We start from the raw sequence: 144,179 nt of genomic DNA on the forward strand, positions 1-144,179 counted from the left end.
CATTTAGAAATCATATCAACAGAAGATCAAAAACAGTAAAATAAAATGGGACACCAGCATCAAAATACAGCAAGTCTCTAGAGTCTGGCAGTACAGAACAACTTTATCACCCTTTCAAAGCAGAGTAAGCAGGCAATTATTCTTCCTTTAAGAGTTTCATAATTAGAGTATTATTACTGGAAAAAAAAACATGTATATGTGTAACAAACCTTTTTAGTACTACACCTATAATAGAACTGCTGCTCTTTATAGTAAAAAAAATTAATGTGAAAAAAGGCACTTTCAGATTTCTTAACTCCGAATTGTTCAGGGTTTGTCAGACAATTTGATTTGTGCTCAGAAACAAACAGGAAGCTAGTGAAATTGTTTTCATTCTCAGAGCAATGAGATCTCCAAAGTGTACTGTATTTTTTATTACCTTTGATTTTCAAACAACTTTCAAGGCAACAACCCACATTTGTCTTATTGAAGATTAGGAAGAAGGTTCATTCACAATAATACATCCATCAAGGTCCATCTGGTATGTACTGGGTGCAATATTTTAATGATATTAAACAGGGCATTCCCAAAGATAGGCAACCAGAATAAGTGATTGGGAAGCCAAGTCCTCTTGGGATGTTGAATGCTGGATATATTTTCAGCAGATAAGCTATTCAAATAGACAAGTGAGAAAAATCGAAGATGAAGCTTTCGCTGTTGGTTGAGAGCAGTGCATTGTTGATTTCATCAGATGATGCTATACACTAATATTAATTTATATAGCAAATGAATGCCAGTTCCCTGTCCAGTTTACAATCTAAATGTTGAGGTGGCCTCATAAAGATACACTCTTGAATTCTTTTTCTTCCAAACTTTGAAATGTCAGAATGAGTATTTAACTGATAACTAATTCAACGATGTTTCTTCCAATTGTGTATTTGGTCCCACAATCAATCCAGCTCTTGATCTAGCTGTTCAGATTCTAAACAAACAAACAAAAAAAATCGGGACTGTTCCTTTTTAAGTATGTTTTGCCTAAACCTTTTGGCACCAAACCTACAAATATGATTGGGAAGTATTACTAAATATAATATTTATATATAAATATAATAAATATATAAATAGGCTTTGGTATTTGAGACCAACATATGGGATAAAAATAGGAATAAAATCCTTTTTTGATGAATTGTAAATTTTACTTCAAACATTTTAAAATATGTTTCTTAAATCAGTTTTTAAGAAAAATACATTATTTTTTTTTTCTTCCACAGGGAGACAAATATTTGATTTTTTTTTTGTTTTGGAGTCAAAACTGTTACATACTAAGCTTTATTAACTTGCTACTTATTGCCAAACATGTTATTCTTTCAGTCTCCAAAGGATTTATGAAATTTTGTTTTTTGTGAATATATTCTGTATTTGAAATTGGTCCAAAATCTATTGATTTGCAGTGACTCCAGTAGGATTCTAATGTAATAAAATCCTTCAATCCTAAATTGCATGTTGACTTAACTAATGGCTCTTGTCTTTTCAGTTCTTTTTTTTATTATTGCCCTTAGGGGAACTTTGGCAAAATGCAATTACTTGCAACTAAAAGACAGAATGTATGTCAAGAAAGTAAAGGAAGAATATGGTGAAAGTTTATAAAGTACTGCATGGATAAAAGTAGAGGAACTAGAAATCCATTATTTAGTCCTAAAAACCTCAGGTAAATAACTCCACAGATATCTTAAGAGGTTGTGTTTTTTTTTTCCAAACTATAAATGTTAATTATAGTTAAAAATATGAACATTATTAAAGCTTGAAGAAAAACAGTATTAACTATATCTAATGTTCATTAAATGAACTGAAGTTTAATTCAGTTTTATTTTGGTTCCGCACACTGCTTTATTAAGTAGTGCCACTCAAAAGCCAAGTGTGATGCTTGGTCTACTTTCTCTAGAAGAAAACAAAAAATCATTTTTACAAACATATAACAGAATCTGGGGCATCAAACAGCTTTTAAAAACAAGAAAAAAGTTAAATTATGAGATTTCAGGCAGAGATTACAGCACATGCAGAGGGTTAACACTTCTCTCTCCAGCTGTATCTGCCTCTTGGAATCATGGAAACTTTTTTTAAAAAAGTTGTGTATAGGATATTTATATTCTGCAAAGTCTCCCAGAACTCAAGGCAATATCCTTAAGCTTCCCCACACTAATCCTGTGAAGTAGATGAGAGAGAGAGAGATAAGGACAGCCCTAAATCATCTAATGAGCTTCATGAAAGAACAGGGATTGGAACACTCATCTGCCCAATCTTAGTCCAATACTCTAACCAATATGACACACTAGCTTGCACTTTAGTTGGGACTAAGAAAAGGACACTTGAAAACCAGACAGGAATGTTCCGCCACCTGTATTTTAAATGAAAGAAATTAGAAGTTTATTGGCATCAATGTAGAATCTGTCTTCAATCTATCCCAAAAGAAGTATGGGAAAAGACTCATTTTAAATACGAGTAGTAAAACTAGTAATTCAAATTATAAACAGCAATCGTGGAAAAATGGCTTGTTCACAAAGAAGTGAAATACATTAAATTCCACAGATAAAATTAGGTTAAAATGAAGTTTATTAGGTTTTTTGTGGGTTTTTCCTTTTAGCTTTTTTTAATATTTATATATATATATATATATATAAAACTGTTTGTGAAACAGCTATTTTATTCCCATGGCAGAGTGATCCGTGAAAGATGCACTAACCCCTTCTTAAGGCCTTAACAAGAGAAAAAGTTTTGTTTTCTAAAACTCAAATGTTTAAAATTACACAATGTACAAACGAAGAAAAAATAACCATGTGGTGTAGGCTGCTAAATTGACATTCCCCCTTCCTCCTTTTGGGAAACAAAAGAGAAGGGCTAACTGAATTTTCCTGGACAGCTTAACACACACTGATTATATCAACATTCAAACATCTGTTGAATGCCCCTTTCCAGTAGGCAAGCCTCATATAGACTGCCTTCAAAAAAGGCAGCAATTCCTTGGAATGATTTGGGAATATTTGTCAGTGGCCAACAATGACCCCAATCTCCCACCTTTTGGTACAAAGTTATGTATATAAGGTTAAAGTATCTGAATATGAAGCAAGTAGAAGACACTCTTTATTTCACAAACCACATGACATAGTAGTCTTCTGATGCTTCTCAGGCTTCTTTTCTTAATAAAAATAAATAGTGTTTTTCTTTTTCTTTATTTAAGAAAAAAATGCTATTCACACATACACAAATACAAGCACCCAGCAACCATTCATTCCCACTCTCATCCCTGCAGACAATTTTGCCAGCAACAAAAAACTTGTATTCTTTAAAACCTGGATCTTCTATTGTGGAAAATGGAGCAGAGAAACAAGTTTGATTAAGAAAGCTCATTAACTCCAACACTCCTTCGGAAAGAAAAAGTGATTACATTGTAAAGGCCTTTTCTGACTTCTAGTTAATACAGGTTTATGAGCAACTTCAAACCTATGTGGGTCCTACAAATGGAATTTAATGCATAAAAAGGGATAGCGCACCTTTCATTTAAAAGAAGTCTATCAAGACTAAAAATAGATTTTTAATATATATATATATTTATCTATATATATATTTTATCCCTCCCTCTTTAATTCTCCCACTTTCTCTTCTTTTCCCTCCCCTACCCATAGTCATTATGAAGAGCATGTCCATGAAAATAGCTGGTTCAGACTCCTAGATCATATTCTGTGTTGTTGTCAATCAAATGTGATGAAAGAATTGATGGAGGAAGTGCTGGCATTGGTAGGCTTGTCAAAAGAGGGACACAACTACACAATGGGAAACAAACGAATTAATCTTGAATGTCCATCGCTTTTATCTCAACAGCCTAACCTGTAAGAGAGAAAAACAGAATATTACTAACATTTCCAGGTATTATATATCCTGTTAATGACAAGATTTCTTCCTTTAGCTTAAACACCATTGCATTTCTGAAGATTGCAAGTAGCTCACAAATAACATTTTTTAAAAAAAAAATCACCTATTAAGATGCGTATGTGTGCGTGCATGAATATGAAGATGGAATAAATTTAAAACTGTCTGATAAAGTAGATAAGATAACCTCAGAAAAGTAACCACAATACCACAAGAAGGGTAATAGAAAAAAAAATCAATTAAAATTTACTCCAAACTATAATTTCAGAAAATTTTTTTTTGATATGTAACTCTGTGAATAATTACCAAAATAGAGAAATCACATAACAGTAAATGTTGGAAATGCTAAAATGAAAGAACATTCCATTGTATGGTCTCATAAGAAAATGCAGAAGTACTAGAAAGAAATGCATCAACTTATTCAGAAAATTTGAAATGAACACAACTATTTTATTAAGTATAATTTCAGAAAACATAGGTGAAAAATACCATGGTTTGTTAAGATACATGTCAATAGCTGCAAGAATAAGTTTGGTATAACAGAAAAAAGAAACTTTGACTAGAATACACAATTGAAAGAGTAAAATGGCAAAATGGTCAGGGTATAACTTTAATAAAAGTTTAACAATTCAAGCAGGAATGGCTCTCTTAAATACTGCACTTCACATAGATTTGAGATCCTAGATTGCATAGAGTAACATGAGCATATTTGGGAAAAAGCTGGGCTTTGCCTCTGCTTATTGCATGTAGTCCAAAACTGATGTCAAACTGTGCCAAAACTCCATGTCACATTGGTACGACTAAGATTGGTAATCTAGTTTCCCTGTCTTTATCTGACAACAAAAAAAATTGCTATTGGAAAGCTTGTTGGACAGTGATGTCCAATATTCCATAGGATTTTTTTTTGATAATTTGAGAGTTTGGCAAAGACTATGAAAGAAATGTGGATAAATTGTCAGAGAAAGGGGAAGGATATAATAAATGAAGATAATCTGATCCTATGAAATGGAGTTAAATACCAGCCACAAGTGGAGGTAGAGGTTTCACTCTGAAAACATGTTAAAAAATGCTCGAGTGTAAGGTGATAATCAAAGAACCATAGATGAATTTTTTGGGGAAAAAAAGTTTGCTCAACATTCTGAATAAAGCGATCAGGGGAAAAATGTTATTATATTAGGTGACATGAATGGAGAGATAGAAACAAAAAGAAACTACAGAAAACAGATGATTTAAGCACACCATATTTAAATTCTATGGCAAATAGAATATTTATCCGATTGTGATTGTTTTAAGATAAAAGACTGGAACAATTAGCAAAGGATACAAGGATGGTAAAAAGTTCTAAATGCGACACAGAGCTTTATTTCATACTTTCAAAAGTAGAACGAGGGGAAAAACAACGAAAGTAGAATATTAACAGTATAAGACCTGCATGAAAAATTATTAGAAAATAAATTAATTGTCCAATAAGCTGAATGGAAAGTGGATATAAAAAGGCAGTTTTGGAAACTGAAGTACAGCAAAAAATAATTATTTGATTGATATCCCATCTTTCCTCCAGGAGCATAAACAAGTAGGCATCAACTTTTTCTCACAACAATCCTGTGAGATAGGTTGGGATGAAAGAGGTGACTAACTATATGACAGAGCCACAGAAGTCTGTAAAGTTACTGTAATGGGAAAAATAAAAAGCATGCTCGGTGAAATTACATAGATGAGAATATGAATAGACTGGAAGAGTGAAAGGATACTGTATAAAGAACAGAAAGGAAAAGATGGCTGTAAAAATGTAGTCAAAGGAAAGGGAAGATGAATGTTAAAAGACGTAGAAAATGCAGTTGTTCTGATAGAAATAAAAAATTGGAGGTGGGTAAAAAGGAATAAAAGTGCTCTCTGACAGTAATATGCTTTTATTGTTCATGCAGAGAAAAAGAAGACAAAAGCTACATTAGAATTCATTTGTTAACTGTGCCTGGGAAGAGCTTGGCAGAATTATGATTGAAATAATAAGGAAAACAACAATAACCTAGGGCAGGGGTGTCAAAATTGCCATGTCACATGACGTGTCGCAACGTATCAATTTTTTAAACTCCATATTCTCCTTTATGAGAATAAATTAAATCCTTAGCAAATGCCGGCAATGGGGTGGGCACGGCTTCCGTATGATGAAACCGGCCCGCAGGCCAGCACTTTGACACCCCTGACCTAGGAGGTGCAGTTTGACATCAAATATGTGCCTGTCAGATTTCTGCCTTTTAGCAGTAATTTGAGAAATGTACATAGCCAGTATTGTGGCGAAGGTTGATTACTGAATACAGTAAGAGGAATATGATGAAAGCATATGTGAGAATAAATTGAGGAGGGGGTCTTTGGTGCTCTCTGAGCTTGCTTGTTTTCTTGCAGAAGTTTCATTACCCAAACTAGGTAACATCATCAGTGCTAGTCGTTTTAGCACTGATGATGTTACTATTTGGGGTAATGAAACTTCTGCAAGAAAACAGAGAGCACCAAGGACCCCTCATGTTAACCGAGCTACAAATATTCTCCTTTATGAGAATAAATTAAATCCTTAGCAAATGATTCAAGTCAAGAATTTGTTTACCCATGCCTTCGTTGTTTAATATATTTGTAGATAATTATATTAGAGAGATGGTGCTGAGATCAGAGATATATTGGTTGGAATGAGAATGCCCATGTACATTTTTATATAGATGATCCTGTGCAGTTTGTTGAGAATATAAATGTTAGATGTTATCAAAGTGCAAGAAAAAAAGTGAGTAGTAGTGAGCAAAAGAAATTAAAAGTATGAGAAAAACAAAGGAAATATAGATAAAACTAATTTATATCAACTTCATTCATTATATCTCTGTATAACTCTATTTATTCATGTCTTTGACCAAATCAATATATTAATTTATGTAATGCTTTGTATTCTTCTCACCTCTTCTTTTGAGGACTTCATTGGATAATTCAATAACAATTCTCTTGGTCTTTCTTCTCTTTCCTCTCAGTCTTTTTATTTTTCCTGCATATATTTGTTTTGCAATTCAATAATCATTCCTTCTTTCTAACCAAATCAATTCATCATACTTCTTTTATGGTTATGTATTCAGTACTTATTCTTCGTTCTTTCTCAATAATTTTCAGACCTTTTACAAATCAGAAACTCACTCCCAGACCAAATATATTTCTCTAATTGAAAAAGCTCATTATTGAAGTCAAGCAGAATTGTAATAATTTCAAAAAAAAAAAAAAGAATTCATAATTAGTTATTGATTTATTTTTCCTGCATATATTTGTTTTGCAATTCAATAATCATTCCTTCTTTCTAACCAAATCAATTCATCATACTTCTTTTATGGTTATGTATTCAGTACTTATTCTTCATTCTTTCTCAATAATTTTCAGACCTTTTACAAATCAGAAACTCACTCCCAGACCAAATATATTTCTCTAATTGAAAAAGCTCATTACTGAAGTCAAGCAGAATTGTAATAATTTCAAAAAAAAAAAAAAGAATTCATAATTAGTTATTGATTTTTCTGTTCTTTTCTAGAATAATTCAGAATATAAAAACAGAAATAATCAATTAAAGTACAAGTATGAGAGACGTGAAATACACAACATTTTTACTGTTCTCTTTTTCCATTCTTGAATCCAGTTCAGAGCAATAGTCCCATTTGCATTTTGTTTTCATTCTATTGTATATCAGTTCGTAAGTACTGCTTTTATAGGACAGCTAAATACCTATAATTGAATACAAATCATTACAGGGAGTCCTAATTTAATGACCATTTGTTCAGCAAACATTTGAAATTATGGCAATGCTAAACAAATGGTCAGTAAAACTGGTCTTGCAAGTTTTGGCTACTGCAGCACCTCCACAGGCAATCAAAATTTGCATGCTTGGTAATCTGTGCAAATTTACGACCACAGGTCCCCCTCCATTTCTGCCTTTTTGACCATCCTGCACTCTGACACATACCCCTCCTTCCCCCTGCACTGCTTCCCCAGCTGACCTTTGCCATTTTCTTCCTCCTGCTGCTAGCCTGGAATCCAGGCATTGGGTGAGAATGTAGTTTTGGGATGCATGTGGCAAGCAGAGCAGGCTGGCAGACCCTTGTCTGCCAAAGGGAGCTTACAGGCCCAGTTGGGGAGGAGGCAGCAGAATGGGATGGTGAGGTATGGTATGCTCTGCCACCAGATGAGTCAGGAGAAGTGGCACCAGCTCCCAGGCAAAGGTGAAAGCTGTTCAGGAGGCACTATTTGGGATGGCAGCAGAAGTGAAGGAAGTGGAGTGGTGAGGACTTGACATACTGTGCACACTGCAGTTGTGTTGGAAGTGCTTCTGGAGACTTGGCCTGTGGTCTTCAGCAGTGAACCCAGCACCAACAGAACTGACCCACAGGCCATCTGCTCACTCCTGACCCAGCCTTCTTGCAAAGCCTCATGAAGGACCAACATTTTCCAATGTGAAGGAGTGGTAAGAATAGGCAGCAGAGTACAAGGCAGCCCAACTGTAGTGGGGGGAAAGACAGGCAGGTGGCAGGGGATTTGAAGTGCTGGTGAGTGTGACAAGGCAGAAGAAGTGAGAGGTCCTTCCTAATAATGACGCAGTCCTGGACTAATGACCATAACTGAGACCACTGGAACTCCTGTTGCTAAGTAGCATGGTCATGTGCTATTTTTGGCTAATGACTGCTTCATTTAGTGATGGAAATTCTAGTCCCAATAACTATAGGACTACCAAGGACTACCCGTAGTTATATTTGTTGCCTTCTAACTTTATATGTACAAATTCCAGTTTCTCAAGTCTGTTTGCTGTTTATGGTCTATTTCATTTTAACTTTTTGTGTTATCATTTATTATTGATCTCACAATAATAATCCACTGCAAACTAATCTACAAGTGTGATGTTATCCAATTTAACTAATCAACTAAATCAATCTTCCCTACACATTATCTTCTCAAAGTATTGGCTCTCAATTTTCCACTGAGAAAGCTGAATGTGAATTAAAAATAAAAAACACCTGGAAGATATCAAGTTAAAATAAAACTTTAACTAAAATTTTAATGCATTTATTAATTTAATCATATTGCATGTCCAGGAAATTGTTGTATTTTAGAATTGATTCTTATGTGTGCTAAATTAGAATTAATGTATTTTGAGGGTACTTTAAAACACAAAAATTGAACATAGAGACATAACTAGAAAATATTCAGACACAAAAAATTGGAAATGTAATATTCTTACTCATTAATTTTTGCCCAATTGTGCACACGACATTTTTTTTTTTTTTGCAGTTCCTATTCCTATTGCTTCAACTGAAAAAAAATTGTGAGAGATTTTTGGAAGCCAGGAATTTAATCCAGATTTGGAAGAGGGGAGAACCAATAAATATGTGCACAAATGTCATTACAGATATGGATCATTGTATCTAAATAAATTTCAAAACTGCTACTCTTCTTTCTCTGCTGCTGCCAAAAATCAATGAATGTCTGCAATGTAAGGTTTTAACAACGTTTTACAGCAGTGATGGTGAACCTTTTAGAGACTGAGTGCCCAAACTGCAACCCAAAACCCACTTATTTATGGCTGGGTGCCAGGTGGGCATGGCCCATTGTGTGTGTGTGTGTGGTCATGACAGACTGGGTGGGTGTGGCCAAGGTGGGCATGGCCACCTCGATGTTGCTTGTGGGGAGGGACACCTGTGGGGGCCAGGCAGGGTTGGGGAGATCCAGGGTGTCTCTGGCAGGTGGGGCGGTGGGCAGGAGGCTCGTCCTGCGGGGTAAGGCAAGGCAAGGCGAGGCAGGACAGGGGTGCCATTGCCGCAGGGCAAGGCAGGGGCCGGGGCGGCTGCTGCCTGACACCATCGCCCCCCGCACACAGAGGCCAGTGAGCGCATGGGGAGCAACGGTGTCCATCAGCAGCCACAGCCTGCCGGCCCCTCGACTGGCGCACTCTGGGGCTCCGCAGCTTGCCACCAGCAGTTTAGAGAAGCAGAGATGCAGTGGGTCGTGCCCGGGAAAAGGAGAGCATGTGAGACCAGGAGGAATGGGACAGGGGGAAGGGAAAACAGCCATGCTGGGATGCATCCAGCCATGTGGGACCTCGGTGAGTTAGTGGGCGGCTGGTTGAAGAGGGACGGTTGCCATCTCCGGGGCATGGCGCGTGTGCCCACAGAGAGGGCTCTGAGTGCCGCCTCTGGCACGCGTGCCATAGGTTCACCACCATTGTTTTAGAGACGTCAACTACCAGAACTTCTAAAGAATGAAACTTAGAAATGACATCAAAATGAAGATACCCACCTACAGTAAGCATGTATCAAAACCCATTTCTTGTATTAGATTTCCTTAGCTGTCTACTTACTGTGGGGGAAAAAAATCTCTTAATAGTGATATAAGACATCAGATTAATTATCCCTATGCTGAGAGACTTGAATAGATGGAATTCAGTTTTGCTACCCCTATCTCTCCCATAGAATCCCATTCATACAAAAGTAGAACTGGTGAAAACTGGACTGCACCTTTGTAATTCTCAGAAGGTCAGATTTAAGATAGATAATTTCTAATTTGATGATCAGACCAAGACACGGAAGAGTGCTATTTTTAACTGGACAAAGCAACAGTCTCTTCAAAATCCACACATTTGTAAAGTGCTCATAGAAAGAGGAGGAGGAGGAGGAGGAGGAGGAGGAGGAGGAGGAGGAGGAGGAGGAGAAGGAGGAGGAGGAGGAGGAGGGGGGAAGCAGATTATTCAGATGCTCTCTTCCCAACTACCTTTTTTTACAATGCAATGAATATGTGCTAAGTATAAGGAGTAATAAATAAATATATAACCTAGGCTGGATTATTTTGATTTGGAGATATATTAGTGTATGTGTGTGAGAGAGAGACTGTTGCCTTTTCTTGCTTTCCTTATATTTTCAATTAACTCCTTTTTATACCTATATCTTATATATAGACTTGGCATCATCCATTTTAGAAGGAAATACTTAATTAAAACCTTCACATGCAATATTGCAAAGTCACATAGCTAACCCTTGTATTTCAAGACGATGCATGGTTTGTTAGGCTTTGCATTTCTGGGCTCTGCCAGAAGGAGGTAAAACACTTTCCTTTTCAGTTTTCTAGTTGGGCTAAGGAAAGAAATCACAGGTAAGGGGACTAAGAACTTCCCAGCTGGATAGCCTATCAGTAGTTTCAGTCTGGCAGATGGCAGCCTATTGTAATGATTCTTTTACTGAAGAAAGAAGGGGCCTGCCAAGAAAATTTTAAATTATCTCCAATGATGATTTAACTGGGAAGCAGCTACATTTTTACTATTGCATGGACAGAAAAGAGTAAGAAGTCAATATTAAACTATCCATAATAAAATACAGCTTCTGGGTTTACTAAGCTAAATCATATACCATTGTGAAAGATGATTGCAGGCCTTTATTCCCAGTCTTTTCTAAGCACAGATAAACTCTTCGGAGAGATATAATTTATTTATTGCAATTATGTAATCCCATTTTTATTATACAAATCCCATCAAGGTAGCTTACATGTGATATTAATATTTATTATTAAAATTAAATTTTAAGTTAAAGTAATAACTAGAGCCCTGTCTACCTTTACCCTCTCTCTTTTCAGGGATTGTTTTTATAGAGTTGTTAATAGTAATAGATCTACTTGAAGAGCAGGGGGCAGAAAAAGTCAGCAAAAAAAATCAAGATTCTGAATGGTCTTCACCAGCCTTTAGTTTCCTGACAAGGATTCAAGTCCAAAACCCAAAACTGTGAACTGAAGACAAATATATTAGTACAAACATGGGGAACTGGAATAACAGGGGGACAATTTAATGAATACAAATGGGCTAGTCCTTCCAGAAAACTGGCAATCAACTGGTCTCCTTTAATTCAAATAACATATGTAAGAATAGAGGGAGATCTATTTGATGATTTAAAGGCCCTGTTATGGAAGCCTAGTTAACAAAGGAAGAAAGCTAGAATAAGGTTGAAAAAACTAGGATTTTGACTCATTAGAGAGGATTTTATATTGCCGATTAGAGGGTTAATGTTGAGATAAGGGGAATTTTGGTTATTAGATTTATAATATTTGGAAACTAATTGAAAATAAGGATTTTATCGGCTTAATATTTAAAAATTGGACTTAAAAGGGAAAAAAATATGTTTGATTTATTGATTAACCCAGGCAATATATATAATTGTTTTGATTTATTAAAGGGGATATTGTGTTATTAACTAGATGATTTAATGTGATGGGAAATAGATAACTCTTAGGAAATAGAACAAGATTATATTCAAATAGATAAAATATGTATTTTGGATATTATAGTTTGTTATGAAGTGAGATAAAGGAAATTTTGGTTACCCGAAGTCTGAAAATTATAAATATTAAAGATTAAACTGGAATATTGATAAGAAATTAAAAACTGAGTAAAAATTAATAACAGGATATGGATTGTTTATGAAAGTTGAATGTAATTAAGATATTTATAAGCTAAAATGTATTGATAAATGTAATAATGATGTTCTTATTGATATAATTAGAAATGTACTAACCTGAATAGGAGACAGTAAATGTTAAGGGGAAAAGAGAAGAAATATTCGATGTTGTAACCTGAGATTTGCACTAAGATTTTGTTATTGAACTAATGTAACCCAGTCACCACGTTGCTTTTTAAATATTCAAATGTAAAATTGGAAAATTAATAAAATATTATAAAAAAAAAACCTGTGACTTAGATGATATGCCATAAAGGCTGCTTCCTAAATATCCAGCTATATATAGTTAGCTGAGTTACCTTTCTATAATTCAAGTACTGTTGAACTGCATGAACTACCTTGCTGAAACTGCTTTGTTTTCTGTCAATTAAAAAGGTAGATGATTTGATGTTTTCTCAAATCTACAATTTATTCTTCAAACAATTATTTGTGTTAACAAAAATGAATAAGGCAATAGTTCAGGATACTGAAGCAAAGTCCCAAAGTCACTGTTGTCCCAAACTAATGAATACAACTATTAATTATGAAATAATTTAGATGATCAGCACCCTAAAGAAATAAACTGAAAGTTAAGATATATGCCTATTTCTCCCTTAAACTGGAGAAAAGGTAGGAGGGACAACTTAGTGTCTTTCCCTCCACTCACCTGTGCTTGCCTTTATTTTCATTCCCACGAACACACTTCCCCCCTCACCCCCGCTCCGACTGCTCTGTGCTGAAGCTGCCTTTCACCATCTTGTTCTGCAAGGGGGGAAGAGAGCAAGGAGGGAGGGGCTGTTGTCCAATAGACCAAGGTAAGATGAAAGAGAAAGAGAAAAAGAATATACAGAGCATGAAAGAGATAAAGCAGCATCAGTACCACTATCAGTTTTAGAAATAAATAGATTTTTCAGGCAAGATCTCTGCAAGACAGCATTGGTATTTTTGAAAATCAAGCAATATTTATTTTTATTTAGATAGTATTTTTATTTTGCTGAGTGCTGGATCTTCCTACCATAAAATGAAATTAGAATACATTATTTCAGTAAAGATTAACATTAAAATTGAAATTAAAAAAACCAACAGATTTTAACGATTTTGTTGAACTGACTGCAGTCTAAAATCAAACTTTAATGCACTCTTACAAATCAAACACTAAAGCTCCATTTTTTAAATAACTTCCTCCTGAATATCCTGAAATTACTTTTTGCTTGCCTCAATTTTGCTATTTAATTCAGGCACATAAAACTGGAAAGTTTTATTTTGTGGATAATTCATTTATGACATAAACGTTAACATATTTTAACAATAATCTTCTCCTGCTCAGTTATTTTGAATTATATCTCTATTTTAAAACAGCAACCCTCTTTTCCACTTTAAAACAGCAAGACTTTTTTTTTTAGTAGGACATTCTTGTAAAAAGCACAAACACCTTAGCATTTCATGGAACAAATTGGGTTCCATGACATTTCAGTCATGAGCAAAACCAGAAAAAAGTAAATATTGATATTGGCAAAAAAAACTCAGTAACTTAGAAACAATATCTTAATTTTTCAAACAAATCAGTGAAAATGAATGCAAATTTCAAACTCTGTTCAGATCTTTAGCATAAACAAAGATGCTATAAGTTTACAAGCTATTGTATTAGGAGATAAGGTATTGAATATTCTGGATAACTCAGCAAAATAGTGCAAAATTAGAAAATGCAGTCTTGCTCCACAATTCAATATGGAGTTATGGTATCGATTTGATTTTTAAAGCACAGAGCAAAATTTTTGGAACTGCTCAGTGAAACGGTATATATTTGTGAATGGAAAATGTTTTTTCAACACCAATATCAATAACTGCTCAAGCTAAATGATAATTTCTTACCAAAAGTTTCAAGAAAATCTCTACTTCATAGTATGTTACAGTATCTTCTAATTTACCCTGAAAATATACCAATTTGCTTCAAAAATTCCATTCTTATTGGAAAATTATCTATTATGTGTAACAATAGTAGTTTTATAAGAGTTAATATTATATATGTCAAATGGTTTTTAAATCATATACATAACCTCTCAACCTGGCAAATTAAATTTATTCTCTCATAATATTATAGATTTCATTCACCATGACAGAAAGCTGGTCATCAACAAATCTATTTTCTGAGATAATAAAAAGAAATTTCAAGTATATATTTTATATTAAAAAACATTATTAACCAAGCATGTGCTGAAGAAGCTTCTTGGATGAAAAGTGAAACATCTTCAAAGAAAAGCAAGAAAGTCCAGTTGCTTTGTGAAAAAGCATCTTTGGGATTATGGAAGTATATTTTTAGCAAGCATTATGAGGCAACTTTTAATTCTGAATCCAAGAAAGGGCAATACCAAGTACAATTTAGTTACCTTGTGCTTGGGGCACCTCACTGAGAAATTATCTTCATTTAGTAAACAATCTAGAAAAGAAGATAACAAATTATCAGAGTATGTCTAAGATCAACTGGAACCAAACAATTTCACAACCTGCAGGAAGAAATCTTAAAGGAATACTTAACAATAGCATTGAATGTTTTGCTTCACCTATAAAATAACTGCAGCATAGTAAAAAGTAACATTTAGAGAGGAAATGTGCATCTCTAAAACCACGGTAAGCTATATTCAAGCTAATTGTATTAACCAATGTGCTAACTGACTAGACTGGTTCATATACAATTCTGAATCACAGTCTGATGTTACTTTTAGCTTGGTATAGTACATGAACCAACCCATTATAACTTCGCTTTCATGTGCAAACCAACTATTATAGCCTATTTAAACTTAAAAAACCTTGGCTAAGCATTATGTGTGAATTCAGCCAGTAATTCACATCTCCCCTTTAAATAGACTTTGTTAGGTCAAACAGAACTTTGCAAATAGATATTTTTTCCCCCTTCAATGCTGTGACAGAAGGCTTTTTTTTAATAGTCAGATTCCAAGCTCAAACATGCAACAACAAAAATGAGTATCCTAGGCATTCTTTTCTCAAAATACCCTTTCAGATCAAGTTTTAAAGATTTGTATATTTTTTTCCCACCTGTTCTCTAGGCTGAGCTGAATCTAATGCTAGTAGACTTATGGAATGGAGGCAGTCCTTGGAAAACCTTACAACCACCAGGCAATTTTCATGGTGATTAAACAACAACAACAAAAAGCATGTGATATATCACATATAATTATGTGACTTAATTATATCTTATTGCTGTTGGAAAAGTTATTAAAGTTATAAGTCAGCATGAACCTGGCAAAGAAAAAAAAATTATAACCTCTCTGATCCTGGCTCAGCTTTGCTTCAATATTATAAAATATATGTTATATATTTGCTTTCAGCTGTAAAAAGAAAGATGGCAAAAGAAAAAAAAGTAGTTTATTAAGATAAAATTTCTTTCAGTTGGCAGCTAATTTTAAAACATAACATTAGAGATACTAAATGATTCTATAGTTTGCAGTATGATATCGTATACATAAAGACAGTTTTCACTAAACCGGAATCTTTAAAAATATTAATTAGATTCTCCCCTCCCCAGAATATTATTATAATTTAAAAAGTGATGGAAACTCAAGTATTTTCAGGCATGGACAATTATAAAATAAATCTGATCAGCACAACAGTCTTTCTAGTTCAAATATCATTTTTAAAAAGCCAGCAAATAGGTCATTATCAGAACCCTTTTTCCTACCCTGATTGTTTTCAATTTCAGTACACATTTTTTCTTTTACACAGATGATTTGTTCAAATACTTTTGCTTTAAAAACTCTAATTTTTCCAGGAAACCATTTTTCCTAAAACTTTTTTCCCATGACTTTCCAATTAGCAGCAATTAGTTGCTTGAATTAAAGGCTGACTCACTTTTTAATAAATGACTAATAAATAATAATCTATTAGTAGAAAAAGTTTATATTAATGATGAATCAAGGTAAAAAAAAACTGCTACAGGCTAGCATGAAATGTTTAAAAATATTTATTTTTAAAAAGAGCATTTCCCAATTTTTTGCAAAGCCAAGATACCTGAACTGAAAATGCCAGTTTAGGATTGTAGAAAAACCGATTACTCTTAAACACTATTTCTTCCAAGACCAGCCTTCTAAACAGAATTTCTAAAATAATTAAATCCTTTAATTCTTCTTGACTGTAACTGTCAATATCCCAAACACAATTATCCTACTGAATCTTCTCTGCAAATGAAATAACTTGGTATCATTAATTTCAGGTTTCAGTGTGCTGGTTATGATGTGGAAAAATTAGGATTGGTGAGTTTCAGGTTTAAGTCAACTTCAGCCGTGGGAGCAGTGATCTTGGGTCAGTTTCTATCTCTCAGTCCAAACTACCTCAGAGGGTTTTTATGGGAATAAAACTCGAGGGAAAGATATGTAAACTGCAGGCTCCTAGAGGAAAAGCAATATATAAATCTAATAAATATATAGTTGTTAGCGCAGATAGCAATTCGCAACAGATTTCATCAACTATTCAATTATTTTTTTAATGTTCCAATCATATTTACAAGTTGGGTAAGAATCCACAAATGTAAGATATAGTTTGGGGATACGGTTTTATTTCTGGTAGGGCAATACCCTTATGATTAAAATAATACTAATACAAAATTATATTTTAGCTCACTTTTTCATATGAGGAAGGGGAAAGGCACAGATTCGCAAAATTCTGCCTTTATATCTGGAAGAAGCCCTATTTCTATATAAAATACTGTCATGTTTTAATCTTCACTGTTGCATTTTAAGTAATACCTTAAAATGAACAGTTTTTCATAAATACTTGTAATTTTTTATATAACATGCCACTTTAGCAGCAAACATCTCTCTCTCTCTCTCTCATATTTTCATATCAGTAACTTTATTTTTTTTACCTGCATCAATGGCACATGGATAATGATACCGGAAGGAGCAGCCTTTGTTGTAGCAGCCTAAGGTGGCTCCTGGTTCCTGGCAATGAGAACATTTCTGGAAAAAAAAATGGAAATATAGATACTAGCTTATATAAAAAAAACTATTTACGTAAACCATTATGTAAAATTTCATCTGTTGAGTCACTAAGTTCTTCATACTTTTTTCTTTAAAACATCAAATCACTTCTATTTCTTTGTGGATCCATCTTTGGATGAGGTGGGAGGTAACAAGAATCTTTTAAATTATGCTGTCCTATCATTACTTTTCCCCAGGACACCCACTTAGTATATATTGATTTAAATGTAACTACTATATGCTTTTCCTTAAACTAAAGTTCAAGAAATATTGTAATTGTTGCTAAATAATTGTCACAAAAGAGTAACAATGCAAATATTTAAATTACTCACATTCCTTTATTATTTTCAAAGAATGCTGTCTGGATATCCATCACAATTCCACAATGAGAAGCTTCAAGATGCTAAGGGAGGGGGGCCTTCACAACACAGAAATTGCCTTGATTGTGGTCTTGGATGATGTCTAAAGAGAGTTATGGGATTTGAACCCTCCTGGTCCTCCTTGTTCTCTTAGCAGTGTTCAATATCATTGACCATGGTATTCTTCTAGACCAGTGGTTTCCAACCTTTTCTATACCCCGTACCTCTAGAATGCTTCTATATATTCTCGTATCCCTTACAAAAGTTCGAAAAAACGGCAACAAATTATGCATATACACTATAATCTTGAAACTTTTAAACCCAAGTTTTCACATCCCCTGGAATATCGTCTCGCACCGAGTTAGGGACACTGTCCTACAGTTGTTCTTCCTCTTTCTGAAAAGTTAATTCCAACAGAATCTTGGAAACCTAAGATGATAGCATTTCTGCCCTCCAGAATTTCTCCCATTTGCTTATGATAAATAATTTCTAGCTTTGTAGTGATTTTGATCATCAGTGGAAAAGAGGCTTGTGTTTGGCGTCAGAGCCTGTTCATTATGTTTTTTGTGAAGTAGTGGAGCTATTAATTGGGAGCCTTCCATCATTATATATAAAAAACATTGATGACAATAGTAGATACATTTTCTATCTTTTTCCCCCTTCCCAGTTTGCTGTCATTCATTCAATGAAACAAAATAGTTCAAAACTGTGGACCATGGTATCCTTCTAGACCAGGGCTTTTCAACTTTTTCACAGATTGTACCACTTTTAGGACATGACAATATTCAAGTACCACCAGTGCTTAGCAAAGTGTCAAAAACTTGATGACTGAAAAAAAGGGGGGGGATTTTGGGTTTCACTGCTTAGACTGATTTGTTGCTTATAGAAATGCACGGAGGTCTCACTCCCCAATCCCTTGGAGGGAGATTGGAAGAGGAGGTGCCCAACAGAGCATTTTCGGACAGCAGTCCGAACTGTAAACGCAGGAAAGCCTCAGAGAAGCCGAGAAGGAGAAGGAAACAGCCCATAATGGCAGCCGTGAAGAAATGACAGCTGTCAGCTGGACAAAGATAGCAGTGATTTAGCGGGACAATGATGCCTAGTGATATGAGTACTCAGCGATCCTTTCTAATTGATCCAGAGCGTTAAATCATTCCAGAGAATTTCAAAGAAGGAAAGAAGAGAAAAGCCCCAGAGCGAAAGGGGTAAAACTACCTCCCGTGTGTGATAGTGGCGATAAGAAACACGGGGGAAAACAGACTTTATCTTAAAGCAATAGACCTATAAGCTTTAAAAGATTAATAGATAAAAGGGATTTTTTTCCCTTTAGCTCCTTCAACAAAGCTAAGAAGGAAATTAAAATTTGAGAAACAAAAGTCCTGACTGAGCAAAAAGAGCAGACATTTTGAATAATAATTTACTTGTCTATCTTACTGATTGCGTTAATCTAGGGGTGTCAAACTCAATTTCACTGAGGGCTGCATCAGCATTGCGGTTGCCCTGGGGAGGGCGGGGGTGTGTGGCCAGAGTGGGTGCAGCCTACTAGGTGGGTGTGGACGGAGTGGGTATGGCTACTGGGTGGGCATGGCCAGTTCTACATCATTCGCATCAAGGGTGCCTGTGGGGGCCTGAGCAGAAGTGGGACAGATTTGAGGGTCTCTGGCAGAAGGGGGTGGGACTGGGGTAAGTGCCAAGGCATGGTCCACCAGGGCAAGTGCCAAGATGGCCACCACAAAATTTTACATTGGCTCCTGGCTGGCCTGGACCAGTGCCAAGGCAGCGGGAGCCATTCCCTCACTGTTTCCAGGATGGCTTCGCAGGCCACATGAAACCACTTCACGGGCCGCATCCGGCCCTCGGGCCTTGTGTTTGATATGTCTGCGTTAATCCCTACAACTGTCAAGAGATCAACTGTAAAATTTGGACTGTGTTGTCAATGAATTGAATACTTGCTATAATATTTGAATGAATCAACTGTTATGCTATTATTATATATAATTATTTAGTTAAATTAGATTTGTAGTGGTATATGAGAATTTGAAAGTGATAAATACTCTAGCCCAGTGATGGCAAACCTTTTAGAGATTGAGTGCCCAAACTGCAACCCAAAACCCACTTATTTATCGCCGGGTGCCAGGTGAGCGTGGCCCACTGGGTGGGCGTGGCTGTGGTGGTCATGGCAGAATGGGTGGGTGTGGCCAAAGTGGCCATGGTTACCTCAATGTTGCTCGTGGGCAGGGACTCCTGTGGGGGTCGGACAGGGTTGGGGGAGATCCAGGGGGTCTCTGGTGGGTGGGACAGTGGGTAGAAGGCTCATCCTGCAGGGTGAGGGAAGGTGAGGCCGGGAGGGATGGGACGGGGGGAGGGAAACCAGCCATGCTGGATCGATCTGGTCATGTGGGACCTCGGTGAGTTAGCGAGTGGCTACTTGAAGAGGGATGGTTGCCATCTCCAGGGCATAGCACACGTGCCCACAGAGAGGGCTCTGAGTGCCGCCTCTGGCATGCGTGCCATAGGTTTGCCACGACTGCTCTAGCCTGTTAATTATTGTTCATTAAAGCACTAGTTTTAGAAATTTGATATTGTGTTAGTAATGGAAGGTATTAATGATTATAATACTAGAAGGATAACAAATCTTACAGGAGTGGCAAAAGAAAAGATAAAGATTGTATATAAGTGGGAGGGCTGGTGGATGTTACTCTGAAAGATGACAAGCATCCCCAACTTAACAAGAGTTGGGACTAGGGAAGAAAGCAGATAACTCAAACAGCCTCAGCAGATCTAAGCCCAGCAGGGCAAAGATCAATAGAAGAAATGATGCAAGGGAAAGAGCAGGCTCACTTAAAGATCTACAATCAATGTTATAATCTATGCAAGAGGTCATGTTGAAAAACCATGAAGACTTGAAAAAAGAGATAGGCGAAATAAGGAATGATAGCGGAGAACTTAAAGAGAAGATGGGCACAGTGGATGGGAAATTTGAATGCTTCCAACAACAAATACTGAAAAATGAGCAAAAACTATTAGAAATGGAAGATAGAATGAATAAGGAGGAAAGAAGAGTAGATGAAATGAATGAAACACTCTTACAAGCAAATAAAGAATTGGAAAAAACTGTCATTTTGCTAGAGACAGAAAAAGCAGATCACTATCTACGTTTTCAGAACGTGAGGAAGAGAAAGGGGAGGATCTCCCAGAAATGATGACTGAACTGTTAGCGAAAGCCTTAGGAATCGAGAAAGAAGACATGGCAAATGAGATAGATGAAATATACAGAATGCACATAAATTATGCAAGAAGAAACAACTTATCCAAGGAAGTGCATATTAGATTTGTCAAGAAGTCAGTTAGAGATGAAATCTTGCACAGATCTAGAGATGATCCAATAGAATATAAAGGAAAACAACTAGCAGTTCTTAAGTAGGTTCCCAGGAGAGTAACAGATCTTAGAAGACCTTATCACATATCACATCAAAACTAGTAAGACAAAATATTAATTTTAGGTGGTTGATGCCAGAAGGGATCCTGGGGACTTGGCAAGAAAAAAGGCACAGGCTGGATATGAGAAATAAAGCAGCAAGGTGTCAAAAACTTGATAACTGAAAAAAAGGGGGGGGGTTGGGTTTCACTGCTTAGATTCATTTGTTGCTTGTAGAAATGGTTAGTTTATAATATTGTGGAAAAGTAAAAAGTTGAGGTTCGATGTTAATGCTTCATCATAATGCCTTGGAGCTGGCAGGGAAAAAGACTAGTACGCCTCCACAATGCAAGCCCTGATCCACCTGCCTATAGTGGAGGCAGACACCTTCTGTCTCAGAGAGGTAGGGTGGAAGGAAACGAAGAGGGCCTCAGACTTGTGGAAGGATGCTGTTCGCCTGATGTATCGGCATAGTGCCCTACGGACGTCCAGTGTGTGCTACTGCTGCTCCAAGTCATGGGAAGGATTAGGACAAAAATCCGGCAAAACAATCTCCTGGGCCCTATGAAAAAGGGAGTTGACCTTGGGCACGAAGGGACCGAATAGGTACAGGTAAGTAAGGTTGATAGGGCCGCCACCTGTCTATGGATGGTATTAGGGGCTAAGCCCCTATCAAGGCCGTCGAGGAAGTATTCTAAGATCTGTGGGATTGTCAAGTCCGAGATATCTAGTTGCCGCCTTTCGCACCAATGGCAAAAATTCCTCAATGTGGAGTCATAGATGCGATTGGTCGCCGGCCTTAGAAAGGTCTGAATCATGGAAATTGCTCTAGCCGAGAACAACTCCTGGGTCATGATACGGCCTACAAGTGCCAGGCAGCTAACTGTAGCCACTGGGGTTCCGGGTGTTGTAGAAACCCCTGGTGGAGAGACACATGATCTGGTGGGATTTTCCATGGGGGAGAGAGGGAGAGGTTCACAAGGTCGGCGAACCAGGGTCTCCGAGGCCAGTACGGGGCTACGAAGATTTCCTCCGCTCGTTCCTGTAGTAGTTTGGGAATGACTGCCGGAATCAGTGGGAGAGGGGGAATGCGTAGAGCAGACCTCCCGGCCATGGGGCTTGAAGGGCATCTGTTCCCTCCACCCCTGGAGATGGAAACCGGGAAAATAATCTTGGGAGCTGCGAGTTCGTTGGAGAAGCAAACAAAGCCAGGACAAGCTGTCCGAACCATTGGTTATCTCTACAAAGAGGCACGGATGCAGGTGCCATTCGGAGTGATCTACGGTCGACCTGCTTAGGAAGTCCGCTTGCTGGTTTGCCTCCCCCGAAATGTGTTCGGCCTTGAGGGAGGAAAGGTTGGAGTCTGCCCAGGAGCCCAGTAATTGGGCCTTGGCCATGAGGGACCTGGTTCGGGTACCACCTTGCTGGTTCATGTGGGCCTTTGCCGCCACGTTGTCTGTAAGGACTAGCACGTGCTGTCTCACAACTTTGATGCGGAAGTGACGGAGAGCCAGGTGTATGGCTCAGGGCTCCAACCAATTGTGTCTCAGGTCTGTTTCAGACCATCGGCCCTGAGCAAACTGAGACCGAAGATGTGCTCCCCAACCAAACAGACTGGCGTCCATCATAAGTATGAGACAGATGGGTTCCTTGAAGGGTGATCCTCTGGCTACTGCTGGCGAGAACCACCAATGGAGGGATCTCAGGGTTTGGGCAGGAACCCTTACCTGTTGGTTGAATGAACTGGTGCCCAACCTCTGGAATGGGAGCAGAAACCATTGGGGATTCCTGGAATGGAGTCTGGCCCAAGCGATACAAGAAACCATCTTTCCCAGGAGTTGGGAAAGTAGGGCCTGCGACACTACACGTTCCCTCCATCTCTTGAGTGCTGGGTCCCAGATACTGTCCCAACGCTCTTGTGATAGATAGACCAGGCAACCGACTGTGTCTATGATGACGCCCAGATGTAGAATTCGGGTTGAGGGAACTGTGTGTCTCTTTTGGAAGTTCACCAAGAAGCCGTGCTGTTGGAGGACCTGGATTGACAAACTCAGGTCCGACTGGGCTGCCAGAAGGGAGGACAACTGGATGAGAATGTCGTCCAGGTAGCATTGAATGCGTACTGGCACCAGTCTTAGGTCTGCTGCGAGCACTGCCAGGATCTTGGTGAACACCCAGAGAGCCGAGAAGGGTCCGAATGGTAGGGCCCTGTACTGGTAGTGGCCCATATAACAGAACCTGAGGAACCGGCGGTGATTGGGAAGGATAGGGATGTGGAGATACGCTTCTGTGAGGTCTATGGACGTCAGGAAGTCTTCTTTTCTGACGCTGCCTAGGATGGACTGGAGCGTTTGCATTTTGAATTTCCAGTATGCAATGTGGGAATTCTAGAATTGCCCTCCATCCTCCTGAGGCCTTGGGAACCACAAAGAGGAAGGAATAGAATCCCTCTCCTTTCTGACCAGCCGGTACCAGTTCTATTGCTCTTATGTCTAGAAAATGACAAATGGCCTCTTGCATAAGGCCCTGTTTGATTGAGTTCCGTGACTGGGGGCAAGAGATGAAGCGTCTCGGTGGGCTGGACACAAATTCCAGGGACAGGCCGAATTGGACGGTTTGAAGGATCCAGGAGTCTATGGTGTGAGCTCCCACCGGTGGAAAAAGAGGGATAGCCTGCCACCTATGGGGGGGCAGCCCGGGAGTCACTTGGATCTCCTGAAGGGGCGACCTCCCCCATGAAAGGACTGCTTGCCCTGGTACTACTGCCTGGGTCTGAAACCGGTTCTGTTGGATGGACAGTCCTGTCTGGCCGTGAAGGGGCGGGGAGGCTGTGAGGCTCCCGAGCCTGTTCCTGACTGAAAGGACTGTCTGTGAGGGTACGGATTAGCGTGCCTGTCGGGATGTGTCATGACCTTCCACTTATCCTTATTCTCTATCAAATAAGGATTTAGGACCTCTCCAAACAAATGCCCTCCTTGATAAGGGGCCGCTGCCAGACGCCACTTGGACTTGGCATTGGCTTGCCAATATTTAAGCCATAACATCCGACGTGCTGTGACATTGGATGCAATGGACTTGGAGAAAAATCTGGCTGCCTGCAAAGTAGCGTTGGAAGCATACTCTGTTGCTGCGACCAGTTTACTGAGATCCTGGTGAGTGCGTATCTCCTCTGGAGGGATCCTGGTTTGAAGCTGACGAAGCCAGAGGAGGGAGGTAAAGAAGGTAAAGAAGGAAGCGCAAGTGGCCGTTCTCACTGCCCATGCCGCTGCCTGGTGGGTCCTGCAGAAGGCCAATTCCCATCTCCTGTCCTCTGTCTTTAGTGCCTCAGCCATATCTCCTGACACTGGACGAGGACAAGAGAAAGGCCAAAGGTTCGTACACCTTTGGCACCTCCAGGGTGTCAGTCAAATCTGGTGCCGCGCTGAACAATTTTTTGTCCTTTCCTCCCGGGGGGGGGGGGAAAGGTACCTGGTGAGACCCACTGCTTCTGAACAGCATTGAGGAAAAGGGATGGACAAGGGACATGGTGCTGAGTCGTAATAGTCTCAAAGAACATCGGATTTGGGACTAAAGTGGGCGGAGGGTCCGGTTGAGGGACCCGATCGGGACCTATGCTGGCCGTCATGCTGGCCTTGCGCAGCAGTGGTAAAAAGAGGGCCGGGTTGAAGAGACCTCCAGGTGGAGAAGGGTCTGGAAGAGAGTCTGAAATCCACACGATTTAATGTGACTCTCTGTACACAGTGCTCTGGGGCTCTAGTTCCTGTGCCTTACTATCATCAGCAAATACTAAAATAATCCTTTCTGCTAGCTAGCTCACAAAGCCATAGGAAAGCTTTCTCCCTCATCCAATGTCATACTCTCCTTCTGTAGCTTTGGTTGACAAATATAAAAGGTAGCCTTGGCTGAAAGGCTCCGCCCCTGTGAGTCTGGAGAGATGGGAACCACAGAATATGTACTTGTTCATTGTTCCATTTATACAGACATTCAAATAAGATTTATCCCCTCTCTGATCAGCTGTTATCCTGATTGCTTAGATTTGACCTGTGGCAGATGCGACTTATAGATGAATTGCTATTTATTACATGGCATATGGCTAGATTTTGTGCAGTAAGCATGTTACATCTGCCAGACCTTGGCAGTTCACATTTCTGCTACATAGATATATTTTATGTAACTTAAATATTACCACAATTTATATATTTTTAGGCATTAACTCATTTATAACCTTGTTTCTTTGAATTTATTAACATCAGACACAAGGGATAAGTGTTGAGCACTAAAGTTTTATTATTTGCTAACTATACATGTAATAATTTGTGCTTCAGGAGAACAAAGTGCCTAATCCCAATTTATTAATCAATTATTAGACTTTTTTATTGCATAGCCAATACATTTTCAATTCACTAGCTTTCATTTTGGAAATACTTCAAACATACCAATAACATTTTCCGGTGTATAACACGACTTTCTAAAGCGTGGAAATTGGCGCCGAAGTCGGGGGTCATCTTATACGTTGAGCCATCTTATACGCTGAAAATTACAGTAGTTTCCGCCATATAAGATGGCTTTCTAGGCATGGAAATCAGCGCCGAAGTTGGGGGTTATCTTATATGCTGAGTCGTCTTATATGCCGGAAAATATGGTAACTTTCTTCAACCTTCTCAAAATGTATTCAAAATTGCAGAGATGTTATTTGTGTTTCCTTTTTATCCTTTACTTTAAAAAAAAACCTATCTAGACTTTGATAAAAAAGTACAGAGATTTATATTTTTCTTTGAATGTTCTACTCGTTGCTATATTATTAAAATTACTTCCATCTATCCATTCAAAAGTAATTCCTACTGAACTGCAGTTCCATATACTGTACAAAGGACAGCTCATCTGTTGCTTCTTCCAGCTTCCCTACACTCAAATAAGTCTGGAATTTGATAGCTGTTACTGTTTTCCATGGTTTGCTGACAATATAATAGCTTCAATCTCTCCAGTTCTGGAACCAGAGACCATTTGTTTGTTTCAATAAATTATGAGGCACAAATTTTCACACGAAGTACTCTCTTACTTTGACTGAAAGGATCATTTGTTTAAAGCACCCTAACCTTTGTCCCATACCTAATATTCTTTATACATCAAACAAACAGCTCTACTTCAGAAATACCACTGATTTTAATCAGGGACAAGTATCCATTGCCTACTATATTAGGTGAGTTGCATGACCTCCTCCATCCATTTCATATACTGCTAGTGAGGATACTTGCTAGTGCTTGTGTCGGTATGGAAGCAGCACCACTATTTTATTTATCTGCAAATGTCAAGGAAGAACATTTTGTATTTATCATACTGTTATAGAATTTAGCAATGAAATTTTTTCAGCTGGAAAACAATGGATAAGTTGGAAGCAATGAATAAAACCTGGAGAAAGAATTCTTGTTTCCTTTCTTCATTAAAACCAATTTTAGGAAAAACTGAAATATATCCAGAATTTATTTTTAACATCTGAGGTGACCCATTTTGAATACATTATGTTATGGATAATGCATTTTATAAAAACACTGTATATAAAATGAAAAAACATAATTTATTGATTGAATTTAAAATGTTTTCATTTGTGCTGCAAATGGAGATGCTAACTGTTGCACTATATAGCACCAGTATTTTTTCCCAAATCAAACTCACAACTCCCTAAGTAATATTCTGTAACCTGCAACAATTTGATTACTGCCACCCTGCACTCTTTTGCCCCAGATGAATTTCACTGTTTTCTTGTTCCCACCACTGACCAAGTATGTTGGGCCTGGCTGCAGGGCTGCGGAAGAAAAAAAGATACTAAAAGCAGCTCCACAGCCATGATGCACAAATAAGTCCTTTGTGTTGCACTCTTTGGTGTGGCTGGGCGAGGCTTTGGCTACAAAAAAAAAAAGAAGAAGAAGAAGAAGAAGAAGAAGAAGCAAAAAGCAACTCCTGAGCTACAGTACAGCTTCTCTTGCAAAGACCTGCCTCTGGAAGTGCCTCCTGCAGAGCCTCAGTTGGTGAGGTTTCGCCAGAGGCAGTTTCAGGGCAAGGCTTCCCAGGAGTGTTTCCAACATGAGCTGCAGGATGTGTGCTGTCCCTTGAGAAGCCTGCATCCCTCTACTTCCTCCAGTTGTGCCACCACCCAGAACAGCACTTCCCACACAGACTTCAACTTTGCCTAGGGAGCTTCTGGCAGCTCTCCAGCTTCACCCACCAACGGGGATCCTACTGTTTTTCCCACTGCTTCATGGCTGGGCCTGGCAAGCTCCCTTTGCAGACAAGGCTGTGTTGCCCTGTCACGTGCACGTCCCAGGCCTGCACCCTTGTAAAGCATCTGGATCCTGGGCCAGCAGCAGGACGAAAAAGATTAGTATCTGATCCAATTCAGTTGGTTCTTTATAAAAACCGTATATCTTCCTGTCTTTTTCATATCTGGATTGTATCTGAAACTGTGGCCACCATGATAGGTCAATCCCTAGTCTATTAAGTTCTTGTTTAGTTTTAAGTTCCCCCTTTTCATTTAATGTATCATTGCATCTTTTAATTTTTTCCATGTTAATTACATTCGGATGTATTAGCACCTCCATTGTAGATAACCAGATTGGTATTTTCAAATATGTTGTTCTTTAATTTTTGTCCATACTAGCAATAATGCATTCCTAATATAATGTCTTTGAAAGTAGCTATGTATCTCACTCTTTCCGTACCATAAAAACGCGTGCCATCCCAATTGAAGATTGTGACCCTCCAACGTCAACAAACTCATGTTCCTCAAATTAATCCATTCTTTCACCCACGTGAGTACCAATGCTTGATAATATAGTTCCCAATTTGAAAGGCCAAAGCCTCCTCTATTTTTGGCATCTTATAACATTTTTACATTTATTTTCACTTTTTTGCCTTGCCGTATAAATTTTAATATTTTATTTAATTCTTCAAAGTATTTTTTTTCTATTCTTATTGGAATTATCTGAAACAGGTAATCTTGGCAAAATATTCATCTTAATTGTAGCTATTCTGCCCAACAAGGACAGTTGTAGGTTTTTTCAGTTTTCTAATCTACTTTGATTTGGGCTTTCAATTTATCATAGTTATCTTCTTTGATAGTTACACATCTTGCTGTTAATTGAACTCCTAGATATTTAACTTTCTTTGCAATCTGTATATCCATCATCTTTGCAAATTCTCTTTTCTGTTTGTCTGTAAAGTTTTTAACTAATATTTTAGTTTTCTCTTTATTTTCAGTCCTGCAACTGCACCATATTCTTCTATTTTCTCAATTAGTTTAGGTCCTGTTTCTTGTGGTTCTTCTAGAATGAACACTAAGACATCAGCAAATGCCTGTAGTTTATACTCTTTCTTTATTTTCATACCTTTTATTCCACTGTCTTGTCTAATATTTCTGTTTAACACCTCTAGAGTTAATATAAATAACAATGGTGATAGAGGACATTCTTGCCTTAGTTATATTAAACTTTTCTATTAAGTCCCCATTTATAATCACCTTTGCTATTTGTTTATGGTATATTGCCTTAATCGTATTAATACATTTCTCTCCAAAGTCCATATACTTTAATTGTAAAAACATAAACTGCCAATTCACATTGTCAAATGCCTTCTGTGCCTCAAGGAAGATCAGTGCCATTTGCTTTCCAGGATGCATCTCCAATCTATTCAAAATCATCTGCATATTATTTTTAATTTGCCTCTTAGATAGAAATCCATTCTGATCTGCGTGTATAAAATCATTTAAAAACCTTTTCAGTCTCTCTGCTATTACTGAAGCATAGATTTTATAATCTATATTTAATAATGATATTGGCCTATAGTTTTTTATTTGTAATAAATCAGAATCTTCTTTGGATATCAGTATTATATTCACTTCTGTCCATGTTTTAGGTATCTTTGTTTCTGACAATGCTTCATTATAGACTTTGAGCATAGATGGGCCTAATGTGTTTTGTGTTTATAAAATTCTGCCGATAGGCCATCTGGCCCAGGTGTTTTATTATTTTTTTGTCTCCTAATTGCTTCTGTTAGCTCCATCATTGTTATTCTTTCATTCAGCATGGTCTTCACTTCTTCAGACACTTTTTGATATTTAGCTTTTTCCAGGTATGGTTTTATTTTATTTTCTGATATTTTCTCTCGACTATATAAAAATTCCTTTATTATTTTTTTCTTAGCTTCATTTTGGTATTGAATAGTGCCTGTTTCATCTCTCAATCTTTGTATCAACTTCTTTTCTTTCTTACACAAGAAAATTTTAGAAATGGAATATGATAATATTTGTATTGTGGGAGACTTCAATGCAATTGTTGATGTAAAACTGGACTATAAAAGTAGTAAAATAAATAAAAAAATTAGGAGAACTTTACCTAAGACCTTTTTTAAAAATGGTGGAAGAAATAGGAATACAAGATTTATGGAGAGAATTGAAACCGGAGAAAAAACAGTATACTTTCTACTCTAAAAGGCACAAATCATGGTAAAGAATCAACATAATAGGAATGACATCGGAGCTACAAGAAAATATACAGAAAATAGAATTGGAGCCGAATTCCTGGGCAGACCATAATCCAATAAAAATTAAATGGAAAGGACAAATAAGAAAACTAAGATGGACATTAAAACAGTCAATATTAAAAGACAAGGAGTTTATACAAAGAATGGAGAAAGAAATGGATTTCTTTTTTAAAGAGAATAAAAATGGAGAAACATCCTTGCAAAATGTATGGGACACTACCAAAGCGTATTTTAGAGGATTAGCCATCTCTTATATAGGAAGGAAAAACAAGGAGAAAAAGCAAAAACAAAAGGGGTTGGAAGAAGAATATAAAAGATTAGAACTAGAACTACAGAGAGAACTGCAAAAATCAAATCTTAAAAATCAAATGGAAAGAGGAATTGGCACAAAAAATCAAAGCAGCAAAACATAATTTTTTTGAAAATGCAAATAAGCCGGGAAGATGGCTCGCATAGAGACTTAAAAAAGAGAAAGAAAAGGAGGTTGAGCATTTTGAACACTTGGAACTTTGTGGATTACAACCTTGCCTGACTGATAATTTTCAGGATACTTGAGACAAAGGATTACCATAAAATATTGCTATTAGGACTGTATTATAAAGGCTATATATAAAGAACAGAAAACTAGAGGAAATTTTGTTCCACTCATACTGAGATTGGTGATACTGCAAGAAAAAACAAATACCTTTCAGAAGGAAATACTCTCTATGTTACAGCAAATTCATCAAATAATCGTTGCATAAAAAGAGGACATAAGAAGAAACCATATTGAGACTAAAAATAACCTAGATGATATAAAGGACCAAATCTCCAAACTGAAGTTACAACTGGAAAGCTCCCAGACAATGACTAAAAAGTATGAACAAATAAACCAGAAATCAGAGGATGAAGCAGAAGAAATGGATCTAGAGATGAGGAGATAGGAGAAGGGAAATATGGACTGCCATATACAAATAAAATACTGCAAGACCTACCTAAAACAATGAATATACAAAATATCCCTTACTTCCTTCTCCAAAATACACCTGAGGACAAGGAAGAAGATTCTAGAAAACGGAACATAGAGCGGGCAGGGAAAATGTCTAGAGAATGTGGATGGGTGGAGTTCCCCCCCCCCAAAATACTCTACCTAAATTGCCTTTCTCATGCCAAGCAGTTTGCACAAAAATAGAAAGAAAAATTTTGGGCGATTGGCCTGGAAAGCTACTTGGCAAAGAAAGAGTGAGTGAGAGTGAGACTTAAAAAAACAGAAGATTTGATCTATCAGAGGGGGCACTATCTGTTTAATATACCTGTTTGAATATGATTAAAAGAAAGGATGACCCTTAGATATAACTAGATTTTTATAATGAAAGATATGATTTAGAATTAAAATAGCATTTTGTTTTTCTTCTTTTGATATGGGAAATTTGAAAATAAGAGGATTGGTACGAATAATTTTTTTAGTTATATAAATGTAATTAATATTGAGAAAATCGTAAGTAATAAAGATACTGCAAATATTGATGGGAAATCAAACTTTAATAAGAGCATGAAAAACAGGATATTGACATGAATTGATATTATTTCTATAATATTAGTAAAATATAATAAAGATGTCTATATCTAATTTTGTATACATCAATAGTACTAAGAATTGTAATTGTTTAATAAGGGGAAAAAGGAAAATATATGGGGAAGAAAGGAAGATCAAGGAAAAAATACTGGATTGTACAGTACTGAATAGATTTATATTAAAGAAGTTGATGTTAAATATGTAAATCCAGACATGTTGTTTAATAAGCTCTAAAGATTGTAATTTTTAAAAATCAGTAAAACTTATTTTTTAAAAAAAGAACAATTAACCAATGGAACTTGCCTCCAGAAGTTGTGAATATCCCAACACTGGAAATTTTTAAGAAGAGATTGGACAACCATTTGTCTGAAATAGTATAGGGCAGTGATGGCGAACCTTTTAGAGACCGAGTGCCCAAACTGCAACCCAAAACCCACTTATTTATTGCTGGGTGCCAGGTGGGCATGGCTGCAGCATTCGAATACCACCAGTCGTCTAGCAAGGTGTCAAAAGCTTGACCAAAAGAAAAAAGAAAGGAAAAAAGTGATAAAGTACAGGTAGTCCTTGACTTACAACAATTCACTTAGTGACTGTTCAAAGTTACAACAGCACTGAAAAAAGTGACATGATCACTTTCACTGATGACTGTTGCAGCATCCCCAGAGTCATGTGATTTACATTCAGATACTTGGCAACTGATTAATACTTATGATGGTCAGTGTCCCAGGATCATGTCATCACCTTTTGCAACTTTTTGACAAGCGAAGTCAATGGCCAGGGGGGCATGCCCAGCTCAATATCACTCAGGTTGTGAGACGCCTCTGGGGGAGGGGGGGTCGGGGGGGCTGGGGGGGAGATCCATAGGTCTCTGGTGGAGGGGGTGGGACTGCGGTGAGCACCTTCCTTCCCTCCCATTGTCCCTTCCTTCCTTCCCTCCCTCCCACTTTGTCCCTTCCTTCCCTCCGATTGTCCGTTCCTTCCTTCCTTCTCTCTCATTGTCCCTCCCTCCCTCTGTGTCCAGGAAAGGACAAGGGGAGGAGGACAGGCTGCCAGTGCGCCTGGTGGCTGTGCTGCTAGTGGCCATAGCTTGAAAGGCCACTGTAAATTTCTGGACAAGAGCCACACAGCCATGAGAGCAGAGTGGTGGGAAGATATTTGTAATGAGAGAGGGAGAAAAACAAGCATCCCCTGAAGGAAATCAGCAAATGGCTCTCGCCCACTTCACACACCCGTGGATTCCAGAGGAGGGGACGCCACAAGCAGCATGAGAGTCCACGTTACCTGTGCTACACCACCCAGACCCCAGCAGGCAGTGGCATGTTCTCATCGCACGGAATGGCTGGGCTGGGCGAATCGGCGACATGCCAAACCTGCCTGGGCGTGTGCAGAGGCAGTGGCGAACGCATGCACCTGGCGTCCTGGTGAAAGGGATGCACTCAGAATGAGGTCAGCCTGCATGGCAAAACAATCACCCGGTATGCCAGGCACATGCGCTCGCCGCTGCCTCTGCGCACGCCTAGGCAGGCTCGGCATGTCGCTGGTTCGCCTCGCCCAGCCTAGCCACTCCATACGATGAGGAGAACATGCCGCTGCCTGCTGAAATCAGGCTGGGGTCTGGGCAGCGTAGCACAGGTAATGTGGACTCTCATGCCACTCATGGCATCCCTTCCCCTGGAGTCCATGGGTATGTGAAGGGCCATTTGGGGATCTCCTTTCTCCAAACGCTTTCTGCTTCGCTCATTCACCCTTCTTTTGCATTTTCTCCAAGCACTTTCTGCTTCGCTCATTCACCCCTCTTTCTCATTTTCTCCAAGCGTTTTCTGCTTTGCTCATTCACCCTTTTCTCGCATTTTCTCCAAATGCATTCTACTTCGCTCGTTCACATTTCTGTCGCCATGTCTCCAAATCCAAACTCCCGCTGCTTCCCTTGCTTGCCCTGCTCACCTTTCCAAAGTCCAAACTCACTCGTGATACTTCCCTCACTCGCCCTGCTCGCCTTCCCAAAGTTCAAACTGCTGCTGCTTCCCTTGCTCACCTTCCCAAAGTCCAAAGATGTGCGTACTACTTTCCTTGCTCGCCCTGCTCGCCTTCCCAAAGTCCAAACATGTGCGTGCTACTTTCCTCGCTCGCCCTTTCTCCAAAGTCCAAACTCACGTTGCTTCGCTAGCATGCTAACCTTTCTCCAAACTCACGCGCTCACTCACTAGCCTGACTGCACCGTTGCTTCCAAAGGTCACATGCTCTCTCTCTCTCCCGCCAAAACCTACTCCTTTTATAGGTTCCCCTCTCCCCGCCCAGCTCTCACAGCTGCTCCCAGACTCCCAGTGCAGAGAGAGAAAGAGACCGAGAATGCTGCTAGATTTGGTTTGCCTGCTCTCTCCAGCTCCCATTAGTCAGGTGCGCATGGAGAGGGGGAGGGGAACAGCCCCGCCCTGCATCCCTCTGGGATGATGGTGCATGTGCCCACAGAACCATGCCATAGGTTCACCACCACAGGTATAGGGTTTCCTGCCTGAGCAAGAGGTTGAATTAGAAGACCTTGAAAGTCCCTTCCAACTCTGTTATTCCGTTCCATTCCATTCCATTCAATTCCATTCTATCTTAATGATTTCCTAACTATTTTTTGTGTTTATAAAAAAATCAACATGGATTTTTTTTTATACTACTGATCCTCCTGAGGAATCTTTTTGCCAAACAACAGGTTAATAGAGTATTCAATAAATTTATTTATTTACCAACCAAATTTTAAAACCACCCATCTCCATCATAAACGGACTCTGGATGGTGTACAAATAAATTGTTAAAAACAAAACAAAACAATACAAACATATACAATCACAATTTTAAAAAGGCAAGCACTATTAAAAATTCATTAAAAAGCACGGGGAGGGCTTTCAGAGTGCTAACCAGCCCCACAACTTTGTGTTCCTCTATCTACATTCTGAATTGGCTGAATCTTCTAGATACTTTTCAAGGGTAGCCCTATGTAGAATGCACTGCAATAGTCCAAATGGGACATGAGCAGGGCATGAATGAATGACTGGAGAGCTATCCTATCCAGGAAAGGATGTAACTGGCACACAACAGGAAGTTGCACAATAACCTCCCAATAAAATCTAATACTTTATATGACACCATGGAATGCCTGACTTAGTATATTTTAATTATTTTACTTTTAAGTGTTAGGCATGTATTAAATAGAATTTCTGTGAGTGCAAGCCTGCTGTTGTTTTTTTTTTTTTATTAAACTGGCTTTTATTGCCTACTATGTGTAGAAGTTAAAAGTTTGCATTCAAAATAACCAAAGATGAAGTCAACAGGAAACAAAATGAACTTCACTTTATATAGATAGAAGACAAAACTCAAACTTATTTATTTTATTTATTAAATTTATATTCTGTTCATCTCACGTTGCAGCAACTCTGTGACTTGTGACTCAAGCATTGGGAAGTAGATCATCAGTAATGATCCCACTAAGTCCTTTTTTGGAGAGAGAAACAGTATTTTGGAATATTATAGACAGAGTCCTGGTAGAAAATAAGGACAAAAAGAAATTCTGGCCTCATTTTTGAAGAAGAGCAGGTATAAAAGAACATCAACTTTATCTTTCTAGTCTAGAGAATCCCAACCTTTTTTTCAAATAGTAAGCTCCAACCACTGGAGCTTTCAGGTCTGCTAAAACAGATACAACATCACCAGAGAAGACAAGAATCAAGGAAAACATTACCCAAACTGATATCATCACTTCCAAGGTAGGTGGATGACTACAAAATTTTGGCAAACCTGAGAACACAAGTGTGCAATGATAGATGAATGCTTGAAATAGTTCAGGGATAGTCCAGAAAACAGTCCAGTCTCCAAAGTGTTTTAATTTTAAGAATGTGCATTATTTACAAATAATGCAAAAAAAATTAAAAAGTACTTTAAATTAATCTTTTTCTTTTGCTACTTGATTAAAGCCATACTATTACATGCTTCAGAGCTGGTTTGGTGTCATGGTTAAAGTATCAGGCTGGAAACCAGGAGACCATGAGTTCTAGTCCCACCTTAGGCACAAAGCCTATTGGGTGACTATAAGCTAGTCACTTTCTCTCAGCCTTAGGAAAAGAACAATGGCACATCATTTCTGAAAGACCTTGCCAAGAAACTGCAGGGGCTTGTCCAGACAGTCTCCAAGAATTTGATACCACTGAACAGAAGAAAAAGAAATTATATGCTTAAATGGATGTCTAAGTGAATGCTTAAACAATCAAATAATTCCCATGGATTAAAAAAAAAACATCTTCAATAATATATGAGAAAAGGTGACAGCAGCTTTCATTTGACTATTAGCATACAATTGTATGAGTGTAAAAGTTTTTAGACAAACAAAATTTACCAGGTATTGTGAAAAGTAAATACGTAAAAAATTATAAGTTAGCATTTTTTGAAATTTATTTATATGGAGAATGCTACAAATACATAAGGAACGGGATTTTTTCCGGGAGTCCACAAGTCCAGCAATGTTTTTCAATATGAATGAGCTGGCTTCCTTCTGTGGTATTCTCCATCTTTTATAGTTTGACTAATTTGTAGAAATTCAAAGTCTCCTGACAATGCAAATACAAATGCAGTTGCAGCTACTTTTTAAATTATTATTTGTCTTCATCAGTAACTTCTGACTTTGAACTACTTTCATCATTTTTCATGGCATTCTGCTTTTCTCCTCAATTTTGACTCATACTGACAACAGTGAAAACATTGAAATAGTAATAAATTCCACTGGACTAATCCATTTCTGAAAGGTTAGAATTATTTAGTGTTCAGATAGATAGTAGTTTCTCAATGTTTGTATTGTCCTAGGAGAAACAGCAATGACAATTCAATTTTCCAATACAAATGTAACAGTACATTTCTATTAGTAAGCATGAATCTTACAATTAAAGATATCAAGCAATAGTCCTTTGGCTATCTGTCATGAACATACATTCCATAATTATTAATATTACACTTTCAGTGCTGATTTACATATATACATGAAAAGAGCAATCATTGCTAGACTTTATATTTAATAAAATGAGGCTGACTCCATCCATGATGATTTTCTAGAAGTTCTCAAAATTTGGTTGTGCCACCAGATCTGGGTAACCCAGGGGACTGGTGAGATACTGAAGTAGTTGCATTGTTATTAACATCTGGTCTTTGCATAATATTTCTGTTATAACCTTGACCATCAGTCAAATGCAAAAGTAGCTTTACTTGGAACAGCTTACATCCTGCAATACCTTTAACATCATCAAAAAACATCTTCTATCCCAGCTCCTTGGGAAGGACTCAATAGATGGATAAAAATGCCAAATCCAATCTAAACAGCCAGCTGACTGTGCAATAAACCATAATAATAACAAAAAATTGTATGTATAGTTTTTAGCCATGTTGTACGCCGCTCAGTACCACTTGTTTTGCGAGAAGGGTGGCCATAGAAAATTGATGAATAAATAAAATTATAAATTTAAATAATATAATATAATAATATAAATAAAAAAATTATAATTAAGCAAAATGCCACACAAATCAGTAAATCTAACTTTCCCAGCCAAAGAAAGAAAAAATGTCTGAGTAGGAATGGAAGAAATTACTTATAGTGCAGAATAGCAATCTGTTAAGATGTCTTAAGACCTCTTAAAATATGCAATGAAAATCTATTTGCTTCTAAAGCATAAATTATCTAGACAAACTAAGAAACAGCTACAGCAATTAGCACAATAACCTCCCATTCACCTTCTGTGGAAAACTTGACAGCACAAAGAGTTCAGAAGTCCTTGCAAGTTTGCCTTTATTATGTCAAGATGTCAGAACTCATTTGCACTGATTTTTAAATATATTCTCTCTTCTCTCTTCCACCCTGGCTAATATCTGGATAGATCTAGAATCTGAAAAAAGTATTTCTGCAAGGAACAAAGCTAATAAAGTCTATCTTCTGCAGATCAATGAACATGTGGAATTTTAAAAAACCCAGCCCTCTGGAGAAGATAAAGCATGTGGCTGTATACACACAGATTCACAAAGTCACCCAAGCTTAATTTCAAGTACCGGTAATTAAAAATGCAAAATATACCCTGAAATGTTAGCATTACATAGAAGCTAGTTGAATAATTCTGTTAACAATCTAAATGTATCTTCTGACAAATAATTTGCTTTTCCTTCCAATCCTTATATTTGATCTAAACTTTATCTTATAAAATGTACTTCTTTCACAGATTTACCATTTGAAAGAAAAAAAGCCTGAGAAATAATGAAGATGTTTTTAATATGCCAACAACAAATGCTTCTTTGTATATCAGATTATTAAGACCAGTTAAGTGATTCCCATTAACTAAACGTGGCTGATCTAAACTAAATAGGACCAGTCCTGGTTATTATTAAGATGTAAGACTATCAAGAAATTACAGAGCTGCAAGGTAGACTAAGAAGTGAAAAAAATATCTTGGAAGAAGGCAATCATATCTATATTTTTTTGAGGAGTATAGGTAGCCCTTGACTTACAACAGTTCATTTAGTGACTGTTCAAAGTTACAATGGCACTGAAAAAGGTGACATGATCATTTTTCACACTTATGACCACTGCAGCATCCCCATGGTCACAGGATCAAAATTGGCAACTGACTCATATTTATGATGGTTGCGGTGTCCTGGGGTCATGCAATCACCATTTTTGACCTTCTGACAAGCAAAGTCAATGGGGAAGCCAGATTCACTACTAACTTAACAACTGCAGTGATTCACTTAACTATTATGGGACAAAAATCACTTGTCTCACTTAGCAACAGAAATTTTGGGTCCAATTATGGTTATAAGATGAGGACTAACTAAACAGTAACACATGGACATATCATTATCATATCATATGAACAAAAATTCAACCTGTCCAAAATGAAAAGTTATCTTTTACAAGCATTAAATTCAGCAATATCATTTGTTTAAGGAAATTTATAGCCTTATAAGAATACAATAATCACAGCATAAAATGATTCTATGAATTTCAATCCAAAATAATTCTGAATAATGTAAAATTATGAGATTTGTTCACATAAAGAATCCATACAATTACAGTGGGACAAATATGTTTGAGACATGGCAAAAGAAGAAAATCAGAATGCAATAAAGTTGTAAAAGACACATTGGATTGTGTATATATATATATATAATACTCACCATCTCTTTAGCTATTTCCACAGCTTCTTGCAGCCCATAAAGCCTGCCACAGACTAGGTAAATCCCATTGGCCCAGAGAATACAGCCCTCATGGACCCAAAATTCATTGCTATCAAGAGGTAGTTCAGGAATTTGTAGCTCCAACTCAGGACCACCTTCAGAAGTAGGTATGGGGAGTTTAGAGTCTGAGGAAGTATTTTCACCAACACTGCCACCCTCTGTGGTTGTTTTTTTACAAGCAGCACCTCTTGAAAGTGACCGAGAAACCCCAGCACAGTCCTCCGAGCGATGCCGTCTTTTAAAACGTGGGTGGGCAGCCAGGCTTCTCTGTTCTTTTTGCTGTTGCTCCTCCTCTTCTTCCTCTGTGTCAGTCTTGGAACCATTAGAAAGACTTTTATGTCGTACTTTGATCTTGTTTTGCATCTCTGTGGACTTCTTAGGAGGGGGATTCTTAGGCAGTGTGGCTGCATAATCTTGTGGATAGAAAGGTCCAAAGAGATCACCCATGTTGCGATAGCTGGCCCATTTGCCACAAAGGCAACAGACAAGATGGCCCATAACAGATGACTCTGTTACAACAGGACCTTGTAGCATAAAAGAGGAAATAGGCAGTACTTTACTCTCAGCATTGCTAGGAGGTGGCGTTGATGATCTCTGTCCTTTTCGACCCCTCATCAATTTATTCTGCTCTTCTTCCTCTGCATTAATTATTGTGCAGACAGCACCTAGCTCACACTTGTTTACCACATGAATATAAGGGAAAAAAGATTTATTCCTAGTATCAGTTTTATCAAGAGATTGAATAGCATATTTTAATTTGATTTCTGGTTCTTGAGGCTCCACAATGGGAGCAGCTCGTCTTGGTTTCCGCTTTCGTGGCTGTGCTGTAGTTTTCCTCCTCTCTCTTCGCTGTCTCTTAGGTTTTGGTTCACCATCTACTGCTTCCTCTGATAGCTGCACTGCTTCTGGCACTAATGGAAGTGGTAATTGTTGTTGCTTCTTTTGCTTGTTTACACTACCTATAGGTCTTCCCTTTTTCTTACCAGAAGGAAAATATCCCTTTGGAGGAAAAGGATCTGGCTTGGGTGTCATAATTGTACCTCCATCTTTTTCTTCTGGCTTTGCACTTGTTTCAGGAGCCAAAATATTGGTTGGGGGAATTGATTTTGATTCAGAAAAACTTACAGATCCATCAATTCTTACTTGACCAACAGATTTCTGCAAAGATGCTGGAATCAAGACAGGCATTGAACCGTCTTTGCCAACAGTGGCATGTTCAGAAACCTCTTTTTTCACAATCTCATCTCCATCATCACGCCAATCTTCAGAAGATATTGTCCGAGAAATTTCATTGGGCAGTACTTGATTTTCTCGATCTAACACAACTTCTTCTTTTATATTTTCTGCTTCTATCTCATGATTGGCCACATTCCCACTGTCTGGGCGGCCACTTTTCAGGGACAGAATGTCATCAAGAGTGACTGCATCTGCACCAACCTCAGCACAATTTGAAGATGCACTCCTCCTAACACTGGGAGAGGTGATTTTTTGAACAATAGCTTCCAACTTTAATCCACGACCCTTTCGTGGGGGAAGAATTTTTGTTTTAGCTGGGCTTGTGATGGAAACACCAGAACAGTTTCTATTATCAGGACTTGGAAGATTCCTAGATGATTCTCCTTTTGAGAATGATCTACCAACATCTTGATTTTGAGAGGAATGGGCATAAGAACTGAGAGTTTTATCAACTCCATCCTTTGATAAAGGGAGCATTCGTCCTTTGTCATCAATGCCACTAGTTTTCATTTCCTGCAACTGCCTCTTGCTTGGAATAGGAGAAATGAATGAGCGGACTCGCCTTCTCATTATTAAAGGATTTTGAGGAGATTGATCTTCTTGGCCAGGAATTCTTACCATGGCATTAGCAGATTTAAGTACATCACCAACATCATCACGCCTATGTGCATCACTATTTTGTGAAATAAATCTCTTCTGACTTGTCCCTAGAGAGCCACTGCTCTTTCCAGGCGTTACTTGACGGGAAAGATCCCAACCTGATTCATGTTGCTGAATCTTTTGATTCATGTGTTTAACTTCCACACACTTATTCTGAAGAGTGCTTTCACCCCCCAATAAACAACGGCTGGTTTCTTGGCACCCCGCATCATGGTAAGAACCAGAATGGAGATACATCATTCCATCCTTGTCATTTTTTAAAGGACTCCTTACTCTATCTAAGAATTGTTGCTGTCTTGGGCTCTTTCTAGTCGTTTCCTGCCTGTGCTGAGCTGCAGCAATCACACCCTGAGCAGAGCTGCTACTCCAATCTTTATAATCTTCTTGCTGTTGATGGTATAGCTGTCTTTTATAGTGATACTGAGAATTCAGTCCTTGATTAGTATCACCATAAATATGGGATCGAGAATTACCATGATATGCTGAAGTCAAAGATGAGCTTTCAGAATTTGAAGAGAAAGAAGCATGTAAGGAACTTCGGTTGACCCTGTCAGAAAGCACCATATGTGGATTCATCTGGTGAAGATCTGTCACCGGACCTCTGTTTCTTCCAGGTGACGTCTTTAACTTTTCTGCCAGATCATGAAATTGAGAGGGAGATTTACCTCTCATTCCTTCCCGGCTGCTTCCTATTCTGCTAGGTCCTCGTCTCATCTGTGTTGTTCGGCTATCCTGTTGTAGCAGGTAGTCTGATGCAGAATCAAATGTTGCAGCTCCAGGGCTAGCATTCCCTCGGTAAGATTCATGTTTAAAACTGGCATGGTGACAATGATCTCCCGATTTTTTGTTGTTAATGTTGGCAGAGGTCTTAGGTTCAAAATCCTCTTCCTTAATCTGCCCACTGTGAGACTTTAGCTTGGCTTCTATGGCTACGAGGCCTCCAGGGAGGATGACTGACTGATTTAAACTAGAAGTCAGACGGTCACTTCTTCCACTCCTGCCATCAGCACTCATATGTCCTCCAGAATGTGGCCCAGAATCTCTAGCAATCTGCCTCAAAGGTGATATATCACAAATAACTGATCTTCTCTCCGAGACTCCTCCCCCTTCATGAGCTGTGGAATCTAAGTCAAACTTTCTAGGCATAGGATAGTCTACCAAATTTATCTGTTTCATCTCAGCTGTACTACCACTTAATTTTCTATCCCAGTGTCCCCAGTGTGAACTTTCCATAAGAGATCCAATACTTTTATTTAAAAGACCTCTGTTACTTAATTCATTTGTTTGATTAACCAGGACATTGGGCCTCATGCTACTTTCTAAACTTCCACTAATTCCATGCTGATCTTGGGCATTTCTAGAATATCTCCTGTCAGGATGATGGTGATAGCCTTGTAGAACTTCCTGCAACAGACTGGGAAATTTTTCATTCCTGCCCTTTCGCTCACTATGCACTGAAAATTCCCCTTTATCCTGACCTGAAGGATATTGTGAAAAGGTACCAGAATTTTTTTGCATATTAACCCCAATACTATCTTTGAAGCTGTATCTCAAACTACCAGGGGATTTAGAAGGCTCTGTTCTGCTTGAAAAACTAGAGCCAATAGCAGCATGACCAGGTGGATTATTTCCATCTTCATTATGATTAGTGGTGCTGTCCCCAGTTCTGCTCCCTTTATTTCCACCTTGTGGCTCTTGCTGTGCTCCTACAAGACTAGTCTCTTTCACTGCAGAGGCAGATGGCAGTACTTGAGCACTTGTAGAAGCATCATCTTGCTGGGATTTATCCTGTCCACTTGATTTTTCCACTCTTCCTGACATAGCTTCTCTGGAGACTATCACGCCAACTGTCTTTTCATTGATCTTTGGGGGGACCTCCACAGAAATCAAGGCTTCTTTTCCATCAGGAGGGGAGGCTGCCTCTTCTTCAACTGCAGAGCTGGTAGTGATTTTTGCAGGTTCATTTTGAGATGGCGGTGCTGGTGATGACTGAGATTTTTCTAAATTACCCCCCTTATAAGTGGTGTCAGAACTGGTGCTCTGACCACTCAATTGTCTCACCCTTTCTCCTTGATCTTCTGAACTACTGGAACAACCACCATCAATGGACTCTGCTAGTGGAGACTTAAGCTGTTCCTCTGCCTGAGAGGAACCTTCTGAGTTTGTGCAGCTCTCTGTTTTTTTTGATGATTTTTTTGAGCTTTTCTTCTGAGGCACCAAAGCATCTGAGAGTAACATGTGCTGAACTGTATTGGGTAGATTAGCTACTTGACTACTCAGGGCACTTAAACTGCTTAGTCCTGGATCTGTAAGTCTTTTTTCCTGCAAGCCTTCAAGCCCAAATCCTTTGAATCCTGCACTCTGAGCACTGGGGCTTGGCATCATGGATGGTGTTGGACTAAGCTGAGGCATCATTTGTAAAATGCGGTTTCTAGATGCTACTGGAATGTTGCTTTGTCCACATTGAAGATTCTCACCACTTGGCATGAGAGGAGATGGTGTGGAACTGCAGCTTGGAGACTGAACCACAGAGGCAGCTGGTGACGGGTTAGATATAGGACTAAAATTCTGATGGAATTGCATGGGTGATCTTACAGGGACCTCAGCTTGATTGTACTGCCCCACTTGACTTTGAAGAGACAGTTTGGAAGCAGTATTTGAATACTGCATTACATGTTGTGAAGAAGCCTGCTGTTGTTGTGACTGTTGTCCCTGTCCTTGTGCCTGTTGACTCCCTTGGGTCAACTTTGACTGCTCAAAGTTTTTCATTGGCTGTGTCTGAAAGCTGTAATTTGACTGAGTCCCATAAGCTTGTGCACTTGAACCAACAGCATGTCCTTCATACTGTGAACCAGCATTCACAGTATAATTACCATCATAGTTCTGTCCAGATTGACCAAATCGTTGCGAAGAAGGAAATGAAGAAGAGGAAGAAACAGGAGGCTGATAGTGCTGACTATACTGACCTATTCTTAACGGATAGCTAGAAGCAGATGAAGGCAGATTTGAAGGGCGTTGAATTGACTGCAAATGAGGTGTGTTAGAGGCAGATTGGTTAGAGGCCTGTGGTAAAGGCTGATGAGATTGATAAAGCTGCTGCCTCATTTGCTGCACTTGTTGCTGTTGTTGGCTAGATGTTGGCTGCTGATACTGAGCAGTGCCAGGGGAGAAAGGACCAGTATAATCCTGCTGATAATGTGTTACTCCACCAAGTGATGAATGTTGTGTTTGAAACTGGGTCACGTGACTTTCACTTCCATACTGACTCCCAAAGCTGCTGCCTTGGGGTGGTCCATAGCTCTGTACTGGTCCAGAAGGCCTACGCTGAGGAAGCTGTTGTCCTCCTCCTGCTACAGGATCCTTACCGGAAGCCATATAATAGAATTCTCCTGCTTCTTTTCTGAAACCTTGATAACTCTGATGTCCAGAGCTTTCACTACCCATAGATGCAGAGTTTCCTGTTGCTTCACGGCGTCCACTAGTGCTGCTACCTCCTCCAAAGCTCTGAAACATCTGAGCTTGCTGGCGAGAGCTAAATTCCTCTAGCCGGGATGTACCATGTACTTCCTGTGGGTAGTTCTGTTGGTTTCCGTGGTAACTGCTCTGCTCCCGAAAGGACTGCATGCTGTTCAGCTGCGTATTGACAGCTTAACAGCCTGCCTGAAAGAGAAAAAAAGATAAATAAATGAGCAAAACAGTTCACGTCCCCTGTCACAGAAATATACATATTATCAACTAGCTGACCTAGTATTGTTTTCCCCTCAGGAAACTAAGAGCATGAATTTCTGCTATAAAAGTAGAATAGGATGCCAATGACTGTATTTTATAAAAACATTTTATAAGATTGTTTTTATTACTAATTTTCCACCTATTCCATGTTAGTGCTGCTGTGACAGATACCAAGATGACCCCAGCCCCAATAGCAATTCTATATTGCTTACAATAATATGTCACAGCAAAGAATATTTGAACTGGAGAAACTTTGAAACCGTTTTAAAATATTTATCTGATTTGAAAACACGTATCTATGGTGTGAAAAATACAGAATGTACATCAATATTAATCAAGAAGCAAATACCATGTTCTATGAACAGAATTTCAGCTTCAGAAAAATAATCAATAAGTTGAGCATAATTTAAAATGACAAGTGAGAACTGTGCTTTTGGATTTTATGAAAGATTGCTATATTACCATTTTCCCACTGTCCCAAAATTCAAATAATAATACCACATAAACAGCAATATTAATATTTGTACACATTCATGCATCTAGCACAGTTTACAAATCTGAATATAAAAAGTGGAATATGTAAACCAAATTTCAATTTAAGCAAAACAAATACCGTATTTTCCGGCATATGGTTTTCTAAACCATGAAAATCTTCTCAAAGGTTGGGGGTCGTCTTATACGCCCAGTCATCTTATACGCCGGAAAATATTCGCATGTGCGTTGGAGGCCAGCCGGCCAGGCTGGCCAGGAGGTGAGAAGCGGCGCATTCTGAGCGGGAGCTGGCACTCCAGCCATGCCCCTCTTGCGTGCTATGGGCTGCGTGGTGTGGAAAGGGGCTCCCGCGACTCCACTGCTGCGATGGTGCTCAGGAGGCTGGAGGGGCGGGCAGGTCCTGGGGGGGGCAGCTGGGAGAGGGCAAGAGGTGGTGGGATGATGGGGGGCTCCAGATTGGTGGGTGTGAGAGTGCAGCCGGCAGCCCAAGGCGCGCGGATCCTCCGCGCAGCTTCCAAGGCCCCGGATGTGCTGCCGCTTGGCTCTCCGCCAGAGCCTTCCCCCCTCCCCGGGCAATTGTGCGGAGCTGCTTATGCATCCTTGGCAGCGCCTGCCCCCTTCAATCTCTCTCTCTCCTTCCTTCCTTTTCCCTTCAATCTCCTTCCTTCCTTCCTTCCTTCCTTCCTTCCTTCCTTCCTTCCTTCCTTCCTTCCTTCCTTCCATCCATCTCCATCTCCATCTCCATCCCTTCCCCTTCAATCTCTCTCCTTCCTTCCTTCCTTCCTTCCTTCCTTCCTTCCTTCCTTCCTTCCTTCCTTCCCTCCTTCCTTTCCCCTTTAATCTCCTTCCTTCTCGATCTCCATCCCTTGGCTCCCGGGAGGTGAGTGGAGGGCAGGTCGGAGGAGAAGCCGGGAGCAAGTCGGGCTGTTTCTTTTCCTCCATGATGTGGAAGCAGCGAAGGGACGAGGCTGAAACATGTCGGCTGCTGCTGCATATTCATTCTTTCTCTCCCCAAATGTTCTTATCCTTACGCTGCATGATTTTGTTATGTGCTCCTGGCTACTTTCCTTCGTGACCAGAGGCAAGCTCGTTTGACCACAGCCAAGATATAGTGAAAGCCTTTTGCTTTGTTTATTGCACTAAGTGGAAGAAAAGGTTTCAAAGCTTGGTTCTCTTCAAAGTTTTAATCGTCCACGCAGCTTCCAAGGCCCCGGATGTGCTGCTGCTTGGCTCTCCACCAAGCTCTGCCAGAGCCTCACCCCCTCCCTGAGCAATTGTACGGAGCTGTTTGTGCGTCCTTGGCAGCGCCTCCCCCCTTCTCTCTCCTTCCTTCCTTCCTTCCTTCCTTCCTTCCTTCCTTCCTTCCTTCCTTCCTTCCTTCCTTCCTTCCTTCCTTCCTTCCCCCTTCAATCTCCTTCCTTTTCCATCTCCTTCCTTTCTCCTTCAATCTTCCTTCCTTCTCCATCTCCTTCCTTTCCCCTTCAGTATTCCTTCCTTTCATCTCCATCCCTTCCCCTTCAATCTCTCTCTCTCCTTCCTTCCTTCCTTCCTTCCTTCCTTCCTTCCTTCCTTCCTTCCTTCCTTCCTTCCTTCCTTTCCCCTTCAATCTCCTTCCTTCGCCATCTCTTTCCTTTCCCCTTCAATCTTCCTTCCTTCCTTCTCCTTCCCTCCCTCCCAACATTTTTGAGCAAGGAAGAGTAAGCTTTTCCAGTGAGCATTGCTACCGTATTTTCCGGCATATAAGATGACTTTCTAAACCAGTGGTTCTCAACCTGTGGGTTGGGATCCCATTTGGGGTTGAACGACCATTTCACGGGGGTTGCCAAACAACGCAGTCCACCATTTTTCCCCCTTTTCCTTAGCTGTGCTACTCCCTTTTATTCTATTGGCTTTTGAAAGCTAATAGAATAGACTCTCTTTTGAAAGCCAATAGAGTCTAATTCTATTGGCTTTCAAAAGCCAATAGGAATTGTCCAGGCTGTCTCTGCCCTGCTGAGTCCGCCAAAAGTCCCATTCTGCAAACGGTGCTGCACCAGTTGAGTAGTCCTCGACTTACGACCGGTTGGGGGTCACGGCATTAAAAAGGTTGAGAACCACTGTTCTAAACCATGAAAATCTTCTCAAAAGTTGGGGGTCGTCTTATACACTGGAAAATACGGTAGCTGGATATCCCAAAATGCTTCCCTATGATTTTGTAAATATTTAATACAGGTTATGTCTATTTACAAATATATGAAATCATATGAATGATTTAAGCATATGTTCATCAAAACTATAATTTGTTTTAAATCACCAAAAGTTGAGGCAAGTACTAAACAATTAAATTGTTCTAAGACCTGCTAGTGAAACCAAATCAATCGTCAAATATGTAACTGAATAAACTAATTAATTTACTTCATCAACGATCTTTAGGGACCAAAACTTAACCAAACTTGACTGATTCTAGAAACTAAGAATGTTAACACTTGGATGGGAGATACTCAAGAATTCCAGAGCTGTTGACTATAGTAGAATAGAATATATGTTTTTGAAAGCTGGTGCTGGAGAAGACTCCCAAGAATAGCATGGAGAGCCAAGAAAACAAGCAAATGGGTTATCAAACAAATAAATGCAGAATTCTCACTTAAAGCACAGATGACCAAGTTGAAATTAACCTACTTCGGGTACATTATGCAAAGATGTAGTTCTCTTGAGAAAGTTCCAATACTAGGAAAGGTGGAAGGAAAGAGAAGAGGATGACCAGTAGCAAAATGAATGGACTTGGTTACAGCGACAATGGGTGCTCCATTGGTAAATTGGAAAAACTAAGTTAGGGAAGATCATAGTGTTGAAAATCTGTCTATGTGGTAACTAACAATTGAAAAGATTTAATGACATATAATTAGGCAAGAGTAAAACAGTAAAGAAAATATCCTACAACAAGGCATTAGCAAACTCTTAAGTAATTTTGCCAATAACTTTGAATGGATATAGTTAGTTGGAGTTAAGCTCACCTTTACTACACAAGAATATATTAACAACTATATTAACACAATGGCGTATGATTAAAATTCGAGCAATAGCAGTAGCACTTACTTATATATCGTTTCACAGTGCTTTACAGCCCTCTCTACGTGGTTTATAGAGTCAGCATATTGACCCCAACAATCTGGGTCCAGGATGGAAGGCTGAGTCAACCTTGAGCCAATAAGACTTGAACTGCCAAACTGCTGGTAGCCAGGAGTCAGCCTACAATACTGCATTCTAACCACTTTGCCACCAGCGCTTGGAAAACAGCATGTATTGATGACAGTTGTAGCATCCCGGGATCGCCATTTGTGACTTTCCCAGCTTGCTTCTGACAAGGAAAGTCAACGAGGGAACTGACTATGTAATTCACTTAACTGCAGTGATTTGCTTAACAAACATGGCAAAAAGTGTTGAAAAATCAGGAATGAGTCACTTAAAAACTGCCTTGAGAAATATCAGCAGAAACAATTTTGGTCACAGCTGTGGGCATAAGTTGAGGACTACCTAGACTGCCCATCTATCAGTTATACTACACAGCAAGAATATGTAGATTCGGTCATATTTACTTTTTTGAGTGAAATAAATTTTATATACATTTTTAGTTTGCTGTAAAATTTGTGGAATGATCTATTTGAAGGAGCTCGTTTTTTAAAAAAATTAAATAAAAAAGCCATATCCTCTCTTCCTATTATAGAAAGCACTTTTCTGCAAGATTTTCTGTAAAAAAGTTATAACATTATGAGATATACAACCACATTGAGTATAGGAATATTTCCCACAGAAGCCACACTCCAACAGAAGAGAACTTCTACTGACTTCTCTGAGTATGGTGTACTACAGATAGTCCTTGACTTACGACTAGTCATTTAACAACTATTCAAAGTGAAGACAACTCAGAAAGGATGCTATGCTTCTTCAGTCCAGAGAATATACATGGGGGGGGGGGGAGAGAGCATGAATGGGAGGGGAATTCCTATGGTAGGCTGCAGAACTGAGCTCCGTTCCTATATCCAACCAATGTTCCCTTCTGCACATGGTGGGGGGGGGAGCTGCTTGCCTTCCTTTAGCTGGCAGCTCTTTCACTTTGTCTCCTTAACAACCGCAATTGGAAAAGCCATGGTTGTGGTCACTGAATGAAGTGTACGAATAAATTGTAAGCAGCTACTTGAGAAAATAAAAATGTGGATAACAAATTTGTGATTAAAAACATTATACAATAGAGCCTATATCTTACTCTGACATTTTTTCTAGATGCTCAGGGAAAAAATGTAATTCCTCCCACTCACTTTCTTCAATCCTTGATGTGAGACAAAAAATAAGGCTTGGCTTAAAATTATCTAGTCAGCTTTATTGTCAAAGAAGGATTCGAACTAAATCTTTCCAATCAGTGTTAGTCTAACATTTTTTACTAACCTAATACATGATGAGTGATGGTGATTGTGACTGATGAAAGCTGTAGTCTAACATATGGAGGATCTCAAATAGCAGAAAGCTACAAGTCTGTGGGAAAATCTATTCTTTTTTCCATCCAGACTTTGGAGTAAAGTCACATAAGTTATGAAAGATAAATCTTATCTACTGTATCTACTGGAGTGTTCTAGGAAATCTATGATTTAAGAAGTCTCATAAATATATCACATCTATTTTATATAGTTCAAGAGTTCTAGTCTAAGTCCAGCTTCTAAACAAATTAAAGTTAAAAATGAATTAAATTACATTATGATAAATAGAAGGACCCAACAATCAGCCTTACATCTTCTATTGACAATAACATTCTACCTTTTTTTTACTTATATGTTCAAAATGAACATACGTTCTGGGGACCCAGCTCACATGATCAGAAATTTGCTTACTTCCTACAAGCAAAGTCAATGGGGAAATTGGCAAGAAGTCGTGATCAGATGACATTTTTGTTTAACCACCCGCAGTGATTCACTTAAAACTAAAGTGTCAGAATTTCCATTGGTAAATGATGCGATCAATGATGTTGCACTTTATGATCCTATTGCTTACCAATGGAAATTCCAGTTCTAATTATCTTCATTAAGTGTTTCATTGTTGGAATAATGTATTTGGATTCTTATAAGTAGCTTGCACAAATAAATAATACTTCCCAAAGTTACAACAGATGGCATAATTTTATTTTAAAAATTCAGCAGTAAGAAGATAAAAGCAACAAGATTGCTTGAGATTTTAATATTTCTAATCAGGCACTACACCGATCACATTTTTTGCAAGTAAAAAATATGAACTCTAAACGTCACTACTACTCCCCTCACACATACACACTGATCTACCATCCAATACAACTAGAGGCTACTATTGACTTTTTAATGTTACTGCTTTAAATGATGATATTCTTGCAATTACTACTGTTTATTGAAATGTCAGTTTAATATGGCTGCTTTTATCACTGTTATCACTGGAAGGAAAAAACACTTTTTACCATTCTCCCAATAGTCTATTAACAGTGACACTGTTTTCCCTGGAGGAACAAAAAGGTGGAAAAGAAGATGCAGGAAGGAGAACAATAATAAAGGTGAGATTTAAAAAAAAAATTGAGAAAGCAAAAGAAAGGAAAAAAGAAGAAGACAGGGACTAGAAGGAACTGATTACAATTGATGAAGAGAAATTAGAAGTACACTTTAGCTTCTAGGGAAATCTCCCTAGCTTACCTCACATGCTATAACAAATCATATAGTGTAATGTGTAAACTGCAACACCAAGCCAGAAAAGAAAGGGATAACAAAACAAATTAGAGATAGCACATGTGGATAAATGAGTAATTCCAGATCAATATATTGGCCAATTTTGATTTAAAAAACACTTCATCTCCTAAACTGGAAGGTTTATCCACTGCAATATTTCTTTATGCAAACAATGTTGCAAATACCTCAATAATCTTAACTAGCTTCAGCAAAGATAATTTGCATGCCTTGGTCTAATGCTGTATAGAGGAATAACTATAAGTTATTAAAAAGCAAAGGTTATTCCCTTTATCAAGAGGCCTTTCAGAGTCACACTTGGCCAATTAATGGATACACATGGAAGAGGTTATATTTTTTAAAACATATTAAGACCTCTTTTATTATTATTCAAGTTCCAAGAATGCACAACCAAACCTGCTACAGCCGGTTTCTCAACCTTTCTAATGCCGCGACCCCATAATACAGTTCCCCATGTTGTGGTGACCCCCAACCACTTATACATCACTGGGTGCCAGGGGCATGGCCAAAGAAAAGGGGGGAAAATGGCGGACAGCCTTGTTTGGCGACCCCTGTGAAATGGTCGTTCGACCCCAAATGGGGTCCCGACCCACAGGTTGAGAACCACTGTGCTACACAGACCACAACCCCCGTCCTTCCTCTTCCTCAATTTTAAATGATATATAAAATTGGGGGAAATTGTAGTACACCAAACTAAGATATAAACTAGTATGCTAAATAGTAAAGATCCTAGTCTCCATATAAGCTTCAAACCTCCAGCAAAAGAGGTAAAAATGAATATGCAAAAATAGAAAATACTGTTCAAGTTACTATTGTACAATTTTCATTTTTGAACAAAAGTTAATGCAGTTTAATAAAAGCGATTCGCTTTTATTAGTACTTGCAATATTAAACAAGTACTCTATAATATTGACCACACTAACTCCTATTGTTTGGGATGGTCCATTCTGAAAATATAAGCTTATATTATCATTCTCATACCATTTCAAAACTCTCTGATAGCACTCTTTTGGCCATATCATGTCAGCAAAAAGATCTAGTACATCATCTACACATGCAAAAGAAAAAAAAACCTCTATACTGCAAAAACAGCAATAAATAATTGTAACTGGTAAAAAAACTGAACAAAAATAAACATCAAGGCATTTATTTTACAATAATAGTTTCATCCTTAAATTACTTATTAAAATCTCCATCATGTTGCTGCATTACACACACACACACACACGTGTGTATATATGTGAATATGGAATAATTCAACACAACATTTAATATCTTTAACATTAAAAGATTTCTCTACAAATTTTGTCACATATATTAATATGTTATTTCAAAAAAATGTCAATGACTAATAAGACCAAATCATATCAGTCAACGACTCCTCATATTTTTTACACTGACAACCAAATTACATGGCAATCCTTTAATGAATCAGTTTTAAACTGGAATCCACTGAAACCAATTTAATTATCTTTAAGACCAGCAATCACTATATAATATTCAATACTTTAAACCCAAAACTGTAAATGCCATTATATCAACTCTGAATTATTCTTTAGTTTTTGATAGAAATATAATGTGAATTAAGTTTTAGACACCGACTCCATCAAAAACAAAAGCACTTCAAGTTTCTTGGAAGCAACCAAAACATCTGGTCCATACTGAGCAAACAAAACATGCCTGAGCTGATTATGTGCCACTGTTGTGAAATAGGTAGGCCAAATTTTAGTGGAATTGTTGCAAATATGAAATTCAAGTTTTCCATTCCTTCACATACAGGTAGTCCTCAACAGTCCAGAGTTAAGAGCCTCAAAAAGAGTGTTTTACCACCTGGCTGTCATAAAATATCACCCCACCTCACATGATTGTATTTCAGGTGCTTGGTAATTGGCTTGCATTTAAAACTGGTTGCTAAGTCATTAGAAAATCAATGGGGAAGCCAGCAGAGAAGGTTGCAAAAAGAGGATGAAGAGGAACTCAAATTCCTTGGTGAGCTCCAGGAATGGGGCCAAAATCATGAAAACTTCAGCTCCATTCCTGCAGTCCCACAAAGGATTTCCCTTCTGTGCATGGAGGAAACCCTTTGATGGGCTGCAGGAATGTTTGAAAGTGAAAAGGAAGTGCCAGGAAGATTTCAAATTCACATGAAGCTGAAATCCTGCCAGCAAGCAGCTCTTCACTCCTTTCATTTAATGATCTGGGACATTGCTTAACAACTGCAACAGGGAGTTCTGTGATTATGGTCATTGCGTGAAGCACTTACATGGATATTTCATTAATCACTGCTTCCCTCAACAACTGAGATTGCAGTCCAACGATGGTCATAAGTCAAATACTACATATAATAGTAAAAATAATTTACAGACTATGCAGTTATATAGTAACTAAAACATTAGAGAAAATATCTTAAAAGTACTGCAATAAATAAAAGTGATCTAGTAAACAGGAATTCACTCTACACAGGTAAAAACCCAGAAAATACAAACAGAAACATGTTATTATTCAGATAAAAAAGTACAAATAAAAAATATCCAGCAACATATATTTTCTAAGAAAATTTAAGAGGTGGCTATGAACCAACCTCCAAGACCCAATCTGGCATAGTGGTTAGGGCTTCAGGCTAGAAATCAGGAGCCTGCCTTAGGCACAAAGCCAGCTGAGAGTGACCTTTGCCCAGTCACTCTCTCTCAGCCCTAGGAGGAAGCAATGCCAAGAAAATTGCAGGAATTTGTCCAAGCAGTCACCAGGAATCAAAACATAACCAACCTCACATGTTAAAATAAAATCCACCTCCAGCTAATTGCAGCGAATATGAATTTTATCATTCTTCACATATACTTAGAACAGCAACAATCTCATTACAATTACTTCTCAGCCTCCTCTGATTTGCAGTCTCTAGTTTTAAGCTAGGTACTTAGCCTCTCAGTGATGATAGCAACAATATTTCTGACAAGAACAGACTTTCCGTAACAGTGGTGTCAAAATACATAACTAACATTGCCACTGGGAATCAAGGTTGTTTATAGCTACTATATGAGCTGATTCTTAGTCCTGCTGTCTCTGCTAATTTTTTATCTAGATTCTAGAACAAAGACAATCCTTAACAGGTTTCAGTCTAGCTGAAACCTATTAAGCGAACTGGGGATAGGCAACATGGAAGTAATGGACACCTCTCAATATGGCAAAAGAGTAAACTACTGATAATGATATTGTGATTCATCCTCCTCCCCAGGAGGCTGACCCCCTAGGGTCACCAAGAGTACTGTAGTGTCTGCCTCCTTTACAAATTGATTCTGGACCTTAGTGGATTCACAGACTTTCTTATTTAGATGGAAAAAGTGAAGCATTTTATATCGCTTTAGGTAATTCAAAATCCAAAAGGGAAGAAAAAAATAATTTTTGGAAGATGCTATGTGCTACAGGAGAGGTCAGGAATTTGGAAGATTAAGTAGAGTCAGTTCAATAAAAACTGCAGCATTATATACAAAATATATGATATGTAGGTTGTAGAGCAGAAGTTCTCAACCTGCGGGTTGGGACCACATCTGGGGTCAAACGACCATTTCACGGGAGTCGCCAAACAACGCAGTCCGCCATTTTTTCCCCCTTTTCCTTAGCTGTGCTACTCCTTTTTATTCTATTGGCTTTTGAAAGCCAATAGAATAGACTCTCTTGAATAGAGTCTAATTCTATTGGCTTTCAAAAGCTAATAGGAATTTTCCAGGCTGTCTCTGCCCTGCTGAGCCTGCCAAAAGTCCCATTCTGCAAACGGTGCTTCAAGTTGTCTGCAGCGAAGGCGAGCTGTCTGGAAGTTTCCACCCCTCCCTGCTGAGCAACTATTAAAAATGTAAGTAAAAGAGGGCCAGGGGTGGGAGGTGGCAGGCCGGCGGGCGCAGGGAGGGTTGCTGACGCGCATGGGGCCCGGCGGGTGCCTTACCTCCCTTGGACTGGGCCAGCTGGTGGCCCAGCCGGTGGTTGGCTTGTGCCGTCTCTGCCGCTTGCCAGCTACGCCTCGGCCAGCGCAGGGGGTGGCACCATGCATGCACGGCGCTCCCAGGCAGAGAAAGTCCTCGACTTATGACCGGTTGGGTAGTCCTCGACTTACGATCGGTTGGGGGTCACGGCATTAAAAAGGTTGAGAACCACTGTTGTAGAGTAATATTCTGCTTTTCATTAAGTAATTCAATGTACAAAGTTCAACTATAATCCCCAAATATAATTACTGCAAGATAGTTATGTCAAACTTACCACTAACACAGCGTAATGGCTGAACAGAAACTGAAGTCACACTTTGGTTAGGGCAGTTTGCCATTGTGAATTATGTTCTCAATTATATAATTACAGTACCTACAATTAAAGTGTTATATTACTTCACCAAAGAGAACATATATAATATTTTAATAATTTTATAAAGTGAAGCAATAATAATAATAACAACAGTAGCAGCAGCAGCAGTATTGGTGCAGTGGTTAGAATGCAGTACAGCAGGCTAATTCTGCTAACTGCCGGGGTTCAATTTTCACCAGCTGAAGATTGACTCAGCCTTCCACCCTTCCGAAGTTGGTAAAATGAGGACCCAGATTGTTGGGGGCCATATGCTGACTCTGTAAACCACTTAGAGAGGGCTGTAAAGCACTGTGAAGCTGTATATAAATCTAAGTGACATTGCTATTAAATCTCATAAAAAACTGCGTACACAAACATCTACCACCTAAACACTATTTTACCATTCATGAACTCGCATCCAACTGTATCTCTATATTTTCCGCTGTATCAACACTAAATCATTAAATCTTTGATATGACTCATCTTAGGCAGATTGATGGTAGTGTCAAAAGTCATGGGATATATTATTAATTCAAGCAATGCAGATCGGTCTAAAAAAATACCAAATCTGTGGTTATAATGGTTCAGCTACGCAACTAAATGTGAGGGGTAATTTTACTTTAATTTACTTCAGTAAACTATTTTTGAAGTTAGTATTTTTAACTAATAATCAGTAAATGCCGTTATAAAAACATCCACAAGTATTTTTACAGAAATACATACAAGTGCTTAATTTACAACTGATGCATTTAAGACTAGGACTATTGCCTTAGAAAAAAATATTAGGAAGAGTAATGAGACCCAACTACTGAAAGAAACGCTATTTTACTATTCCTTCTCCCGCATCAAATCCTTGAATCCCTTCATTATACTTTCCTCTCAGACCCCTTTCTTCCCTTGAGATGCACATACGTAAGGAACCAAGCACGGAAGTATGACAGGGAACTGAAAGGTCTGTTAAGGAACTCCCGAGGGGCGGATTTAGCCGAAATAAAGGACTTTCTGCTGTCTCCCCACTTCCGATCCACTCGAAGTGTTCCCTCTCTTATAGTAGCCCGCGTTTCTGGTCCAGGCATCTATACAGGCTGGGGGAAGGAAACCGATGCTGAGGCCCAGAAACTGCCTGGCACCGTCTCCTTCTCCCACCCCGCCCCTTCCATCAAGGCCCGCAGGACGGCTTTAAACGTATGGAAGTCATTACCCAAGCCTCGTTCTCCTCCCCGCTCCCCCAGAGGGGAGCGCGGAGTGGACAAGATTTTTTCAATGGCGCGTGGGGCAGCAAGGATCTCCTTCTGTCCGGAAGCGGCTCCGCAGTAACAGACCGAAGGTTTGTCTCCCCATTCTCCGCTCAGAGAGACACACACGCAGGAAATAACACAGGGTCAGCTGACAAAGCCCAGCCAATGACGACGGGGCGAGACAGCGCGCGCAAAAGGGAGGAGTACAAGACAGCGGGCGATGCGGGTGGAGTTGTGCGTGCATGCGTTCGTGCGTGCCTCAAAGGCGCATAAAAAAGTCAGCAGCAGGCACCTCCCTCTAGATCAAGGATTTAAAGAGGCAGCGCCAGTTAAGCGCACCTAGGTAAGTCAGTAATGAGAAGCAAGCTTACAGTTGTACTAGTGGTTGCTTGTCACGAAATGCTGTGAAAACGTGGCCTCTTGTCGCCTCTTTTAACGCTGTAATGCTTTTCATTTTCTATTCCGCGCAGAATTACTTGAAAACAAAACTTTGAATTACGGCTTTAGAGAATGAAGCTGCAAATATGGACAATTATATAGCTGAAACTGCTGCTTCCCACTCAATAACTTCACACCACCAAGAAATAGTGACCAGAACATTAAAATGTGTGGCTCATCCAGCCTACATTTGAAACCCCAGGAAGGTAAACTTTGGGATCTGTTGGATGCCCTCAGAAATGGCCAAATAAGGTATTACAGTATTCTTTTGCTAAGTCCAACATACATACAACTATGGAAGTTAGCACTGGACAGTTACACTGAAAAAGGCTGGTGTACAAATGGGACATGTTCTTGGAGGTCACTCACATTTTCAAGTTTCTATTTTGCAAACATTTACTGTGAATGTTAATTATTTTTGATGTACCAAATATACTGTCTTCCCTAAGATCTAAACTTAGAACTTTGTCCATAATGGTAGCTTTTCAATTGAAAGTTGATGTACAAGTTATAGGGGGCCTGTAATAAGAATATGATACAGTAGTTAGAAATGAAAAGGAATCAGGTAACACCTTTTTGACAGATAAGAGTATATAGAATTATTCCTTGACTTAGGACCATAATGGAGTCTGGACTTTCTGTTGTAAGTCATGATGGTCATAAATTGAAGCACTCATGTGAGTGACCTGATTTTACAACCTGTTTTGCATTAGTACCGGTAGTTAACTGAACACCACAGTGCGTTCAGAGAATGTGCCAGTCATTAAATGAACACCATGGCCATTAAGTGAGTCAATACATTCCTATGAGCATTTTTTGCTGGAAATGTAAATTGTGTCAGATGACCATGGAATGCTTCAATTGGCTGTAAAAGGGAGCCAATTGCTAAGCATCCAAAGTGCAGTCATGTGACTGTATGGGGGGGGCATCTCTGTTAGCACTCCAGAACTGGGTCATAGATAGGTTCTGAGGATCTGTTGTAATCTCACACCATTGTTAAGTGATTGGTCATTAAGGGAGGACTATATTACAGTATTCATGATAAAAATACATTTTGCCGAAGTTCTATTTTGAAACTATTTTGAGAAGGTTCAGGAATTTTATTGAGGCAAAGCCAGCTTTTCATTCTCTCCACTAAGCAAGACTTGCAGAAAACATTCTACCATCAGAATATTTTTTATATTTGTATCCTAATCCTAGAATTATTTATTCAGACCAGTAAACTTTATAAGATTGGTCCCATGGTATACTGTATACATTATGCAGTGTTTTGTTTAAACAGCACAAATTATTTGAAAAAGGCCTAATACACCAACACCTTAAATTACTGAGATACATGGTTTGCTAATAACTTAGTTAATACTGATATAATACATTAATATGTAAAAGAAATCTCCCCAAAACATGTACTAAGATCATGATAAATATGATTATACAAAATAACGATTAAGTTAGCATAATTGATCAAAACATCTCCAAAAGAATAAAATCAGAATTTCCTTAATAGCAGAAGGACTAGTAATATCTGTGTAGGACCTGTGATGGTTCATGAATTTGGATCACTCAATAATAACAATATGGGAGATCAAGGACTAAGACCCAAAGAGGAAAACCACAACCTAGTACCTGTATTGCATCATGCGTGGAGTAAACTACAGTAAATATCCTGCTAAAGGCTTCGTTTTTTGTTTTTGTGTTTTGCAAGTTTTAGGACTGAATAAGTTCTTTGAGCTTTGTTTTAGGAATTTGTTTCTGGGATATTTTTTGCGTTTCCAGGAATGTGTTTATTATGAATAAGTTTAGCTTGAAGAAAAAACTGCAAGCATAATTCATGTAATCAGTCATTTGTAATTTCATTGTCAGAATCTGAGGGTTATAAAACAATAAAATATTAATTTACCTAGTGTCTTAGCAATTTCATACAAAGGAGAGGTGTACCAAAACACACTACACTTTACGCTTTGTAACTGTGCGATAATGTGCAGAAGGGCTGATACTTCATTTTTTTCCATCCTAATTTCTTTTTTTCTTTAATCACATGATTGGTATTGGGGTAACAAATACCACTAGATACTGGCTAATTTAAACACAAAAAGAAAGTATCACAAGTTGAAATGAGAAATTTTCTCTTCTCCAACAGTTGCCAGAACAGCAATAATTTTTTCACCCAGGATTTATAGTTAGCTGGCAAAAATTGTCCTCAGAATGGCAAAAATGGACACTAAGTCAATAAATCTTCATTATCGAAATCATTAGAAGCATCCCTAGTTGGCAGTACACAAAAATGTTACTATTATGAATACTTCATCTTTTTATACTGTTTCTTTTAAAGGCATGCTCAATTACAATATGTTTTTATGCAAACATTGTTTTGGAGATTTAAGTTTTTTTAAAAAGCATAAGTAATCAAGTCATAGTTACCTTAAATATAATTTTAGAGCAGAATAACTACATCAGGAAGAGTGGAGGAAAGGTTTTGTTAATCTGAGACAAGAAAATAAACACAAACTGAGCAGTAGCTCACACTAGCTTATGACTTGCAAAGATGAAGTGAGGAAAGCTAAGGCTCAAAATGAACTAAGGCTTGCAACAAAAGTCAAAAATAACAAAAAAAGCTTCTTTCAACATGTAAAAAACAAGAAAAAAGTTAAGGAAATGATTAGTCCATTATTAGGAGAAAGTGGCAAGAAGGTGACAAGCAACAGGGAGAAAGCAGAACTACTCAACTCGTTTTTTGCATCCATATTTACACAAAGGGAAAAAAAGTCCAACCTATCAAAAACAGTAAAAAACAGATTAGAAACATAAGTGAAGATAGGCAAGAAAATGGTAAGTGAGCACCTGTCCAGCCTAGATGACTTCAAATCACCAGGACCTGACGGACTACATCCCAAGGTTCTGAAGGAATTGGCAGATGTGATCTCAGAACCACTGAACTATATTTTTCAAAGATCCTGGAGCACTGGGGAACTACCAGAGGGCTGGAAAAGAGCTGATGTAGTTCCCATTTTCAAAAAAGGAAAAAAAATGGATCCAGGAAACCACAGACCTATCCGTCTGACCTCAATACCTGGGAAAATCTTGGAAAAGATAATCGAGCAACGAATCAGTGAACACCTAGAGGCAAACAAAGTCATTACCAAAAGCCAACATGGTAAGGTCATGCCAGACTAATCTTATTGCATTCTTTGACCAGGTGACAAAATTAATGGATCAGAGGAATGCTGTGGATATAATTTACTTGGACTTCAGTAAGGCATTTGATAAAGTAGACCACAATCTACTACTTGATAAGATAGAAAAACGTGGGTTAGGGAGCATCACCACCAGATGGATTCGTAGCTGGCCAACTGGCCCTACTCAGCATGTAGTTCTCAATGGAACCGCATCTACATGGAGGGAAGTGTGTAGTGAGGTGCCCCAGGGCTCTGTTCTGGGCCCAGTGCTCTTCAACATCTTCATCAATGCTTTGGATGAGGGGATAAATGGGGAACTTATCAAATTTGCAGACGACACCAAGCTGGCAGGAATAGCCAACACTCCAGAAGATAGGCTTAAGATACAGAAGGATCTTGACAGATTTGAACACTGGGTGCTATCTAACAAAATGAAATTCAATGGTGAAAAAAGGTTCTACATTTAGGAAGAAAAATCAAATGCCCAGGTATAGTGTAGGTGGTACCTGGCTCAATAATAGCAGTTGTGAGAGGGATTTCGGAGTCCTAGTGGACAATCACTTAAATGTGAGCCAGCAGTGTGCTGCAGCTGCCAAAAAAGCCAACACAGTGCTAGGCTGCATTAACAGAGGAATAGAATCAAGATCACGTGAAGTGTTATTACCACTTTACAACGTCTTGATAAGACCACACTTGGAATACTGCATCCAGTTTTGGTCACCACGATGTAAAAAAGATGTTGAGACTCTAGAACAGGGTGTCAAACTCAATTTCATTGAGGGCCGCATCAGCATTGCGGTTGCCCTCAGGGGGGCAGGTGGGTGTGGCCTACTGAGTGGGCGTGGCCAGCTCTACATCATTCGCATCAAGGGTGCCTGTGGGGGCTCGGGCAGGAGTGGGATAGATCTGAGGGTCTCTGGCAGAAGGGGGTGAAACCAGGGCAAGTGCCAAGGCATGATCCACTGGAGGAGCCTCACTGTTCCTCTCAGTCCATGCCGGGGGGGGGGGCTGGATGGTGACGCAGGCTCCCCGGAGCCCTGGGCAGCAGTGGTCAAACACCAGCCTGGCCCTCAAGCACCCGTGGCACCAAGCCCAGCCCCACTTCCCCAAAGGGGTGCCTAGCTGCACTTACCTCCTCTTCAAGGCTGCTGCTACTATGCTTGCTCTCCTTACCCAGGTTGCTCATGATGGGTATAAGGGCAAAGTCAGAGGGAGGCCCATTCCCTCTCCATGGGAGGAGACCCAGCTTTGTATCCAAAGTTTCCTTAGCAATAGGATGGGAGACCCCCAGGATAGGCCAGGAGGAGGGGGCAAGGGGATGGTGAAAGGGCAGCAGAGCAGGACTAAGGCAGGACTTCCCTCAGACCCTCCCTCTCCTTCTTTCCTTCCTTCCTTCCTTCCTTCCTTCCTTCCTTCCTTCCTTCCTTCCTTCCTTCCTTCCTTCCTTCCTTCCTAAGTACAGAGTGGTGGGAAAATATCTGAGATGAGGGAGGGAGAAAAACAGGCAAGAAATGCAGCTCGGGAGATGTTACCCTTCGTGAGAAATGAAGAAATGCACCATCGCCTAGAAGTGGCCAGCACATGGCCTTCACCTACATCACATATCTGGCTTGGTGGCTCTGGGGGAGGGGATGCCATGAGCAGCGTGAGAGTCAACGTTACCTGCGCAATGCCACCCAGCCCCCAGCCTGCCCAGTTTCGGCAGGCAGCGGGGCGCTCTCCTCACAGCACCGAGAGGTTGAGCTGGGCTGTGCAAAGATCGCTAGCTTTGCACCTTGCTGCCTACTGAAACTGGGCAGGTTGGGGGCTAGGCAGCATTGCACTTCTCATCAGATTCGCGTCACCTGGCTCAGCCTCTCGGCACTGTGAGGAGAGCACCTCATTTCCTGCTGAAACCCCTCCTCCAGAGCCCATCAAGCCGGATATGTGAAGTAGGCGAAGGCCATTTGCTGGCCACTTTCAGGCGATGGTGCATTTCTTCATTCCTCACAAAGGGTGACACCTCCCCAGAATGCACCCAGGGGGTGGGGCCGACACAGCAGGGGCTGGTTCCTCACTGTTTCCAGACAGCCTTGTAGGGCTAAGACTGAATGAGTTTCAGCATAGATGGCCACCACAAAATTGTACATTGGCTCCCAGCCGGCCTGGGCCAGGGCCAAGGCAGCGCAGGCCGTTCCCTCACTGTTTCCAGGATGGCTTCGCGGGCCACACGAAACTACTTCGCAGGCCGCATCCAGCCCCCGGGCCTTGTGTTTGACATGTTTGCTCTAGAAAGAGTACAGGGAAGAGCAGCAAAGATGATTAGGGGACTGGATGCTAAAACACATAAGGAACCGTTGGTGGAATTGGGTTTGTCTAGTTTAATGAAGAGAAGGACAAGGGGTGACATGATAGCAGTGTTCCAATATCTCAGGAGCTAACACATAGAATAGGGAGTCAAGCTATTCTCCAAAGCACCTGAAGGCAGGACAAGCAACAGATGGAAACTAAGCAAAGAGAGAAGCAACCTAGAACTAAGGAGAAATTTCCTGACAATTAATCAGTGGAACAACCTGCCTCCAGAAGCGATGAATGCTCCAACACTGGAAGTTTTTAAGAAGAGACTGGACAGCCATTTGTCTGAGCAGGGGGTTGGACTAGATGATCTCCAAAGTCCCTTCCAATTTTATTATTATCATGATCATCATTATTATTTAATAAACTTGGTTCGTCTTAAAGGTGCAACCAGAATTCATGTTTATTTCATTTAGTGAGGAACAGGGGGAAAAAAGAAATTCTCTGTTGTGAGAATTTCACAGCAGCTGAGCAATCAGCTTTCTCCTGAAATTATACCTGAACTGAATAGAAACCCACAAACACTGATAATACTCTAATTTTAAAAAAATCAAGTGACTTAATGGTACATTGGAACAACTGATAAAAGCAAAAGATATTTTGTAATAATATTTCCATTCATATCTACAATATTCTATTTATTTTAAAAAGCTATATGCCAGTCATTTTCATTAATGGATTAGGCAACTTACAAACACATACAATACAAATTGTTAAAAACTCTAAAGATATGAATAAAATGAATATAGATAATCCTTGACTTACAACAGTTCATTTAATGACCATTCAAAGTAACATGGCACTGAAAAAAGTGACTTATGACTGTTTTTCACAAAGTCAATGGGGAAGCCAGATTCACTTCACAACCCTGTTACTAACTTAACACTTGCAATGATTCATTTAACAACGTGGCAAGAAAAGTCATAAAATGGGCAAAACTCACTTAACAAATGTTTTATTTAGTAACATAAACTCTGGGCTCAATTGTGGTCATCAGTTGAGGATGAACTGTACTTTCAGGCCTCTTGCTAAAATGTAACAGGGGTAGGTACTGCCTTGTTCCATAATCAGGGCCTGTAACAAAAATGAAGTTATTGATGTTAAGTGCATCTATCTATCTATCTATCTATCTATCTATCTATCTATCTATCTATCTATCTATCTATCTATCCATCCATCCATCCATCCATCCATCCATCCATCCATCTCTTTATATATTTACTCACTTAATTTATAGAGTGAATGTAAGCCAATCTCAAATGCCTGACTCTGGGCAGCTAATAATGATTTAAAATGAAACATTGTGTTTCACAATAAATCAGTAAATAACATATATGGCAGTCGAGATAAAAAAAACACCCAACATTTAATTAACACAGGATAACACTTAACCACACATTTGGGGCACCAGGCCCTATGAAAGGCCAGAAGGATCAGAGCAAGTCTAATTTCTGGTGGAACTGATGTTTCAGATGGAAGGTGCCATGTAAAAAAAAAAGGCTCTTTTCCTAGGTCACATGTTCATCCTACACTTAAATGTAACACTTTTTCCCCCTTAGATAGTTTAATAATTTAAATGTGAATTATATAAACTAGGCAAGAATTGAACCGTTCATGTGGGATTTAAGCCAGTAGTTCAGAAATACATCTGATATTGTCCACCGATTATGGGAGAAAACACAACTAGTTTCTTTTAAGAGCAATTTGAGTTGTTGATTCACCAGCGGAAGTGTTTTACAGCATGAAAATATGGGTTATCAGCTACATCAGATAAAATAATAGTAGTAGGATCCTCTAATGAATCTTTCCATTATTTAAAGCCAATCTATTATTAGATTTTAAAAGCTTTTGTTATTCAGTCTGCCTTATAGGATACACTGTTTGACTGTATTGTAGTATCTCATAACTTGCTATTTGGAAATAACTGTATAATTATATTCTGAAGGAACAGCTGATCACTTGGGTACATTTGGAATACATAATAAAGGAAGTGTTTATATTACTGATATTTAAACTGTTTAAAAAGTGGACATTTTACAGAAAATATTTGAAGGGCACAAACTAGAGACAACTACCAGATGTTTTCCAGTAATAAAAGCCTACTGTAGTTATTTAGTTGCATTTTAGCATAAATCTGAATTTTAATTAGTACATAATCAAATATAGCATCCACATGGGGCAATTTCTTTTATAAACTAGGATTATAATTCAAAATTCTTATCTAGGTGTTACACCAAAAGAAAATACATTTTGCCCAACTCCTGACTCTGGGTAGCTCACAACACACTAAATAATATAAAAAAATAGAGAAACAACAGCCAACAAACCAGACTCAAGACAAAAGAAAAGAAGAGCAAGATGGCAAACTCCAAAACATCTTACCAACAACATCCATCAAAAGGTTAACAACCATCCTAGGCGAAGGTCTGGGAGAACAATTAGGTTAGAAGGAGCCCTGCCTAATTTCCAGGATAGTGAAGGATAGGAGGGGTACCTTCTAGTATTCCTGGTTTTGCTCCTTGTCTGGACTATCTTGTAAGGCTAAAATCAGCTCTGAGAACATAGGTATTATATGGATATACCAAGGCATCCACATAATTGCCTACCAGGACCAGTTGAAGCATCCACGTGGTCTTCAAGGTCAGTCTCATGTAGTATGCATTACAATAGTTGAGCCATTGACTTCACCCATCATTTTAATGTAGATATTGAATACAAAGGGACAGAGTCGAACCCTATGGCACCACACAGAGAATGGAGCTAGGGAATAACCTCTCTCCAAACCAATACAACTGGAACTGGCCCTGAAATAAGTCAACCACTGTAAAACAGTGCCTCCCATTCCCAATTCCAGAAGTTGATCCAGAAGGATACCATGGCTGGTGGTATGAAAAGCAAAAGTCACTGAGATCAAGATGCACCTGACTCCATCCTGACTCCACCACAGCTTATCTACAAGCAAAACTAAGACTTATATGTACTAAATACCTGCCTGAAATGGGTCCAGATAATCTACTTCCTCCAGGGTTCTCTGTAGTGCACTCCAATTACTTTCTCAACAATGTTCCCCAAAAGGGGAAGACTGGACACAAGGCAGTAATTATCTAAAATGGTTGGGTCCAAGGATAGCCTTTGAGAAGAAAGATTATTACCACCTCTTTATGGCTGGAGGCACCTACCTTTCTCCTCCCCCCCCCCCCGCAAAGCAGTTACTACAGTATGGATCCAAATACTGATTAACTCCCTGACTGCTTTCCTAATTCAGAAAAGACTTGGATCTCATAAGTCATAAGTCACTTTTTTCAGTGCTTTTGTAACTTCAAATGGTTACTAAATGAACTGTTGTAAGTTGAGGACTATCTGTAATGGCTAGATAACTGGGAAAAGAAAAGGGTTTTCTAAATAGACCACAGAGCTCAAAGCTATGTGAATTCAGTCCTCGAGTTCAGCCTCCAGAATTCCTCTATATGTTAATTTTTAATCAACTTAGGGAACTTACTTAGAAAACAAATTAATCATTGTAATTTTAATTAATTTACTTTGCCTTAGTCCCTTCATTTTCTAATATGACTTGTGAAATTTCACTCAAATGTCATGTAATCCTCCACTCTAAAAAAACTGGCTGTGGAATCCTGCAAATATACTTTTTTTTCCTCAGAATTAACAAATAAAAAATGTTTCAAAGCTGACATGGCAATTTCTGAAAGTTCTTCACCTCAATAATATGTAGATTTTCCAGCCATAATAGTTGGGGGGAAAATCTAAAAGGAAATTAAATTAAAAATTAAAAGGAGTTTTAGAGCTGAGGCTCAACTTTTTTCTTTTTCTCTTTAACTGGCATATCAAATCCCAGGAAATCAATAGATCTGTCAATCAAGAATTCTGTTATTTGTGCATGTGTACATTATAAATAGTGTGTGCGCACATGGATGAGAATATTGCAGAAGAGAATGTAAATTGGAGAAATATGTGGGGTTTTCGGGGAAGCATATATCAGGAAGAAGCAAAGAAAGAAACATACAAAACAGAATAGCATTCTGATTCAGTCTTCTCTGCTTCATATTTCAGATCAGTTGTTCTGATCACCCAGGCAAACAGGAGAGGGGAAAGGCTGCTTTTTGACATAAGTATGACAATCATCTATTGGCAGAATTAGGAGTGTCAGTCTTTCAAGAGATCATCCTATTAAATTTAATAAATGCTGCCATCTAGAGATCATTCAGATTAATTTTCTACAGTCAAGCTTTGCATGCACACTGACAATTAAAGTTCAGCAATAGCAGTCCTGAACAACACACACACACACACACACACACACACACACACACACGCACAAACTCACATCCACTAAATCAGAAGCATATTGCAATCCAAGTGGAAAAGGAGACTTTTCCCCTACAGTATGCCAAAAAACACCTGCTGGCCACTTGCTCATGTTAAGACTAAAGCTATAATCCCACAATTCTCCAATCATATTTTGCACTCAGAAACAGGGAAGTGTATCATCTGGAACTCCTGCCCCAATTTTATAAGTTGGTCTTGGCACTTTTCTCTCTGTGAAGGGTCCCAACATATGCAATTTTGTAAGGAAAGGAGAGGAAAAGGCCCTGCAAAGAGGAAAATTATGTCCTTTTCTTTCTCCTACTGGGACTGCCTGCAATGCATCTTCTTGAGTAAGAGCAAAGGAAGAGAAAGGACAGGGATGCTACAAGTATAAGTAGTACTCGAGATACAACCATAATGGAGCCTGCGCATTAGTCATGTCATGATGGTTATTAAGTGAAGCATCTCAGTTAACAAACTTCCCATTCTTGCTCTCCCCGATGCAATTGCTGAATGAACACGCGGGTCATAAAGTGGAGGTTGCACAGCATAGAGAAAGCTTCCAAAAGCTGTAGAAAGCTTTTGTACCACTGTGCAACCATATTCAGATGACAAAATGGAGCAGCCTATCCCTGGTCTGCACAGCACAATTCCAGAATCCCACCATACAGCAAAGTGACAAAGCAACCCACTCCATTGCTATGGAAGGCTTCAGAGCTCTTCAACAATTGAGTTAGGAGGGTTGTGTAGGACCTGGTGGGAGTGGGAATCAGGCCTAAGGCAAGCAGGGAGCCAGTGGGGGGGGGGGGAGAGAAATAGGTACAGGGAGATGCTGCGGCATCTCTGTGGTCAGCTATAAGGGTGAATGAATGTGGTGGTACTGCAGCAATCATAAATTCAAGACTGGATTATTAGTAACTTTTAGGGGGTCTGCCATAACTTCAAACACGTTAAGTGACCAATTGTAAGTCAAGGCCCACTTGTAATCCAAATGCCTGCTAAAGGCAGAACTTATGAAATATTCATAGACTAATGATCTCATATGAAATTGGTAGCCTGTTAGAAGAGGAATGGAGTAATTAAAAAAAATAAGGACTAACTAAAATAATATGACTGTCCTGCTTGTCTACCTCTAGGAAAGTGGTTGAAGCTAGTTTTCCTAAGGGTAGGTAACACTGGGTATGATTGGAAAAAATAACAGGGAATCACCTAATTGCTGCACTGAAACATCCTCTTCCCCCCCCCCCCGCCCCCATTAGTTTGAAGGCACCAACACTCCCTGACTATATTGCTTAAGTCCTCAACTCATGACTGGTTGTTTTGAAATTACAATGGAGCTCCCTATGGATACTTACAACTCAACTCTGAAGCTCTGATGGCCACCCCCATGCACACACACACACGTGTGTGTATAGGTTATTGCCACCCCCGTGCACACACACACACAGTCACATGACTGCACTTTGGACATTTGGCAACCAGTCCACATTTACAGCTGTTTGCAGCATCCCAAAGTGACATGAACCTGGTTTTGATATTTTTGCTGAAAACCATCATTTACTTCGGATTTTTGGCAAAACTGGCCCATAGTGACCATTCTGTTTACTTAACTATTGCCATAAAAAAATCATAAGATTGTATTTAGTCATGCGGGTGATCAGTTTTATGACTGTGGTAGGCAGGCTCCATTATGGTTGTAAGTTGAGGACTACCCTATATACAGTAGCAGACTATGGGGGCAGCACAGTTTATGTGTCTATACTCTTCCTGACTCAGAGGTTGGGAGAAAAACACATTAACATTGCTATGAAGAAGAGCTCTAAGTCTGTAAAAAAGTAACAGAACTTTTAAGATTTAAAATCTCCTAATAAAATAAACAGGCAATTCCATTTCAACCATCTCTTCTCCATTGACTTAAATGAGATAGGTTGTGACTAAACTTACATTTATTATGTAGACTTGAACAGTTGTAATTATAGAATTTACGTTAACTGAAATATTTTGCACTAACAAAGCTTCCTAACACTGTGGAAAAGGCATAGCTGTCTTCAACATACACTTAAACTGATACAATGCTCTGTTCTATAATTCTGGTGCACTAGCTAGGAACTCAAAATGCTACTGTTTAATTAGGTCTGCAACAGCAAAGCATTTTTTTAAAGTTACAACATTTATTACTGAGAAGAGAACTCCAAACTTCTTTCTACTTTCCCATATGATTAATTAAAGGGACGATGGGTTTATACACTGTGCTATTAGAAGTCTTGTTTGATTTTGGCTCGGTCTATTGGAGAAATCCAGGCACTAGTTTGAAAGCTATGGTTAATTCCTTAGATCACACCAATTGTGGAATTGCTCTGGGTAGAAACCTCACATCAGAAAAATAGGCTAACACTGGGGGTGTATGATTGTCCCCTAACCAAGATGTTCAATAAGATCTGGAAATGAAGAAGGAAATCAGAGAAGCATCCCAAAAAACATGACTTATAATTCTAGATTTCAGTTACCCACATATTGACTGAGTGAATATATATTTAAACCATGACAAGTAAAATTCTAAAGATACTATAAATGACTGCCCTAGACCAGTTGGTTGTAGGATATTTATGTAGTCCATCTAATTAGTTCATAATACAATAAAATTAATATACAAAGAAGCAATAATCTATACACAAGTTCCACATAGTTATTATTTGACTTCAAAAAAGGGAACGTCTCAACATCAAGGTCTGGTGAAAAAGAAAATCAAAGGAAAGGTTGAAAGTGCAAGCTCATTCCATAACCTTTCCTGTGGTTTAAAACCACAATAATGGTGTTTTTTTTTGTTTTGTTTTGTTTTTTAGGAAAACAGCCCCAAAGTCCAAGAAAAGGCCTGCATGGTTTACCAGCATTGCAAAAGAAAGCATTAAGAAAGTGTGGCAAAAGTGCTTTTCAAAAGAGAACTGGACTGCTGAAAACTGAAGCCTTTTCAGTTCTCAACTTCTTGGATCAGAAGTGAAACGTTTTCAAGGAAAAAAAACAAGAAAGTCAAGTTGTCTTTTGAAAAGCACTTTTGGGACAACCATGACGTGGATGGTTGAGAATCTCCATATGCATTAAGAAAGTAGAAAGCCCGGTCTAATGAAGAACACAAAAGGAAACATAAACTCTGGCCAAATAAATGCACAGTCAGCAAGGGAGACAAAATGAAAATCCAAGGAGCATATTACCCAAACTGTGAAGATGAGATAATAAAAGATTCTTCAAATACATTAGAAGCAGCAACCTGTCAGGGAGATCATTGGTCTTCTGGATGGAGTCAAGGGTATGTTAAGAGGAGAAAAGGAAATTGCAGAGAAGCTGAGCAAATTCCTCGTTTCTGTCTTCACAGGAGAAAAATTGGGGCAGATTTAATAGTCAATTTAAGAATGGCTCACAGAGAGATCTGGGAAATTACAGGGCTGTCAGTTTGAGATTTGTCCTGGGGAAGAAAGTGGAAAGTTTTATAAAAAGTAGTATTACCCAAAATTTGGAGATCCAGGCCTTGCTCTGACATACTCAATATGGCTGCACTAAGGGAAAGTTTTGTCTAACTAATCTACTAGAACTTTTTAATAGTAATTTTATTAAAAATCACTATTACAATACAAATACAAAATAAAGATGAAAAAAGAAAAATACAAGGTATAGAAAAGAAAAAAGTAAAACAGAAAATAAGAATATACTAAAGAAAAACAAAAGACAAAGAAATTTCTTCCCTCTTCATCACACGTATAAACATTTTAGTAACATTATTTCCTCTTAAAATGCAACAAATTATGTCCTCTTCCCGTATTCCATCCCTTATCTATAAACAAATCCTTAAAGCTTTGTTGTTTCAGTCCTGATGTCAGCAAACTACATTAAAGCTACATTTATTTTAACCACAAACAAATAAACCAACCTTATATTCTTTCATCTGTAACAATTTTGAACTTTAGTTTTTCAAATAATGTCCTAGAACTGCAGGCAGGACACATCATCCAGAAGCCACGCCCACCCCATTGCCGGCAATGGCAAAACCGTCCCGATACTTTGTGCGACATCACATGACGTCGCGAGTTTGACATGTCTGTTCTAGTGGCTTGCCCTGTCAGTGTTGGTGGGGGTGGTCTTGGAGGTTCCTTGGTTGGGCTGTTTATTGTTAACTTGTTTGGCAGTTCCTTGATTGGGCTATTGTTTACTTCTTGACTGTTGGTCTGATGTTAATCTTGATGTTAATCTATGTTCATATGGCTGCTGATTGCTGGTGGGGAGGTGTTTTGATCTTTTTGTTTTCTTTTTGGCTTGTTGATTGTCTCTTTTGCCTAATATGTAGGTACTATGTCTATGTGTCTAGTGATGGCTAATTTGTAAGAGTGCCAGGCTTCTAGAAATTCCATAGCATTTTTGGACTTGGCTTGGGCTAGGATCGCTACAGTTTCCCAGTTGGAACTATGTTTAAGTCTGTCCACAAGTTATGAAATTAAAAGAAGTTCATGTGGGTAGTAGTGGAGAGGCAGGAGGCCCACATGCTACTGGGCTTAGCTGGCTGAGGCTTTCTGGCTTGCAGCAGGTTTCTGTGCACCAGTGGGCTTACCCGGTTGAGGCCTCCTGCAGAATGTGTGTATGTGTGTGTTGCAATTCTCATTGTTGTAAAGCAGGGGTGTCAAACTAGCAGCATCACGTGACGTTTTGCGACTTTTTTTCCATTGCTGGCAATGGGGTGGGCGCAGTTTCACCATGATGCATCCAGCCCGTGGGCCGGCAATTTGACACCCCTGTTGTAAAGGCAGGCACACTGCCAAGTGCCCAAACTTCAATCACATGACAACAAAAGGCTGCAATGGTTGGAACTTTGGGCAGGAATGCTAAGCCCCTTTGTTTGGCACCATCATAATTTCGAACAGTTGCTGAATGAACAATCATATGTTGGAGACTATTTATACAAGAATAAAATGCATCTCAACACTTTTTCTTGGTTACATTTTTACTCCTCTTTCATCAGATGAGCTTATAGGTGTGATTTTATATTACTACTAATTGAAATTCAGTGGGCATTATACAATCAATTAAAACATGAAGTGGAAAAACTATGAAAATATAATACAAAGGAAAACTAATACAAACAGCATGTGATAAAAGTAAAATCCAGAAATTAAAACACAATAAAAATAAAACTGACACCACATAGAAAGTACAAAACTCTAAAAGCATTAAACTCACCTAAAATGTTTAGAATGGAATAATTTTAAAAAGTCTTCATTGGCACCCAAACCAGATTACAACATAAGCACAATGCAGGCTACTGTAGGACAAATATGCTATGTTTTGCACGCAAGTTAGAATGCTGGTTAGAATGTTCCAATTCATTATCTAGGGCAGAGTTCCCCAACCTTTCTGGATTGGCGACCTGGAGCAGGGGGAGGGGGGAAAAGGGATGATTTTATGAAAGGGGCAGGCGTATGTGTGTGTGTATGCAAGTCCACCTGCAATGTTTATGGGACCTCACGTGAGTGGGGCAGCAATCATCCGCAATGAGGCTTGTGCGTGTGGGGCCGCAATCACCCGCAATGAGGCTTGCGCAAGTGGGGCACGAGCACCTGCAACAAGGCTCACACGAGTGGGGTTCTGAATGGCCTGCAACAAGGCTCACACGAGTGTGGCCATGCACATGCACTAACTGGCCACTCATTCGGCCCAATGGCAATTAGGCCATGGCCCAGTAGTGGACTGTGGGCCACAGGTTGGGGATTCCTGCTTTAAGGGTTTCTAAAGGGAGATGTTTAAAGTCTGAAAGGATAAATAACATTTAACTTACAATATATGCTATGATAGAAAACTTGCATCTCCATCTTTCTGCTGTAATGATGCAGAGAGATTCAGATGACAATGCACTAACTTAGTATGATAGTATCAAGTACTATATTACGATGGCTCCACTTTTGGACTAAAATATGCAGGCAACTCGTAATTCAGAATCACTGTTTTCATTACCCTACAATGCCTCTTGTTCTATCATTCATACATTTGGAACTAAAATTAGACTCAGTTTGGAAGTAACTTCCAGGCAAGTCTGGGATCCACATAAGACTTCTATTTGTTTGGAATCCCCTATCATCAATATTACTATCTTGAGTTAAGTTTATGCAATGAATATTATTTGCCCTTAAAAACCAGGTCAATGCTGGCAAAGCTGTCTTTCTGCATCAATCTTCAATATACCGGCAAAATTGCAGAAAATATTAAAGGAAGAATAATAAGTGGCAGAATAAGGACAGCCAGAAATCAGTTATCCTGGAGGGTCTCACTTCAATCTAGTTAAGACCAAAGTCATCCCAGCTGCTACCCTATTTTTTCTTTTTTCTTTTGGCCTGTTACCAGGAAGCAAACAAAAGGACAGAGTGACTGTCTGGATGTTGTGAAGGTAGAGCACAAAATATTGACAGATTAATGAGAATTAACAATACGACTATTTTTTTATCATAAACATCTTCCTAGATGTGAAGAAAGGACAGGGTCATCTTTAGGAGAGCACCCTTCACTTAAATACTACCCTTTAAATCCTCCTTCCTCCGGAGCCATGCCTTTAGCAAATGCGGAGAGATAAAAGAACGTAGCGCATCCTTCCGCCTTGCACTCCCTCTCCGTCTTTCTCAAGCAAAGCGCAAAATAATAGAAAATGACGGTTTTTTCTAGGCAGCCCCAAAAGAACACCCCCCCTTGCTGTGTCGCTTAAATGCCTATGGTTTGATTCTCTTATACGAGTCTGGTTATACCAGAACTCTCAGGGTAAGCCACCCATTTGCCGTCCGTGCAAAATCAAATCTCTTCTTGTTACAAATGACAAAAAACGGAGCTAAAAACGAGGAGGAGGGGCGGCGAAAGCTTAGGCAAACGCACCCGGGAAGAAAACCGAATGTTGCTTGGTGGCAGTTGCCGCGGCTGCTAGTGCATCCGCATTGCTATTATAATGTCGTCAGTCAAAAGATGGAGAACGAGATGTTTTTTTTTTTCTTTCTCGTCAAAGAATCATCACCCCCCCCCAATCGTCACCCCCTCTCCCCAAACCGAAGACTTGAGGAATATGACCCTTCTCTTTCCCTGTGTTCTCTTTGCTCTTGGCAAATTGTTGCCACCCTGGCCCTAAGTAGCCTGCAAAGCAAAAGTAAAACAGAAAATACGACATCAACCTAAGAGGCGCCCAAGCGCAATAACCCATTTATGTCACATGCGCAAAGCCGCAAGACAGACTGCAGCGAGCAGCTGCGGCCTTTTGAAACGGACAAGGAGGAGGCTCGTCGCGGCCAGCCCAATAGGAGGACGCTAGCTGCCTGCTTCTGAGAAATGGTCTAAAGCGGCTCGCTCGCCTGCCATCGCTCACTGCCTCCTTCCCCCTGCGCGCACTCTCTCTCTCACACACATACACACACAACACACACACAAACACCCTACAGCCGATGGCACCGTACAGCCAGAGCGTCACTGGGTGACACGCGCGCGCGCGCACACACACACACACACACACACACACACATTACCCCCAGCAGCACCACCCCCTCCCCCACGTGCGCACGGTCTGCAAAATCTGGCCTCTGCGGGGCAACTGGAACTTCCAACCAGAAGCCGAACGTAAAGCCAGTTCTACTGTACCTGTTTTCAGACATCATTCTCAGCTGTTTTTCCTGCTGCTTCTCCCCACCCGATTTATCTCAGCTACTGGATTTACAACGAAGAGAGTGAGGGCAAGGGACGATGTGCTTTTTTTTTCTCCCCTCTCTTCTAAACCGTCTTGCACCTTCTGTTTGAGACTGCAAGTGAAGTCACAAGACTGATTCTGTGACATCACATGAAGTCTACAAACACTGGATTGTGACTTCACTGCAGGATGGAGCAGGGAGGATTTTTTAAAAAAGGGGAGGGGGAAAAGGCTCTTATTCAAACACATATCTGCAAGAGTAACAAAGGATCACAAGAAGAAATGCTAGCAAAATATGTTGATGTAAATAATACACAAAACATATTTACACTAGAAAAAAATTAATTATGAAAAAAACAGTAATTCAAAAATGGATTAAGGAAAAATAGGAAGAAAAAGCCCCCAAAGTCATCATAATTAAGGAAAACATTTTTCTGGGTCTATGTCTCCTCCCATCTTCAAGAGTAAACCTAGATTACAGTAGCAGTCAAAATCAGTTAACATTGAGGGGTAGGAAGAATTGGACAAAGAGAATCAGAGAACATATTAAAATCAGCAGAACATGTTAGATGACTAAAATAGTTGCTGTAACAACTATTGTAAAGGTGCACAAGGCATATAAATGACAATGAAAGGTGCTGATCTTTTGAAGGTCAAAGATACATGAAAACCAATCTGCTGCTACCAGGAGGACTAAAAGTCTTGTACATACCAAGGTTCTAAATTCCAAGGCTCAGGTCTATCTGTGGAATGTATGTTGCCATCAAAAAAGACTGCAAAGAGATTTGTCCTCAACAGAAAATGTAGAACTGAGCCAAGGAAAGAAAAAAGCAAACAGCTTCAATTTGCTATTTACTAAGTGACATTCTTGTACTGTATTGGCTAGTGGCACTGATGCTAAGCGGAAAACACAGACAACAGCATTTTCCAATAATATTTAATAGCTCTATAGAACATGGGTATACAAATTATTTCAGGCTAATGGCAGCACTTAATCTTTGAGTGGTGTACCAGGAGCCACACTTGAAAATGTTGTACAAGCAAAAAGAAAAAGTAAATTGAGGTAATTATTTCTTGTTACTTTAAGACATGTTGCCTTCTGACACACTAAATATAAAACAGCAGCTTTGGGGGGAACTGTGGAGGCCAGACTATAGAACAAAAGGTCACACTCAGTATAGACTTTCAGTGCAAAATAAGAGAAAATGTGCACATATTAAGAGGGGAGGACAGAGAAAGGTTTTCTCTTTTTTTGCAAGGTTTTTCCAAATACACAAACAGAATTTTTTTAAAAAGGACTATTAAACACTAATCTGAAGACTTCTTCTCTCATTTTCTGTCAGTTTAAAAATGCTCAGCTGAATGCCTGGACTGTTATGAATCCTTCAATTAGACTTTTCATTTTAGCATATTTTTAAACACCACCTGTTTTCTTACAGATGCCCTTCGATTAACTTCACTGCTATTCAGTGAATAGAAGCAATCTGATTAAGGTGAAGTATCAATTAGTGTGGTCACACAACATGCAAAGCCATTTGGTCTGGCTTAACATATCATCTGAACCTGACTCTGGACTCGGACTATGATCAAAGTAGACTTCTTTAATTACAGTCCATGTTAATTAACTTAAATTATTTTACCTTAATCACAATCTGACATGCAATCCAGTTCGGGTAGGAAATGGTTGAGTCTCCTTTCTGGCCTTCAACACAGACGTAATAACAGGAGAGACCATAAAGTAAGGTGTCCCTGCTACTCTGGCTTTGTTTTCATTCCCTATGGCACGGGTGTCAAATTCGCCACATCACATGACGCGACATATCGCAACTCCTTTTGCATTGCCGGCAATGGGATGGGCGCAGCTTCGGTATGATGAAAGCGGCCCATGGGCTGGCAGTTTGACACCCCTGCCCTATGGGAAGGTATTTAACCAAACAGAACTTGTGCCACATGTGAGCTAAGTTTCTATCCCCAATTTGGCTGCTGTGTATCTTTTACTTTTTTCATTTACTCAAACAAAAACAAATCCAGACCAAACCTTACTAAGGGATTACGACAAGCAAATCTAAATTAAAACATTATTGTGCTGTTTGTTACATTATTTGTTAGGCATTTTTAAGGAAATTATTTATGACTAATACTAAGCCATATAATAATAATAATAATAATAATAATAATAATAATAATAATAATAATAATAAAGTTGGAAGGGACCTTGGAGGTCATCTAGTCCAACCTCCTGCTCAGGTAGGAAACCCTATACCATCTCGGACAAATGGCTGTCCAGTCTCTTCTTAAAAACTTCCAGTGTTGGAGCATTCACCGCTTCTGGAGGCAGGTTGTTCCACTGGTTAATTGCTCTAACTGTCAGGAAGTTTCTCCTTAGTTCTAGGTTGCTTCTCTCCTTGCTTAGTTTCCACCCGTTGCTTCTTGTCCTGCCTTCAGGCGCCTTGGAAAATAGCTTGACTCCCTCTTCTCTGTGGCAGCCCCTGAGATATTGGAACACTGCTATCATGTCCCCCCTCGTCCTTCTCTTCATTAAATATTCAGCATATTCAACCTGTCATGTGTATGTGTGTGTATAATTTCCCAAGATCTAATTAGACAAACTACAGCACACAAAGACCTTCTTGCGAATTACTATTTTTTATTTATTTGTAATACTGAAATACAGAAAAAACTGGTTTCTTTCAGGCTTCAAGGCTAATCACATAAGCAGCATTTAGCTTAAGCAAACAAATCCTCATCTTTTTTACTAGCCCTCAAAGCCAGGCTGGAATATGGCAACTTGATTTATAGCTGCATTCTTTAAATTTCTTTAGGTTAGAAAAAGAGGAGGGGCACCTAATCAAGAAATAAAAAGCATTAATGACAATCTAAGTCCAGTTTTATCTCTGCCTTCAAGAGGCACACATCTGCTACTATGTCATGGTATCTATTCTTAAAGTATAACTACCGTATGTGTGCAATTATAATATAACTAAAGTCACCTTCTTAGAGTCAATCAAGGGCTTTAATTATGCTTATCTGGGAATCTTTCATGGCTAAACAGAAATCCTTTTCTCCCCTTCAAGACTCTGGGCTTCCTTTAAAGCCATGCTGATCTTCTCATCATCCAGGAACTCTTTCAGCATACCCAGGAAACTGCAAATCTTCAGGAGCAAAAGTACTGCATAGTTTGCTAACTTTCATCATCTTTTCTAACTTGCTTTTTTGCCAGCTCATCAGGTCATTTTCATTTCTGTTTCCTCCCACCCATGACAACTCTGTACATTTGAAAGACCCTAATCTGCTCCAGGTCGGTGCTTTTCCAGATGAGTTTATCACCCTCCAAATGCAAGCTTGTATGTCTGGAAGATTATGTAACAGGATGGTAGATGGTGCTTAGCTGCCCCTTAAGTTACCAAATCCATATGATGAATGTATGTTGTAGATAGTAAAGTAGTCTGGTTACTCACTTTTGGGTTTGTTTATTTAATTCAAATTGTATAGCCACCCATCTCAAACCAATGACTCTGGGCAGTGAAAAATCATAAAAACAATTAAAACAGTTAAAATATAATGCAAGAAAGAAATTAAATTCAAATAGCAGATGAGCAACATTATAATCTGTTGGTGTCAACATAACCAGGAAATGGTAGCCTTACACACATTCAGGATCCCAGGTCCAGGTACATAGCCAGGTCTTCAATGCCTTCTGAAAGTTCGGCAGGGTTGGGACTATCCTAATTTCTGGAAGGAAAATATTCCAGAGGGCAGGGACTACAGCAAAAACAATACATCTCTTGGTCCTGCCAGACAACAATGCTGGCTGTGGAATTCTGGGAGTTGAAGTCCACATGCCTTAAAATTGTCAAGGTTGAGAAACACTGCGCTGATGGGACATACCCATCCTGCTAGACTGGATTGGCCAGGTAGAAGCAACTGGAAGTAGACAGTTCCTCAGGTAACATTTACTATCCTAATTCTCTCAGGTATAGAATTATCATTACCACCTCTTATTGAGTAATACTGATATTGGGTCTGCTGTTCTACTTATTTAAAAGCTAAGCCCTTGAGTCCTTCCAAGACTCAAAAAAGTGTTCCCCCTGTGCACATTTTTACAATAACATTTAAAAAGCAATGATTCTTGTTTTAAAGAGTAAAGATTGTGGATTGGGATGCAACAATGTTGCTCAGGAGAAAACTATTCTATTTGAAAATTGTTGTGAGAAATATAGCTGTTTTAAAATTATGGCAATGATAATAAAAAACTAAAAGATAGGACATATTTCTAAAACTTTCTTAAGTACAAGAAAGCTTTAGAAATAGGTCATATCCTTTATTTTTGCATTTAGTTGTTGTAACATTGATGCTTATGGTTGGACCCACCCTAAGAGATTTACAACTGAGAAAATAATCAAAAACAAAACTGCAATAAAATACCATTATGTATACATTCCTTTCAAACCTGTTAATACCCCACATTCTCAGAACTTTCTTATATCAATGTATTCTTACACTGAACTCAAGCAAGATGGAGTTGCTGTTTATTTTCTGGGGCTTTATGTTGTCTCTCAAAGAAGCACTGCCATTAAAGAAATAGGTCCATGATCTGTTCCTCTTGGACTCACAACTGCTGTAGGTATCTAATGTACCAGGTAGTCCTGGTACATTACCTAAAATGGGAGGATCCTGCTGTGTTAAATCAGGCTCTCATCAAGCCAAATAGAATACAAAAATGCAGTCTAAATGGAATTGCCTCAGAAGATCACTCAAAAACTGCAAGTGATACAAAATATGGTAGTCCAATTATTCACTGATCATAGTTGCTAGAAACATATTACTGCTTGCAGTAGCTTTTCGGATATAATTCAAAGTGCTTAACTTAAAAAATCCTATATAGTTGGCACTAAAATATTTTGGGACTGCCTTCTCCAGACAAAGTTGACCTATCCTATTTCCATCCTGGGAAAAACTGTTGATAATTCCCTACTTTTTTTGAGGTAATAGAGAACAAGACTGGCAACAATTGTTTTTCTGCTATAACTCACTGTTGTGGATGTTTCCTTGGAACTTAGAAATTTTCCATTGTTGACTGCCTTCCAGAATCTGTATTCCAAGGAGCCCCTAGGATCAGCAAAAAAGGGAAGATTATCTGGGAATAATTGTATCAGGTATTTCCATATCTTTTGTATTCCAGATTTTGACTACGAGCCTAGCAGCTCTCTGGCAAAATATTGTGAAATTTACTAAGTGCCCTTTGAAAGCTCATAATGTATACCAGACATGTGAGATAGACATTCCCCCAGCCTCAGAGATTGATAGCACCGGCACTTCATAGTTATAAAAAAATAATCTGCCCATGATAAGAACCAATAGAAATGCCTTCCACCAACAGATTGCAACTCACCTATTTCAATATATTACTATATCTAACATGTAGCTTCCTGTTTGAGGGAGGCCCATAATAACCTGAAGCAGACCCATCGTTGCAACAGTAGTCATGAATTCCCAAGATCCAGCCTCAGCAACAATACTTTGCAAACTGTCATTCTGGCGATAAAGTCAAGCAGTTAAGAGAGGGATGCCACTGTATGGCTGGAATACTATACACTGTAGCATCTCTAACTTATCCTTTAATCTGACCACACAAACAGGAATTCATATTTTAGATGATGCAAAATGTTATCCATTCATAGCTTATTTGCCTTCTTGTGTGCTCAGTTCACAAAGACACAGTTCTTTGTGTTCTTATTGTTTCTTATGTGGTTTCTTGTCCTCTAGCCTCCTAGATGAAAATTAACAATAGCTGTTAATTTTCCCATCACTATTTCTGCTGCTCCTCGTGCTGGTCTCTGCCTTTCTCATTTTGGCTACTGACTAGTGTCTAAATGGTGACTCTTCCTTAGGCACAGCAGGCATAGCCACTAAAACTACACTTCTGGTACTATTTAAATTGTGCGGCTGTCCACATTCTTTGATCCAGCATGATTTCTACAGTATTTGCCTATTTTTTCCTCTTGGCCAGAATCACACAAGGTATAGCTCCTGGCCATAGTTCCTGCTTTTCCCCATTCGTTCTTAAAAAGTCTCCATTTCATATGTCTCCTTCCATTTTCCTATCTTGTCTTCTTGTTACATCCATACTATTTCTCAACCATTCCAGATTCTGCAGTAAGTAATATAAACTGGCACTGTTCCATACTGAGCTGAAACACAATCATAGCGGTAGTTGGAAAGTCTGTCTGTGATAATATGCCTACTTAGCCTTCCTCCAGATTGTAACCACTGTTATGCGCTTGAGACAAAATCCCTTTCACTTTTAGTCCTTTATCTCTAAATTCCCCTTTTTCAAAGCAAAATATACATATACAGTATACAGAGAGAAAGAGAAAGAGAGAACAAGAGCAGCAATGAAAGGCATTTCAATGCAGTGGTGCTATAGAGAAACACAGCAGAAATTGCTTTTGCAGAAGCACACAATTGCTTTTAGGAGATAGAACCCCAACTATTACATTCCTTCTTTCCTCCTTATTTTAAAGGCACAAAATAATAAATGATAACATGCTAAAATAATTTATGAGATGAAAATTGCTGTCTTCCAAATGGCTCTCTGGGATTCAACAAGTACTGTCATAGATACACATAGTCCTCATTTAGCAACAACTGTGACCAGTTGAGTCAGTCACTAAATGAGGACTATGTGTATCTATTATGTAAATTTTTAAAACATATCTGATTTTGTAGAGATCATAAAGATGAAAGTCTTCCTTCCCCCAAAATTTATGTGGGTGCAGTAGATATGAGTCCTTTCTAGTCAGTACTAATAGACAAAAAGGAATTTTTATTACCAGTGATGTATAGTTCTTCAACTACAGTGTTGAACAAGGGTTTTATAGTGCAGTTGTCCTTTTTTATTTTATATTTTATATAAGATCATGTATATATGTATAACATTGTATATACATTATGTATCATATGCATTTATTTATATATATACATATAACATTTATATATCCTTCTCCTCCTCTCCTCATCCACTTGTAATTTTCTATTTTCCTATTGTTTCTTCTGTCCTATTCTCTCTCATTTCTACCCCCACCCATTCAAATAAAACCCAATTCAGGATATACATACTTACATACATACATACATACGTACATACATACATACATACATACATACATAGAAACTACTTACTGATAGCACCACTACGTTAAAAAAAAACTAATACTGTTTATATAATATAATAGTGGCCTGTAGTTGAGGCATTTGTGTTGATTTGCAGAAATAGTAAATAACTGGCTATGTTCTTTATATGGAGATAACATCATTAATTTATTGAATTTATTTATTGAAATATGTCCTTCTATACCAGGGGTGTCAAACTGCCAGCCCATAGGCTAGATGTGTCATGCAGAAGCCACACCCACCCCAGCTCCAGCAAGGGGAAAAAAGTCATGATACATTGTGACACATCATGTGATGTGGCAAGTTTGACACCCCTGTTCTATACTCAACATTGAAAACTGTGCGCATTAAAATTGTTAGCCATCAATATATCACAGGAAATGAAAATGTAAAAGCCTATGCCCTTAAAGGTGTTAATCTATAAAAGTTAGAGCTTTGTTTGGGTATTTAGTATTTGTTCCAAAGGGACAATATTTGTAGATATAAATATTTCAAACTGATAATCTCAGACTAATATAATGTAAAATGGTAGTTAAAATACCAATTAACATGTGGGAAAAGACATTAAATATTCCCACCTACCCGTGGGCTAATAGGGTTATTAATACTTTAGATCAGCTTATGTCAATCACATTTTTAAACCACTTGAGTTATTGCCAAAGAAATTTGGATTGTTCTAAAACTGCAGAATAGCATAATTAATTAAAATATCTTTTGATTTTACAATTTCAGTCCAGATATATTAGTAATTGTTAAAACTTTTGAATTACCATCAACATTAAAATATGTTTTGGATTATTCTAAATTTACAGCATTTTTAAAAGCAGTTAAAAGATACTGTTAATATGGATATAAATTATTTGCAAGAACATTGGAATAAAAAATTAAAACACCTCTTATTAACTTCAGTGATTACAGATGAATTTTATTAACAAAATGTTTTCATGTTTGTTACCCACTTCAGCAAGTGTTTAAAAAGAATTGTCTGTTAAATTCATTACACTGAAAGAGTGCTGTAAATTGGAGTATGCTTATTCATATGATATGGATCTGCTTCAGTACTGTTTTATCTATAAACTTCTTAATATGGTTTGGAAAGAAAGATGTGAATATGAATTATATAGCAAAACTTTAGGAGGCATTAATATATGTTGAACTATGGATTCATTGAATCTGGAGCCTAGTTTTTAAAAAAACCTTTTTACAATGGAAAAAGTACCATCATGAATTTACATTTCTCATTTAAAGATATGTATTTTTATCAGTCTAACAAAAGAACCTGATCACTATTATTCTGTGTGTTCAAGGTTTAATGCTTTGTTTTTTTAAAAAACACAGAATGTATATTCATGTATACATTCACACATACCTGCACACACATATGATAAAAGATTTGCCGTTTACACCCTGATGATGTCAAGATCTCTTGACGAAAGCTAGGTCTAGTAAATAAATTTTAGCATTTTTATAATTTTATCCTCTTGGTGTTCGACTATTTATTGATTTTAATAAGATATATATATATATAATTTATTTGTTGGATTTATATGCTCCTCCAATCTAACATATAATGTAATATAAAAATGACCTTGCTTCTTTTTTTTCCTTTCGTTTTTTCTTTCTTTCTTTCTCCACATTAAAACAATAAAAATAAAGAAAAAAGAAACCAACAAGCAATAAAAGTTAAAAGTTACCATAAAATGAAATGCACACAGAAAACATTCATATATGGAAATCTCACTCCCACAGTGGGCATATTACTATTGGATTTAACCAAAGTTAATAATGAATAGATAACTGAAAAGGAAAGAGCCACTGAAAAATTAACGTCACAGTTTAATTCCATGTTTAGACTTCCAGGACGTGACTGGAACATTCATGTGAACACTGAACCACAATGATTGCCTGCTCCCTCTTTGCCTTTATCATTAGTTCTTTCCTGAACGGAAATCCAGTAAAATACCTGAATCTGTCATATAGGTCAGCCCACTATTGATAAATTATATGTATTTTCCATGTTTGAATTATCAGATCCATTTCCTTTCCAGACAATGAATATTGCTGAATAAAATGTAATCTTGTCTCTCATTTCAAAAAGCTAATGAACACTGCAGGCATTTAAGAATTTATTCTCTATATCAACAGATACAGTGTATAGATAACTATATATTTATAGATGTAGGAACATTCACAGACACATATATTAATATTTCTAGATTGTGTATTTCTAAAAATACAGTGGGCATCAAAATTGGGCAGCAACTCTATGACAGAATTATGCTTGGAAAATTTTCCAAACAGCTGTTTGATTGAGTGGTGTAATTTTTTTTCAGATCGTATATCAATACTTGGAGAGCTCATCATTCCTTTTCTTTTACTGTCACATTATTCACCCCCTTTTGCAACTAACACACTGCTTAACTTAAAGCAAGTTTAATATAAATCCACTGCAATAGTGTCTGTTAAACCTATATCAATTCAACAATGGCTCAAGAGGCAAGTTTCAGGGTCTTCTTATGCAAAGGTTCTATCTGTCTCACTCCCTTCCTTATACATAGGTTCTCAATTAATATAGAAGGAAAATATATTTATGCACAGAAGACAAAATAAATCCACTTATAATGAAAGATGAAATCTAGGAATCCTAAATTCAGGAACATAGTGCTCACTTTTCTCTAATACAATGTTGGATCCATACCTGATGCTATATCAACGGCACCACTCAACTATATTAGAGGCAACAATATTCCTTTGGCATCTTTTTACTCATTCAAAGGACCATCTGTTTGTTTAGCTTAATCACTATTAAAGAAAGCACATAATTCCTCTAAACAGGATCCTTTAGCTTATAGTTACTTTTCTATGTACCAGTAATCCGACTCTTCACAGGAATGAAATCCAGAATTAGTCACTTTGGGAGATCACATCAGATAATCAAGGTTTACACATTGCCATTCACCATTTGCTGAAAGATGGCATTCTCTGATTCCAAGCCCACAACCAGAAACCACGGGAAATAGTTTGCATTTTAAAAGACGGTGAAATAGATCAAATGCTATAGGCAACTCTGTTTTCATCTTGAGGTCCTTATTACTTGGTGATTTGGCTTGCATAAGATGCTTTTCCATTTACCTTTCTAAAGATGTGCTTATTTGGTTTACCAGAAGGTTACTGAAATTGTCTGTCATAATGACAATATTTCAATAAAATGCATGAATTCTTCTCAGACCAAATAATGAGCTTCTATTGGAAGCATTCTGAATAATGCCAAATCAGTACTAGCTGAAATTTATTACTATCTGCATCCTTTTCTTTCGTAGGTAAAAACAAATATGAGAGATTTCCACTTCTTCAGGCACTTTTCCCAGTAGAAGATCAACTGTAAGGCAATATTTCACTTACTGTTAGGATGAGTGGCTTATGAAGAAACCATGCTTCTCTGGCCATGAGAGACTAGCTGCTCCACTCAATCTGGTGCCTTTCTCACAGAAAGTAGATGATTGCCCTGAAGGGCTAGCTAATATTGCAGGAGGTTTGAAGACACTCTGTGTCAAGGGTAGAGTTCTTTGAAGGGGAAAGCAGAGAAAAGAATGTTGTGCTCTAAGTAGAAATAAAAAGAAAACAAAGAATTGTGATCTGCTGATGCAGAATGTTCTTCCCATTCAAAAAGAAAAAGAAAAAAAATAGAGTAAAGTAAGAGTAGAGTAGAGTAGAGTAGAGTAGAACAGAATATAGATGGAAGGGTCCTTGGAGGTCTTCCAGTCCAACACCCTGCTCCAGCAGGAGACCCTATACCAGGGGCAGGCAACCTTGGCTCTTTTATGACTCGTGGACTTCAACTCCCAGAATTCCTGAGCCAGCATGGCTGACTCAGGAATTCTGGGAGTTGAAGTCCACGAGTCATAAAAGAGCCAAGGTTGCCTACCCTGGCCCTATACCATTTCAGAAAAATGGCTGTTCAATCTCTGGTTAGAAACCTCCAGTGATGGAGGGCCCACAACTTCTGAGGGCAAGCTGTTTCCAATGATTGATTGTTTTAACTATTAGGAAATTTCTCCTTATTTCTAGGTTGGTTCTCTCCTTTATTAATTTCCATTCATTGCTTCTTGTTCTGCTTTGGAGAATAGGTTGACCCCCTCTTCTTTGTGGCAGCCCCTTAGATACAAGAATATTGCTATCATGTCACTCCTGTCCTTCTTTTCATTAAACTTGACAAAGCCTGCAACCATTCTTCATATGTTTTAGTCTGTAGTCCCCTAATCATCTTTGTTGCTGTTCTCTATACTCTTTCTAGAGTCTCAACATCTTTTTATATTAGATCAACCAAAACTGGATGCAATATTTCAAGTGTAGTCTTACCAAGGCACTAAAAGTGGTACTAACACTTCATGTGATCTTGCTTTTATCCCTCTGTTAATACAGCCTAGGACTACGTTAGATTTTTTTTGGCAGCTGCAGCACACTGCTGACTCATATTTAAGAGATTGTCCCCTAGGACTCCAAGATTCTTCTCAGTTACTACCAGTGAGCTAGGAACTACCATTCTGTATTGTGCAATTGGCTTTTCTTGCCTAAATGTAGAACCTTACTTTTCTCACGACTGAATTTTATTTTGTTAGATGGGATCAGTGTTCAAGTCTATTGAGATCCTTCTGTATCTTGAGACTATCTTCTGGAGTATTGGCTATTCTTGCCAGCTTGGTGTTATCTGCAAATTTCATGTATTCCCCTTCTATCCCTTCACCTAAAATGTTTGTGGAGACATTGAAAAGTACTGGGCTTAAAAGAGAGCCTTGAAGTACCCCATTGCATACTACACTCCATGTAGATGCAGTTCCATTAAGAACTACACATTGAGCATATTTGGTCAGCCAATAACTAATCCATGTGGTGATGTCTAATCCACATTTTTCTATCTTATCAAGTAATAAGTTTGGTCTATTTCATCAAATGTCTTACTGGAGTCCAATAAATTATGTCCTTAGCATTTTCCTGTTCCACTAATTTAGTCATGTTTTATTGGTCTCCACGGGCCTATGCATTGATGTGATTACCTGGTAAGAAGTGAAAAAAGATTTAAAACAAAGACTGATATTTCATGGAATGTTTTATTTATTACAAATGCTTTTAAGCCATTCCAATCAAACAGACCTTACTGGTTTTTAGATCATGCTGTATGCTGGTCTCCAATCTTTGTTTTTTCTGTGCTTTAAGAAATCTTTCCATTAGACTTTTAATATTTTCAAGTGTTTCCATTAGTTTACATTTGGTACACATATAATTTTTGGGTATGAATACATACATTGTATAAACTTTGCAAATTAGAACAGTGTCAGTCTTTGTTATTCATTACTGCTTTTGGATGCAATTTTTTTAACCATATTGTCCTCTCTACTATGATGCAAGCATTCTGTGTTGTATTTGCCACCACCACCACTTTCATCATCTTTGAAGTGAGTTCTCAGAATGAATTCAAAACTGAGAAGCTTAGTTTTTGCTGGACCATATGCAGTTTTAAGCATACCATATGATTAAATTCCTGAACCCTTTTGAATGTTCAATAATTCTACACAAATATGTCTTTGGAAGGTATTAATTACCATTCCAAAAGACCTTTCTGGTTTGAATCTAGGGTGTGGAAAACCACTGCTGCAAGAAATAAATATTTATTGATAGAAGTGACAATCAGATGGTTTAAGAATATGCTGCTCTCCATTTTTTCACAGGGTAGTGAGAGTTGTATATGCAAGGAGAAACATACGAGTAGATTGGATGAATACAGGTAATCCTAGACTTATGACCACAACTGGAACCAGAATTTCCTTTGTTAGACAAGTTGTATCCAGTTTTACAACCTTTTTGCCACAGATATTGAGCAAATCACCACAGTTGTTAGGGGAATCATATCATTAAGCGAAACCAGCTTCCCCCATTGACTTTGCTTGCCAGAATATAGCTGAGAAAGTGGCAAATGGCAATCACATGACACTGGGACACTGCAACCTAAATACATGCTGATTGCCAAGTGCCCAAATTTTGATTGTGACCGTGGGGATCCTGTGAAGGTTGTAAGTGTGAGTACTAATTTTAAGTCACCTTTTTCAGTGCTGTTGTTAATTTGAACAATTGTTAAACAAATGACTGTAGGTGAAGGGCTACCTGTAGAAATCTGGTATAGTACTTAAGAAATATATATAGTAAAAACAGGAAGTGTTAGAGTAAAGAATAAACATGGGTGACCAATATGTAAAAAGTACACTGAGGTGGTTTGGATATATACAGAATGAATGAAAATTAAATTGGAAAATAAATACAGTATATATAAAGGAACTATGATTGGTTTCAGAACAGGAGGAAGACCAACAAAATTTGGATGAACCTAACATGATGAGAACCTGAAAATAGGAGAGATGTGTTTAATCTTCCTCCTCTCCATCTCAAAACATGAATCAGTAGCAACTGTGTTGACAAAGAATTCGTATTAGTCCTATAAATTCCTCTTTCTCCACTGCACAGGGGGACGGACACAGTGATGTTTTTAATGACTGCCGCTAAAAGACAGAAAACATTGCAAGATATCATTTATAACAATAGCTATGTTTTCAGTTTAGAAATACTAGAATTGATATAAAAGGGGATGTGAAGAATCTTCTCATATGTCTCTTAAAATACAGCAGGAATCTAGCCCAAAACAATTCTGTCTCCACCCTGAAGATTAAAAATCTTTATTCGGCAGTATATCTACTGCTGAATGCATTTATAAAACATGCTTATGCTTTCATCCTTACCCAATCGCTAAAGTATAATAATTTATTATTTTGGAAGACTTCAAGAAATGCTAGTTTAATGTATTATTTTGGCAGGCAGTCCTGTTGTTTGCTATACAAATGCATAATCACGAGACAAACTATATGATATAAAATTATTATAATGTATTGCAAGAACATGCAATAATTGTACCTTTTTATTGCCACATTCTTGTAGCACTTTTGGCATGTCATTTCCATGTGCCACTTTAAGAAATGCAGTATATAATACAATCTGAAGTGCAATATAGTTAGGATTGGAAAAACATGTCACCAGCCAATTTTGCTTTTCCACCAGTGTCTACTCTCCTTCCTATTAAAACAGGAAATTCTTAAGCTTTCTGAAAGGAGTTTAATTATACAATGCTGATAAACACGCATGGAGCAGAAAGCAAGAGAAATGATTAGGAGTTGTGGTATATTTAGAGTGACATTTATAACTTGTTTTATATGAAAACTGCTGCAACTTCTTTGCTGATTCTTCACATCTGATTTTTGGCCTAGAGTAAATTTATATAATTATGTTATTTTAAGATAAAGATTTTGCATACTCTTTGCATGATAGGAATAACCCTACATTCACTATCCAGAAGAGACAATACTCATAAACCAAATCTAAAAACAAAGGATACTTACTTGCCACCAATTAAAATTTAGTAGAAAATATTGTAGTCTTTTTGTTTATTTTTCCTATCTAACCATTCAAACAATCAGTGCTTGATCTAAGCCCCTAGTGGCGAACCTATGGCACGCGTGCCACAGGTGGCATGCAGAACCCTTTCTGTGGGCACGCATGCTGTCACCCCAGTCCTAGGCCTTCAGCTGGGTTTTATAAAACCTTTTCGCTTTAGGCCTCCGCCGCCGTGTGCCCCCCCCCAAAAGATTCAATCAATCAATTTCAACTTCCTGCCGGGGGGGGGGGGAAATATATCTTGCAAAGTTGGAATTGATTGATTGAACTTTTTAGTCCCACCCAGTCTGCCATTACCACTGCAGCCACACCCACCCAATGGGCCACGCCCAACCGGCACCCGACGATACATAAGTGGGTTTTGGGTTGCAGTTTGGGCACTCGGTCTCTAAAAGGTTCACCATCATTGATCTAAGCTAAGCAACAAAAAAAACCTCAGATTGACTGGATCAGTCATTTTTTCAAATCTAATAGCCTACTACAGACCTATTAGAGAAAGTGTCTGTGTGTATATGTGAATAGGTAAAGTATATTTTTCAGCCAATTAACTGGTAACTCTGTTATGCAATAGGATAAAAGGATCTGCTTTGAAGGATGGGCTGGTAGGTGAACAGATCATTAGCAATGCTCTAAAGGAAAGACATGTGGGAGCTCTGCTTCAGGCAGCAGACTGTATTGGATCTGATACCAATTCAGAACTAGGAATGGGATTTAGAAGACAACATTTAGCAAATTTACCACCCACTTTTCTTTTTTTTTTTTTGATGTGGGAAGAAAATAAGTCCCAAGAAACTAACACTTCTCTATGGCAGCAATTATTTAAAGCCATAAGGGCCTGTCCAAGAACCAAGGAGCATGCTCATAAACAGAAGGGAATAAAATTCCATGGAAAAAGTATTCCTTTTTATAAAACTTTTATGAAAGGGAACTTTAAAAATGTATTAGTAGATCAGTCAAAGCTACAAATACTGAATAATGTAATTATTTTTATAACACCATATTAAGTCACACAAAATGTGAACATCTATTGAACTGTGAATGACAACACATCATAAATCACAAATGCTGTGTTTTATGTAGTGTCAGATACAATGCAAATATGTAACTGCAGCATTTGTTTGACATCATCACAAACTTGCCATTTTGATGTCATTGTAATTTATTACAGATACTATCATGTACTGACAGTTTTTGAGTATTTTTGAGTGTTTTTATGACAATTTCTGGACTTGTTTATTCCTGTTTATTTCCAATTCTTGCCACATTTTGGCTCAGACATTACACTCTACTGCAATAAACCTTTTACTCTTCCTCTCTCTCAACAGAGGTTTAGTGTTCTATTAACGGAGCTTCTCTTTTCAGGTATGCATTGTTTATCTTTCTTACTCTTCCCCTCCCTTCCCAAATCTTTAGCAATATATAATCATGGTCACAACTGCTGGGAAAACATTTATTTGCAAAACTGCTCACACACTACTTTGCGAACTATGCAAGGGCTTTTGAAAGTAACAAGATACTGGTGCCATAGCACAATATAAACTTTAGGAACTTAACAATTTATTTTTATTATTTTTATAATCTATCATACACCAGTCACTGATGAGTTTTCCAAATTACAAATTTAGAAAAGCATGGATCATAGAGGAGGGCCAGCAATTTTGTTACTCCATTCCACGGATAGTTCAAATATGAAACTATTTATTCTATTTATAAATTTAAAGGTAGACTATTTATATATTTAACACATAATGGCGTTGTAATTGTGATGTGCTTTTTAACATTTTTGCCGTATGCTAAATAAATAAATAGCTCAGGAAAAGGCTCTGATTAGTTTAAAACATTTCACCCTCTCCTACTGATCTTCTAAAAGTGAGCATTAATTGGCTCATGATGTTGCCTTCCAAATATTGAATTAGATTCATAAATGCAGACCAGCATTTAAATGTCAGCAGCAGAAATTACAAACAATAAAAAAGATTATGGAAGATGTAAATACTCATGGTGTAAGATCAAGGGTCCATTGTGCACAAGTTTACAACAGGTAAATATTCTTATACAAGATGAGGCCTACAACACAAATTAAAACATTTAATAGAGTAACTAATGCAGACCCAGTGACTAAAACATTTGTAATAAATAATGTAGAGAATATAGTACGATGGATCAGGGAACTGTATATATTACTCCAGATGCAAATGTAACAAAGATGTGTATAAAGACACTAATGATGGAATTATTTGCTGTAAGCATCCTCATAACTTATGGTAAGTTTCTTAATAGAGGATTAAGCTGACATAGCTCCCTACTATCATCCAATAACCAAGGCAAGTATTCTACGTAGGAGACAGAGAGATTAAAGGGAGACTGGTAGCTACTGGAACCTATTGTGTTATCACTAATCAAACACTTATGTTACGTTGCTGCTCAATCCCAATACAAATCAAAGCAAAATATTCTTAGGAGGACAACACATATGAAAAAGATGTACTATCTGCTCTGCCTTGAGTGGCCTGCTGCCCCTAGAGATGTTTTAACAACTTTCAGCCCATTAGTTCTTTGCATCCTAAAAAGAATTAGACACTGCCTATATTGTAATGAATTCCTCTTCTCAAAATAAACAAAGCAATTGTTGAGGGAAAAATCTTCACCAGGGTCCAGTGCAAGCTAGGAATAATCAAAATGGAGACTGCTTTAGAAAGAAGGTTGCAGTTTATTGAAGAGGAGAGCCAGACAGAAAGATGACTCTGGAAAAACAACTGACCAGATGGAGCAGAGTAGTGGGCTTTTATATCTTCTGGGGCTCTTGAGGTTCGTTCCTGTTTGAGACTTTGTATTTCCTGTGTCATGTACTTTGACCTGAGTCTGAATGTGCCCTTTTTGTATTGGTGCGTTAATCCTATTATGTCTCCAGTCCTTAGAGTTTGGGTGGAGTATGTAGATTTTAAGGGTCTGTGTCTTCCTAATTTCTTCAGTTTCTAGCTGGAAGGCTCCAACCTTTCTGAAAAGATTATTGAATTTGCATTTCTAAAAGCTGGCTTCTGCCTAGTGGCAGGGCTGATTTCTGGGGGCTGGTTTCTGTCTTTTTTTAAAAGATCTTCTCCATTATTCCTTTGGGGAAATATATTCTGTCTTTTTAATATTTCCCAAAATATTTCTTTCTCTGGATTCTTCCCACACTTTGAACAGGAATGAACATTTCAAAGTCTATTAGAAGCTCATGACTTCTCTATCACAGCCCATCTTCCCCTTGAGGCTTTTTTTCTTAGGTGTAGCTTCCTCCTCTTCTTGGTTTTATAAACTGACGTTAATTCAAAATAGATGTAATGCTCTCTTTTCTTTTCTGTAACATGAAATCTTGTACATGTATTATCAGTGCTTTTTTTCTTTAAAAAAAAAAAAAAGGTGCCGGAACTCACACACGTCATACAATCTGCCTTGCCTACCCTACAAGGTTCCATCCAAAATAGGTGCTGGAACTCTGTTCTGGGCGTTCTATGACGAAAAAAAGCCCTGTGTATTATACCTTCTTGTTATATAAGAGTAATTCTTCTGGATTAGATATGCAAGTAGCATAGGATCTGCAAGATCAATAGCTCTCAATACACCTATCCTCCATGAATTTATCAAATCTCCTTTTGAAGTCATCCAAGTTAGTGGATCACTATATTTTGTGGTGGCATGTTAAAAATTATGCACTGTGTAAGGAAGTGGTTCTTTTTCAATTTTCAATTTGCTTTTAAAAGATTAATTGGATGAATACTGTATATTCTTGCTTTGACAATATGCAAAACTGTCTGGCATTTATTGGGTTAATACTTAGCTTAGACTGGGCGGGGGAAAAAAGCCCGGGAAAGAAAGAGGAAGTAAACGTTTGACCTTCTCACTAATTGGATAATGTGACCTGTGACTGCATGAGAAGGGAGGGGTTGAGCAAGGAAAGCTTGATGCCAGCGACCGGAAGTTCAGATTCTGGCATCAATTAGTCCAATGGTGACCGGCATAATTTGTAGCTCTGCAAATAAAGACTTTAGGAAACATGCCTGAAAGTTCTTTGAAGTGCTTCATTAGTCGGAACTTGTGACATCATGCCAGAATCTGCACTCTTTTCAAACGATCTACGTCCCGATTTATCAACAGCAGCCTCGGGGGAGATCTCATTATGGAGAAAAAAAAAATTGCCTGAAACCAGCCCCGTAGCTGCAGCACTTTCCCCGGGGGGGAAAGCGACAGCCAGCAAGTCGGGGGAGAGAGAAATTTGGCAGATTTCCCAGCTGAGAGCAAAGGACTCCCATCCGCCCAACGCCTGGCCAAATTGTTCCTGAAACATATCTACCGGCTGCATGGTGCCCCTAAGCGAGTAATCTCAGACAGGGGGGTGCAATTCACAGCGAAGTTTTGGAGAACTTTCCTTACATTGATTGGATCATCTCAAGGGTTATCATCTGCTTTTCATCCAGCCACCAATGGGGCCGCTGAAGCCGCTAACAAAATGGTGGAGCAATATCTTAGGTGCTACGTTTCCTACCAACAGACGAACTGGACTGATCTCCTCCCTTTTGCGGAGGTGGCATACAATAATTCCGTGCACAGCAGCACCGGCTACACGCCTTTCAAAGTAGCCACAGGGAAAGAATTCAACCCAATACCTGAATATCCTCAGTTGCCTTCCGCTTCACAGACACTTGATCAATGGGTGAGAGGATGGGAAGAAGTTTGGAAAAACACAAAAACTGCTTTAAAAAAGACTTTTGAAACCTATAAAAAGCAGGCTGATAAAAAGAGGGCTCCCCAAAGAACATTCCAAGTTGGGGAAAAGGTCTATCTGTCAACTAAATATCTACGCCTCAAATTGCCCAGCAAGAAATTGGGACCAAAATTCTTGGGGCCTTTCCCCATAGTAAAGGTCATCAACCCAGTCACAGTACAACTAAAACTCCCTAAACTGTTAGGGAAAATTCACCCAGTTTTCCATTGTAGTTTGTTGAAGCCTTATCGGGGCTCCACTTTGAGACCTCCTCCAAAGAAGGCACCTGGACCCCTCGTAGTGGCAGGGCAGACCCACTATGAAGTGAAACGTATTCTTGACTCCAGAATCTTTAGAGGGAAATTACAGTACTTGGTACAATGGAAGGGATACCCATTGTCTGAAGCCACCTGGGTGAAATCTAGTGAAGTGAACGCTGACAGATTGATCGAAAAGTTTCATGTGAAACACCCCAGCAAACCGAAAGATAACCCTTAACATATGCTTTTGTTTCCTTACAGGATCTGTCCTTCTTGTAAGGGGGGCCGGATGTCAATGCTGCAAATACTGTATATTCTTGCTTTGACAATATGCAAAACTGTCTGGCATTTATTGGGTTAATACTTAGCTTAGACTGGGCGGGGGAAAAAAGCCCGGGAAAGAAAGAGGAAGTAAACGTTTGACCTTCTCACTAATTGGATAATGTGACCTGTGACTGCATGAGAAGGGAGGGGTTGAGCAAGGAAAGCTTGATGCCAGCGACCGGAAGTTCAGATTCTGGCATCAATTAGTCCAATGGTGACCGGCATAATTTGTAGCTCTGCAAATAAAGACTTTAGGAAACATGCCTGAAAGTTCTTTGAAGTGCTTCATTAGTCGGAACTTGTGACACCTAGTCTTAATGATCTCAGATAGAAAAAAACTGTTTCCCTGTCTACTTTCTCCATGCTATGCATTATTTTATGTCTTTCAATCATTATTCTCTGTTATGCTCCTTTTTTCCAAAAGAATCCCAATCCTTCTAGCCCTTTCTCATAAAGAAGATATTAAAACCATCTCTAATCATTTTGGTTGTCCTCTTCTGCATTTTCCAATTCTATTTGCAACCATATTTACATAAAGGGAAAAAACAGTCCAACCTATCAAAAAGAGTACCATAAAAAACAGATTAGAAACACGTTGATAGGCAAGAAAATAGTAAGTGAGCACCTGTCTACCCTAGATGAGTTCAAATCACCAGGACCAGATGGATTACACCCCAAGGTTCTGAAGGAACTGGCAGATGTAATCTCAGAACCATTGAACTATATCTTTCAATGATTCTGGAGCACTGGGGAACTACCAGAGGACTGGAAAAAAACTGATGTAGTTCCCATTTTCAAAAAAGGAAAAATGGATCCAGGAAACTACAGACCTATCAGCTTGACCTCAATACTGGGAAGATCTTAGAAAAGATAATTAAGCAACAAATACCGGTACCTAAAGGCAAACAAAGTCATTACCAAAAGCCAATGTGTGTTTGTCAAAAACAGGTCATACCAGACAAATCTTATTACATTCTTTGACCAGGTAACAAAATTAGTGGACCAGAGGAATGCTGTGGATATAATTTACTTGGACTTCAGTAAGGCAGTTGATAAAGTAGACTACAATCTACTACTTGATAAGATAGAAGAATGTGGGATAGACTGCATCACCACCAGATGGATTCATAGCTGGCTGACCAGTTGTACTCAGCATGTGATCCTCAATGGAACTGCATCTATGTGGAGGGAAGTGTGTAGTGGGGTGCCCCAGGGCTCTGTTTTAGGCCCAGTGGTCTTCAACATCTTCATCAATGATTTGAATGAGGGGATAAATAGGGAACTCTATCAAATTTGCAGACGACACCAAGCTGGCAGGAATAGCCAACACTCCAGAAGATAGGCTTAAGATACAGAAGGATCTTGACAGACTTGAACATTGGGCGCTATCTAACAAAATGAAATCCAATGGTGAAAAAAAGTAAGGTTCTACATTTAAGCAAGAAAAAATCAAATGCACAGGTATAGTAAGTGGTACCTTGCTCAATAGTAGCAACTGTGAGAGGGATCTCGGAGTCCTAGTGGACAATCACTTAAATATGAGCCAGCAGTGGGAAATGTGTTAATGCCATTCTTACATTTTTAGCTTCCCTATTGTTGGTTTACCTATGCTATTTTTATTGTACTTGCATTTGTTTAATATATGCTTTTACCTATGATTTAAACTACTTTTTTAATTCTATGGTAAACCATGTTTTTTATTTTGATATCAATATAATAGAGACAGATGATGGATGGATATTTTTTTTCCTTTCTGACCTCTTCTCCTTGGATCACCTTTGTGAGGTCAAGATGAGCTGAAAATCCTGTGGATGCTAAATGACTGAAGTCTTGAAGCATAGCACCAAAGAGCATGCTCCATCAAGATCTTCATTCTGAATAGTAGCTTGAACTGTTTATTTACCAAACACAGACAAAATGCCTGTGAGATTTAACAAGAATACAGAAATTGGAAATTAAAATTTCTTTATTACAGACTTTGACCCGTATTACAAATAAGACAAAATAAATAGATTGCTATAGCAAATCCATTACCTAGGAAATTATAAAATGATAGGACGATGCATCAAAACAAAATTTTGTGCAGTTCTGTAAATCAGTAAAGGTATTTAGCAACTTAGAATGTGAGTATATAGTTAACATCCTTTAAAGGATATTGAACATAAAATCTATCTCTATGACCCAAAAAATTGGAAATAATTGAAGATGGTAAAGTATATCTTCATATAAGGAACACTGTAAGAACATTTGACCAAGTGTTTCTACCTCTCTACAGCCACAAGTGCAAGTTTTCTAAGAATAAGGAGCTCATGATAATCTACCTCCCCCACAACACAGAGAAGGAAAAGCATTAACATGGGCTCTAGAAAAAGTCCATCTATATTTACTCAGTGTCAGACAGTATAAATACCCCACAATAGAAGGCTTGCAGTAATCTAACATTTGATGATGACATTCAGGAAGGTGAGGTTATTCTGATGATCAGTGTTCTAGTTTATTGCTTTATCACTGATTTGGTTCCCATAAGGGTTGATTGACCTATATTTTGTGAAGAAAGACTGAGATTGCATAATTTCTTCATACAAGTTTGTTACCAATAAGATTGGTAACAGCCCATTAGGATCAAACAGGATTCAGAGCCATGAAGATAAAAACTTGGAACAAGCCTCAGAACTGCATTAGGGACACATTTTGAAGAAACAAAAGGAGTCCTAAGGAATTAAATTAAACAATTTCATATGCCCATAGATTTGTGAAGGGACCAAATTATATAACGTAAAATAGCTGAGCAACTTTATTTTAGCAATAATTATTCAGAGATGTTAGTGTCCTAGAAACCTGAAAGATTATTCCCAAATATTTAAAACAATGAACTTGCTCTAGTTTATAAGAATCAATTATGCACCTATGCCTTTGCCTTTTCTTGGAAAAATCTAAAAGTTTGGATTTATTGTAATTAATGGCTATTAATGATCTTTACAATAGGATTACAGGATTCTTAGAGTCCATTTCTTACCTACCGGTATGTAAGAAATGTAAGAGAAAAAAAGGATTGGGAGGTGAACTAGTTTGGGCACATGGATATTGATTCTTTTGAGAGTTTTAATTAGAGAGTTAATGTCCATATTATCAGAAAAATAATTATATCTTCACAGAAGGAGTAATGAAAGTTTGAAGCACCTATGCCAGACATGTCAAACTCGTGATGTCATGTGACGGTTGCGCAACGTATCGGGACGGTTTTGCCATTGCTGGCAATGGGGTAAGCGCAGCTTCTGGATGATGCATCTGGCCTACGGGCCAGCAGTTTGACACCCCTGCCCTATGCCCTTCTGGAGGCCTCCAGAGGGGTGGTGAAGACTTAGGAGAAGATGCCTGAAATGGAGAAGCTGGCTGAAGCCGGGTCGGTATTGACCAGCGAGACTCGTGCTGGGGCTGAAAGCAGTTTTGTAACCCCACCAGCCTCGACACGTCCTAAGGAGCGAGTTGAATGTGAGGAGCCAACCCTGACCCTGGAATGGATGGGTGGAGGCGGTGGAATGGGTAACAATTTCCATGATGAAGGCGCCCCTGAGCTGGAAGACCCAGACACATTTATCTGTGGTTTCAAAGACTGATTCGGGGACTCCACATAGACCTAACGGGCGGAGGTAGAGGTTCAGAGGGTCAAGCATGGGCATAAACCTGTGACATTAGAGCAGTGGTTCTCAACCTTTTTAATGCCGCGACCCCGAACCGGTCGTAAGTCAAGGACTACCTGTATTTCCCTGCCCTGGAGTGCCACGCATGTGTGGTGCTGCCCCCTGCACCGGCCGAGGCATAGCTGGCAAGGGGCAGCGACGGCGCAGGGGGACCACCGGCTGGGCCACCAGCTGGCCCAGCCCAAGGAGGTAAGCTACCCGCCAGGCCCCACGTGCGCCAGCTAGCCTCCCTCCACCCGCCGCTGCCCCGCTAGCCTTACCTTGGCTGCCGCCCATTTGGGGCGGCAGCAGGCAATCCCAGGCGCTCCTGGGCGGCCACGGCAAGCGGCAGCGATGGCGCAGGGCGACCCCCGGCTGGGCCACCAGCTGGCCCAGCCCAAGGAGGTAAGCTACCCGCCGGGCCCCACGTGCGCCAGCTAGCCTCCCTGCACTCATCAGCCACCCACTTCCCACCCCTGGCCCTCTTTTACTTACTTTTAGTAGTTGCTCAGCAGGGAGGGAAACTTTCCAGAAAGTTCGCCTTGCAGCACCGTTTGCAGACTGGGGCTTTTGGTGGGCTCAGCAGGGCAGAGACAGCCTGGACAATTCCTATTGGCTTTTGAAAGCCAATAGAATTAGACTCTATTCAAGTAGCACAGCTAAAAAAAGGGGGGGAAAATGGCGACCCCTGTGAAATGGTCGTTCAACCCCAAATGGGGTCGCAACCCATAGGTTGAGAACCGCTGCATTAGAGACTTCAGGAGGATTGTGGGGAGGCTGAGGCACTGGCCAGACCCAATATTTCTGAGAAGGGCTGAGCCACGACCTATTTCACATGTGCCTAGCCTGGCTTAGTGACTGGTACCAGCTAGTCATCTCCGTAGAGCTAGACCTTGCAGTATACAAGTACTGCAGGAGCTTCAGACTACAATCGAAGAAGAGCCAGGAGAAGCATACGCTGGGGAGAAAACAGCCAGTGGCAGCGTCCCCAGTTCCTGCAGGGCTGTCTGACCGTGCTCCTATCATGTGCTTTCGCTGTGGCCAAGAGGGACACTGGGTAGTGATGTGTCCAGCATCGACCCCTTGGATGGTTTCCCTGGCACCGACCCCCTCAAAGTCAAAGAAGTTGCCGAAGGGGAAGAAGGTTGTTGAGGTCTACCCCCCCCCCCTCCGGAGAGTGAAGGGGATGGAACTGACCGAAGAGGAGCCACTGATAACCCTTTACAACAGTGAGAGCGAGGGAGAAGACAACCTGATGGTGAGTGGACCTGTCAACCACCTTGAAGTTAGGGTAGACATCAAGGCATCTCGCTCAGGGGCGAGGGGGATGGTTACAGCCCTCATAGACTCTGGATGCTCCCATTGCCTAATTAGTCAAACCACAGTGCAGAGGCTAGGACTACATGTGAGGAAGCTCAAGAAACCTGTTAAGTTTGAACAGGTTGATAGCATGTTGATAGCATGTTGATAGGAGGCAAGGCTCTTCCCATCTGATGGAGCCAGTGCAGCTAGAGTTGGGAGACCAATAAGAAACTATTCATTTTATGATCGCCCCAAAGATAGTAGAGGACATGATCCTGGGCCTGGCTTGGTTAGCCAAGTGGGCCCCCTGGATCTATTGGGAGAAAGCCTCAAAGCATATGATTATTAAGAATCAGGCCCCGAGCCCCCCTGATAAGAAAAAAGAACAACCCAAGAAGGGGGGGAGAGAAAAAACCCTAAATGCAGCAAGAGAGCATTGGAGGAGAGAGAAGAGCAGCAGTCCATCCCGAGGGAATACCGAGACCTCATGGAAGCGTTCAGTGAGGAGTGTGATATCCTACCCCCTCACTGCCCCACAGACTCTGCTATTGAGATCCTGCCCAGGGCAAAACTTCCTAAGCCAAAGATGTACTCCATGACTCCGAGGGAGATGCAGGAGCTAAGGGGGTACATTGACAAAAATTTAGCAAGAAGGTTTATCCAAGCAGCAAAATCCAAAGTCATGGTCCCTGTACTATTTAAAAAAAAGAAAGATGGGTCGCTGTCATTATCCATGGATTTTCGTGGGATCAACAGTGTGTGTGTGGAGTACATGTATCCCCTCCCTCTTATGAAGGACATTCTAGGCCATTTAGCCACAGGAAAAGTCTTCAAGAAATTGGACCTGAAGGAGGCATACTACTGAGTGAGGATCAAGGAAGGTGATGAGTGAAAGACAGCCTTCAGCTGCCCCCTTGGTAGCTACCAATTCAAAGTTATGCCATTTGGACTACAAGGAGCCCCTGCTGTATTCATGCAACTCATAAATGAGGTGCTGCATGAGCATCTTTATAAGGGGGTTCTAGTGTATCTTGATGACATTTCATTTACACTGAGACCATGGATGAGCACATGAAAGTTGTACAAGTACTGCAGAGCTTCCTGGGGTTTGCAAACTTTTACCAGCAATTTATCCCTTCTTTCGCCATGATTGCCTTACCAATCACTGAGTTATTGAAAACTGGAAAAGTGGGGGGGGGAGAAGCCACAGCCGAATCAGCCCTTGAAAGAGTGCCAGGCGGCATTCAAAAAATTGAAAGGACTGTTCGCTGCTAAACCTGTGCTAAAGCACCCAAACCCCAAAGAGCCTTTCATGATCCAAGCAGATGCCAGCAATGTGGCTGTGGGAACCGTCCTCCTCCAGCGCAGTGGGGAGGGGAACTTACAGCCATGCATGTACACATCTCACAAACTTAATGATTAACAGAACGGAGATAGCCGCTGTGGAAGAAAGAGGCTTTTGCAGTGTGGTAGGCGCTACTGAATTGGAGGCAATTCCTGGAGGGAAGCAAAGCCCCCTTTGAAGTATGGACTGACCATAAAAACTTAGAAGCCCTCAACCCCCTTGCAAGCTTTCTCCTAAGCAAGTTAGATGGGCACAGTATTTCAAAAAGTTTGAGTTTGATCTAAAATACAGGAGTGAATAACTTCTTAAATGATGCCCTGTCCCACATGCTCCAATACAAAAGCATCTGACAGGAGGTGGTGATTTCTGTTGTTCTCGATAAATAGCAAGTGGAGCAAGCAACAACTAGATGGCAGGAGAAAAAGAGAAGCTCATCCCCCCACTGATGCATTTGCACAGCAGCTGAAGCAAGAGCTGAAAACCGACAAATGGTTTGTGGCTCATCAGAAAGAGGGAGGGGTTGGCATGGAAAGGGGACAAATTGTATGTTCCAGACCATCTGCGACCGCAAGTCCTGCAATGCAGCCATGATGCCAAGCCAGCAGGCCACTTTGGATTCCTGAAGACACTGCATCTCACTAATCGTCAGTTCTGGGGGCCAAAGATAAAGAAGGACATTGAGGACTATGTGGGGAGCTGTGCTGTCTGTGAAGCCAGCAAAAGGTTACAAGGGAAAAGTCCAGGACTGTTGCAGCAGGTGGCTGACCCAACCAGACCCTGGGAGGAGTTAGCCATAGATTTTATAGTGGAGCTACCAGAAAGTGGGGGAAACACTGTAATATGGACTGTGATAGACATATTTTCCAAGCAAGCCCATTTCACTGTGTGTGCTGGACTCTCCTCAGCCCAGAGGCTAACAAAGATGTTTTTGCAACATATCTGCTGGCTACATAGGGCACTTAAACACATCATTTCAGATTGGGGGGTCCAATTTACTGCTACATTTTGGAGGGAGTTCGTAAAGATGATTGGATCTTCCCAGGGGCTCCGAGTACAAATGGATTTGCAGAACAAGCTAACACAATAGTGAAGTAATACCTGCATTGCTATGTCAATTATCAGCAAACAAAATGGTCAGAGCTTTTGCCATTTGCAGAAGTGGCGTATAACAACACAGTGCACAGTAGTATTGGTTTCACTCCACAAGTTAGCCATGGGGTGGAGTTTGTGCCCATTTCAGAGTGCCCACAAGAATCCTCCTTCCTCAATCACCCTAAGTGACTGGGTGGGTTCTTTCCGAAGGGTTTGGAGTGATGTGACTTTGAATAAAGCAGCTGAAAACCAGAAAAAACAAGCAGATAAGAAACAAGCTCCATAGGAGACATTCCATGTAGGAAATAAACTATATCTGTCTACTAAGTATCTTAAGTTGAAACGAAATTGCAAGAAGTTAGGACCAAAGTTCATAGGTCCTTTCCCTATCGTAAAGATCATAAACCCAGTGACAGTAGAATTAAAACTATCGAGGCTGTTAGGTTAAGTACACCCAGTATTCCATTGCAGCTTACTGAAGCCACATAGGGGATTCACAATGAGACCAGTAGGGGAAGCACCACTAGCCACAATAGTGGTAGAAGGGCAAACACACTATGAGGTCAAGCAAATCCTTGATTCTAGAACCCACAAAAGAAAGTTTCAGTACTTAATCCAATAGGAGGTTTACCCGATGTTGGAAGCTAGATGGGTAAAAGCCCAGCATGTATAAGCAGATTGTTTGGAAGTACCCCTGGAAGCTGGGGCCAACTCAAGGGGGAATTAACAAGCAATAATGTGTATTCCTTTTGTTTTCCAGGTACCCTTTCCCTTTTAGGGAGCCAGCCTGTCAAACTGTGAACTTTACTGTCTTTAGGACCACCGTAGTGCTGCTAATTTTCCAACAATTATGAGGGAGGGGAAAGGAAGAGTTTGGGATTCATAGGTGCTCCCTTCAATGTCTTAATAACAGAGAACAGCTGTGACAAAAGAAAAAAGAAAATATCTTGGGAATTCTATAAAGTGAGAATTATAAACTCTAAAAAAAAAAAGAATTGACCTTTCTGGATTACAAATACTAACTCAGCTGTGATTCTAAAGCTGTTTGCAGAGAAAAGAAAACCCTGATTTTTGGCTATCATGGAAAACTAGAGATCTGCAGAAAGAATATACCAAGAAAAAACAAATACTTTCCAGAAGGAGATCTATGCTATGTTGCAACTAATCCAAACAACTATAATTTCAAACCATGAGGAAATTAAACATAACCTTGAAAACATAAATGAACACATCTCCAATTTAACTTTACAACATAAAATCCTCAGAAAATAAAAATAAAGAGTGAGCAGAAAAAACAGGTAACTGAATACGAGACAGAGGAAAGAGATTTTAAGATGGAATATAACAATACAAGGAAGTATGACTTTACCCAGATGGAAAAAAATTTACAGGAAACTATGGACATAAAAAAGACAAATTACACTTTAAGATTACAAAATAAGTTTGAGGATAATTTTTTTTTTTTTTTGGCAAAATGGATTTTGCCAGAAGAATTACAAGAACTTGAGAGACAAAAAAATAATAAATAAAATCAAGAAAGAAAAAAAGGAAAAGATTTTCAATGAATACGAAGGGGCAAAACCTTCCTATAAAAATATCTTACCTGTTTTGCCTTTTGTACCTGCAACAACATTTATAAGATTATGGGAAGATTCTTTGATTCATTGAAGCATATTGAAAGGGAAGATGTTGGGCCAAAAAGAGGCTAAAGTGAGAATTAAGAAATTAGATGATGGGAATTACCAGAGGGAGTATTTAAAAATTAAACATTTGTTTGAATATAGTTAAAGAAATAGAAAGATTTTGAATATAAATAAAGATTAGTTTAAGAAGGATGAACCCCTCAAGTAACATAGTATGCCTTCTTTCTTTTTTTCTTTTGTGTTTGGTTTTTTGACATGAAAAATATAAAAATGTTGGGATGGTTTACATAAAAGAAATGTTTTCTGTTTTCTCTCTCTCTCTCTCTTATTTTTCTTTAAGATATGAGAAATGTAAAAATGTCATGGCTTGTATGAGAAAAAAGACTTAAATACTTAAGTGTAACTAATTTTGAGAAAATCTTAACCAGTTAGAATGTTTTGAATATTGTGGGGAAAACAAATTTAAATAAGAATGTAAACAGGATTTATGACGAGGTAATCAAGATGATCAATGAAAAGAAACTTTATAATCTGAATTCAACAATGAGATTGGTCTATAATTTTTTATTTGTTTAAGATCCGTATCTTCTTTTGGAATAAGAGTTATGATGGCTTCTGTCCAGGAGTCTGGTAGTTTGGCTTTTTCCAATACATCATTATGTACATCTAATAGTATCATTTCCAGATCTTCATAGAGAGTCTTATATACTTCCCCTGGTAGACCATCTGGCCCCAGGGCTTTATTATTTTTTTTGTTTTTGTATTGCCATTCTTAATTCCATTACAGTTATTTTTTTATTCAATAATTCTCTTTGTCCTTCTTTTAATTCTGGGAGACTCTTGGCCTTTAGATATTGTTTTATATTCTCCTCCTCTATTTCCTCTTTTTTATACAGAGACTCGAAATATTTCTGAATTATTTTTTTCTTTTCCTCTATTTTATATTGCAACTCTCCATTTTTGTCGTACAATTCCTGAATAAATCTTTTTCCCTTCTCTTTTTTACAAAAGCACCAGGGTTTGTTTGCATGTTCAAAGAAATTTTGTTTAGTTACTTTCAATTCCCTTGCCAATTCCTTTTTAATCCTTGCAGTGAATTCTCTTTCCTTTAAAATTTGGGTATTAAGTGTCCACCTTCTCTTTGCTTTTTTCTGACCTGTCCACACTATTTTCAAAGGGTTATGATCTGCCCATATATTTGGCATTATTTCTATTGTCTCCACTTCTTGTCCTATTTCCCCGTTCATCCATGCCATATCCAATCTAGACCACGATTTGTGTGAATTTGAAAAAAAGGTGTATTCCTTCTTTGTGGGATTCTGTTTCCTCCATTGGTCAAATAAGTTAAATTCATGTGCCATCTTGAAAAATGTTTTTGGTAATGTTTTCCGCTTCTTTTTATTTTTCATATTACTAATATAATCCATTTTTACATCTACTATCACATTATAATCTCCAATTATACAAATGTTTCCTTGTCCAATTTCTACAAGTTTTTTATGTAGATCTTTATAAAATTCTTTTTGGTTTTCATTTGGAGCATAAACTGTCACCAATAACCATGATTTTTGTTCCATTTGTAGTTCTATTATTAGTACCCTTCCCTCAGTGTCTTGATATTTTAAATTGGCTCTAATTCCTTTTCTGATATAAACTGCTATTCCTCTCTGTTTTTGTTCCATTAGTGACGTATATAATTCTCCTAATTTTGGGAATTCCAAATATTTTCTGTGTTGTTTTTTTATGTGTACTTCTTGTAGATATGCTATGTCTACACCTTGTTTGACTAATTTAGTTAATATTTATTTTCTTTTGGCTGGTAAATGCTCCAACACTAGAAGTTTTTAAGAAGAGACTGGACAGCCATTTGTCCGAAATGGTGTAGGGTTTCCTGCCCGAGCAGGGGGTTGGACTAGATGACCTCCAAGGTCCCTTCCAACTTTACTACTATTATTATTATTATAATCTGATCTTCTGATCCATTATTTTACTTCTGAGCATGTCTCGCTTTCAAACTTGTTCCTCTTTCTTTCCTTTGTCTCTTTACCTCTTTACTTGCTATCGCCTTCTCTCTTTCTCTTAACTCTAGCTGCTGATCTTCCTGACTTTTAGTTTCTGACTCTAATTCTTCCGTACTACTATTCTCTTCTTCTTCCCCATCTAGTTGTTCATAAAATTCTCTTGCCTTGTCCAGGCTGTCAATTTTAATCCTCCTCTCCTGCCATGTTATCAACATCCCCTCGGGGATTAGCCATTTAAATGGAATAATAAGATGTGCACTGAGAAATCTGTAATCTCTTCTTTGTTCCCTCACTTTCTTTGGAATTTGTTTTAATGTTTGAATTTCTATGCCTTTATAAATTATTGGATCCTCCCTTGTGATCCTGTATATTAAGTCTCTATTTTTTTTTCTGGCGAATCTTATATGTATCTCACGTGGTAGTTTATTCCTTCGAGCATAATTTGTGTGGATTCGGTACACCTTGTCTATTTCTGGAAATATTTCCTGTTTATCTCTTTGTAGAGCTTCTGCTATCAATTCTACCATAATGGTGCCCAAATCCTCTTCCTTATCCTCCACCACATTTTGAAACCTTAAGTAAAATGCCGCCCTGTCCATTTCCAGATGTATAATTGATTCCTCTAATTTTTTGTTGGTTTCCATCAATTTTTTATCTACTGTATCGACTTTTTTCTCTATTTTATCCAATCCTGCTTCTACTGTCAATATTCTTTCTTCATTTTTCTCAATTGTTTGTTGTATTGTTTCAATCTTATTATTTAATTTATTCATATCACCTCTCATTTCAATATGATTTTTTGACATTGTCTCCTGCATCTTTAACATCATTTCTTGGATAGTTAATAATGTTGTTTGCATGCTTTGCATATTTAATAATACATTTTGCTTCTCTGCCCCCAACATTCCCTCTATTGTTCTCTGTACAGGAGGAGATGAAAGTGTTAGTGCTAAACTTGACAGTTTTTTCCCTATTCTCAGTGTTGTAATCTTAATATCTTATTTATCAAATACCCTTTTTTTAAATATCTCTTTGTTTAGTCAGCAACCTTTCTAACTTTAGTCCTCTTTTCTCCTTTCCTAATCCTCTTTACTTTCTTTTTCTCTTTTTTATTTAACACCCAATTTCTCTAGAACTCCCAAAAATTTTTCTCCCAACTTATAACATCAACTATTAGTCCATATATCCGTTCCTGTCTCTCACCTCCCAATCACGTCCTCTCGCCGTCTCCTTCACTTTCCAAACTTTCCGCACTTCCTGGTTCACCTCCTCTGTTCTCTTCCAACCTCGCTTTCTCCAATCTCCTATAGCGTGCTATTTCTTCAATCTCTCTCCAAATCCAAAAATCAATCCATTCCTGTCACTTTCACCTCCGTATTACGCCCTCTCACCAATTCCTTCACTTTCCAAGCTTTCTCCTCCTTTCTCCTCCGACTTCACTATTCTCCAATCTTCTTCGATGTACTGCTTCTCCGCATTTGGCACGCAGTCTCTCTATCAATCTTCTCTCCTTCTAACTGTTCTCGTCACTTTCACTACAACACGTCTTCTTGCCATTTCTTTCCTCCTTTCTCCTCCGACCTCGCTTTTTACGATCTTCTACAGCTCGCTGCTCTTCCGACCTTCTCAGATTGCCATTTTCACTGCCGTTTCCGCTGTCAGCTTGCCGATCATTTCCTTTCATTTCTCTCTTCCTGGTCACTCCACCTTCTACTCCGTCTCTGTCTTTCGTCTCCCAATCTCTCCTTCCACAATCTTTCACCTTCTTCGTTCTGTGCTAAAACATTTACCACAAAACGTTTCTTTCTTTTTATCTCACTTCTGTTAATCCTCTGTCTATTTTAATGCTGAATCACAGCTCTTCCCGCCGGGTCACCACTTGTGCTGAGGATTTCCCTCTTCTATTGAGCTTTCTTACAACACCAGAACCAACAGACAGGTAAATCTTTTAGACTTTTCTAATACTTTGGAATATTTTTATAAATTTTTAACTCACTCTATGACAGTGGTTCTCAACCTTTCTAATGCCATGACCTCATAATACAGTTCCCCATATTGTGGTGATCTCCAACCACTTATACATCACCGGGTGCCAGGGGCATGGCCAAAGAAAAGGGGGGGGGGAAATGGGGGACAGCCTTGTTTGGCGACCCCCTTGAAATGGTCATTCGACCCCAAATGGGGTCCCGACCCACAGGTTGAGAACCACTGCTCTATGACATAGTCCATTAAGCATATCTTGCTTCTGCATCATTTGTGGTAAGTTGAGGCCTCGGATCCGCCATCTGTTGAAAGCAGAAGTTTTCAAGTTGGATTTAAGGGTTTTCCTCCATCGTAGTGGGTGCTTGCCTCTCACCTCACTACTCGCCAAGGTTTCACCCTTTTCACACATAGCCCTCCAGACTTTCAGTGCCCCCAAAGGGTCTCCAAACTTGAAAAGATCAGAGCTGGAGGACGGAGACTGTCCTCTTTCCCCTGCACCACCCCTGCACCACCTCAGCGTTACCACCAGAAGTCAAAGTATAGCAAAGACAGGGAAGAATATGGAATAAGCTAGACACCTCAGCAATTGGACAAAATATTGACAAACAAGGGAGGAATTTTTTTAACAAAAACCTACAAACTCTTATTAGAAGTTGAATTTGAAGAAGAAATAGTTAAGGGGCCAATGATAGCATGGGCACGAAATATAGGTAGAAATATAGAACTAGATGAATGGGAAAGAATTTGGAACAGAAACCACAAACTAACGCTGTCAACTGCATACAAAGAAAACCAATATAAAATGTTCTACAGATGGCATTTAGCACCAGCGAGATTGGCCAAAATATATAAAAATATGAATCCGGATTGTCGGAAATGTAAAAATAAAGAAGGAACATTTTACCATATGTGGTGGCAATGCCCCAAAGCAAAGATCTACTGGGAGCAGATAAGGAGATGGATACAAGAAATAACAAAACAATAAATTGAACTTAAACCTGAAACATTTCTTTTAGGCATAATCAATCCAAAACTGGAAAAAAAATTCCAATACATCATTATACATATAATAACTGCAGCATGTATTGCATATGCTCAGTGTTGGAAAAAGGAAAACATACCAACAAATGCAATGATTACACGTAAGATACTAGACTGTGCTGAGATGAATAAACTTACTTTAGAATTAAAGGACAAAGAAATTATTGAATTCTATGAGATATGGAACATGGATTACAACTGGTCAGAACTGAGGAATAAAAAAGTACGAGAAGCAATGTAAATAAATGTAAATAAATGTAAGAGATATAGGACATAGTATTGTTAAGAAAAAAGAAAAAATGTATTTTGTTTTATGTTGTTTGTAAAGGAAAAAGGAAAAATAAAAATTAAAAAAAGAAAAAAAAGAAAAGAAACTTTATACTGATGTGATTATTATTTGCAGAAACATGAGAAAAATATTTATATTCAATTGTCATTTATTTAAATAAGAACTGTATTAATTTGGCAAAAGAGAATATTATTGGAAGAAAAGGAAATCAAGTAAAGCTACTATATGGACTATAGAATTATAGAAATTAATTGTTATTGATTGTTTTTTAAACACTAACCCAGACAACACGATGTTTACCAAATATTAAGGTGTATGTTAAAAATTAATAAAACATATTAAAAAAATAAAAATCAATAAATGCGGCAAATAAAGTCAGATCAGAATGATTTCTGTTTATCAGCTAGATTAGGTAGCATTATACATTGTCCTGATTGGAAAACCATTTGCTTGGTATTGCTTATTCCTTCATCTGTAACCCAGGAATTGAGGTTGGTAAATTACCTGGTAAGTAATTTGTTAATGATGTACAATAGGCTAATTGGCCTATAATTAACTGTGTCATTCCTATTGCCCTTTTTATATAGGCAAACAATTATTTTTACCTTCTACTCCTCTGGGATCTTATCTGTGAGATTAATATATGAAAAGAGAAAGGTCAATACTGGTGCCCACCAATTAGAATTAAATAGATTTAATTAGCGGGGGGGGGGGGTAAAATTACTAGAGGAATTTACCACACTTATGTTGGTTGATAATATTTTTACTTTCTTGCATGTGACCAGGATAGTGAGGATAAAGACACATCCATCACTGAGGTATTATCATGAGAATCGTACTTTAAATTTTGAAGTTTCATACCCAGGTATTGCAGGGAAGGCTACAATAGGTAACTCTAGTATAGGAACAATTTGTTATAATATGCCGCAATAGGGAAAGTTTTTTTTTTGTGGCTTTGATTAGTTGCAACAATTTTTTCTTCTGATCAAGAAGTTTGTTTCCACATTCCAAGCAGGGCCTGTTATTTTATTTTCTGCTCCTTTAGGATTTGAGTGGAAACTACTAAATTGGCCTGTTGGAAGATTGTGTAGGACTCCACAAATGCTGCCTTAGATGTTATGCAGGTTTGTCAAACTAATTGGAATGGTGCCCCCTGCAGTTTGAATTGATATTTGTCCTCCTTACAAAAGGTTAGGTTAATCTTAACTCTGATAACTAAAGCATGATATACATCAAATACTATCTTGGATAAAGGATTTAGAGATCTGAAAAGTGTGCACCTCCTTCTTCAGAATGAAACTACTAAGACAATCCATTTCTAAAGGAGACATTCCATCTGTCTCTATGAAAGCCTTTCACCTTTAGGCAATTTAAATGGGCCTTAACTTGATTCCTGATTCAATCTTGCATACATTCAAGGGTAAAAATTAAGAGGAAAGTGATTACTTTTGGATAGGGCCTATGACAAAGTAGTTAAGGCTTAAGGCATCCAGCCAAATTGCCAGAATTTATTAAATAATTATGGTAAAGAAATTATGAGCTGACTAACATATACAGTGGGGCAAAAAAGTATTTAGTCAGCCACCAATTGTGCAAGTTCTCCCACTTAAAAAGATGAGAGAGGCCTGTAATTGTCATCATAGGTAGACCTCAACTATGAGAGACAAAATGAGAAAACAAATCCAGACAATCACATTGTCTGATTTGGAAAGAATTTATTTGCAAATTATGGTGGAAAATAAGTATGTGGTCACCTACAAACAAGCAAGATTTCTGGCTCTCACAGACCTGCAACTTCTTCTTTAAGAGGCTCCTCTGTCCTCCACTCATTACCTGTATTAATGGCACCTGTTTGAACTTATTATCAGTATAAAAGACACTTGTCCACAACCTCCAAACTCCACTATGGTGAAGACCAAAGAGCTGTCGAAGGACACCAGAAACAAAATTGTAGACCTGCAACAGGCTGGGAAGACTGAATCTGCAATAGGCAAGCAGCTTGGTGTGAAGAAATCAACTGTGGGAGCAATAATTAGAAAATGGAAGACATACAAGACCTCGATCTGGGGCTCCACGCAAGATCTCACCCCGTGGGGTCAACATGATCACAAGAACGGTGAGCAAAAATCCCAGAACCACACGGGTGGACCTAGTGAATGACCTGCAGAGAGCTGGGACCAACGTAACAAAGGCAACCATCAGTATAACACACTACGCCGCCAGGGACTCAGATCCTGCAGTGCCAGATGTGTCCCCCTGCTTAAGCCAGTACATGTCCGGGCTCGTCTGAAGTTTGCTAGAGAGCATTTGGATGATCCAGAAGAGGATTGAGAGAATGTCCTATGGTCAGATGAAACCAAAGTAGAACTGTTTGGTAGAAACACAACTCGTCGTGTTTGGAGGAGAGAGAATGCTGAGTTGCATCCAAAGAACACCATATCTACTGTGAAGCATGTGGGTGGCAACATCATGCTTTGGGGCTGTTTCTCTACAAAGGGACCAGGACGACTGATCCGTGTACAGGAAAGAATTAATGGGGCCATGTATCGTGAGATTTTGAGTGCAAACCTCCTTCCATTAGCAACAGCATTGAAGATGAAACGTGGCTGGGTCTTTCAGCATGACAATGATCCCAAACACACCGCCCGGGCAACGAAGGAGTGGCTTCATAAGAATCATTTCAAAGTCCTGGAGTGGCCTAGCCAGTCTCCAGTTCTCAACCCCATAGAAAACCTTTGGAGGGAGTTGAAAGTCCGTGTTGCCAGTGACAGCCCCAAAACATCACTGCTCTAGGGGAGATCTGCATGGAGGAATGGGCCAACATACCAGCAACAGTGTGTGCCAACGTTGTGAAGACTTACAGAAAACGTTTGACCTCTGTCATTGCCAACAAAGGATATATAACAAAGTATTGAGATGAACTTTTGATATTGACCACGTACTTATTTTCCACCATAATTTGCAAATAAATTCTTTCCAAATCAGACAATGTGATTGTCTGGATTTGTTTTCTCATTTTGTCTCTCATGGTTGAAGTCTACCTATGATGACAATTACAGGCCTCTCTCATCTTTTTAAGTGGGAGAACTTGCACAATTGGTGGCTGACTAAATACTTTTTTGCCCCACCGTATATTGCCCATGAACCCATTTAACATCTGTATTTAAGACTATTTATGAGATTCATCAACTTTAAGTCAGTTAAATTATATTTGACATCAACCAGATTAAAATGTTGGGCATAGGGCTTCATATAGAGGGGTTTGCTATTTTATTCAGCTCCTCAGAGTAGAAGGTCTCACTTCAACTTCAGACATTCATTTAAGGATATTCAAGATCAGTTTGCCCCCCCCCTCTCTCCCTCCCTCCCTCCCTCTCCCTCCCTCCCTCTCTCTCTCTCATTCCCAAACAGACCTTCTAAATCTCCCGCTGGATATTTGCATTTACAAAGATAGACAGGAGAAGATAATGATTCCAAGATGCATATCTTGGTACAGTATATAAAAGTTGCTTTTACTTGAGGGGGGGGTTATAGTCTAATTGGCTCCTAAGTAAGTTGGAATCCCATATTTTGTTGTGAGTAACATATGTACGGGAATGCAGTTACTTTAGATCTCTCTTCAGTACTATCTACCAGTTATTTGGACTTTTGTATCCACAGTTTGGTAACTTGTTATTTAATGTGAATAAAATTTAAATACATAATTTCTCTTGACTTCTCACAGATATGTTATGATACTATTGATGAGATAATCCAGGGGTAGTCAACCTTGGCTCTTTTATGACTCATGGACTTCAATTCCCAGAATTGAATTCTGGAAGTTGAAGTCCACGAGTCATAAAAGAGCCAAGGTTGACTACCCCTGAGATAATCTAATGGTAATCTTGAATTCAGCCTAGAATTTTTATTAGAACTGCAAACAGAAACATATTAAAATAAAAATAAATTAAAAACAAGATAAAATATTAAAATTGGTGGTGGATTTATCAATGGACAAAATCTGTCCACTTTTACAGACAGCATAACAAAATTTAGATACATTAAAGGAGATTGAATCATACTGTTCTGATAATAATAAATGTACATATAAAAGATCAACATTTCCCAATGTTTTACCAGGTAAGAAGTTATAAGGTGGGTCCTTGAATGCTTACAGAGGTGCAGTATAGCAGGACATGATCTCAATTGTCCATATGGGCACAGTCTCAGATCACTTTTTTGTATCAGCCCTCCAAAACTCTTTACCCTAAATGCAATTACGTGACTGCAGGGAGGAGGAGCGCAATTGTTGGAATTTGAGAACCAGGTCACAACTCCCTTTTTCCAGGTAAGTTTGAATAGTCTAAGCAAGTGATCGAAAGTTGAGGACTTTGTGTACAGCACCTTTGGTTGGATGGACAGTGTTAGGATCTAAATCAATAGAACTCTAGTATCTCTGGAAACAATTATATCAGTTATTTTTATTTTATTGTTTTACTATTGTTATATTTACATATATTTACATTCTGCTGTTATGTTTGTTATATATACATTCCACTGTTGCTTGCCACCCAGAATAGCCCCAAAGCGAGATGGATAGCAAATAAATTTAATAATAAATAAAATTATACAATGCGGTGCCCAAAACATCTTCCACCAAACTCAAAACATATTGTGAATTTTAATTCATATGTATATACAATTATCTTTGGTGCTCCATAATTCATTCAGCTGAGTTTAAAAGCCATATTTCTGATATGTAATCTCAGTAAAATCTTACCCTTTATTTGAAATGGCGGTATTACTCCCATTATGAAAAAATAAGGGTATGAGTAACGACTATACTATTCTAGCTTGCACTGAAATCACTTTCATACAGGATTTTTGTTTTATTAAGAGTCAACTCTAGACTCCTATATTTGGTACCATAGCTGACCTCATTTATCTCTGGTTCAGTTTCAGTATACCCACATTTTCAGTACAGGTAGTCCTTGCTTACAAGTTTGGTTAGTGACTGTTTAAAGTTACAATGGCACTGAAAAATGTGACTTATGACTGTTTTTCACAGTTACAATCTTTGCATGGTCATATAATCAAAATTTAGAAGCTTGGCAACTGATTCATATTTATGATCATTGCTGTGTTTCAAGGTCATGTGTTCAGCTTTTGCAACCTTCTCCCAAGCAAAGTCAATGGGGAAGCAATAATCCCTTAACAACTGGATTACTAATTTATCAACTGCAATGATTCACTTAACAATAGAAATTTTGGGCTCAACTGTGGTTGTAAGTCGAGGACTTCTTGTACGAGAGTGTAGTTTTCACAGCAGCTAATTGTGAGGTTATTTCTGTTTAATCCACAGGAGACTAGTATATGCGGGTTAATAAAATTCATTGTCTATCATGGCATTACATTGAAGTAATTTTACCCCTATGCTACAGCTCTCCAAAACTTGTGATTTATTTTCTCACTAGAAGGAACACCTTGTTATCTCCACCCTCACACACTTCCTGGCCCTTGATCTACTGATGTAACATCTTGATCACAAATCCTAATGTGATGGTTTCCCTCACATTAGCAAGCTCAGATTTTTTTGGTATAAAATTAATTAAATGAACATCATCTTGTAGTTCCACTTTAAAATACAACCAGGCTTCATCAGGACTGTTTTGAGTTTTTACAGATAGTGAAAACTGTTTTGGCAGATTGGGTAGCACAGTCAAAGCAAGCCAAGGTGAAACTGATAAGAGTTTTGTTGGTTTCTTGGTTTTCTTCTGCAGGAACCAGAAAGGAGCAAAATATTCCCTGGTGCTTTTTAAAATAGCTTTAAGGATGGAAGAAATGCTAGCAATATATTTTTCTACTGCATGGAGTGGGAAATGGGGGGGGGTGCTCTCCCTCCTCCCCCCTTCAGCATCTATAGACATTACTCAAGACTTCTCCTCCTCTACTCAATCCACTGCAGCAATGTGCCAGAAATCCAGCACCAATTTGGAAAATTGTCCTTTTACATGGATAGCTAGCAGAAACCTTTTAAATGCAACAAAGGAATGGTGGCTCACAACAATCCCTTTACACCAATCACTGAGGAACAGAAAGGGATTTGCCAGTGACCAGAAAAGCACACATCATGTGTTCTGAAAATACATTGGGACATACAGATAAAGGCACCAGCAATTTATTTTATTTAGCACTAGCTGTATACTTGGCTCTCCTTGAAGATCACTCAGAAGTTACAACTGGTCCAGAATGGTACATGCAATGTTGGACATCCCTCAATTTGTCCCATTACAATGTTATGCAAGCTGCACTAGCTCCCAGTTTCTTTCTAGATACAATTCCAAGGTGCTGTCATCTTTAAAGGCCTACATGACATGAAGCTAGATTATTTATGACACTGTCTCTCCCTAAGGGTAGTAGTAGTATCTGAGGGAGCAAAGAAACTCACAAAGATTTTTAATCCAGGTTTATTGATTACTTTCAGATGAAGTCATCTGATATCTCTGCACATCATCACTTCTCTTTCACATACATCCAAGCATGCACTAATTTCTTTCGGTTCAAATTTAATTCACACATTTACATATAATTTTCTAACCTTATTTACATGCATTGCTTTTGTATTACAGTACTGTCATTCTGTGGAAAATCTACTAAACATATACAGAAGATATAGTCTACATAGAACATACCGTATTCAGAGAAAAAAAACTTTCTCTGACTGATTTGATATTCCAAGTTTACCTTTTATTTCTCTTGTTCCTTTCACTTCATCCCTTTAAATATTCAGCAACAATAACAGAATAACAGAATTGGAACGGACCTTGGAGATCTTTTAGTCCAACCCCCTAATCAGTCAGGAAATCCTATACCATTTTAGACAAATGGTTGTCCAATCTTTTCTTAAAAACCTTCCTTGTCCAACTGATTAATTGTTCTGTCAGGAAATTTCTCCTTAGTTCTAGGTTGGTTTCTATCCGTTCTAGTTTCCATCCATTGTTTCCTGTCCTGCCTTTTGGTACTTTGGATAATAGGTTGACCCCCTCTTCTTTGTGGCAGCTCCTTAGATATTGGAACATAGCTATCATGTCACCCTTACTCCATCTTGTCATTAAACTAGACATAACCAATTCCCGCAACCATCATTTTAGCCTCCAGTTTCCTAATCATTTTTGTTGCTCTTCTCTGCACTTTTTTTTTTAGAATCTCAGTATCTTTTTTATACTGTGGCAACAAAAACTGGATGCAGGTGTGGAATTATAAGTGGTATTAACACTTTGTGTGGTCTTGATTCTATCCCTGTTAATGGAGCCTAGGACTGTTTGGCAGCTGCAGCACACTGCTGGCTCATATTTAGGTGATTGTCCACTAGGACTCCAAGATCCCTCTTGCAGTTACTACTATTGAGCCAGGTACCAGATATTTTATACCTGTGCACTTGATTTTTTTTTTGTCTAAATGTAGAACCTTACTTTTCTCACCACTGCATTTCATTTTGTTAAATAGGGCCCAGTATTCAAATCTATAGAGATCCTTCTGTATCTTCAGCCTATCTTCTGAAGTGTTGGGTATTCCTGCCAGCTTGGTATCATCTGTTCCCCTTCTATTCCTTCATCTAAATCAGAGGTCTTCAACCTTTTTGGTTTGGTGGTCTGGAAAGGGAGGCAGGCACCGCTACATGTGTGCGTGCAAATGGGCCACGTGTGTGCAAAATTCACCTAAGCACGCACACAAATGGGCTGTGCGCAAGCGCATGCGCACACGCAAATGGCACACAAGAGCTCATGCACATGTGTAAATGGGGCTGCACAGGCACGAGTGCTGCAAATGGGGCATCACTAGTGCCAGTGGGATGCTCGGGGGCAGGGCAGCGCTAGTGCCGGTGGGATGCTTGATGAAGATATTGAAGAGCACTGGGCCTAAGATAATGGTACCTTGAGGTACCGCACTGCATAGTTACCTCCATGTAATTGCAGTTCCTTAAGGACTACACGTTGAGTGCAGTTAGTCAGCCAGTTACGAATCCATCTGATGGTGATGCAATCTAACCAATATTTTTCTTTTTTATCAAGTAGTAGGTTATGGTCTACTTTATCATATGCCTTACTGAAGTCCAAGTAATTATATCCACAGCATTTCTGTGGTCCACTAATTTGATCACATTGTTAAAGAATGCAATAAGATTTGTCTCTGGCCCAAACTATTTTTGGCAAAAGTGTGTTGGCTTTTGGTTATAATTTTGTTTGTCTCTAGGTGTTCACAGATTATCTTTTCCAGAATCATCCCAGATATTGATATCAGGCTGATAGATCTGTAGTTCCTTGGATCCATTTTTTCCCTTTTTTTGAAGATGAAACTACATCAGCCCTTTTCCAGTCATCTGATAGTTCTCCAGTACTCCAGGATTTTTGAAAGATATGGTTCAGTGGTTCTGAGACCAATTGCTTCAGAACCTTGAAATGTAACCCATCTGGTCTTGCTAATTTTGGATAGTTGTTCTGTTACCATTTTCTTGCTTATTTTGACTTGCATTCCTAATCTGCATTTTATAGTGGTTTTTTTTTTTTGAAAGGTTGGACTCGTCTCTCTCTCTCTCTCTCTCTCTCTCTCTCTCTCTCTCTCTCTCTCTCTCTCTCTCTTTCTCTCTCTCTCTCTCTCCAGATGCCAAAAATGAGTTAAGCAGTTCTGCTTTCTCCCTGTTGCTTGTCACCTTCTTGCCATTTTCTCCTGTTAATGGACCAATCACTTCCTTGACTTTTTCTTATATGTTTGCAGGATTTTTTTGTTAATTTTGACTTTTGTTGCAACATTTATTTCATTTTGAGCCTTAGCTTTCCTGACTTCAGCTTTGTAGGTTCAGGCTATTTGCTGATATTCTGCCTTAGTTATGTGCCCCATAAAATCCTAACCAAATAGGTTTAGGTGATTTAAGTGATGGTAGCTGTAAAATATTAGTACTTTGAAGAATAAGTCAGTGATATGCATGAAGCCAGGCCACCCATAAGGTAAATGAGCGATTTAATTTCTTATTGTAACCAACCAAACTCTTCTGGGGTGACCACATGCAGAAGATCAACTGTATATATAGGGCTGCCCACTTTAACTGTAATCTCTTTCAATTTAATATAAGCAGATGTGTTGAGATTACAGCTCCCTGAAATCCCAGCAACCGGTCATGTTATAATTCTTACATATCTGAGAACACCAGGCTGGAAGTAGCTGCTGTAAAACAAAAGTCCAAGGAAGGCAGTGGGCTATACTATACGAACAGTATTCAGTCATACTATTTAAACTAGTCTGCTGAATTCTGCATAACTGTTTAAAATCAATACCTAACAGTTTGATTATGAGTTTTTTTAAATGCAATATTTTATCATAACACTCATTGGTTCACTTATGTCACTTCCATCATAAAATACTTTGTATGCATATGAAATAATGGCAATCATCTTTATGTATACAACAGGGAAGAGGTCCATTCACCCCTCTTTTTCTATTAGCTTCCATATTATCTGAAAAGTTTGTATATTAAAAATACTGAAAAGATATTAGAAAGGGATACGCTTCTAGAATCTTATCAACAATTGTTTTTAATTAACTAGAGATAAAAAACATGTCCACCTTTGGTTGTCTGAATATTTAAATATGTTAAGTGCAAATGCCAATATATTACAACTTGCTAATACATGCGTTATATTTTGTACTAACTCTGGTCTTTTGAGGGGGAGGGGGAGACTACATCTCACTCTACCTGTACCATTCTGATGTCACATGGAGTTATTTCCAGCCCAGTTACCATAGAAACCACAAGGCCTTCACACCAGTTAGCAGTTCAATATATAATTTACTCAGTTTTTTCCACTCAAGTGATTGAAGCTCATATATAGCAACTGCATGCATACATGTATGCATATCTTCCTACCAATTTTATTTTACAAAAAATATAGAATTGTATGACTATAGAAATAGTTAAACAGTAAATTTGTTCCTTTAAAAAAATTGCATGGGCTCACAAAAGGAACATTAAAATTTAGGATCTGATGTCAGTTTTTCCCAAACTGAAAACCTCCCACATGTAATTAGAGACCACCACTGTGATGGCTACACAGAATCAAAATGGTAGAAGTTTGGTAAATAGATCTGTATCATAGCATCTTTAGGAAGCTTCATTATATTATATGCTCAGTACTTTAAGAAACAATCAAGCAATTGGTAGTGAGGAGAAATTCAGTGTGAAATATACAACAGTGCCAGGTGAGCTAAATTAGGCTTGAAACCACAAAATCTAGATATGTAATATGTTAGAAGAAGGGCAATAATGGTCTGAGGCATCCCAGAGCCTTTCATAGGAAAGTTGATGCCCTCTCTCATTGCTAAGGTGATGGGGATGGGGAGGAAGTAAACTTTTATTATTTTAAGATATGTAAGAAGATGTAATTGTGAAACTTGTGGCATGGCTTAAAAGCAGTATTTCACTTTTCTCTGTGGTGAGAATTATCATGTAGAAACCATGAAACGTAACAGCCATAACTACATGCTAGAGAAAAGTTTGGAGGAAAGGAAATAATTATTTTGCTACTATAGTTCCAGTCCAACTGGAATTGGGGAGTAGAAGAGAGGCAGGGTTTTAAAAGCAGAAATTAATGCCAGATGAAGCATTTCTCACAATCACAACTCCACATTGGAGGAAATGGACCCATTTGTAAACGTAGGCAATCCAACCCAGGGAGTTAACAGAAAATTTCTTCTACAGAAAAGAAAATGCATGGATTTTCCCCATCTTAATGATACAGTGACAAAAGTTCCAGACAAAAATTCCTCTTTGGTGTAACACATCTTTCAGAATCTGAGCTGATCATTTTCATTATAAAATATAGATTTATTTTTAGTCTTAGACAAAGAATGTTGAATGTGAATGTTGTTACTGAAACATTTTTCCAATTCTTAAGGCAATTATTCTTCAGTCCCATCTCACTGAGTCTTTGTGAATCTGAAGAGATTGATAAAATTTGTGTAAACAGACATACATCTGCACATCTGTACTCAGATTTTGTCTCATGTATTCCTTACACATATCAGAATTAAAGCAGCATTCAATCATTAAAAAAATTAAAAGATCTTCAAGCTGCACCTTTTCAAGAAAAAGAAGTTTTCATATATTGGTTATCCCTGGATTAAAAAAAAACTAATTCAAGAGATATTTTTACTGCTTTCATTAAAAATTATTATTTACTCATGAGCCTCTGTACAAATTCAGTGAAATGTAGCAATTCCCATATAAATCCAAGAGGGGATAGTAATAGACATTTAATTAAGCTTTGTCTTCTGATAACAACAGTCTTGTAGAAAAAATTCTTGTTTGAAATGTTTTAAATAATTTGTAAACTGGCCAGTCTCTGGGAGTCAGGCAGAATATAAATTTAATAAAAGCAAAACCTAAGGGAAAATCTGTGCGCGTGCAAAACTATAGAGAGATTGTGCTTTTTTATATGTGAATATTAAAAATACCTATTGCAGATTTTTCTTAGAAATCTTTTTGTCTTGACATATCACTTGTTGTTTCTTATCCATATTTCTAAGGTCATTAATTGTATAATCTAATTATATTCATGTTTAGTCTGAAGTTTAATGTTCTATTTTGAATGAAGAATCTATGAGACTATAGACTAAGGCCCCAATATAGTATAAACCTTTTATATCACTATCAGCTCCCTTATAGGATTCTTGTATGAAAAAAAAATGGACAGGAAAATGCTATGTATATTGTTTTGAGTTTCTAAAAAATGCAAGATATACATTTAATAAGTAAGTAAACAAACAAGTCCTACCGAATTCAGCTTGCTCTGAATATTTATTTATTTGTTTGTTTGTTTGTTTGTCTATTTATTTATATAGCACGTACATGAGTAACTGGTTGGATTTTCTAGGTCCAGAAATGATTATACTGCCAAATTTACAAATCAGTTCATAAAAATATAATGATTAACAAATATATTTTGGGGAAGAGAATTCAATCAATTTTCCTCCCTTTCATGATCATTTCTTCAAGCTTGAATCTCTAAGCCTCTGTGGGAAGCAGAGGAAAAGGGGTTTAATAGTTCACACCAATGATCAGTTTCAAACCCCACCCCCACCCCTAACCTGGTATCATCTGATGCAGGGGTGTCAAACTGCCGGAAGCTGTGCCCGCCCTATGCAATGGCAAAATTTCCCCGATACGTTGCGCAACATCATGTGATGTCGCGAGTTTGACATGTCTGAATTGTGTTCACTAGCATTCTAACCAACCCCAATGATAAAAATTGAATACATGGAAAATATTCAGGTTGGGAAAGACTGTTTTAGGAACTGAAGGAGTAGGTCTCGCTATAGTTCCAAATATTGATATAATAGATTGGAAACCATACTGTCCCACTACTGTACTACATTTGCTGTTCAGAACTTTTCCATACTCTGGATTTTATGTATGAAAGAGCTCTTGTTTACAGACATTGCATGATTATTTACTATGGATGCTGAGATAGGTGATCCCATAAAGTATGGTTGTACAACCTTTTGGCTTGCTTGGGCTGCATTGAGAGAAGAGGAGCTGTCTTGGGCACATATAAAATATATAATATTAATGTATATAGATAACAAACTTCCTTTATTTTATAAATACTTTTTATTATCTTGTGAGGCCGGCATTACTAGCTATCTGGGGCCGTATGTGGTTCATGGGCCATAGGTTGGGCATACCTGCCACAAAGGTTCCCCAAAAAGCAAACAAAGATCCAAGAAGAAAACCTGGCCCAAAGCACTTTGTTCCTTATCACACATTCAGCAATAAGATAAGTAAAAACCATTTACATGTGCAGGATACTGTAAGTTATATAAGCTAAGATGAAAAAATATAACCACTGAAGCCACTGATTACATATTACAACAACTCTGGTAAAACTAGCTGCCACACATAAGAAGCCAGTAAACTTCATTCCCTTTTATCAAAGCACTGATGATGTTACCTAGTTTGGTAATGGAATATATGCAAGAAAAAAAGATTGCCGAGTAATTTATCTAGTTCTAAAAAATTTTGTCCTTTCATTTTTCAAGTACATTTCTAGTCTTGAATACAGAAAATTAGAACAGAATGTACTGGTCATCTATTTTAATAAAATGTTCTCCCTCTTCCCCACCATTACTGTTCTGGTTCAACAGAATAGAGAAAGAGGAAAAAACAATTAGTCTGATTGACAAAATAAGGAAAACTATAAAGGGGCTCTTTATCCATGCACACTCACAGAATTTTTCTTCTCTGTTCATTACACCAGAAGTTTCCAACTCCTTGCTAATATTTTTGAAAGTCTGGAGAAATAGTAATATTAGCTCTCTCTCTCTCTCTCTCTCTCTCTCTCTCTCTCTCTCTCTCTCTCTCTCTCTCTTTCACACAGACACACCAATCATCAGTCAACAAAGCTAACTGGAATGAAAGCTAGAATAGATAAAATATTGTTTTATACAGTGAGTAATTAATTTGTGGAACTACAATATGGTGATGGGCACTAGCTTAAATAGCAATAAATATATTTATGGAGTTCATGTCTATCAGGACTAATGGCTTTGAAGCCTCAATGTTTTATCCTGAGGTTGTGGGAAGTATATCTCCAAATGCCAGTTGAAACTATATAAAAGGGGTATGTCTTCATCTCCTGTTAGCAAGTACCTCAGAGGCATCTGGTTGAGCATTGTGAGAAAATGCTGAGCTAAGATAAGTCTTGTTTTGATCCAACAGGGCTGTTCTTATGTTCTCATGAAATCTGAAGTTGAAGAACACAGAACATTAAAGAGTTAAAAATAAATTATTTGGGATTATAAAATGATAGAGGCAAAGCTTAATTTGGACTAAGCTATGAAATTTATTGTAATTTCAGGATACATTGCTGCCACATTTCTAAAGAAGGAAAAGCAGAATATGCCAAGTACTTCCTCCTCCCATCATTCCTTTCCATCTGTCACTAAGACAACTGCTCAAAGCTCTATTGCTACAGGTATGAACTTGGTAATTCATACATGTGGTTGAGCAACATTCTAACATATATGATTATAAGGAGACCTGTCATCACGGTATCAAGGATTGGACAGTGGTTTTAAAATGAAATAGGGCAAGCTTTCTTTGCTTTAGCATAGAATGGATGGCACATTCCTCTGAAGATTTGGCATATCTGTCTCCTGTACATATAGTATAAAACATGCATTGGCTTCAAAGACGTGGGATTCATTTCAACATATTGACCCTAAAGAAATAAAGGATATTCCACCACTTGGCGCACATCCCTTTTATGGCTCCTTGAGACATTTGGGAGAGGGGCTGGGAGTAGCTTTTTAAGAGATTGGATTATATTGGAAGCTCTGGAGAAGGAATGTCAGACAGACCTTCCAGATTTCCATTATGTTAGATAATTACCATACTGTCTCCTAGGGAAGGTTGGAGACAGTGTGGTAATTGTCTAATATAATGGAAACCAGTGTATAATCTAGTGTTCTAGAGAAGGTTATTGAAAAGGAAGTAGAGCTTCAGGTGCAGAATGACCTAGAACTAACAGGTTAGCCTGACCTTTCAGGCAAGGTTTATGCCTGAAAAAGGAATGGAAATGGCATTGGTTGCTCTAACAGATGTCCTTAATAAGGACTTAGGTAAGGAAAAGTCTTGTTTGACCTCATAGCAGCATTCATTACCACTAATCATGGTATTTTTCTGGACTGTCTATGAAGATTAAGGGCAGGCACAATCATTTTGCAGTGATTCTTTTTTTCCTGGTAGGATGATCCAGGGTGGTGATGGGAATGACAGATGAATCTGATGGGCTCTCTTTTGTCAGGTGATATAGAGCAATAGTAATAGCACTTAGACTTATGTACCACTTCACAGTGCTTTATAGCACTCTCTAAGTCAGGGGTGTCAAACTCAATTTCATTGAGGGCCGCATCAGCATTGTGGTTACCATTGGGGGGCCGGGTAGGTATGGCTGGCATGGGCATGGCCTACTGGGTGGGTGTGGCCAGCTCCATGTCACTCATGTCAGGGGCACCTGTGCGGGCCTGGGCAGGAATGAGGCGCATCCGAGAGTGGGGAAGGGTGGGTGAGATGGGGCGAGCGCCAGGGCATGGTCCACTGGAGGAGCCTCACTGAGCCTCAGGCTGTGCATGGAGGCCCTGGACAGTGGCATGGACTGGCCAGACCCCTGGGCAGCAGAGGTCAAGTGCCCAGCCCGGCCCTTGAGCTCCCACAGCATCAGGACCCTACAGCCTTGTCTAGCCTAGCTGCACTTCCCCGAGGGGGCGCCCAGCTGCACTTACCTCCTCCTCAATGCTGCTGCTGCTATGCTCACTCTCCTTGGCCAGGTTTCTCATGGTGGGTGCAGGAGGACAAAGTGCATGTGTCAGAGGGAGGCCTCTCCATGCGAGGAAACCTGGCTTTGTAACCAAAGCATCCTCAGCAATAGGATGGGAGACCACAGGAAATGGCAAAAGGGCACCAGGGCTGCTGGTGGCCAAGTACTAAAGCAGGACTTCCTTCCTTCCTTCCTTCCTTCCTTCCTTCCTTCCTTCCTTCCTTCCTTCCTTCCTCCCTCCCTCCCTCCCTCCTTCTCCTCTTTCTTTCTTTCTTTCTTTCTTTCTTTCTTTCTTTCTTTCCTTCCTTCCTTCCTTCTCTTTCCTTCCTTCCTACCTCCCCTTCTTCCCTGCCTCCCTCTTTTTCATTCCCATCTCCTTCTTTCCTTCCCTTACTTTTTTCCTGTTTCCCTGCCCTCCTTTCTTCCCTCCTTCTCTCTGTGCCCAGGAAGGGACGAGGAGAGGGGAAGAGGTTGGCAGCATTTCTCTCAAAGAATAAGAGTTGGAAGAGACCTTTGAGGTCTTTAGTCCAAGCTTCTGTTCAAGCAGGGGACATATACCATTCCAGACAATGGAATATCCAATCTCTACTAAAAGCCTCCAGTGATGGAGCATCCACAACTTCTGAAGGCAAGCCTTTTCACTGGTTAGTTGTTTTCACAAGTCCTTAGTTCTAGACTGGTTTTCTTCTTGATTAGTTTCCATTTATTATTTGCCTTCTGATGCTTTGGAAAATAGGTTGACCCCTTCTTCTCTGTGGCAGCGCCATCAAATATTGGAACACTGCTATCATGTCACCACCCCTAGTCTTTTTCACTAAGCTAGACATACGCAATTCCCACAAACATTTGCCATATGTTTTAGCCTCCAGCCCCCTAATCATCTATGTTTACCATCCATTTAGAGCAGATGGTCCCCCTGGTTTGGTTTACAGAACAGTGGCCACAAGCAGAGCCTTCTCAGAGACAGCACCCCCATTATAGAACTTTCTCCCAAGGAAAATATGAACAGTGCAGCTGTTTAATATGCAACTCCAAACACACTGTTCAGCCAGGCATATGTAAAACAACAACACATTTAATGGTCAAACAGCACTAAGTAAATTACTACTACTATTTTTCTTTCTTAAAATACACACTTTTAATATTGTTTTAAGCAGTGCTAGTGATGCTTTACAATAGCTGTCTTTGAGAGTTTTCTTGTAAACCACCCTAGATTTCTCAGAAACTTTTAATTTCAAATTAGATGTTGATTTAATAAATTAGGCAGAAGAAACAAATGTATGTGTATGAGAAACAGAGAGAGGGAGAGGGAGGGAGGGAGGGAGGGAGGGAGAGAGAGAGAGAGAGAGAGAGAGAGATCCCCTTTTTGTAAGTTTGCTTACTCTGCAACTCCCTGCTGGCTCAATCTCTCTCTGTCTCTCTCTCTCTCTCACACACACACACACACATCCAAACACCACACACACACAGGTTAATAAAAAAGAGGAGGGGGGAGAAAGGTGGAAGCTCTCCTTTTTTTGTAAAATCTCAGCTTCCTCCTCCCCTCCTGGCTCTCTCTCTCTCCCTCTCCCTCTGTCTCTCTCTCTCTCTCTCTCTCACACACACACACACACACACACAAATAAAAGAGGGGGAGAAAGTGGAAGCTCTCCTTTTTTGTAAAACCTCAGCTTCCTCCTCCCCTCCTGGTTCTCTCTCTGTCTCTCTTACACACACACACACACACACACACACACACCCTTCCTGTTTTCTCCTCCTCATCCTTTTCCTCAGCTGCATCTGAACGGAGTGAGAGGAAGTTATTAAAAAAAAGAGAAGGGGTGGAAGAATGGGGGAAGCTCTCCTTTTTTGTAACACCTCTGCTTCCTCAGCTGCCTCCTCTTCTACTCCTGACCCGGGCCTGACGGGGTTAAGCTGGGAGGGGAGGGATGGGCTAAAGCAAATGAGCTGCTGCTGTTTCCTGCACATGCTCCAAGGCACCCAGCTGGGTTGCGGTAGGCCAGGGCTGGGGCAGAGGGGGGGGCGGTCCCTTGCCATTTCTGGGACAGCACCAAGGGGCCAAATCTGGGCCCTCCCTGGGCTGCATCTGCCCTGCAGGTCTTGTGTTTGACATGTCTGCTCTAAGTGGTTTACAGAGTCAGCATATTGTCCCCAACAATCTGGGTCCTCATTTTACCGACCTTGGAAGGATGGAAGGTTGAGTCAACTTTGAACTGGTGAGGATCGAACTTCTGGCAATGAGCTGAATTAGCCTGCAATACTGCATTCTAACCACTGCCCTGTCATGGTTCCTATATCATTCAATTCTATAATTATTTTGCAACATGAAACTTCTGGGAAGGATGTTCATAGACCATCACCACCACCACCAAATTCACGATTTGAGTCAGTAGATGTCTGGAACAATCTTTGTCTGTAGTAACTCCCACTTTATGGAACAGTCAGCAATCAGAAGACACAATAGCAATTCTTCTGGTATCTTTTTCAAAAGGTGTAAGAAAAGGTTTTTTTTTTTCTATTGGCACTTGAGGGTTGTCACTACTATTGAGCTTAATTAGCACCTATTTTTATTAGCAGTTCTTATTTATGAAAGATGTAATGTAATGTAATATCTGTAATTTCAGATATTACCAGATAGTTCTGTAAAGTCATAAAACCAATTTAACTCCGAAAGATAAAAAACTGGTTAGAAATATGTATATATAGTTTGGACCTAGGAATGAATGTATAATGTATCACCTCTAACTGATTCTGGTGTCCTAAAAGTCTAAGGTCAGTTCAATTTACAGCAGCAATTGAAGGGCTGAGAAGACAGCACAGTGGCCAAACAGTCTACTATGAAGCACAACTTTGGGACATGCTCCAGTGTGGCACTCCTATTTTCACTAAAGAGACCATTGTGATAAAACAAGTCATCAACATAATTCTGAGGTTCCAGTGTAAAAGCAGCAGAACAGAATCATAATGATAATGAAGGTTGATGCACCCAGCCACTATTTTTGCTGCATTCTTAAAGAATGGGTAGCTACTGTTTGGCTGTCTCAGCATGGAAGATTTTAATAATGTCAGGTGTTAAAAGGAGAAAGATAAAGCTTTCTTTCAAATAAAATGCTTATATTTAGCAAAGTATGCCTGATAACAATAAAACTCAGAGATACAAAAGAAGAATAAAATTTGCAGGCTATGTTCCTATTCCTCTTTATATTTATATTTTCAATCTTACTACTTTACAAATATAAATCCTGAACAATTATTAAATTGGGAGAGAAACACTAAGGCGGAAAATTAAAATTGTATTCCTGCACCTGATATATATATGTATGTATGTATGTATGTATGTATGTATGTATGTATGTATGTATATATGTATATCCAAGAACGTTTGAAATCTGTAACCATTTTCAACAACATGGGCAATTCTTATACCAGCAGTACAACTCAATTTTGAACACCTAGAAATAGGATTGGGCAGCACTTTAAATAAAATTCTTAACAGATGTTCTGGTATACTTAGGAATGCAATGCTCTTTAAAGCAGCCATATCTTTTACTGAGCTTCCATGGCTGTCTTCTGAAACTGCCATGTGAGTACAGAAAAAAATATGGTTGTTTTAAAATTGCAGAGCAATGCTTCATCTCCAAAACACATTTTTGGAATAAAATATGAAGCACTGCATAGCCATAATTGAATTTTAGTTTCTTCATGAATTAAATGTTCAGAGTACTTCTCTTCTAATCCAAGAAATCAGGCGAGTTTTTAAGGTATCCATTCTTCCAGTAAAATGCTATCCTCTTCAACAACCTGTATATGTGACAAGGGGTAAAATTATGTTCATACTCCCAAGCTTTTATTTTTTTTAGTTATGCTTGTTTTTTTTAATTTTTTTAAATTTATTTGTATGGTGATTCTGTTTTATTGTTCTTCTAGCTATCAAAATACTAATGAAGAGCTAAAAAAACAATTTAAGATTTTTTTTAAAAAAACTAGTCATGTATAGTCCACTTTTTTCAGAAATGAAAACAATTGGTAAACAACTACTGCAACCAAGGAAACCATGCATGCATAACACCCCAAATCCAATGTAATTTTAAATCATATTTCCATAATCTTTAACACAAATCAACAGATTCAGATAATAGTTCTAAGAGGGAAAGAAATAAGATGAAAGCAGTAGTATATATTCTAAGAGTAGACAAAATGGTTGATTCATAAAAGCAGTCATGACGATTAAGACAATAGTTTTACATCTGCTGAAATGTGCATTCACTTCTATCCCTAGATTTGGTTTTGGGTCATTACTGTGTTATTGAAACTAAAAATGAGGAAAAACCATAAAAAATTAAGTTATTCTTCCATAGTAGTTTCCTCTTTTCTATAGTGCAGAGATTTCATACCATGCTATTGGCTTAAATGCAACAGAGATAGCACAGAGACAGAGGGAGAAAGTTGCTATCTTGAAAGTCATTATGACATCCATTCTCACCTGGTTTCTGAATCTGTAAAAACAGTGGAAGCTGCTGGAAATATTCTGATCCACTGTCAGGAAAGTAAGCATGATGTTTAGCACTATAAACAGATCACTCAAAACTGACAGACACATACATATAGCATATTTTCAGAGCTGGAGTCTCCCTCTTTCTCATGCTACCAAGCTGATGATTTGCCTGCCTGTAATTCTCTCTCCTGTATATTTTTTTTTAAATGAGAATATTTCTGATTCTTTCCTTTACTTTGAAATTACAATGAACAAAAGTAAAGGGAGATAGGAGGGATGGAAGTATTTAACATTTAGAGAATGTTTGTGATTAAGGAGGTGAAGTAGAAATGAAAAAGACAGCAAGAATATATCTAGAATTTAAAAAATAATAATAGGCAAATAAGGCACAGCAAAAATATTTGTTATTGATAACAGTCCAGAAGTTAGGGAGAGGGTTTATTCCATGCTCACTTGGGAGAACAGCAATAAATGGAGTTAACAACTATGAAAAAAGCAAAGCAGAATTTTTTCTTTCAGTCTTTCTAGTTTCTAGATTTTACATCCTCGGTTGTTATATTACCAAGTTTTATCTATTAATCACAAGCAGTTCATATATGTTTATTCAAAAATATTTCTCACTGAGTTAAATGTATAGACTGCAACGCTGATATTTACCTGATACAAGGCTCATATGATTCAATGTGATTTACTTCTAAATACAGAAGCACAGGAATGCATTGAAACTAGAAATGAAGAAAAGGTGTTCAGTGAAACTTATAATCTTTTAGGGACTGGTCCCCAGGAAACCTCTAAGCCCCTGTAAAAGAACTTACTTTTTTGAAATATAAAATGAATTTGAAAGGTTGAATATAAGGGCAGTGGCTATTTGTAATCCTCAAACAATAACTTTTCCTTTCCAATCCAGAATTACCAACATCATGGCACAATTCTTTATGACAATTTGACAATGACTAAAATCCTATAGTCTATTGAACTTTGCTATTGCTATCAGGTTGCAACTATGCATTACCTTGGAGTTCCACACATATCAGCAGAATTTATTTCTTTAAAAAGCAGCTCATCCATCCCTATATACAGTTTTGAAGACTCATATAAGGAACTCCCCAATGAATGTTCAAAATTTTATATCGGTGTGCAGAATAACTAAATTCTAACAAAACATAGCACTAACCCAGGATGTAAATCTTTCAGAGCTGTTTTTCTTTTTCTTTTAAAAAATATACTTCTTGTTTCACTAGCTTGGTTATTAAGATTTTAACATCATTCACCATATAGATACAATGGGTATTACTATGTGCTTCGGCATCCATAGTGAATGTATGTTGTTGTTGTTAATTGCGAAGTCGTGTTCAACCCATCGCGACCCCATGGACAACATTCCTCCAGGTCTTTCTGTCCTTTACCATCTTCTGGAGTCCATTTAAGTTCACGCCTACTGCTTCAGTGACTCCATCCAGCCACCTCATTTTCTGTCATCCCATTCTTCTATTGCCTCAATCTTTCCCAGCATTAGGCTCTTCTCCAGTGAGTCCTTCTTTCTCATTAGGTGACCAAAGTATTTGAGTTTCAACTTCAGGATCTGGCCTTCTAAAGAGCAGTCGGGGTTGATCTCTTCTAGGATTGATCGGTTTGAACGGCTTGCAGTCCAAGGGACTTGCAGGAGTCTTCTCCAGCACCATAGTTCAAAGGCCTCAATTCTTTGACACTCAGCCTTTCTTATGGTCCAACTTTCACATCCATACATTGCAACTGGGAAAACCATGGCCTTGACTATACACACTTTTGTTGGCAGGGTGATGTCTCTGCTTTTTAGTATGCTGTCTAGATTTGCCATAGCTTTCCTCCCCAGGAGCAAGCATCTTTTAATTTCTTGGCTGCAGTTCCCATCTGAGGTGATCTTGGAGCCCAGGAAAATAAAATCTGTCACTACCTCCATTTCTTCCCCATCTATTTGCCAGGAATTGAGAGAGCCGGATGCCATGATTTTGGTTTCAAGCCAACATTTGCACTCCTTCTTCACCCGCATCAAGAGGCTCTTTAGTTCCTCTTCACTTTCTGCCATTGGAGTGGTATTATCTGCATATCTTAGGTTGTTGATATTTCTCCCGGCAATCTTAATTCCAACTTTTGATTCATCTAGCCCTGCCTTTCTCATGATGTGCTCTGCATATAAGTTAAATGAATGTATAGTACCGGTATATGTCAAGCTCAATACAGTGCCATCATGATTAAAGCTCTTCCGTATCATGACATCATACAAAGGGTGGAGCTTTGTCACAATAGAACATTACTTTCATTTTCATAAAAGAATTGGACACTGTAATTTCCCTTTTTTTCTTCTTCTCCACTTTCTGCTTTTTATGGAATAGATAATTCATTTTTTTTCTTCAAGTTCTGTAGCACTTGTCCAATGCCTACTTAATGTAACAAATTGTATTTGTGACATGGGCAGATTTAAGAAAATGCTTTCTGGAAGCAATGTTAGTGGTTACAATAAATATATATAATATTAATCTCAGTTAGCTATGAGCTCTTTTGATGGTTTTAGACAGATTGCTGTATTTCACCCAGAACCATCTATGCAGGCATTCCTATTCACCCACCTTATAAGCCTCTTGTACAGATTTATAAATATATTTGAAGCACCTTAAGCAAACAGGATATACTTTGTATAAACACTGAATATTGTTACTGTAATACATAAATATTACATGTCTTAGTAAGTAATGTAAATGCATTTTAAATGCCATAGTGATTACAAGTGTAAAACAGCAAGAACTATTCCTATAACATCACAATATCCATGTCTGTCCAAGCCAAATTATTACTATTACTATTACTACTATTTTGTTGTTGTTGTTATTCAAACATAGTTTCTGCAATTTCAGTTTCAATGTACATTACAAGAGATAGCAAGGTTTTAAGTCATTATAGAAATATAAGATACTTATAAAAGAGATAATGTTAGTGATATGAAAGGCCTGTGAAATAAATGAACTATCTTATCTCTCTTTGGAAGACAAATAAGAAGACAACAAAGGTCTTGTTTACCTATATAAATACTAGTAAAATTTCAGAATCACTCTTCCATTCTAAACATAAATCTCTGACTATGTCTAAGAGAAAAAGAAGGCATCTTGTTTAACCATCCAATGCTTGTTTAACCATCCAATGCTCATTGTTATTCCGATTACTTACAGAGAAACAGGAATGAAAAAGAACAGGAACGGGAGGAATGTCTGATCAGTTGCCTGGACAGGAATCACTTAGGCCTCATTTCACAGAGAAAAGGCTGATGTTTAAAGAAAGAGTTTCAATTTTCCTGGCTGTCTACATACTCATTTCAGCCAAGGAAGCAACAGCACCTGTTTCAAGTGCCTAGTTACAGATAGTGCCAGGCAGTTGTGAAACAAATATTCTGAATTCGGCCCAGATTCTGTAGTCTCTGTGTAATGTACAATTCAATCTATTTATGGACTGTATTTAGACTTGAACCAGACTGAAGCAGACAATACAAAGCCCCAGTGTATCAAGCTTTTGTTTATATCTTAAACAGTTCTGTGTCCCATTGCTATAAAATTCATTTACATTAAAAAACTCAATTCATCCCACTGGGGACTGACCATAAGCATATATGGACTAAAAAAGGGCAAGAAACAATAAACTTCCCTGTCTGTGATCCCCTGAAATCAGAGTTCAGACAGGCAGTGAGTGTCATACCTGTATTTATGGATAAAGAACTCCAAGATCGAGAGCTGTCATATCTGCATCCTTCCACTGCATGTAGAAAGAGGGGAGGAGGAAACGAGAGAGGAGGAGCAACTAGCTTTAACTGGATCATACCGGTAGCAGCTCCATCACAATTCAATCTGTCAAGGGCTGTATAAGAAATATGTTTCTTCAAGATTTAGACAAAAAGGGGGGGAGGGAGCATTCTCTCTCAAAAATGCAATCATTTCCATACTAAGCAGCTTGGGCTAAAGCAAACTTGCATGCATATAAAATCAGGCACTTATATGCATCAAAAAAAAAGAGAGGGGATTTAAGAAAGACAAAGATTTAGTATGAAAGAGTTCAGATGGGCTGGAAGTAAAATTATTGGGATCATAGAAAATAAGCAAAAGAAAAAAGGTATGAGAAGAATTATTCCTTTCTGGTTACCCTGAAAACCCATATAATGAAAGAGCTGCAAGGATAATTACTCTCACTTGTTTGGCATGGCAGGGCATCATGCTGCCACGGGGCCAATTTCCTCTCTTCTTCTCCCAATTAGCATGCCAAGTAGTCCAAACAGCTCATTGGGTACTGATTGGAGAAGCAGACCAGCAGCCAAATACCTCTTCATCCAATGAGAAGGCAGCATGTGTTTGCTAGAAAGCTTCAGCTTCCTTCATTTTGTGTCCTTCTCCGCTATCATTCTCTCTCTTCTCCTCAGGAGACACTAAAGGAGGTGATAAAAACAGTGAACCCATCCTTCCCCTCCCCAGCTGGTCTCATTCACAGCTCACAGTAGTCCTGACTTCCTCAAGGGACCTACTAATGAAGACAGCCGATGGCGGACATTAATCTCCCCCCCACCCCACCCCTGTCGATTTATACTTCCACAGAGAATTCTGGCTCCCAGCCAGAGGGCTCAGCACATTCTTCTTGTTTTTAGACAGTAAGAGAGATTGCCGCACTCTCACACATACCCATTTCTTTTAAATACACATCCAGACAGTCAATTTAGGAAGACAGCAGCTTGAAGGAAACATTAGAAAGCCAAAGAGATGTTGAATAACACCTTTACATTCCTAAACAATCCTTTTATTCCAAAGCATTTTGCAGGCACAGCTTTCCAACTATAGTTCTCTTTTTAGCTATCTATATTATAGCTACAACGCAAGGAAAATTATACACTATTTTCCAACTGTAGTTCTCTTTTTCAGCTATCTATATTATAGCTACAATGCAGAGAAGATTATAAACTATCAAATGGAATTTGGGGCATTAAAATAGAACTTCACCAGGAAATCAGATTTTAAAATACATTTTGCTTTCAGACTGAACTCAAGATCCCTCATTCTGATTAGTTACGTTTTTCAAATTCAAATATGTTACATACAAGACATCAAGAGGACTGGATTTTTTTCCACATTTTCAATTCACAAACTAGAGATAATTAGTGATTGTTAAGAACAAAATTAGTTTGAATACATATTCCAGAACGAACCTTTTTGGTAGGGGCAATCAGTTTTTCAACCTTGTTAGATATTATGAGAAGAACTTCAAAGCAGTCACAAAACAAGATTTCCAAGACAAAAGGCCAGAGTGCTTTCAGCACACTGAAAAACTATTTTAATGCTACAATCCTTCTCACAAATCAAAACAAATCAAGTTTTGTGTGTTAACAATGCTTTCTTAAGCAAAAACTAAAAACATCTATATGATTCTAAATATATTTACTCTGAATTTCAGCTTTACCAAATTCAATTATGAAAGCACAGAAACAAAGGCTTTTTAAAAGGTTTGCATTTAAAATATTCACAGTGCATGCATGTCCCTTTGAGTCAGTTGTGGGAAAGTCTGCAATTTTTTTAAAAAAAGTAATTAAAATTATCATAATATAAAATACAAATGAAAATAAAGATAGGAAAACGGGAAAGGGAAGTTTTCTTGGCAAAGTTTTTCAGAAATGATTTGCCATTGCTACTTTCCTGAAAGAGTGACTGGCTAAAAGTCACTCAGCTGGCTTCATACCTAAATCAGGATTAGAACTCATGATCTCTATGTTTCTAGCCTGATGCCTTAACCACTACACCAAACTGGTTCTAATAGAGGACTCTCCTTAAAATTTGATCTGTGTATTAGACAAATGTGCCTGGTAACATACATTATATAGATATGTTAATCATAGTGAAGAAACAATATTTATTTGATGAAACATCTACTCCAATTTTCCATTAATAGGAATATTATTTTCAATTCCAAATTGTAACAATTTGATTGTAAGTAGGACCAAGTCAAAATGCTACATTTCACTTTCCAATTTGTAGTGAAATAATATGCATGATTGGAAACAAAATCTTACCATCTACTGTCAGAACTCCTTTTAACAATAAGCAATAGAATTTCCTACTAATTTATAAACCTGAGGTACCTCTTGGATCTGAAAGAGAGCAAAACTTAATACTATCATAAAAATACAGGAGCCACTTTTGATTGTGTTTAAGAAGGTAAAAGTAAAGATTTTCCCTGTCCAGTCATGTCTGATTCTAGAGGACAGTGCTCTCCTCTTGTATTTACCAGCCTCTATTATTGAATGGCATACTATCTCTGATCCTAGGATATATAGCCATTATAACTTGTAATGATTAATAGTCTTATCCTTCATTAATTTCATAATCCCTTTTAAAGTCCTCCAAGTTGACAGCCACCAGTAGTATATCCTCTTCTGACTGCTCTGCTGTGCTTCCTCTTTTCCTCTGATTGCTTGTAAATTCTTCTTTCTTAAATGATTCTTTTCTTTCCCCTGACATATCTTGGTAATGAGGGCAAATAAACACTTGGGCTTTAAACAGCAGAATGTATAAACCTAGCTTTCATAAGCAAGCAGTATTTATGTCTCAACTACAATAAACAATTAAAAGGGGAGATTGTTGTTGGAATATGTAGCAATATACCCCCTTTAAATACCTTTTGTCACCACAAACCATGACCACGGACCACCAAGACTTGTCTCAAGATTTAAATCAACATTTCTTCAAGCCTTTGCGGACCCCCTGTGACAAATATTGCAGACCCCCAGGGGTCTGTGGAGCACAGGTTGAGAACCACTGCTCTAGATTATTTATGCATTTCTCCAGTGGCATATAGGAGAAATACTGCTTCGATAGATCTTTCTACAGATACTTGATTTCTTTATCTTTTCTTCTTTTTTCCTAAATTCACTGGGTCTTTTCTTTCCAGCTTTGAATTAACTTTTTCCCAGATGTGGCAAAAGATCTCTTTTTCTGGTTGTCTTAAACAAATTTCCCTACACTTTTCCTACTCAAAAGCTAATCCTCCCTCCCTTTTCTCTCAACTTTCTCAAGCTGCCCTGAGTTTTGACTTTTTCAGGGTCATAGCCAGCCTCTAAACCAGCGGTTCTCAACCTGTGGGTCACGACCCTTTTGGGGGGTCACACGAGCCTTTCACAGGAGTCACCTAAGACCATCAGAAAACACATATTTACAATGGTCTTAGGCAGGGCTTGTTAACCGCCTTCTCTCCCTCCCCCCCTCCGCTCTACCTCATTTGTTTGTGGAAAAATATGCTGCTTGGCGGCAGTCAGCACGAAGTCTACCAAATGTGCCCTGCAGGGGGCGCATGAAGAGCGCAGGCACAGAGCAAGGCTCTGCCCTCCCCAGAGACTCATTGTGCAGCAACCGGATTGACTTCTTCTCGTGCACGCAGGTCAGCGAAGGGGAGGCCACCGCAGCACCCACTCCTGCGCCCGTCAGCTGGCAACCCCTGAACTTGCGCCAGCTGACGCAAGAGGGAGGGAAGGAGGAAGGGACTCTTCCTCCTCTCCATGCTTCAAAGCATGATCAGCTTCCCAAGGGTGCCACAATCCTCATGAAAGTGGGGGAGGAGGGAGAAGCAAAGGGGGCGAGAAAGCTTGCGGCAGGCTCGAAGCAGCACCTGCCAGCGTTGGTGATGATAAATTCCCCACAAACCCAGGGAAGGGGTGGAGAAAAGGAGCCCCCATTGGGAGGAAACCGCCACCTTCTTCTCCTTGGCTTTACGCTCTTCTGTTTCTCGGCAGCCAGGCTGGCAAGCCTCTCCTGGCTGGAACTTCCTTTCCTTCCCTCCCTCTTGGTCTCTTCCTTCTTCCCTCCCTCTCCCATTGTTCCTTCCTTCCTTCCTTCCCTTCACCTCCCTCTTTGTCCCTTCTTCCCTCCCTCTCCCCCTTGTCCCTTCCTTCCTTTCGCCTCCCTCTTTGTCCCTTCTTCCCTCCCTCTCCCCCTTGTCCCTTCCGTCTTTCCTTCCTTCCCTCTTGTCCAGGATCGGGGCGAGCCTCTACAGCTGATCCGCACTTCTGCAGCTGTAGCTGCTCTTCTTGGCTCCTGCCCAGCAAACTTGCTTGCTAGAAAACATGCGCTTGCTAATTTAGCAGAAGCGCGAATCAGCTGTAGCCCGGCGCTGATCCTGGAGCTTCTGCTAACTTAGCAAGCAGCATGCCTTTCGGCAAAGCTGAGCAAGTGAGCTGGGCGAGCTCTCCTCTGTCTCTGCCTGTGCACAGGCAGGTTTGCCGGCAGTAAAGCCCCCAGCCACGCTGGCAACCTATCCCCCTCTCCTTGTCCCTTCCTGGGCACGGAGGGGGGGGAGGAAGGAAGGGACAAAGAGGGAGGGAAGTAAGGAACAATGAGAGAGGGAAGGAAGGAAGGAACAATGGAAGGGAGGGAAGGGAGGAAGGGACAAAGAGGAAAGGAAGGAAGGAAGGAAGGAAGGGACAAGGGGAGAGAGGGAGGGAAGGAGGAAGAGACTAAGAGGGAGAGGAAGGAAAAGAAGGAAGGAAGGAACAATGGGAGAGAGGGAGGGAAGGAGGGAAGGAGGAAGAGACTAAGAAGGAGGTGAAGGAAAGGAAGGAAAGAAGGAAGGAAAGGACAATGGGAGAGAGGAAGGGAAGGAGGAAGAGACTAAGCAGGAGGTAAAGGAAAGGAAGGAAGGAAGGAAGGAAGGGACAAGGGGAGAGAAGGGAGGGAAGGATGACCCAGAGACCCACAGATTTCCCCCCACAGGCACACTGCAACCTGAGTGATCAGCTGACCACGCCCCCTGGCCATTGATCACGTGATCCTGGGACACTGTGAACGTCATAAGTATGAATCAGTTGTCAAGCATCCAAATGTAAATCACATGACCCTGGGGATGCTGCAACAATCATAAGTGTGAAAAATGATCATAATTCGCTTTTTCATTGCTGTTGTAACTTCAAACAGTCACTAAGCAAATTGTTGTAAGTCGAGGACTACCTATACTTTCCCATTTTTTCCTCTTTTTTTGGTCAAGTTTTTGATACCCCACCCTGGCCAGCTAGATGGGGGGTTGGGAGTCACCACAACATGAGGAACTGTATTAAAGAGTCGCGGCATTAGGAAGGTTGAGAACCATTGCTCTAAACTCTTTAAATATATAATAATACAAGATAGTCATTAACTTAATGACCACAACTGGGAGCAGAATTTCTGTTGCTAAGCAACATGGTTGTTAAGTGGGTTGTGCCCAATTTTATAACCTATTTTTGCCCCAGTTGTTAAGCAAATCACTGCCGTTGTTAAGTGAATCATGCATTTGTTACGCAAATCTAATTTCCCCTTGATTTAGCTTATTGGAAGCCGGCTGGGAAGGTCACAAATGGTGATCATATGACCTGGGACACGACAGCCATTGTAAATACATGCCGGTTGCCAAGCACCTAAATTTTTATCGCAATATTGTGGGACTGTTGTGATGGTCATAAATGTGAGGACCGATTGTAAATAACTTTTGCAGGGTCCATAAGCTCTTACTCTCTTGTTGCTTAATGCTAAAAACTGACTCTCTTTGAAATTAAAAAAAAATCCCATTCCTTAGACTTCCACAATCTGAAGTCGTCCAGATGTGCTGGGACTGCAGTTTCTAGAATTTTCTGCCAAGCAGTTGAAATAACTCTCAACTTAGGACTAAAATCAAGCCAAAATTTCTGCTACTAAGCAAGATAGTTGTTAAGTTAATTTTGCCCCATTTAATGACTTTTCTTGCCATAGTTAAGTGAATCACTGCAGTTGATAAGTTAGTAACACAATTGTTAAGGGAATCTGGGGGACTTGGGCAGAAAACAATCTTTGTTCCATCAGAGTGGAACACATCTCCAGAGAGGCGAATCAGCAGGCGGACTCCTTGAGCAGGTCAACAGTGGACCACTCCAAGTGGCGCCTGGACCCTGACTTGTTCAGGGAGATTGCGGACAGGTTTGGTCATCCTGCGTTAGACCTCTTTGCCTCTCCAACCAATTCCCAACTCCTAAGATTATTTTCCAGGTTCCCATCTCGGGGAGCAGAAGGGACGGATGCCCTCCGCAGTCCCTGGCCCGGGGAGCTGTTGTACGCCTTTCCTCTCCTTTATCTGATCCCGGCGACAATCCGCAAGATCCTGCACGAACAGGCAGAGGTCATCCTGATTGCCCCACGTTGACTGAGGCATCTGTGGTTTGCCGACCTGGTGGAACTTTCCATCTCTCCGCCGTGGAGGATTCCCTCAGGTCGTATCGCCCTCAGCCAGGGAGTCCTTCAGCATCCAGATCCTCAGTGGCTCCAACTAACCGCTTGGCACTTGAGCGGTGGGCCTTGACCTGAAACTCGTATTCATTGAGGGTGATCACCATGATCCAGCAATCCAGGGGCCCCTCCACAAATAGGATTTATGATGCCACATGGAGGAGCTTCTGTACCTGGTGTTCAGGGCACAAAGTAGAACTCTCAGATATCACTATTCCAATTGTTCTGGAATTCCTGATGGATGGGTTGGACAAGGGGTTATCTCCAAACACCATCTGCAGACAGGTTTCAGCCCTATCCACAGTGCTCCTGTGTGACAATTCCACCCCCTTGGCGCAACACCCTATGGTGCGTTCCTTCCTGCTGGAGGCTTGGCAACTAAGGCCAAGCCTCCAGCAGTCTGCCGTTATCCCTCTTGGGACCTATCCCTGGTCTTACAGGGCCTCACCTTGTCACCCTCTGAGCCCATTAACATGTGCTCCCTAAAACTGTTGTCTATGAAGGTGGCTTTCCTTGTAGCGGTCACGTTGGCCAGGCGAATTTCAGAGCCGGCTGCCCTCTCCGTCAGAGAGGACCTGTGCGTTTTCCATGCAGACAGGGTGACCCTGTGTCTGGATCCTTCCTTTGTCCCCAAGATTAATTCCTTGTACCATAGATCCCAGGAGGTGGTGCTTCCTAACTTCTCCCCTAATCCATCTCACGACCTACAGAAACAATGGCATACTCTGGACGTTCGCAGGGCCCTGAGGCATTATATCAAATGGACTTCTGCCTTCCGTAAATCCTGTTTGTTTCCTTTCAGCCCTCTTCCATGGGTCAGAAGGTTTCCTCCTCGACCATAGGCAGGTGGATCAGGGCTTGCATTGCCCAAGCATACCAGTCACCATCATTGACCATTCCTGGCTGCATCACTGCCCACTCCACCCGTAGTGCTGCTACATCGGCGGCTTGGGCGACCCAAGCTTCTATTGGGAAGATCTGCAGAGCGGCGACGTGGTCCTCGCCTTTCTCGTTTGTCAAACATTATAGAATTGACAAATTTGCCTCCTCGGATACCTCGTTTGGGCGGAGGGTGTTACAGCAAGTGGTATCTACCAGTGAGACTCAGGCCCAAACTACTTCCCCCCCTTAGGGACAACAGGGCTTTGGTATGTCCCACTGGTGGATTCTCCATCCAATCATGCTGGAGAAGGGACGTTGTCTTACTTGAACGCCTTTTCTCAGCATGATAATGGAGAATCCGCACCCTCCCCTTTTAGTATCTGTTTCCAGTATCGGATGAGCACACACGTCGGACTAATGTCTGTGCCTCGCCTTCATTGCAAACTGGGGTGCTCTTGCACAGCAGAGGCGTGGCAACCTTTCAGACTTAGTCTTATTAGAGCAAGAAGATTAAGACAACCCACTAGTGGATTCTCCATCATCATGCTGAGAAAAGGTAAGACAACGCCCCATTTCATTGTTTTGATACTGCTAACCATACATAACTACTGCACAGAAATATCCACTCACACTAAATTACATTAAAACTAGACCACATATGAATCACACATGAAGTTATGTAGCAGAAAAAACTTACATAATATGCACGATAATTCCAGTATTCCAAATTTTTAAGAGATACTGACTAAATTGCCCTACTTTCCTGAATGAATGCTACAATTCCTCTCAAACTTCTAGTGTTACCCATTTTCTGCTTCCCACTAGGTCAGAGGTCCCCAACCTGTGGGCCACAGCCCACTACCGGGACATGGGCTGTTGGCCACTGGGCCACTTGAGTGGCTGGCCAGTGCATGTGCGTGTATGCACATGCACCCCCCCATTCCTGCTAGCATTGTGGTGGTGCGTGGATGCTACCAATAGTGTCATACAGGCGCTAGCTAGTGTCACGAGTGCACCCCCACTTGCACTAGCATTACAGTGGCATGTGGGCTCTATCATCGCTGTGAGCGCACACTCCCCCACTCATGCTAGCATCGCAGTGGCATGTGGGTACTAGCATCACTCGAGAGCTTGTGGCCCCATTTGTATTGCACATGCAATCATGGCCCCGTTCATGCACGTGCTTGTAGCTCTGTTCGTGTATGCATGTGCGCACGTGTAAAGGCATCTCCACCCCACTCCCCTGCACTGGGCCACCAATCAAGAAAGGTTGGGGACCCTTGTCTAAGTCCATGTCAGAAAAATAGGGAAGACAGACAATGCCTTTTTTTTTCTAGAACTGCAATCTGGTATGAGTGTCAATCACTGCAACCAAACCTAAATATTAGATGTAATAATTAAACACTATGATGAAGATAAAGTATTTGTATTCAACCTTGATGATAATTTACATTATGGCATCAAATGCATGTAGACCTAAAATAGTGGGTCTTAAATTAAGCAAGGCATCATTTTTAATTAAGTTTGCTTCCCCACAACTTTGTAGCCAACCTCAAGGGGGAAAATAAATAAATAATTCATAGGAATATACATCAAAGAATAGTCACCATAGATAATGAGTGACAAAACCTAACAGAACTTGAGGTTGCTCTTGGAAAGTGTTGGAATAAATGAGAAAATGCTACTTTTAATAACAGTGTAATTTAAGGATGTTGCTGTCATGAACTAGAGCAGAAATGAAGACAAACTTATTTCTTCCATAAGCTTTATTTCTTATCTTTAGTACAAAAGACATGTACCTGAAAGTTCTCTTTGAAAAAACTCCCTACACTGAGAGAAAATATGCTCCTCTTTTTTTCCTGGTTGGTTCTATTTTCTGGCTACAGAAGCTGCTGCAGTACTATACTACCTACCTACCTACCTTCTAATCTATAGAGTTCATGAAGTCTCTAGAAAGAGTCATATTAGATGAGATCAATATGGAAGAAGTTTCCATTTCATTCCAACACTCATAGATTAGTATACCAAAGAGCTGTGGCCTCCTCACCCAGTTGTCTCTTTTTTTAATTAAAACCTTTCCCTATTAATATGTAAGAAAGGTAGGAAAAAAAATTGGTTGGCTTTCTCTGATTCATTGTGAGCACAATTATGTCTCTGTACAATGGTCTTGTTTGCATTCAGGATACTTTTATTTTCTGTTTCTAGAACAGTTAAGTGCATTGATAAAAAATGGAGAACTACAATGATTTTTGTTATTTTATTCACATTCCAAATAACAGGTAACAAGCCACATGGAGCCTTATAAATCAAAACTAGCACTTTGAATTATACCTAAAAACCTACTGATAATTAATGTATGGACTCAAAACAAACATGTAATGTGCTCTAAGCAGGTAACACCAACCAGTAGTAAGACGGCTGCATTTTGGACTAATTGCAATTTTCAAGTGATCTTCAAAGGCAAGCTTATGTAGAGCACACTGAACAAGAAATCATAAGGGTATTGGTCACCATTATAAGATCCTCTCAATCCAGTTAAGTATACAACTGGTATCTATATACTATCAACTCTCTCATTGTCATGCCCTTTAATAGGCAAAACCATTGGTCAACAATTTTTCAATCGAAGTACCTCAAATGGGCTAACTTACAGAATGTGTCCAAAATCTGGAACCCATGACTCCTGAGAGAATGTAATTTGAGGAAACTATGGCTGTTTCAGTGCTACTGGCTACTGCTGCTGCTCTGCTGCTGCGGTCACATGATCCCTATTTTCAACTTTCCATGGTAGTCTTGCAATCTCATTTCCTCCACCACTTAACAGCAGCCTGCTAGAGAGGGAGGGAGGGAGGGAGGGAGGAAGGAAGGATGTATTTCCAATGCTTCCCATCAGATTCTCATAAAGAAACTCAGTGGGAAGCCAGCAGGAAGTCAGAAGTTACTTCCATTGCTTTTTTGCCTACCCTTGGTCATTCCGTTTCTCTGTTAAGAATATCTCTGAAACAATGACTCAACAAGGCATGAGTTGTCTAGTATCAACTGAGGCTGAGCAAAAGTGTTTCTGATCACAACTTCCATTCATCCATCCATATTTACAGAAAGATTCTCAGTTTGCAGATATGTGCCCTCAGGGTCACTGCCACTATACAGAGCAATAACACTGGAATTAACTATGAATACTCATGGACAAATAGTAGTACATCTCCATCCCAGACTTGATAAACTAGAAAAAAACCACAAATGTCTTGATCAAGTTCTAGAGCCTGGATCTGATAAAGCAGGCTGAATGTGATCCCTAACAAGACACACTGTAACTGTTTGAGACCCATTGGCTCTCAGCCTGCTCCTATTTTACCTATGGAAGGGGTGACATTCTTCATGAAGGAGCAAGTCTATAAATTACGGTCTCAGAAGTCTTTGACCCCAGTTTTTAGCTGGCGTGCAGCCAAACAACAGAAACCCATGCCTCATGACTACCAGATGAAGCTACTGCAATGTGGTTTACATGGGTCTATGTCTGAAAATTGTTCAAAACCTGTGGTCGGGGCAAAATGCATCAGCCCATATACTGGTGGTAAGAATTGCTTAGAGTTGTACTGTAGCACCGCATGTTTTTCTGATGTTTCTAGTATAGTTCAGTGCTGATTTTAACCTACAAAACCCTATGTTGCTTGACTCCTAGATGTCTTCAGGAATGTTTTTTGAGGAGAAATCAATTGATGCTATGTATTATGCCTAGGTATGAATGTGCATCATGCTCAATATCTATGAGGTATAAGAGATCAGGGATAATGTTTTCCTTTCTTTGGTACAGGCTTTCCCAAAGGCTTGGCTAGTCTGTACCCTGGCATTTTTCCAAAGAACTCATTTAGAAAGACTAAAATTATTATTTGCTGTCATTTAGATTAGATTTGACACTATGGTCAAGATAACAATTATTGCACTAATCTATGAATATTTTGCTTGCTATTTTGATTTCACGTTTGCATTTCATGTTATATTTTTGATTGCATTTTTATTGTAAATGGCAGTGACTTGGTTTGATCTGATGATACATAACTATGATAAGCAAATTCATTACTAATAAGATTACAGTCTGCTTTATATAGCAGAAATATTTTCCAGACTCCCAAGAATTCAGGGTTATATTACCGAAGGGGTCAAACTGGACTTTTTAATGTAAATTAACCTCATCACAGGCTTAACAAACAACTGTACATGTTGGGTTTGATTTCTTTAAGAATAGCAGAAACCATGCCATTTAACTGAGTCTTGATGGTGCAGTCTTGGGAGGGGATTGTCACATATAATCCATGATAGATGTGATTTTGCCTGAACTACAAATTGAAGCATTTGTGCCACACAGTGCTACTTTTTGCTCTGTATGATAATTTAGAAGAATAGAGTGTTTCAAGGTCCCCTGCCTTTCACAATCAACTTCCCTCAGGAGTATTTGCCAGATACAAGCAAACTCTTTTGGAAAAAAAAACCTTTCCTTTTCTTTGGAAAACTACAGGAATGTTTTTCTTAAATCTTTCACTGCATCAGGAAAAAAGAGGTTTCTCCAACGAATTAAAAACACAAAATAACCCTAAGACTCTTATTATATACTCAGATAATACTTAATTGCCATGTTTATTGATGTTAAACTAATCTTCTTTCCTTCTCCTACCTTAAGCAATATCTTTTATTTCAAAAGTGATATCTATGTGCAGTCATATGCTTTTAACTAGTTCATACGTGTAATTATTTGTGAATATACACAAGGATTAAAAACAATCCATCTGACCTAAATCAATAGAGAGAAATATAAAAATTAAACAGCAACTGTTAATTCTTCTACATCAGGCTGAGATGATGTGATAGTATCAGACTAGTCAGTGCC

The 144,179-nt window shown here is 39.0% G+C and overlaps 1 protein-coding gene and 1 long non-coding RNA gene across 8 annotated transcripts; both read right to left on the reverse strand.

Moving 5' to 3' along the window:
• Positions 1-2,379: 2,379 nt before the first annotated feature.
• TCF20 (transcription factor 20) lies at positions 2,380-84,663 on the reverse strand. 7 transcript variants are annotated; one of them, XR_005555802.1, is made up of 7 exons: positions 55,887-56,042; positions 38,448-44,063; positions 17,272-17,365; positions 14,780-14,829; positions 13,060-13,187; positions 6,845-6,928; positions 2,380-3,861 (listed from the first exon to the last, which is right to left on the reverse strand). XR_005555802.1 is itself a non-coding variant. In XM_039335611.1 (7 exons), the coding sequence occupies exons 3-6, from the start codon at positions 44,025-44,027 to the stop codon at positions 13,104-13,106; spliced, it is 5,808 nt and encodes a 1,935-aa protein (XP_039191545.1). In that variant the 5' UTR covers positions 44,028-44,063; positions 78,924-78,999; positions 84,466-84,663; the 3' UTR covers positions 2,380-3,861; positions 13,060-13,103. The 7 variants fall into 7 exon arrangements, 6 of the variants coding, with proteins under 6 accessions (XP_039191545.1, XP_039191546.1, XP_039191544.1 ...); XM_039335611.1 differs by lacking the exons at positions 6,845-6,928; positions 55,887-56,042 and adding exons at positions 78,924-78,999; positions 84,466-84,663; XM_039335612.1 differs by lacking the exons at positions 6,845-6,928; positions 55,887-56,042 and adding an exon at positions 73,845-73,986.
• Positions 84,664-125,335: 40,672 nt separating this feature from the next.
• On the reverse strand, positions 125,336-131,920 carry LOC120304712. Its single transcript, XR_005555803.1, has 4 exons — positions 131,853-131,920; positions 128,787-128,854; positions 128,118-128,170; positions 125,336-127,435 (listed from the first exon to the last, which is right to left on the reverse strand). It is a non-coding gene; the product is annotated as an uncharacterized LOC120304712 (long non-coding RNA).
• Between the last annotated feature and the right edge of the window lie 12,259 nt (positions 131,921-144,179).

The sequence above is a fragment of the Crotalus tigris genome, unplaced genomic scaffold (assembly GCF_016545835.1).
Source record: "Crotalus tigris isolate CLP2741 ecotype Arizona unplaced genomic scaffold, ASM1654583v1 scf7180000017644.4837335, whole genome shotgun sequence".
Taxonomy (NCBI): domain Eukaryota; kingdom Metazoa; phylum Chordata; class Lepidosauria; order Squamata; family Viperidae; genus Crotalus; species Crotalus tigris.

Excerpts from the sequence above, each read along its gene's own strand:
- TCF20 (XM_039335611.1), bottom strand. The coding sequence starts at position 44,027 with ATGCAGTCCTTTCGGGAGCAGAGCAGTTACCACGGAAACCAACAGAAC. Across the intron at positions 17,366-38,447 it reads TGGAAATAGCTAAAGAGATG|AAATGTTCTCATTGCCAGGA; the intron begins GTGAGTATTATA and ends TTTTTTTTCCAG. Across the intron at positions 13,188-14,779 it reads TGAGGTGCCCCAAGCACAAG|CCCCTCCCTCCTTGCTCTCT; the intron begins GTAACTAAATTG and ends ATTGGACAACAG.